This window comes from Pelodiscus sinensis, chromosome 3 (genome assembly GCF_049634645.1).
Source record: "Pelodiscus sinensis isolate JC-2024 chromosome 3, ASM4963464v1, whole genome shotgun sequence".
Taxonomy (NCBI): domain Eukaryota; kingdom Metazoa; phylum Chordata; order Testudines; family Trionychidae; genus Pelodiscus; species Pelodiscus sinensis.
In genome coordinates this window covers 133,950,048-134,082,086 of record NC_134713.1, presented here as the reverse complement: position 1 = coordinate 134,082,086, position 132,039 = coordinate 133,950,048, and the positions used below count along the sequence as shown (strand labels likewise).

At 42.7% G+C, this 132,039-nt stretch overlaps 1 protein-coding gene across 2 annotated transcripts; it reads left to right on the top strand.

The window, feature by feature from the left end:
- The first annotated feature begins 33,357 nt into the window (after positions 1-33,357).
- On the top strand, positions 33,358-119,442 carry AHCTF1 (AT-hook containing transcription factor 1). Of its 2 annotated transcripts, none has more exons than XM_075924913.1 (36): positions 33,358-33,607; positions 53,806-53,932; positions 54,389-54,642; positions 58,153-58,333; positions 60,602-60,809; positions 65,203-65,319; positions 68,864-68,948; positions 70,938-71,088; positions 75,335-75,467; positions 75,563-75,744; positions 76,192-76,253; positions 77,736-77,864; positions 81,776-81,866; positions 81,963-82,052; positions 83,015-83,155; positions 84,561-84,665; positions 85,564-85,657; positions 89,124-89,247; positions 89,339-89,395; positions 91,337-91,483; positions 92,475-92,662; positions 92,889-93,033; positions 93,114-93,245; positions 95,404-95,551; positions 95,644-95,794; positions 96,693-96,800; positions 99,107-99,302; positions 100,064-100,267; positions 104,729-105,164; positions 107,358-107,478; positions 108,357-108,460; positions 110,553-110,740; positions 113,422-115,294; positions 116,439-116,572; positions 117,295-117,401; positions 118,598-119,442. In XM_075924913.1, exons 2-36 carry the CDS (start codon positions 53,812-53,814, stop codon positions 118,788-118,790), a joined length of 6,900 nt encoding a protein of 2,299 aa, XP_075781028.1. In that variant the 5' UTR covers positions 33,358-33,607; positions 53,806-53,811; the 3' UTR covers positions 118,791-119,442. The 2 variants fall into 2 exon arrangements, with proteins under 2 accessions (XP_075781028.1, XP_075781029.1); XM_075924914.1 differs by lacking the exon at positions 33,358-33,607 and adding an exon at positions 33,776-34,761.
- The last annotated feature ends 12,597 nt before the right edge of the window (positions 119,443-132,039 follow it).

Sequence of the window (132,039 nt, the reverse complement as noted above, 5' to 3'; positions counted from 1 at the left end):
AGTCCGCATTTTGATGGGAGGCACCCGGCCAGTGCACCACTTCAAAACAATACAGTTGGAGAGCAAGATACCACCGCATGAGGCGAGCGTTCGTATCTTTCATCGAATTCAACCACACTAAGGGGGCGTGATCAGTTATCAGTTTTAATTTATTACCCCATAAGTAATATCTTAGCACATCTATCGCCCACTTCACCGCTAGAGCTTCTTTCTCTATGGTGGCGTAGCTTCGCTTTCAGGGTAGGAGCTTCCGGCTGAGGTACAGGATGGGGTGTTCCTCTCCCTGGTGCTCTTGTGCCAGTACCGTGCCTAGTCCCACTTTGGAGGCTTCTGTATACAGGAGAAAAGGCCTGTCGAAATTAGGCTGAGTCAATACTGGGGCTGCCGATAGTTTCCCTTTTAGCGCCCGGAAGGCTTGTTCGGCCTGCGGGCTTCATCTCACCTTCGTCAGCTCTGCATTCTTTATCAGCTTGGTTAAGGGTGCCGCCAGCATGGCGGACTGACGGGGCCTAAGGGCAGTTTCTGCCGCCCTTTCAGGTCAACAATTGACGTATCTCTGTTTACAGCCATCCAGGGTCACAGCAGCCAGCATATCCGGGCATTCTCTCAAGGCTTCAAAGACTATGCTGATTTTATTGTTCTCTGTGCCCTGAGCGCTCTGAGGCACCTAAAAGGGGCAAGCAAGATGGATGTTGTGGGGGGGGGGGGATCCTATCTGGCTACAGGAGGTCCCCAGGGAGCCCAAGGAGGCGACCAAAGAAAAGGGGGGCGAAGCCAGGAAGATGGCAGCATGAAATGCGTGCTACCAGTGTGGCCAGGAGGGCCACTTTAAAAGGGACTGTCCCATGATGGACTGCACTGTGAGCCAGGAGATGCCCTGACCAGGGGACAAAGAAAAGACCGCCTTCTCGACCCCCTTCAGACTCTACCAATTCCGCAGGATGCCCTTTGGCCTACATGGAGCCACCACGACCTTGGAGAGGGTCATGGACAAGGTGCTAGACCCGCACCGGGGTTACGCAGCCACCTACATCGATTACATCGTAATTTACAGCCTAACCTGGCAGGACCCCCTGGACCATCTGGAGGCTGTGATGCGGGCCCTACAGGATGCCGGCTTGACAGCCAACCCGAAGAAATGCCAGCTCACCCGAAAGAGGTTTTGTACCTGGGTTACACAGTGGGGAGGGGCCAGCTGAAGCCCTTGATGGACAAGGTAGGGGCCCTGTGGAATTACCCGATACCCAAGACCAAGCGTCAGGTATGCCAGTTTCTAGGGCTCGCCGGGTACTACCGGAGATTTGTCCCAAACTTTGCAACAATAGCAGAACCCCTAATGGAGCGGACAAAGAACGCGAAGCCCACCAAGGTCCAGTGGACCCCCCAAATGGATCGGGCCTTCGGGAACTAAAGCGGATGCTAACCCAGGCTCCGGTCCTGATACCGCCAGATTTTGAAAAACCCTTTCTTTTGTACACAGATGCCTCCGAGTGCGTTCTAGGGGCGGTCTTGGCACATGATCTACGAGGAGAGGAACACCCTGTGCTGTACCTCAGCTGGAAACTCCTGCCGCGGGAAAGAAACTATGCGACCGTTGAGAAGGAAGCTCTGGCTGTAAAGTAGACGATAGAGCTGTTAAGGTATTACTTATGGGGCAATAAATTTAAGTTGATTACGGACCGTGCACCGCTAGTCTGGCTAAATTCTATGAAAAACACCAACCTCCGCATTATGCAGTGGTATGTGACATTACAACCGTATCGTTTTGAGGTGGTGTATCGGGCTGGGGTTAAACACCAGAAAGTGGATTTCTTTTCAAGGGTATATGAGCAGTGCGAAAAGGTGATCGACACCACTTTAAGGGGGGAGGGTGACGGGCCGCTAGCGACCCGCACTCCGGACCACGGAAGGAGGCAGGAGGAGAACGGGGCTATGGGCAGAGAGCCCGGAAGGCCCGGTGGCGTCATGCCAGGTCGGCAGAGCCGGAACCTGCCCCTGCACCTGCGCGGCTGGCAAATGGCCGGCTCCTCCCCCAGCATGAGGCTGTGGGAGGCGGGTGCTGGGAGTGATGGCCAGGGCGAGGCGGGACAAGCCGCCACATCACGAAGGGGGCGGGGGCTCTGAGTCCCATCACAACTGGTGGGCTGATTCAAAAGAGTCCACCGGCAGCGAGGCCGGGGGCAACCTCCACCGCCGGCGGTCAAGGAGCACCGGCCCCAGAGCGAACCGGGACAGCCCCCATGACCCACCGACAGCTGGGCACCGCCCCTGGCCAGCTGTGGACAGCCTTCACAGGCGGCTGATTGTGAGCCCAGGCTCAGTCGCCGAGCTGGGGCATCCCCGGCCCCAACGATAGGACAGGCACCCCGAGGAGCGACTCGGGAGGAGTGGACCCCGGATGGCATAGCCGCGGACCGGTGCCGACGTAGACCCTCGAAACTCTGGTAGGCACAGGGAAGCCGGAGGGAGGGCCCCAGAGACCCAGGATGGGGAGGAAGCAGCCCGGGGCGGTACCCTTCTGGAGCCTGTGGACAGACGCGTTTCGGGAGTAAACCCCCGTCTGTCATGCAGGGACGATGGCGAGCCCCTGCACTTAGGGCCCTGGGCTGGGACCCGGTGGAGAGGGCGGGCCTGCGTCCCCCTCCCCCTACTCCTCTTCCTCACAAGCCCCGCAACCCAGCAGACTACACAAACGTGCAACTGTGCCGGCGGGCCAACCAGACACAAGCCGGTGGGATTAGCCGTCACGGGGGGGCCAAACCTGGGGCCTAAGGCTCACACCCCGAGCCGGGGTATAGACAGCGGGTCCCCGGAATCGCCCCTGCTCGGCGGAGAGGAGGTGATCGCACCCAACCTACTGGCCCCGGGGGTTGGGAATCCCGCCCAGGGGTCAGACCGACAGACGAAGGGGTTTGTTGAACCCCTCCGGCCGGCAGGGGATGATCGCACCTCGCGACTCGTCCACAATTAGATATAAAGTTTATTGGAATTAAAAGTTTATCATCACAAAAATGCCTTTAAAGGTGGATCTAAAATTGGACAACGTGGTAATTTACAGTTGAGCCTGATATGGTTATTGTGTACGAAGACACATAAGAAAAAACGAGAATATGAAAATATCCTATGCAGTGATAAATATCTAATTTAAAGGTTAAACTCACCCTCAGACTAAAAAAAATCACTTTACAGTGACAGAATAAATTACAACTTTCCAAACCTCTAAACTATGCAAAAACTGTAAACAGAGTTTCAGAACATAGAATCACTAATCACAGAAGCTACTCCCGTCTCTACATGGAAACTCGGCTGTAACTGAAAAATTGGCAAAGGCCTGAGGTCCCACGATGATTTAAATCAATTTTTTCAGGAATATAGAGCTTCTTTTGTTGTCTCTGTTATAACTGCAAGGTGTATAATAAATGGAAATGACTTGGTAGAAAAATGTCAAAATTTGAGGCCCGTCTGTCACCTGAGGCCCAGGCCAAATGGTGCTCCTCCCCTCCCCCTCCCCTCCATTAGAACCTGTTCTCAACCCATGCGGTGATGGGCCGCATGTGGCCCAATTAGCACACCTCTCAACCCAACTGTGTGCTTTAAAAAATCCAAAATTTGCTGCTTTGGTCTGGCCAGGGCCAGACTGGCTGAAGGGGAGGTGGTGTCAGGCAACCTCTAAACTATGCAAAGCACACCTGCCAACAGAAGGCTGGTGAGTTGTAGTGAGGGCAGGAGAGTGAGTTTCTGAGGCGGTTTATCGGGTGAGGGACTCTGGTCAGTAAGAGGATAGGGGATGCTGAAAAGCATAGACATGGGAATTGGGAGTTTGTGGGGGTTTTGCAGGTTTTACATGGGACTCTGCTCCTGGTCTCAGGACAGGGGTCGCAGCTACCCTGCCCAGAGTGGTGTGGCTCAGGTCCCGCTGCCTAGCTCAGCACACTAAGATTGGGAGTTCTTTTTGTTTTTACTTTCAGAGAGTTCCTCCAGAGGGATCAAGGAAAGCCATGTTTTGGAAAGAATTTTTGCCCAGCTAACCTTAGGGAGGAGTCAGCAAAATTCTGAAAAAGCAAGCAGGAGAGCTCAGGGTCCGAGTGTTGTCAATCTCTTTTAGACTGTAATAAGAAGCTTTTAAACTCTCATTCCAAAGGTTTTAATTAATACACTTCAACTGTTTTGTTTGCTAACCACCACTGGCCTAGACTTATTTGAATAAATGCTGAATGGGTTGGGGTATTTCTTATTTTTCTATGGTTATTTATTACTACGTATAGCTAAACTATAATTTTTCATGTGTATCTTCACACATAAAGGGGTATTAATACTTTAGGGTGTAAACATGTATTGTTACTAAAGGCTGATATTGTGACTTGAACAAACATTTGTTAGAATGGGCATGAAATACAGAATTGAGTGTCCTTACCAGCAGCTGTTTCATCCTTTCCAGAGAGAATGGAGAAGCTGTTAAAGAGCAATTGGTACAAGAACATTTTCCACCTCACAGAGCACAACTATAACAGCTGTTGCCTCTGGAAAGTACAATCAATGCCTTTTTAGGGCTCATCCTCAAAGTGTTTTTAAGGGGGAGGAGGGGACAGAAGCCAAGGAATAGTTGTTTGTATATTCTTCCTGAGTCATTTTAATTGGAAATTATATATTTTTGTAATACTAATTGGATCAAAAACATTTCATATGTATAAAAGAGAGTAAGAAAAGGAGCAGTTCAGACATGCAAGTATTTCATAACCCTGACAACAGACATGTTTGCTTTCTGAATGTTAGAAAAGGAGCCGAAACAACAATGTCAGTGTTGGTTCCTTCTCTGGGCATTGATCCAAATAGCCTATCATGTTCAGTCCTGCTCTTTTTCTGTCTTGCTTATGAGTCACTTTCTCAGCACTTTCTTAGCTCGTCCCTGTGGCCCACTGCTTCCCACAGCTCCCATTGGCTCGGAGCTGTGGCAGGCCATGTTTGTGGACAGCCAACAACAGCAATATGTCTTGTGACCCACCAACAGATTACCCTGATGGTACACATGCAGCCAGCCCGCAGGCCACAGGCTGCCCACCGCTGCGAAAGATTCTATTATGAACATGTAACTGTTGTGTGACAGGATCCCCAGGGTGCAGCCTGAGTTCGTAGGACTGCTGTACCCCTTTAACTGTCATCGTGGGCTGTCTCTCACAATGTTTTGCTAGTGACAAGCAGCAAACTCCTCTAGGTGCTGTGAACACCCAGCACAATAGCATGCGAAGCCCCACAGTCTAGATTGCACGCGTGCTCCCAGAGTCACTCCTGAATTACACAGAGAAGGGCACCAGCCAAATTCCAGCTCCCAGCCCTGTATCTCAGGAATATACCATCCTGCACAGTTCAAGAGCCGTGCAAATTTATTAATTAGTTCACCACTTCATCAATAGAATGTGCATATGCACCAGCCTTTGTAAAACCTTAGCAATTTACCAGACTCTTCAGGCATTCTCGCTGGTAAAGAGAAAAAGTAAAACAAGTTTATTGACTATAAGTGATAGGCAAAAAAGTGGTTAAAATAAGATATAAGCACGCAATCTGAACTCTCAACCCTATTAGACTGGGCAACATCTAGATCAAGCAGTTTATCTCACCCTACTGGATACTGCAGCCCTTAATATACAGGTTTGTCCCTTAAACCTGGACCAGTCTCCTCTGTTAAAGTCTTCAGTCTTCTGAGTGTCTATTGCAAGCAGCATAGGTGGGGGCAAAGCCCACGGTGGTCTGTTTTACATACCCTTAGTCTGTGTGTTTGGAGAACACAAGTCCAGGCATGTCTGGTGGGCATTGCTGAGTCCCCATGCAAGGTTGAGCAGTTCCCTTATGTGTGGCCTCATGCAGGTAAGTCATTGAGTTGTGGCTCCTTTGCTGGACAGTGGCTATTAATGGTTGTTTGTCAGCCATCTGGGTGTTTTACTTTCCTTGCTCTTGTCTGTGGGGGGCTAATATCTGTCTGATTCTCCAACTTACAGCATGTTTTAGTGATAACCGTACAACACAATCTCATCACTTCACATGCACTAAAGATATACATATTTAGATTGAACAGTGGGTTTCAGCAGTTATAATCTTTCCCCTGATACCTCACATGGCATGCTTTCTATGCAATATAATCATATATAGATGAGAAATATGGGTGTTACCTGGTGCTTCCCCAACGGATAGAATGTAACACACTATATGCTATCAGTGCTGGACCGAGCCATAGTTGTGCTCTAGGCAGCGGGCATGCAGCACATGTACAACCTGTCCCCGGGCGCGTGGCGCATGCGCGACTCCGTCCCTGAGCTCACGGCGTCCCTTACCACTTCAATCAGGCGCCCCCCATAGGTTGGCGCCCCAGGCAACTGCCCAGCTAGCCACCCTCCCCCTTAATCCGGCCCTGTATGTTATACATTGCACTTTATCAATCACTTACTTTAAAGCATGACTAAAATTTGTTTACAAGCTGCTGAATACTCTAGTTATTTACGTAATTCATATTTGTAATTATGCTGATTTTATAGATAACCACAAGTTGATTAGTTGACAACTTAATAAGGACAGATTGGTTCTATGGCATGATAGGGATTGCTTGGTAACATGGGCTGATCTGAACATGTTTTAATGCAGGCAAACACAAATAATACATCAAGGAACCAAGGCTATAAATCATACCTATAAGATATGGGATGGATTTTTGGAAAGCAAGGATTCAATAAAAGATGTAAGAGGTCATAGTGGATAATCTACTGAACATATGCTCACAGTGCCACGCAGTGGCTAAGAGAACAAATGCAATTCTTGGATGGGAATTCAAGTAGAAGTAGAGATTTTCAGCATTAGAGAGACCATCACTGGAATAGTAAGGCAGTTCTGGTGACAATTCTCTTAAAAGGTTGTTGGCAATTGGAAAAGGTCCAAAAAGACCCACAAGAATAATGTGGAGTTTGGAAAACCTATTTTACAAAATGAGAGACTAAAGAAGCACACTTTTTCAGTGTAGCAAAAAGAAGATTAAGAGGTCACTTGACCATAGGGTATAATGTCTATATGGGGAAAAGATTGGATAGTAGGAGACAAAGGCTTATTGAAACAACTTATGTAGAGTGCAGTGGACTCTCCATTATTCAATTTAGATCAAGAAATGATATCTTTCTAAAAGATCTACTTGAGCTCATCCAGAAATCATGGGCTTGAAGCAGGAATCATTTGATGAAGCAAAATGCAGGACTATGTAGCACTTTAAAGACTAACAAGATGGTTTATTAGATGACGAGCTTTCGTGGGTCAGACCCACTTCCTCAGATCAAATACAGGCAGTCCCCGACTTACGCGGATCCGATTTATGTCGGATCCGCACTTACGAACAGGGCTTTCTTGCCCGGGAGCTCGCAGGCAGCGATCCGCCACCTCGACCTCCGGGGCGAGAAAAGCTGCTCCCGGTGCCCCTGGTCTGCTGGAGACCATCTCCAGCAGACCAGGGTCACCGGGAGCGAAGCCACAGCCGCAGCGGGTTCCCGCGCTTCTGAGGCTTTGCCAGAGCAAAGCCTCAGAGGCGCGGGACCCCGCCGCGGCTGCGGCTTCGCTCCCGGTGTCCCTGGTCTGCTGGAGACCGTCCCCAGCAGACCAGGGACACCAGGAGCAAAGCCACAGCGGCGGCGGGTTCCCTCACTTCTGAGGCTTTGCTCTGGCAAAGCCTCAGAAGCGCTGGAACCTGCCGCTGCTGCGGCTTCGCTCCCGGTGCCCCTGGTCTGCTGGAGACGGTCCCCAGCAGACCAGGGGCACCGGGAGCAAAGCAACAGTGGCGGCGGGGTCCCGCGCCTCTGAGGCTTTGCTCCCCGTGTCCCTGGTCTGCTGGGGGGGGGGGAGCGCAGCTAGTGTGCCCCCCCCAGCAGACCAGGCTTTTGTTGTGGACCCTGGGGCAGAGCAGCTGGGGCGCTGCCGGTTGGTCCCGCAGCGCCGCTCTGGGCACTACTGGACCAACCCGGCAGCACCCCAGCTGCTCTGCCCCAGGTCCTGATTCAGCCGCTGCTGGTCAGTTTCAGCAGCGGCTGAATCAGGACGCCTGGGGCAGAGCAGCTGGGGTGCTGCTGGGTTGGTCCAGTAGCGCCGAGGAGCGGTGCTACAGGAGCAACCCAGCAGCACCCCAGCTGCTCTGCCCCAGGCGTCCCCAAGTCAGCCGCTGCTGAAACTGACCAGCGCTGACTACAGGAAGCCTGAGGCAGAGTTGCTCTGCCCCAGGCTTCCTGGAATCAGCCGCTGATCAGTTTCAGCAGCAGCTGACTTGGGGACGCTTGGGGTTCTTAAGTTGAATCTGTATGTAAGTCAGAACTGGCGGTCAGTTTCAGCAGCAGCTGAATCTGGACGCCAGTTCCAACTTACATAAAGATTCAACTTACGAACAAACCTACAGTCCCTATCTTGTATGTAACCCGGGGACTGCCTGTAGTAGAAGAAAATAGTTACAACCATATATACCAAAGGATACAATTAAAAAAAATGAACACATATGAAAAGGACAAATCACATTTCACAAAAAAAGGACAAATCACAAAAAAAATGAACACATATGAAATGTGATTTGTCCTTTTCATATGTGTTCATTTTTTTTAATTGTATCCTTTGGTATATATGGTTGTGAGTATTTTCTTCCACTATTTGATCTGAGAAAGTGGGTCTGGCCCACGAAAGTTCATCATCTAATAAACCATCTTGTTAGTCTTTAAAGTGCTACATAGTCCTGCATTTTGCTTCAGCTACCCCAGACTAACACGGCTACATTTCTATTATGAATCATTTGATGTAATTTTCCATGGCCTGTGTTATGAAGGAGGCCACCTAGATGATCATAATGGGTCCCTCTGGCATAGGAATCTAGGCATTAACTATTAATATGATTGGTTACACCTCTGTGCTACATTCAGTGTGGTTTAGTGGATAGGCCACAGGATTGAAGTGACCTGGGTTCTCATTGTACTTCTGCTGCTACTTTGCTATATGACTTTGGGGAAGTCACTTTTCTTTTCTAGCTCAGTCTGCAGTGGTAATATTCATCTCCATAATTTTTCATTGGTGGTAGAGAGGTTACAGTAGCTGGATTGGTGCATCAGACAACCTTCTTTCCTCCAACCAGAGCTCCCAAGTTTTGTTAGCTCCATAACCTCTCCTATCACGGCTTAGCACAGGGTATATTAATCATGAACTGAAGTTTGTGGTCCGTATATGATCTATTTGTGGATTAGTTCATTAAATACTTTGCATAAAATGTCCCATATGGAGATGCATAGAACTTGATAGTTTTGGAGAAGATGAGGTAGAATTACCTTATTCATAGAATTATAGGGTTGGAAGAGACCACAAGGGTCATCTAGATTGAACCCCTGCCAAAATACAGGATTTGATGTGTCTAAACCATCCAAGACAGATGGATCCAGTCTTCTTTTGAAAACCTCCAGAGAAGAAGCTTCACAATCTCCCAAGGCAGTTTGTTCCATTGTCCTGCCATTCTTAGTTAGGAATTTTTAATTTGAGATTTAATCTAAATATACTATGCTGTAGTTTGAACTCAGGGCCTCTTCTCCTGCCCTATGTGCCAAAAAATAACAATTTTTCTCCATCTTTTTTTGCGGTAGCTTTTCAAGTATCTGAAGACTGTTATTATATCCCCCCCCCCCCCTTAATCTCCTTACTTCCCAAACTAAACTTACCCATTTCCTTCAGCTTTGGCTTACATGGCTGCATTCCATTCCTTTGATAATCTTTTTCACTCACTTCTGGATCCTTTCCAGTTTCTCTACATCCTTTCCATGCATTGGTGGCCTAAACTGGACACAAAACTCAAGTGAGGCTTAATGAGCACCTCCACTGACTTGCATACTATGCCATTGTTAATGCAACCTAATATTGCATTTGCTTTATGTGCAATAGGATTTTATTGCTGACCAATGGCGTTCCCATCCCTGCATCCTATAACATACTCTGGCCTCCCACCTGCAGTGGAAGGCAGACATTTTTTGAAACTATATCTTGATTGTACATCCCTCCATATTCAGGATAAAATTTATACTGCATGATGTTTTTGATAATACTGGATATTGCTCCACACACAGAGGTTATATCACACAATCCTGTTTGAACTGTGAACTCAAACTTAACTTAGTAAATTCTTACAGAGTTTTTAGCATACCAAAAGAAAATTAGGTAAAAAAAAATTAGGTCATTGTATTGTCTAGATCTCCAGGGCCATGTTTCTAGAGCAACAGTAATGGATTATTTTCTTCCACAAATGTTTCTAACTAGTAACAGCCAAAAGGAAATTCTGGACCCTTTCCTCCAACTAAAGGAGCCAATTAAGTTTAATAAAGTTGAAGTTGCAGATAAGGTTTTATTGATAATAATAGCATCCGATATCATGCAGGCAATGATTTAAGATATCTTGTGACTTGAAAAAAGAATAAAGGTGAAATTCAGCACTTCCACTTTTCCACATACACAGTGCTAATATAAAGGGGCTTTGTGTGGGTCAGCTAACAGTGGTTGAGAATCCACCCTGAAACAGAAGTGTAGGTCATGAAGTAGTTATGCAGCAGCTACCATACTCTGGGCTGGAATAGGAGCCACAACCTCTGATCATGCTCTAGGTTATAATTTTCCACCTCTGGCTCCATATGACCTCGGACTGGGCCCTAGGGTGAACTACAAACACTGTAGAATGTGTAGATTCATATTTGCAACATGTTAATAAACTAGAGTGAGCACAGAAGCAAAACTATCTAGACTAATCCCTAAGGGCTTGTGTATGCATGAAAGTTCCACTAGCATAATAACTTGCATCAGAATAGTTACATAACTGGTGTAAGACATCTCTATTTCATGTTCAGGCTGTAGCTGCTGCATTGGAGTTGTGACCACACTGTGCTGCATTGGCTGTAGTGCATTGATTTCTTAGGCAAAACGCTGACAAGATAGTCTAAGTGGGGTTTGGTTTTAGCCGCCACTATAAGAAGTTTGTTTTCATGATTTTAAGGTTCTAAGTTAAGATGTGTCCTATGATAGATAAATCCTATGTCTGTGTAAGTTTCAGAAAAAGATCATCAGCATAAACCCATTTCTGTGGTGATGTTCAGGGAAGGCTGCTGGCGTAGAAATTAAACAGGAATGATAATAGGGCCCATCTCTGTGGTAGGATATAATTAAGAGTGCATGGTCTGCTGACCTGATCACTGAGGAAAATACAGAACCTATGACTGGTCAAAACTTCTCGCAAGACTTCAGTGTTGCATTACATGAGAGAATTTTTCTGGCTTTCAGAAAGAGGCCATTTCACCATACGGTGTTATAGGCAGCAGATAAGACTAAGAAAGCTGGCCAAGTCTGAATGTTTGCTAGAATCCCACTTCAGTGCATGTTGCCAAAGCTAATATATGGCCAGTGAAGCTGCAACCCAGCTAGAAACTCACTTGTCCATTCGGTAACATTGCTTCTAGGGTAGCATAATCCTTGCCAGTAATTGTCTCTCCATAAGTCCGTACAGATCTACAGAAGCATTATTCAGGCCGGTACAATGAGGATTACTGATTGACTTTCTAAACTTGGCAATGGTGATAACCATAGTCTCACACTACTAAGATTCTAGGGACAAGCTCAGAGGAATGGATATTGGAGAATGGCTTTGCCAGCTATTTCTGTCCATTGGCTCCAAGGTTTTTAACCAATTCTGAAAAGACACTAGGTCTTGCAGCTTTAAAAAGAATAAAGAGGACCTATGCTAATTTATAATTCCCTAACTTTGATATCTGGAAAGATCCTGGAGAAAATTATTAAACAATCTATACGTATGGTCCTACATGATAGGTCATAAGAAATAGCCAAGATATGTCAAGAAGAAATCATGTCAAACTAACCTAATTTTGTTCTTTGACATGATTACTGGCTTAGTGGATAGAAGCAGGGAGGTGATATATTGTGATTTTTAGTAAGACTTTTGACACGGTCCCACATGGCATTCTTACAAGAGAACTAGGAAAATGTGGTTTAGATGAAACTATTAATAAGGTGGGTGCACAACTAGTTGAAAAACATTATTCAGCGAGCAGTTATCATTGGCTCATTCTCAAATTGGAGAGTGTATAGCTAGTGAAGTCACACACGTGTCAGTCCTGGATTTGATTTTCATTGATGAGATGGAAAATAGAGTGGAGAATATATTCAGTGTGAACTTGCAGGGCAGAGCTCATAGCATTAAACACGAGTGCTGGAGCCCTGAAGCTTAGTCTCAGAGATGATCAGGCTGCAGTGCCAACCATGAAGGAAGAATGAGACCTCTTGGGCTTACTAAAGGGGGTTCTTCCAAGAGACTGTTTAAAAGCTGGGGCTTAGCATTGATTCTGTACATCTGTGACAGAGGTGAGACCATCCTGTTAGAAATAGTCTAGGTATACTTAACCTTGCATCCATGCAGATTTAGAGGACCTCTTCAGGCCTCTTCCAACCTTATAGTTCTATAATTATATAATGGTCTTTATAGCTTTAATATCTATGAATCTCTATTATGGAAAGTCCGGGTGATATCATTACACCTTTTTACTTTACGTCCCTTTTGGAATCAATGGGGAATTCTGGTTAAAAGTCAATAGTAGCATATGGCCCTCACATAGGTTCTTTTAGGTTATTATGTCTGCAAAATTAGAGGAGGATAATGTTGGTTGCTGCTCTTTCAAGACAGGTGCTGAAGTTGTTTCTTAGATGAAGAGCGAGACAGAAGGAGGCTGACAATTCCCCTGCTGTGCTGCTTATTTAATGGTACAGTCTTTTGCCTTGAGCTTATTTCCCTGACGATGGCAATAAAACTGTCAACCATTCTTATGAGTAAATTCACAGATCCACCCACGTCCCTCTGATCCTGAATATTTGAACAAATGGGAGATGGCCAGATTCTGTCACCTTTATTCATGTTAAGTAATAGTAATACTTGACTCCGGGAGTACCCGGTATCTCAGTGGGACTATTTGTAAATTAAGGTGGTACTCAGCATGGTAAACATGGCAGAATCTGGCCAGCATGTGGAATGTGAAAGTTTTGTTAAAAGCTTAAGTGACATGGATGAGGGCATAAACATTCAGATTTGAGATGACTAATCCATCCTTAGCAAATCTAGATAAGCAGTGTGAGCCAGGGGGTAGAGTACTGTCCTGGGAGTCAGCTATTTCACTTCCCGCTATTAAAGATGCAAGCCCTTTGGGACAGAGACTGTCTCTAACTACGTGTTTGTTTGGTGTCTAGTTTCAAGAGGGCCCTGCTTTCAACTGGGGAATCTAAACATTGCTGTCAGATAAAAAAAAATAAGATACAGCGTCTGCTATGTGCAACATGTATGAGTTCAATACAACTCCTTCAATATCTGGGGTGAGTCAAAAGCAGAAAGGAGACAACAGTAGCTTGGGTGTCCTAAGAGCAGGAAGGAATTAAGGAGTCTGATTGGATTTGGAAGTTTAGTGGTGATCACTTGCACCTGTTGGGATTCTGATGAGCTAATGGGGCAATTAGATAACCAGCTGGATAGTGAAGAAGAAAGCAAGCTGTGTGAAAGTGTGAGCTAAGGACTAGGAAGGAGGTTTCTTTTATCTGCTGGTATATTGCAGTGTGCATGAAATAAGGCAAGCTACAATAATAAGAATAATGAAGATCCTTGGTGAATATACTATGGTGGTGGAGTGTGTGTGTGCTGTATAATAACAAAGCAGGCTTATTAGCCAGGGTTTCCAGGAAGAACCTGCTTATCCTTAGGCCAGACCTCCAATTATAGCAGGATGGAAACACTGCTGTAGTTGAAGTTAAGACGAGCTTTGCTGCTTTAGAGATTATTTTTCTAAGTGCTCTAAAATCTCTGTGCATATGCAGATTATCTTGGAAATTGCTGTGCTTCTTAGGATTTAAGTCATGGCAATGTTGGGTTGTTTGGTTAAAATTTTCCACAGGATACTGCATTCCCCAAAATGCCTTGTTTGTAAAAATGTCCTAATTTTTGCGCAGCTCTGTAGAATGCGCTGAGGGAAATATCCATGTGAAATGGACATCAGTGGCGAGATAAGCTAATTGCTCTCTCCAAGAACAAGCACCAAAAGTCAAGAGCCAAGGAGGAGGTAAGAAGGAAATCTGGAGCCAGAATCTGAGCAATGAAATGAGGCAGAGTGCTCCAGCTTTGCCCCTCTACACCTTCTATCTCTGGGCTCTTTCTTCCTTCCCCGGATTTCTCTTGTTACATGGGACTCCCTTTCCTATTGGCTGCCAGTTGCTCATCACCTCTCTCTGGAATGGTCCACAGGATGCCACTGCAGCTGGTGAAGCCCAGAATGATCTCTCGAACTGGAGGCCTTCCTGGGTCTGAACTCCCACCCCCACAGGTTGTAGGAGGCTCCTGCTGCCCAAACAAATGTGGACACAGCCAGGAGTGGCTACAGCAGCTCGGCAAGTTGCCTTTTGTCTCTACCCCTCTCCAACCACCTTTCATGGTCAGGGAGAGGGACACAAGGGCTGCTGCAGAAGCAGGAGCTGCTGTTACAGTCCTCCTTTCCCTTCCTCTGTCCCTCCAATTGTTTCCTCTTGTCCTCCTCCCTGCCAGTTCAAAACCCGTTGCTCCAACTGTAATGTCACTTTGCTGCCCCCGTCAGCTCAGCTACCCCGGTGACTGAATTTCCAGCTCAAAATCCGCATCTTCAGTTCCGTCCCAAAGCCTTCAACTCAGCTGTGAGCGTTTATTTTCCTCAGCTTCTACTCAAAAACCCCTCTCCTAGCCAAACTCTATCCCAGCTTTTCCTGCATTTTCCTAGGTACCTGCATAGGACTCCATCTAAGGAGGCCCTGTAGATGACTCTTCTCCCCTGGGTTTCTAAGGGTGCCACACTGGGCTGCTCCCAGTTTCTGTCTTTGGAGGCCACTGCTTCCCTTCATTCAAGGTAGATATTGAGAAATCTAGAGAGGCCCTCTTTTTTGCATTCCCTTTCCATAGGGGAGGCTCTGTTTTGCAGCCATGAAGGAGAAGTGAATGTGTGGGGGACTCAGGAGGTGTTAGAAGGAGATGAGGAGAGGGAACGGAGGAAGAGATTGCAGGAGAGGATCACAGCAACCGGGGAATATGGGGTAATTCTTAAGTGGGGATGGGAGGCTGCAGAGAAGGGACAGAGCTGGGAAGGGTTAGGTGATATAGGAGCCTGATCTGGGGCTGGTGCTGATTTGTGAAAGGTGGAGGGAGTGGATCTCCAACTGGGTGTGGGGCTAAGATGAAATGAGAGGTGGGTAGTAAGTTTGGAAGGAGAGGACTGAGCTGACTAGAGCATGGAGGGGACCATAGAATCATTAGATGTGAGGTAGGAGGGGAAGGCAATGAGAGCTGAGGTGCAGGGGATTGGAGTTCTGGACAACACTGTTGATCTGAATTTTTTGGGTTCAGAGGACAATGTGTAAATGTTTCCGCTACAGTACTCCTTGGTTTTCATTAAAGCAAATGTCAGGTTTAAATCTGAGGTATTAAGCACTTCATCTACAAGGGACCACTTCACTTGTTTGACACAAACCACCCCATAGGCTGTTACCAACCCTTCGTCCTTGTATTCAGGGTTTTCTCTGGGACACTTCTTTCACCATACTGTCATGTTACCAGAATGCTAAAAATCCCCATGACAAGAATAGACAGATGAATGTGTTCCTGTACTGTAGGGGAGGGTAACCTCAGTTCCGGGGGCCAGATGTGGCCTCTGGCTTGCCTGGATCTGGCCCCCAAGGCTCATGAGCCCCCCAGCATTAGGGAGCCTGTGCTGGTGCTCCAGCACACATGCTGCCTCACCGCAGGGCTGGAGTACACAAAATCTACAAGGCGGGGCTCCCCTAGGCTCTGGTATGGGAGGGGAATGTGGGGAGCATCTTTCTCCTTCTCAGGTGGGGGCCATGTCAGTGAAGCAGTTTATTTTTTTTGTGTGGGTTTTTTTTTATATTCTCCCCAACTAATTTTTCTGTGGCTCAGTGGCCCCTGACCCAAAAAAGGTTCCCCACCCCTGCTGTACCGTGACAACCTACATAACTCAGGTACAAATGAAGGATCCTGTTAGGAGCACCAAAACAGGGAGGAGTCAAGGGACCACCACAGCCCTCATACTTTTTGAACGTGGAGAGGCCTGTTTTGGTGCCCTTGAATTGTCCCCTTGTCCCTCCACTTTCCTTAGGTGCTGCCCCCTTAGCCAATCAGGAAACAGAACCTGGTCTGAGGAGCCCAAGCAGTTGTGGGAAGCTCTGAACCCTCCACTTGCCTACGCAGACTCCCTATCCAGGGAGGGTGGAGGGTCTGAGGTTCCCCACAGCTGCCTAGAAGGTCTTACCATGGCCCAGCTCTGGTCTTCAGGTAAGAGCTACAAAGAACTTGGTATAGATTTGTTCTGGCAATATGTTTTTAAAATGTATATGGCAAGGAGTACCTATGCCACACCGGTTCCGGACAAAAGAATGGGGTTCGGCCCGTCTGAATGTCACTTTGATGCAAACTAATCAAGGTGTGACCGAAGACAAAGAAAAGCACACTTGCATTCAAGATGAACAAAGCCACGAGGAAAGCAAATGGGGAAAGATGACTACAAGTTGAACCTCTTTAGTCCAGCACCCTCAGGATCTGATGGGTGCCAAACCAGAGAATTTGTGGAACCTGGGGAGGTCAATATTGTAGTGAGTGGGTCTCTCTTTATTTTTATTTTAAGGCAAATAAATGGAACAATGCTGCTTAATAATGTATGCCTGTACCAATACACTCTAATAAGCCTACACCTATCCAAGGCCTATCAGCTCTCTTCATAACATAATGTTAGTGTTATTACACAATTTTACTGTATTAGCAGAAGAAAATAAGTAGATAAAGCATAAAAGCCATGCTATGCTTAGCGGCATGACCAACATTTCCAAGATTTGCTGGGCTCTTAAAAGACATTTAGGGGTAAATTAGGGTATGTCTACACTACCACCCTAGTTCGAACTAGGGTGGTTAATGTAGGCAACCGAAGTTGCAAATGAAGCCCGGGATTTGAATTTCCCGGGCTTCATTTGCATCTTGCCGGGCGCCGCCATTTTTATATGTCCGCTAGTTCGCACTCCGTGCCCGCGGCTACACGCGGCACGGACTAGGTAGTTCGGATTAGGCTTCCTATTCCGAACTACCGGTACAACTCGTTCCACGAGGAGTAATGGTAGTTCGGAATAGGAAGCCTAATCCGAACTACCTAGTCCGTGCCACAGGTAGCCGCGGGCACGGAGTCCGAACTAGCGGACATTTAAAAATGGCGGCGCACGGCAAGATGCAAATGAAGCCCAGGAAATTCAAATCCCGGGCTTCATTTGCAACTTCGGTTGCCTACATTAACCACCCTAGTTCGAACTAGGGTGGTAGTGTAGACATACCCTTAGAGCTAAATAACAGCACAAAACACTGAGAGCCAGGACTGACAGCTGTAAACAAAATTTTACGGGACTGTGGGAAACTTGGCCACTCTCATGGTAAGCAGCCATCCAGCTAACTAAAACCATGCTGGATCAGACCACAGATGTTGCTGTACCAGAGAGTGCTTTGGACTAGAGCATTTCAGCCTGTACTTAACAATCTTGACAGAGGGTGGAGACTGTAACCTCAGGAAGCCTTCCTACCTCTTGAAGGATTCATGCCAAAATCCTTCACCTGAGGAGACAAAAGAACTGAGCACTTTAAGACCTGTGAAGGGTCTCAGAGAGCCTTACAGACTAACTCACTTACCCCTCTGAAGCTTTAGAAAACCTGGAAAAAAGACTTAGTGATAAACATTTCTTTGAAGAAGAGATGCTAGTTTGTTTAACAGCTAGGTTTTAGTCTTAGAAGTGATTTTTTTTTTTTTTTACTTTTGTTTGCTCGTAACCCTTTGTCTTTATTCTTTACACTTGGTATCATCACCTAACCCTATGATTTTTTTTGTTTAATCTACTTTGTTTACTTTTAGTCTATAACCCGAAGTTCTCAAACTAGGATGGGGCTCCCTGAAAGGTACAGCATGTATTCTGGGGAGGAAATACATGAGAAATTTTAGGAGGAAAAAAATGTCGTACCAATATTTTGATTTTTGGTATATAACAATCAGCTAAGTCCAGCTTCTCTGGGTGACAAGATAGACAGTCTCCCAGGCATTTTACTCTATAACTAAATGATAAGTCTGTTAAGCCATGTCTACACTAGGAAACTATTCTGAAATTACTAAAGTCAATTTAATAACTCCCGATTTAACAAATTCAAGCTAGCATATCCTCACTATGGGGAAGCATCAAAATTAATCCAATTCAGGCTCTGTTAATGAGGACGTGCTACCTTGGACTTGGAGCCCCAGGAAGCACTGGGGAGTAATTAGTTGGAATTACTCTGGGGAGTAATTATTTTTAAATAGCAGCATTGGGGCATGCATCACTTACCACAGTAAGTCTCAGCTGCTGAGGCTGAGAAGGGTAACACAGTTACTTAATTCTAGGAACTCCAGCAGATTGCCACAGACAGCGCCTTAGCTCTCTTCTTCCTGACTTTTAGAGGCTCGGGTTTAGCAACCCTATGCATTCTGGAAGAGTCCAGCATAGCATTAGGCAACCTTACCTCTCTGCTAATGACGTGGGGAGGGGTTTGGTTTGGTTTGGTTTGGTTGGTAACTGTAACATGGCATGGGTATGCTAGAAATGTAAGTAAATAAGTTTGCTGATGGATGATTGTCAGTAGAGAAAACACTCAGAACACAGGAATGGCCAGACTAGATGAGACTGCGGCCATCTACTTCAGAAGACAGCATCTGGTACTTCAGAGGGAAGTGCAAGAAATTCTTCAGTAGACAAAGGTGGGATTATTTGGGCAGGTCTCATCCTGATTTCTAATGATCAGAGACTGGTTTACATCCTCAAGTGAGAGGTTTTATATGCCTTCCAATTCTCTAGTTATAACTATGGATATTCTTGTTCACATAAATGTCCAGTCCTCCTTTGAGTCTTGCTAAATTCCTGGGCTACGTCTACACTGGCCCCTTTTCCGGAAGGGGCATGTAAATTTCACTAGTCGTCGTAGGGAAATCCGCGGGGGATTTAAATAGCCCCCGCGGCATTTAAATAAAAATGTCCGCCGCTTTTTTCCGGCTTTTAAAAAAGCCGGAAAAGAGCGTCTACACTGGCCCCGATCCTCCGGAAAAAGCGCCCTTTTCCGGAGGGTCTTATTCAAAGTAGGAATAAGACCCTCCGGAAAAGGGCACTTTTTCCGGAGGATCGGGGCCAGTGTAGACGCTCTTTTCCGGCTTTTTTAAAAGCCGGAAAAAAGCGGCGGACATTTTTATTTAAATGCCGCGGGGGCTATTTAAATCCCCCGCGGATTTCCCTACGACGACTAGTGAAATTTACATGCCCCTTCCGGAAAAGGGGCCAGTGTAGACGTAGCTCTGGTGTCTAGGATATTCAATTTCTTAACAATGAGTTAAGTAATTCTAAGGGCTAGTATTATTTCATATCATTGCAATGCAGAATCTTTCCAAGCAGTGTGGAATCTGCCCAATAATTACAGAGGAGGCAACATGGCATACCACGCAGATTCTGTTCTGAAGGCAAGTAGGTAGCTTGTTTTAGTTTAATTTACTTTTCTCCCTTTTGCCACATTTGCCTTATTCCCAGATTCATTATGCTCTCTAGGGGTGCATCTACACTGCAGGGCTTAACTCGAAATACGCTATGCAAATTGAGCTAAATCAATTGCATTGCTTATTTCGAAATAGCTTATTTTGAAATTGGGAGCATCTACTCAGCACTCTTTTCAAAATAGAGCACTCTTCCTCTTACTTCCCTTATTCCTCATACAATGAGGGTTACAGGAGTCAGAGCAAGAAGTCCTCCAGTTTGACAGTATTTTGACACTATTTTGAAATAACTGCCTGCTGTGTAGATGCGGACTAAGTTATTTCGGAATAGAGCTATTTATTTTGAAATAGTGTTGCAGTATAGATGTACCCTTGGAATTGGAGTATGAGGGAAGGAAAATGTCTTTTTTTTTTTCTTGACTGTAACTTGTATAGCGGATGGAACAGCAATGTATTGAGACTCCCACAAAAGTGTTCCCCTCAGCCTGTGATAAAACTCATGCACCCAAAGGTATACAAGTTTGCAGGGGATTTATTTATTTGCTTTCTCACTGTACATAAACAGTTTCTTATAACCAAGGAAGAAGCAACAGCACAATTTTGTAAACAAAGCAATGTTAAATAGACTGTTTGGATATGTTTCTACTGGGTTTTGAAAAATACACTGTGTGTTGTTTAGCCTGTGTCGTTTGAAGGGAAATGGGTAAAAAGTTCTCAGGGATTTCAAAGATATCAATCCTGGAGCAATTCATGCGCAAATGCCTGGCACTAGATGCAATCTGGTGCATTCCAGCACTGAAAAAGATTCTCCTCATAATATCTTTGAGCTCTCGAGATAAAAGTAAGCTCTGGCAGAGCTAATTTAGAAATATCTAATAAAGCCAACCTTTGAGGCCCACAAAGCCTGAGGAGGCTGTGACACACTCCTTGTGCCCACCACTACCCCACACAAATAAATGTCACAGTAATTAAGCAGGGGGACTGAGAACATAAAGGTGGATCTCAGCTTTCCGAGTAAGACTGTGGACTTGACTCTTCAATGCAGTGCCTACGCCTCCTGTTGTCATCTAGATCTGTGCTGGGATATAAATTGCTCTCTTTCAGAAAACTACAGAGATTAAGGACAGGTTTACACTTGTCCTGGAAAGTCAGGTTAAGGTATGCAACTCCAGCTATGTAAAAAATGTATTTTACATAGCTGAAGTTGGCTTACCTTAAGCCGAGCTTGGTGCCATCTTTACAGTGGGAGACAAATGGGAACAAACGTTTCTGTTGGCTTCCCTTACTACCCATGACTGTGAGGAGTGCTGGTACCAACCAGAGCCACCCGCAGCATTTGATTTTAGCAGGTCTTAACTAGACCTGCTAAATGGAACACCAGAAGATCGATCTCCAGCGCTGCAAGTGGAGAAGTGACCTGAGGTACTTCTGGTCATACAGCAGCTCAGTAGAAAAGCCACGGCTGGAACAGTGGCCTATCAGTTCCCATTGTTTTATTTTAATTGAAATATATCCAGTGTTGCTTCAGAACAAAGCCGTAGTGTACCTCAGCATTAGTATGCATTATGCAAATTGTTCCACTTGGAATGAAAAGACAAACAGAAGGATAATCTGAGTCAGTCAATATGTGTCTAAAAGTTGTAATAAACATGACTGTGTGTCTCCCTGGCTCCTCCAACTGTCACTTTGTATGAGAGCCTTGATGTATAGAATCACATTAACGACACAAATGTATTACAGAAGTTTTCTTCAGCAGAATCCTTACCGACTTAGACTGTCAAAAGAAGACACTCTTAATTTGAAATATGAGTGTCCACATGGAAACTTGCACCAAAACAAAAGGCATCATCAAAGCAGAGTGTTGTTGTGTTTTTTGGCACCTGTTAGTGTGTAAACAAGCTCCTATATGGAAGGTTTTTTTTGTCTTTTTTAAAACAATCGGCAGGCTATGGTTGGTCTGTAGCACCTCTGCATCACCTAGGCTACCTAGCAACTGAGGTTTTACTGCACTGCCTGTAGCCATTGTGCTGCATAAATTGGGTTTTTAAAGAAATTGCTTCTGTAACAATGGCAACCACCAAAATCATTGGGAAATTGACTTTAAGTGGGTTGATGTGAGTCTCCTGGTACACTTGGCGTTTTAAAAGTTGGGTTTTACATATAGCTTAGTAAGATCCTGCTTTCTGATTGTATGGTAGGCATTGGGAATCTGCTGGAGACACAGAGACATCTGCAAGGAGGACAGAGGCCTCTGCCCCAGCTATAGCCCCTGTGCTTGTGTTTCCTGTGAATGGCTGTGAAGTAAGAACAAGCAAAGATGGCTGTCACAAAACATAGCAATCTATCTGGAACAAAAAATGAGCTGATGGAAAATGATCTGAAAGCTCAAACCATTCCTAGCTAAGGAAGATTTTGATTGAATCATCTTTCTTGAACAACTTGATGTTCAGGATGATCTGTTATTTGTGCAGTTACAAGATCCAAGTCAGGAAAGAATCTGTGACAAACAAGGCAGGAATCAAAATTCCTTCAAGGCTGTCAGGGTCGTGAGGAACCTTTCCTTTGAACCTGCCAAGGCAGTGGTGGGAAGGGGGGGGCGACATGGCGGCTGCTCTGTGGTTCTCTGGGGCTGTCTCTGATTTCAGAGATAAGGAAAGAATGTTGATTGCAAGACGAAAGGGGTGGCTGGGGAGGGGGAGGGAGATTTTTTTCTTTCCAGACCTTAGTTTCAGTGAGATCATGTTGTGAGACTAACAGGAGTTAAATGGGCATTTCCTTCAGAAATTATGATAGCAGCAGCCCTAAACCCTGTAAAGCTCAAGCAGAAGAGGACTCAGTTGTATGTTTGAGAAAGTTTGTATATCTGTCTGGCCATCTGTCCGAGTCAGTTTATTTAAGAACTCCTCCTCATCGGTAAGAGCTAGGATCACCACATTTGGTATACAGCTTCCTCTTATAATTTAAACAAGGTAAGGGTTTGGGTGTGCTAGAACGATGGGATGTGTGTGGAGTATGATTGTTTCTCTTCAAATGGAAAGGGAGAGTTGTGAGAGAAGGGACAGTTATACTTCACAAGGAGACAGCAAGCATGGGGAACACTTATTCCCCAGAAAGACCACAATGGGCAGCAAGCAAGCATGTCCCTGCCAACCTGACAGTCCTAAAGAGCAGCTACCAGCCAGGCAGCATGGCCCTTGCTGCACGAGGCCAGCCCCAGGGAGCAGCCACTGGCTGTCCTTACCTCTCAACCCCGACTCCTGGATATCCCACTCTTGCACCCCTAATCCCCCAGTAAAAGTGATGCTTACTGGGTAACCTATTAACCTTTGCATCCCTAGTATGCACTCATCAGACTGTAATAAAAATAGCCATTCTGAGCTTGACACGTTCAATAGGTGGTCAACACCTATTGCTGTCTCCCAGACAGAGAACATTTAAGATACAAGTACAGAGGTCATATTCATAACTTTACATATAAAAAGTATATAAGTATATGAGTAGCATACATAGAATCAACATAGCATAAACTTTCATTAGTCACCTCACTTGGCCCACTTGGCACAGAATTTGGGGCAAACACAACAGTGGGTTCAACAATGATCTGCCTGTTCATATTAAAATCCAATAATGTGACAGCTCACCCCAGGTAACAGTTGTTTATGCTGCGCTTGATGGTAAGGAAAAGGTATTTTATTAAGTACAAAAAAGTAGTACTTAAGTAAGGGATACTCAACACGTGGCACGCAGCCCGTTTGTTTGCAGACCGCGGTACAGTTTGGGTTTACACAGGACTCGGCATGCGGCCTGCGGGTGAGATCTTTTGAATACGGCCTCCACTGGGAACACGCTCCACAATGACGATTCAATATAATGGTCTTCAGTTGATATGCATTTTAGCAGTTACATTCCTGGACTGTCATTGCTCATTAAAAGTGCTGTCACATGGGCGGAAATCAGGTAAATGTTGCATTTTATTAATATTAGCAAAACTGACTTAAATGGGGCCTGCGTGTTGTGTAGTCCCTTGCCTTAATCTTTGTATTCATGCCCATCAGTGTGAAAGAAGCTATTTGCATGTATTTGCATATATCTTTGCATGTACATGCAACCACACTTAAGTTGCGGCCCTCGGTAAGTGCTATGGTTCTCGGGGCTTCCAAAGTTGCGTAGCCTTGACTTAAGCGGTTGCAAGTGGAAGTAAGTTACTGAATTTAAATGAATAGGAAATGCATAGCTAGTTCTAATTCACTAAGAAACTTGTTACATGCGCATCCTTATCCGAAACAGGTATAAGCGGCAAGTCAGAGCTGTATTTTTACTCTGACTTGGTTCTCTAGCCTTTTAGAGTTCTTTGTATTCTGTTAGGATGGACCAGGCAGCTTCAAAAGCCAGCTGAAGACAAAAGGCTGATAGCCTCCTACTGCTTAAATAGACTGTCCCCCAGGGCAGAAATCTTTTGCGTGACATTCTCCTTTCCCAGGGAAAAATACCATGTTAAAAATGGATCCCAGTACCAGCTGGCATGGTCATGTGTCTTTCTAGACCAACCTCCTTTGGGCCTACACAACAAACAAGGCTGTGCATAAGTCAGTGAGCCATTAGGCTTCCTGGGCACCAGTGATGGCTCTCATTAGCACATTTAAAACTATAAACAGTGTCACACTTCATATTTCTAACTTCACATACAAGAAGACATGCACTAAAATAGGATATATAGATCCAGCAGACAGTAATGTTAAAAACAATAGGTTACATGAGATATTTTGTTTAAAGCGTCTTTGAGTTATGCATATTCATGTCAATTTTCATAAAGCACAGGGGGATTGGGGCTGTCTCAGAGATAATCAGGGCATCCTAAGTGATTTGCACCAGAGATCCTTGGCTGCCAAAACTAATCCTTGGGCCTGTTAGCAGCTGGGCAGAAGTAGAGCAATCTCAGAACCATCTTACTAGGTTCTTTACTGGCTCATGGCCAGCCCAAGCAACTCAATATTAGTATAAATAATTTTACCCTCCCATCTCCAGTTCTGCACCAAATGGGGGTATCTAGGCCTTTCCCCTTTCCAACGCACTTTCCCATCCCCATTTTGGATTCAAAGCTTTCATCCAATTCAATGTTTTCCCTGTATGTCACTTCTTCCACTTTCTCCTTTCTCTCCCCACATTTAACCCATTTAATTCTGAGTTAGCTGACGAGACAATAACTATTCCTCTCTGTTCATACAAGGTCATCTTTTCTCATTTGTCATCCACTGTGTGTCTGAGTAGCCTTGCTTTCTCAAAAGCACACATGGCAAGTTTCTGTGTTTAAGTAGGCCTGGGCTGAGCTTCTGCACTTTTAAAAATGGCTCTTACGCTGCAGGTAAGCTGAAGCTATTTAAAACACAGTGATAAATAAAAAATAGATTAGATTCCAGAAGACATTGCTAGAAGATAAAATGGCTTGATGCTGAAATGTTCTGATAACCCACCATTCCCAATAGAGCAAATGGCAGCTGCAAGTGCTCAGCACTTCTAAAAATCAGGCTATGATATTTAACTAGATCACATTGAAACTTGAACAATCTATTCTGTGCTGGTTTAGAAAGCACATTTGCAGGTCTCATAAACGTCTGTTATAAGAACAGTAGGGGGCTGTGCCCCCCGCTCATTAGGCTTTCCAACCCCCCTTACTCTGGGGGGGTAGGCATTCCAGGCTCTCCCACTCCCCCCCACTGCTGGAGAGGGCTGGGCTGAGGCGGTGCCAGCCCCAATTCTCTCCCCCCCCCAAGGCCACTGGGGAAATCTGAGGCCTTGGCGTGGCAGCCCAGCTCTCCCCACACCCAGCCATCTGGGAGGGCTAGGCTGAGGCCATGCCAGCCTTGGCTCCCCTCCCCTCTGGCCGCTGGGGTTGGCCAGGCCAAGGCAGCAGTGTGACAGCCCTGGTTCTCCCACTGGCTGCTGGGGAGGGGAAGGCTGGGCTGGGGCCGCAGCATGGCATCCCTAGCTCTCCATGCGACCATTGGGGAGGGCTGGGTTAGGAGTGGGTGGGGCTTGGTTCCATGGGGGTGGACTAGGCTTTCACCATCCATGCCTGCCCCCCAGTCTGTGAATGCAGATGATGTAATGACATCATTCTGTGGTCCCACAGGAAAAACATTTCTATAGATAGAAAAGAAAGGCGATACTGAATCAGATCAAAGGAAGAAGTATCCTGTCTTCCAACAGTGGCCAATGCCAGGTGCCCCAGAGGGAATGAGCAGAACAGGTAATCATCAAGTGATCCCTCCCCTGTCACCCATTCCCAGCCTCTGACAGAGGGTAGAGGCACCATTCATACCCATTCTGGCTAATAGCCATGGATGATCTTCTTCTTTAGTTCTTTTTCGAATCTTGTTAAAGTCCTGGCCTTCACAGCGTTTTCTGGCAAGAAGTTCCACAGGTTGACTGTGCCTTGTGTTGAGAAATACTTTCTTTTGTTTATTTTAAACTTGCTACCTATTAATTTCATTTGATGATCCTAGTTCTTATGTTATGGGAACAAGGAAATAACTTTTCCTTATTCACTTTTCTCCACAGCAGTCATGATTTTATAGCCCTATATCATATCCCCCCTTAGTCTCCTCTTTTCTAAGATGAAAAGTCCCAGTCTTTTTAATTTCTCTTCATATGGCAGCTGTTCTAAGCCTCTAACCATTTTTGTTTCCATTTTCTGAACTTTTTCCAATGCTAAGATACCTTTTTTGAGGTGACCACATCTGTATGCAGTATTCAAAACGTGGGCGTACCATGGATTTATACAGAGACAATAAGATATTCTCTGTCTTTTTCTCTATCCCTTTTTAAGGATTACTAACAGTCTGATTGCTTTTTTTATTCAGCCTGCATTGACATTCTGTCTTCTTTATGCAGCTTCTATGATCATTTAACTGTCCCTTTCTCTAGGAAGTTCCATTGTGCTTTTTTATATTAAATTACTCCTACTTGAGAGGAGAATAATAGAAATCCTATTATACTGTTTCTGGTTCATTAATCTTGTAATTGCTTTGGTTTTCATGTCCAATCAATACGTATTTTAAAATGTATTATATAATTAATACAATTACAGTAGAGAATCCCTATTTATGAACTAATTGGAGATTGAGGCTTTCATAACATTTCTCAAAATTACAGTATGTATGGCACAAATTAGTTCTGTTGTTCACTGACAATGTATATAATGAATGGTAACATATATAACCTGCCTGCTTTTAATCTGAGAGAGACACATCTCTCTTTTGGGACCAATTTCTAATCTAGTCACACCTAAACACTCCTTGAAAGTTGGCTGGAGGACTGAAGTCATATCTGATGGCAAAAAGAATACTTCAGTGGCAGAAGAATGGTTCATAGAATTCGTTGTTTATAATATTGATGTTCATAAAATCAGGCTCCTATGATGGTATAGTTTTTTTAAAAAAACCTCCCAGATCAACTATATTAATGTGAAAATCCAATTGAGATTATGTGTTTGCCATTTAAGGATCAGAAATATTGTACTTAGCACAACACCAAGGCTACATCTACACTGGCATGATCTTGTGCAAGAACTCTTTTGCGAAAGAGTTCTTGTGCAAAAACTCTTCCTGAAGAAAGCATCTACACTGGCATATGCATTTGCGCAAGAGATGTGCTTTTGCACAAGAGCATCCATGCCAGTGTAGAAGCTCTCTTGCGCAAGAAAGCTCTGATGGCCATTTTAACCATTGGGCTTTCTTGCGCAATAAATTTATGTTGCCTGTCTACACTGGCCTCCTGCACAAGAACAGTTGCGCAAGAGGACTTATCCCTGAGCAGGAGCGTCAGAGTATTTGCGCAAGAAGCATTGATTTCATACATTAGAACGTCAGTGTACTTGCGCAAGAACTCATGGCCAGTGTAGACAGGCAGCAAGTTTTTGCGCAAAAGCAGCCACTTTTGCGCAAGATTGCGCCAATGTAGACACAGGCAAGATTTTAAACTCTGGAAATAAAATGTTAAAGTTACTTTAACATATCTGTATTTTTCTTAAATGTAAGAAATGCACAGCTCAGGTACCCAAACAATCTTAACTATGCCCTGAAGTGTTACCATACAATAACCATGTGAGTATGATTAAGGCATTTCAGTGTTTGTAGCCCCAGATTAGAAGAAACTGACTTTTAAAATCAGATTCAATTGTTTTAATATGTTCTTCTCATGATATCACTCCAGGGCAGAGTTAAGATTGTTGGGGTCTCCTAACAGTGCCTTTCTAATCCTTTTTTAATGTAACCTTAACTCCGAATTTCTGGGCTTATAATGCTTGATTTGAGATAATTACAACTCTCTACTGAATTTTACCTTTAAAATACTCATACATACATTCAACACAAAGTTAACAGATCTTTTTGTCTAGAAATTTACTTTTTAAAAATATTAAATTGCATGTGAACGCTGAACAAGAAACCCAGAGCTGTAACATTTCTACTGAGATACAGCTTCAAAATCATTAGAAATATTATCAGCCTCAATAATTTTGTTTTAACTTTTTAAGAGTCGAGTCAAACCAAAGTACACCAAAGAAGCACAGAGCAGCCAGAGTTCACTGGCCAGATAAACTTCGTTTACTGCTGTGCAAGAGCAGTTCAAAGCAGAAGAGCATTAGCAAATTTCATCATTAACTTGAAATTGACTTTATTGATTTAAAAGGCTAAGCTAAGGAGGTCAGGTTTATGTAAAGAATGGATAGGGTCAGGGAGAGTCAAGTCCATGAGCCTGCTCTATGCATTTTCCCAGTACCCCATCTCAGTTGCCCCAGTAGTACAATTGGAAGCTTTTTATGCATTGATGCCCAAATTGGCACGTAGCTGTACAGACTTTACTTAGCCCAGCTGTCACAGCTTTTAATCTACCCATGAGGAACCCTTGACACATGTCTGCCTCTCTCATACCACAGACTCATTACAATCACTTGGATTGTTGCATGCAAATTAGCTGTTGAGAAGCATATTAATTGACTGAATCAGTTTTCTGGCTCTGTTTAATAGTTGCATGTGTGCCTGGCCTCAGTCTGTCTGTGTAACTTTCCTAATAAAAAACTGAATACAGCAATCAACAACTTACCATATTCACAACCTAATTTCTTCAAATACAGCCACACACAAGATTTCAATTCACTTGGGCTACATGAATAGTTTGAAGTATCTGTGTTATTTTCTTAACATCAGTTGGAACAAAATCAATACAGACATATATGCTACATTTCTTTAAACTAATTTTAAGCGATAAATTAATTTGCTTTCTAATTCCAAGAACATTCCTTCTTTACACAAAAAGTACAAGGTGTATGGGGAGAATACACAAAAAATAAAGAGATTGTATGGATCCCTGTATTGAGTGCCAAATGAAACATGCTTAGCCATGGAATCCTTATCCATGCCTCAATAGGGCTCAATGTTTATAATTTAGAAATTCGCATTTATTAATGGTTGAAGCAGTGTGTGATTATTTAATTAGATAATGTATCATAAGCATGCAGTTGGGAGTAGGATTAAGGTTGCACTTTCAGCCTTATCTTTGGGATTTTCTGTGTGGTGGTGGTTTTTTTTTTGTTTTTGTTTTTTTTGTGACTGCTTACTAGTGCAACCTTACTGTTGTGCCACCTTAGTTATATTATTTCTTACCCACTTTTCAGGAGAAAAAAAAAAGTAGAAATGTCTTTGATCTGTAGCATTATGCTACAATTTCAGGTGGACTATTCTGGGAGAGGTAGAGAGGCGAGTTTGGTAACTCGTTTTTACTTAGTATGACTGTTATATAGAATTCATTAATAAACTCAAGATACTTCTGGGATAACTGTACACTTCACCCCTTCTGGTCTCTTCGAGTGCACCACCTCTTGGGAATAAATCAATGCATGTTTCCATTCTCTGTCAGGCTAGGTATTGGGTGGCCAGTCTCTGTATACCAACTGTGATCATCTTAGAAGTTCTGACTTTCTTCTTAAACTCTGCAGTCTATACCCTACATTGGCTGTAACAGTGGTAATCTGTAACTAAACAGCTTCCTTAAGGTGAAGTATTTAGCTATAACACACAGATTTAAGAGAAAAAAGTTATTAAAACCAATAAACCAGCTTTGCATGCCCCCAATGCTTACCATTCCATATCTGGTAGATCTCAGTATTGCAAAACAAGGCTGACCATAGGGTCTTGGAAGAAATCACTGTGGTCCTTCTAATGTGTACACAGGTGACTTTATCTGGAAAGACTTTGTATGCTCTTCCCCATTCCCTTTTAGTTAGATCAATACATTCAAACAGGAAAGTATTATAAATCCAATATAAGTTATACAGTCTCAATAACCAGATTACATATCAATTTAGATTTTTGTGTATCACTTCCTTTTTTGTCATGCTTCCTGATCTGAAATAAATATAAATTAAACTCAGTGTGGAAGAAGTCCAGGGAGAAAGCACAGGGCTGAAAATCAGAGAAGCTACATTCTGATTCCATTTGTGCTGCTGTTATATAGCACTTTGTGATCTATAAATAAACACTCTATAAATGCTAAGTATTTAATATTCTAGTGGGAACTCAAGCTGCACCACTTTTCACCCAGGTTTATTCTTTGATAAATCACAGAGGCAATGGTACAAATGCTTTAAAATTATTTGTAAAAAATCTCCTCACAAAGCACACTTACAGAGGGTGGGGAGTGGGGAAAGAAGGCAAAAAAAGCGAATATGTGTTAAATGCAAGGAAGCATCAAAGATTTCCATATTCTTCTTGCAAGAATTGATAATAGCGAATTCAAATGTATTCAATTTAAACTGACAAAAGATACGCTAGAGAGGATAATGGGCATAGTTACCTGGTGCTCATTTACATAATGTGCAGTTTATTATCCCTACTGAAACAATATAAATGGAAAAACACTGGAACACGAGAAACCAACAAGATGGCTGTCATTCAGACATACCTTAATTACAGAGTGCAAACACAGCTCTTTTACACAAAACTGTAAAAGTGTTCTTTCTTTGGGTGGCAAAAAACAAAGCTGACCTAACTCACTTCGGCGTACAGCCACTACAGTAATTACATCGCTAGTTTATCGTTTCTTGTGTCAGCAGTACTCATCCTCACCAGGAGTGCTTGTATTGACTGTACTGTCAGTGTGAGACATTGTGGGATGGCTCCTGAAAGCCAGTAACATTCAACATAAGCAACACGGTGTCTCTGCTGATAGCATCAAATTATCTACATTGACCTTGACTTTACACTGCACATGGTTGTAGAATTAAATCAGCATAGCAGTGCCCAAATCCCTGCAGAACTGCCATCTGCCTCTAATTCTGCAGGTTCCTAAAAATCACTAGTCACCCACAGTTTCAGTCTCTGAGCATGCACACAATGCCACTGGCAGGTGTCCAGACACCTGTCTCATACCTAAGCCCCAAGGTGATCCTCAGATGAAGTGAAAATCCCTGTGAGAGCCATGTGCTCCCTCTGCATAAAATCAAAGCACAGCTATGGTTCAATCAGCACACAAATTCTAGCAAGCGTAGTTAGCAAAACTACCCTATCCTGGGAGACCATTTGGGTTGCAACAATCTTGCGGCCCGCTGAGATGAAGGAGGGTCACTGATGTGGCCTACTCACTAGCTTAGGTTGCCCTTGCTGCTGGAGAACCCAGGTTTGAGAACTAGCTATAACTGAGTCTTATTTAAATATTTTTGGTTGTTAGCAAACTTGCAGTTAGGTCTGTAAAACTATTTTTGACATTAAAATGCAAAAATCTAACATTTTAACCTCCTGCACTTACCACACATATTGTTAGATTAACGTAAGTTTTTAAAACATTAAATCAGAATTTGCAAAAATGTATCTTACTTTTGCTAGCTAGAATATGACAAGAAAGGGAGCCTATAGCAAGTTCCATAGGCAATGCCCTGTTGAGATCATAAGATCCCCTTGAATGGAAAAATCTCACCTGTATTACAGAGCTGACAGGGATGCATTTGCTTCTTCTGACATGTCAGATCTAAAAATAACCTGGACTGGGTGTGCATACCCAAAAGGGGGAATTTTTAATAGTTAGCTTTTGGGGGACTGTTTTGTGTTTAAACATTTTTTTTTCATTTATAAATCTCTGTTTAACACATCTAGGGCTTAAACATCTATAAAAATAATGATGCTTTCCTGAAGAGGAAAAGACCAGAACATTTTATCCAAAACAGGATAGACTGGATTCACCATCTCTTGAAGTATGTAAATCAGAAGTGGAGTCTTTCTAAAGGATTTGCTGTAACTCAGTGAGATGTAATGCACTTAATGCAGGAATTACTGAGCAAAATTTCCTAGATTGTGTCACGCAGGAGGTCAGACAGGAACATCATAATGGTCCCCTTCTTCCCTTAAAATACATGTCTGTGACAATACCTTTCTACAAGAAGAAATAAAAAAGGCTTTGTTTTGAGTGACACCACCTGCACCACTTTGCCATTTGAAAAATATGTAAGAAGTATGTTAACCTTAGTCCATTCCATATTTTCAGCACAATGGATTACCAGCATGTTTTAAAATCAGGAAAATAATATATTTTCTTTAAAGGAGTCTGAATGACGGTAAGCACTGTCAGCTTTGGGGCTGATGGAGTGAGATCCTATTCTTTTGCATGTCAGCCATAGTATCTCCATAATGAAGTAGTGTCAATCTTGAGGGATAGGAAATTACTAAAAAGCTTGAAGTGAGAAACACATGCCCAGCCTGTGTTCCTAGCTGTTGAAGAAAGGGAGGGTACTGAGATTCTTTCTGAGTTGCTTTTTCAGGGCACTATGGGTACTGCATCCTGTTGTAATCCTATGGTTAGTAGGTTCCTAATACATTTGAAGTACCATGCCCAGTGAGATACTTAATGAAGGGAGCTGTAAGGCACTTTAACTTCAATTGCTAACCTCCTAAAGGCTGCAATGGGAGGAGGATCTTTGCTACACAATCCCTTCCTTTCCTTTTTTTTAAGGGGGCTCCTCCTCTGTGTCTGCCTCTGTTGTTGCCCAAGTCATCTCCTGGACCTAAGCTAAGCAGCAACGTCATGAAACCACCTTTTGCTATTACAATGATTTTGTGGCCACAATAAGGGCTGTGCATGTATTTGATTTAATTTTAAAATTTTAATTCTGCAGACAGTGGTAGTGTATGTGTGCTCTCATTGTAATTTAGATATGGTCAAGCTGAGTTCAGGAAGTTAACATCAAAGCACGGGAAAAAAAAGAAAAAAACTGAAATCCAACAACTGTTGTCTGCCAGAGGTTTCTGGAAGAGGCTTTTCTGAACAAATAAGCCCTCCCTGATGTGTTCCCTAGGCCAGACACTGAATGCTTGTGCCAGTGAGAGAGAGACTAGGTGTGAAAAGAAAGGAAAAGAAAAAGAAAGGCAAGAGGAAGAGGAGAAAAATACAACAGGAAGGAAGACAGGCTTCAAGTTTCTGCAGGGGTGGCCACAGAACAGCACTTCCTGACAGAAGGGATGAGCAACTCGGTAGTTCTGAAGAGACTACACTTCCCGGCATGCACAGCTTTGCGGGCGACTGGAACCCGCCGGGCAGTGGATGGAGCGGTGCATGCTGGTACTTGTAGTTCTGCGCCTGTTGCGTTCCGACTCCCCTCCCGCTCCTCCCCCTCAGGGCCGCTTGAGCCTGGGGAAAGGTTGCGAATTTGAAAATTCCCGCGGTAGTGGCGGCGGCGGCGGCTGCTCTCGCGAGATCGGATTCCCCCCCTCCCTTCACAGCGGCGAGCGTGGGGGGGGCTGGGTTGCTGCGCAGACACCGAGTGCGGCGGAGCTTGGCAGGCCCGGGAGAGGCAGGCGACCGCCTTAACCGCCGCGGCGAGATGCCGCCGCCCTGACCGGCACGGGGGAGAGGAGACGGGCCGGGCGGGAGGCAGGCGGCGGTGACACCCGCCCCAGCAGGTACTAGCGGGAGGGGCCGCAGCCACCCCTCGCCTAGGCCGGCTCCGCACCGGGGGGGCGCCGGACCCAGGCCGGAGGGCGGGCAAGGAGCGGTCGGGGGCAGCCGCTGGGAGCCCGGCGGGGGTGGGGGAGCCGGCTCCTTATGTAAGTGACCTCGGGCCGCGCAGCCGCCGCCGCACATGGCGGTGCCTGGTGCCTGAGCGAGCGAGCGGCCGCAGCCCGCGCCCCGTGCAGCCCGGGGGCGGGAGGGTCACTCGGTGCCGCCCCGCCTGCGCTTAGGCCCGGGCAGAGCACATGGTGCCGAGGGATCGCAGCCCCGGGGCAGCAGCAGCAGCGCGAGCTGGGCTCCTCCCTGGTGCTCACACTGCTTCCCCTTCCCCCCGTGTGCCGCATCAGACTGTATCCAAGGGGCTCTTTGGACAGAAGAAAATAACCCGAAGTTTTAGGGAGTGGGCGAGGAGGGGAAGGTTCGCACGTGAAATCGGAGACCCTCCAAGAATGTAGGGTTGTTCTGGTGATGTTCCCGTGCATGTTTGGCTTTTGGTCTACATCGTGTGTCTCCACAGAGTTGGTGCAACTTTCTAATGCCTGCAGTTGGGTGCATGGTTTTTAAGAGTATGTATCCATTGGTAGGGTACAAAGTTGCTGATTGTAATGGTGGTAAACAGACCAAAATTTCACTTCTGCTTTTCATAAGCTATAGGTAAATCATAAAATCAGAACTTCCATCAGTAAGAAAAAATACTTTTAAACCTTTGCTGTCTGATAATTTTTCTAACACAAAAGCCAGAAGGTGCTGTGAAAATTGGGCTCTGCAGCAAGGGCTGGAATCAGAATTCAAGTAAGGCTGGTTGTCTGATAGGGAGGGGAAGGGATGGTTTAATGTAGTGTTTCTCAACCTGTGGTAGGAGTACCCTGAGGTACTCCAGAAATTGAAATTTGGAGAAAACTGAATTTTTCTTTTAAGTTTTACAGAGCTTATAATTTTCGTGCTTTTTACACCCAAAAATTTCTTCACCCGCCTGGCTATAATTAAGTTATTTAAACACATGTTTTGCAATGGTAGAAAAAAATGCTGAGGTGGGAGATTGAAGCTAATGCAGAAGCTTGGTTGGCTGATTGTAAGGATGGAGAAGACTTGCTCTTGATTCTCAGTAAGTAATGGGTAACAGCAATAGTGAATTAGGTCTGATGATTCATATATTTGTCTATAGGCAAGCTTTCTTTTGCCAGTGGCTTTATTACAGTGATGTTTAGTTTCTATACTAAATATCAAGGTTACCATTCAAAACTTCCTGGGACCCGCCTAGGCGGGTTTGTTCTGAGTACAGGCAGGGATGAGCTTTCCAACTGCTACCACCAGTAAATCATAAGCTTATTTATTTCTTTTTATAAGAGGATATGACAGAATTGCCAGCTCATTGATCATGTGCTTAAAGTTTCCTCTCTTCCTAATGTCCCTCTAGGATTCATCAAATATTTCCTGGTTTAAAAAGAAAAAGCCATAGAACTGGATACCACTGAAAAATAGTTTTGTAATGGTTTTCTTTATGTAATATAAATTGTGAAGGATGGTGTTTTCCAAAGTGAACTTGCTATTTTCTCTCATTTCCCTTTCTTCAGACTCTTCTTATTTCTCCCCATATACTAGAGTTTTACACATACTTTTTACTGTTAGTAAGCCATATCTTAACCGCCCATTACTCCCGCCCTAAGATTGATGAGTAATAACTGTTGCCTCCCTAAGTACGAACTGTTATGTCCCCTGCTCCCTGGATCAGCATCAGTTGGGAGCTGCAGTGCCTCGAATTGTTTTAACAGATTTTTTTCTGTGGCTGATTGAAATATTGACAGGTTCCAGAAAAAATTGTTTATCCTTGTCCAGTGTGATAGTTGCTGTAATGTTGAGATTTTGAGTAAATGAAGAAAGTAGAAATAGAATATCTTGGATGATGTCTTTTCTCCCCGCTGTGTTAGTCCTCATAGCAAAAGAGCATGTTGAGGATTCCCCTTATGTGTATGTCTCTGAGCCCTTTCTTTGACTTGTTCTGCAGTAGGCATGTTGCATTGACTTTCTCCAAAATAGCCCATGATATTCCTAGACCTGAAGTATGTCCTATAAGGGAAAATTGGTTGATGTGTAAGCTGCAAAAATTATTGTTTTGGAGCAGCAGGAAGCTGGAAACTCAAGTTCTGGCTTACTCAGGTAGTAGGGCAGTCCTGTGGCAGACTCTCCTGTTGGCTGCCTGTTTTTTTGTAGCCAGGAACATTCTACTGTCATGCTTACAGGGCTAGCTGTACCTCTGCCTATCTGATGTGTCTGAATGCTGTCCCAAACACCCATCCCGAAGTATCTGATTTTATGTCTTTACCTCTCCTGGGTTGGAGTTCTGTAGTTTTCACACTTGGTCCGAGGCTATAGTACAGTATTTACCATGTGTACCCAGCAGGTCTGACTGGCTCCCTTACTCCACCAGCCCTCTGAACACTTCCTGTTCTTCACTTTGGATTTTGGAAACCAGGATGAGTGTAATCACCAGATAGCCTTCTTAAACTAAAGTATTTTTGAATCTTAATTATAGGAACAAAGCATAAGAGAAAAAAGGATTTTTAAAATGTTCCACATGCACGTGTTACCTAAAAGCTGCCAATAATAGGCCAGGTAGTTCTAGCTTCATGTACTTCAGAGTGTGTCTATTTCAATAGCTCCCAAACAACTGCCACCCACTAGAGAAAATCAGTTTTATCCATCCAGGGTTTTGATATGTGTTGGCCCTGCTTGTCCACACTAGTTTGGTGAATTCAGAGAGTGGTGGAGTCAGCGAGCCAGTGACTTTCCCTTTGTACAGTGACAACCCTCAGGTCTTTGCTGAAGATGTCTTTACCTGAGCTGTCCCTTTGATTTCCTGCTTGTTTCCTGAGAACCCTGTTGATTTACTCAGTGAACTCCTACTCTAATGTCCCAATAACTCAATACAGTAAACTTCCAATAATATGACATCTTTAGGACCCAGGGGGTGCCGGATTATCAGATATGCCGGACTATTGGAAGAGAGGGCTATGAGGGGTGTGGGGGGGATGCCACCACAGACCCCTCATAACCCCCCTTCCGATAGTCCGGCTCTGCCCCAGGAATCCCCGGTTCAGCTGCTGCTGGTCAGTTTCAGCAGCAGCTGAATCAGGATCCCTGTGGCAGAGCAGCTGGGGTGCTGCCGGGTTGGTCCAGTAGCACCGCCTCTTGGCGCTGCGAGACCAACCTGGCAGGACCCCAGCTGCTCTTGGGGACACCTGGGGCAGAGCAGCTGGGGTGCTGCCGGGTTGGTCCCACAGTACTGAGGAGTGGCACTACTGGACCAGCCCGGCAGCACTCCAGCTGCTCTGCTGCAGGTGTCCCCAAGTCAGCAGCTGCTGAAACTGATCAGGGGCTGACTCCAGGAAGCCTGGGACAGAGCAACTCTGACTTGGGCTTCCTGGAGTCAGCCGCTGATCAGTATCTGCAGCGGCTGACTTGGGGACACCTGGAGTAGAGCAGCTGGAGTGCTGCCGGGCTGGTCCAGTAGCGCCGCACCTTGGCGCTGTGGGACCAACCCGGCAGCCCCCCAGCTGCTCTGCCCCAAGCGTCCTGATTCAGCCGCTGCTGAAACTGACCAGTGGCTGACTCCAGGAAGCCCGTGGCAGAGCAGCTCTGCCTCGGGCTTTCTGGAATCAGCCGCTGGTCAGTTTCAGCAGTGGCTGAATCAGGCATAGCTGGGGTGCTGCGGGGTTGGGTCCCACAGCCCCGAGGGGCAGCGCTACGTGGTAACCAGCAGCACTTTAGCTGCTCTGCCCCCCGGCTTCCCCAGTTCAGCCACTGGTCAGCTTTAGCAACGGCTGAATCTGGGAAGCTGGGGGCAGAGCAGCTCTAATGGTCCAGCTGCCCAGACCACTTCCGGGTTCCTGATGGTGTCGGACCATCAGGGATGCCGGACCAATGGAGTTTTACTGTATTAGGGATGTGAAATCCTGTTTAATTAGTTAACCAGTGAATTGATTAAACAAGGATGGATGGGGGGGGGGCCTGGAGCGGCACCTTTGCAGCAGTGGGTGGGAGGCTACACCAGCCCCTACCTATTAACCATTAACAATATACAGTATTCATAATTAATTACAGAGCAGATCCATGTTCATCACCATTAGGTCATATCTATGTTGGGAAAACTTACAAAATTCCCCAGCTTTCCTGGAGGAAGCTTTAGTACAGACAAGGCTCTGGCAGCTTCTGACAACTATATGTTCCACCATTTTAGTAGAACATATAATTTTAGCCTGCTGAAAAGAAGGCTTAATATAAACTGTTAAAAGTGGGGCCAACCATTGGAGCTTTGTCTTCACAATTTTCATCAGTTCAGCTGAACTGGTGTTGGAACTAGTGGGAATTACTTTTAAATGCCTCTGCTGTAGACAAAGCCATAGTGTGTCAAGGATAAACTCTATCCTAGAGAAGAACCCAGGTTTTTTGCTCTACACCACGGGTGGGGAACCTTTGTAAGGTCAGGGCCATTGACCCACAGAAAAATCAGTTGGGGGCTGCACACAAGTGAGAAGCAAAACAAAACAACAACAGCAAAAACCCCAATCCTCTCTAATGCTCTCTGAGACCCCTAACTGAGAAGGAGAAAGACATTCCCCACACACACCAGAGCCTTGAGAGGCCCAGGTTAGTAGATTTTGTGTTCTCCAACCCCTCAGCGGGGTGGTCTGGGGTATTGGCATGCTGGTGTGGGCTTCCCAATGCTGGAGACTCTGGGGCCAGATCCAGGCAAGTAGGGGCCAGGCCTTAGATTCCCCACACCACCTCTACACGTTGCACCTCCCAAAAACATAGCCTTTTTAGTTTCAGTTTTCAATCTGGCCCTGCAGAGTTGAGAGATTTCCTTGTGAGACTGCTGTTAGCATTTCCAAATAGATAATGGCAAAGATAGGTGCCATATTTGGAATGCTATTGGAAGCATTCACTTGAACAGAGTTCCATCAGATGCTGATCACTTGACTCGTAGCCCTTAACTGTGTCGCTTGCTAGAAAACTCCAGGTAACTATATTTTTACCATTGTTTAGTTTTGGCCTCTTAAATTAGTAACTTACATTTGTCAGAGAAACTAGCCTGTTGATCAGGATGTTTTTGTAGTTGTCAGATAGGTGCAAAAATGAGTCCTTGTTTTTTAGGTGCTTTACCTGTTTTTTTTAAATGCAATGGATCTCACTAATTAGGATAATCTTTCATTTCATGTCATTACTTTTCTGTATTCTATGCACTTTGTTATACTTCGCTTTTTTAATATACACTTTCAACATAACTCATGTCAGTGGCTTTAAACTGCAAGGAACAATACCAACTTGATGCTTCTGCAAATGTCAACTTAAAACAGTGTATTTGGAATTAAAACAATCCTTTTAAAAAGCAACCCAAATTTAAGAGGTTGTTTTGCTCTTCTACTGATGTTTTAGAAGGGTCATTTGCAGAGTTGGTCAAATAATGGAGCCACGGGCGAGTAGATTGCAACCCGGAAGAGCCGGTTTCGGGCAATCTGCACATGCGCAGAACGATCTGCTCATGCGTGGCTGTCAGGCGGGGCTTTCCGTGGTTCGGCGAGCTCTGGTCATTTGGGTGATCTTCAGAGCAACACAAAACTAGCTGTGGTCTGGCCTTCTCCATTCCCTTTGTACATTCAGCTGGTTACTGCATTTTTATTTTCAGCTTTGCTGTTGCTTGTCATTGGTGATATCTTCCAGCAGGATTGACAGAAGAGCACAATAGTAAACTCTTTCAGAGCCGCTCACAATAGGAAGTGCAACAAACCAACAAAACAGTAAAACTGACTGCATATATAGCTGCCAGAAGCCAAAAGTAAACTGAGTAGAACGTATCTAAAATTTGAAATGAAAAATTTTAAGAAAAATGCTAGTTCTAGTAAGAGAGCATCATTTTCCAATTTATATGAGTATTTGTTAACCAGTGACCCACTAACATTTGCATCTGAGTGCATTCACTTAAATAGGCGCTTCAGATTTATGGTGTGAACCATGTCCCAGAGTCTCTTGTCCCCTTCTCCTCTTTGCAGTCTACAACAATTACCTTAATGGAAAAAATAGACATGGATTTAATAAGTACTTGTATTTCTCATATCATGGGCATTTGACCTCTTTTTTTTTTTTTTTTTTTAAAGTTAGTCACTGTCTAATACTTATGTGTATCTTCCCTCTCATCTGGCCTGTTCCTTCTCCTGTGCTTCACTACTGTATGGTCCCCTTCTTTGTTCTTGCACAGCATCTCCCTGTTGCTTCCTCCTGTTCTGAGAACTCATTTTCCCTGTTGCTTGGTTCAACTACTCCCTTGATGTAGTCCCTGGCTGGCTTATTCCTCCTCTGCACATTCTTCTCCCACCAGCTGCTTAAGTATCTTTGGGCAACTCCTATTTCTCTTTTCTTTCTAGTGTTTGTAGGCTGGTTCCTTGCTTCCATGTGCTTTTATAGGCCTGCAGGATCTTCTTTTGCAATGAAAAACCTGGACTGTGAATCTGCACTCACCATAGCTTGTAAACCATTGATTTAATTGTATCTTCACCTCATAGAAGTGACAAAAATCTTTTATTTGATGTATTAAAACTATAATTGATTACCAAGCTAATATTTCCATTTGGTGCCTTGTTCAAACCATGACTTGTTTTTACAAATTGCTGTCTTGACTCTTCTTTTCGTGTCTTATAGACAGGGCTTGCCGAGCGGTGGCGAGCCCAGCTCGCCAGCTGCGCGGTTCTGCGCATGTGCAGATTGCTCTGTGGTGGCTCTTCTGGGGTGTATTACGCTATTTGTCGAGCCCTGCTTATAGATGTTTTTATTGTATTCCTGGCTTACTAGACATTAATGTAGTCTTCAAAGCATATTAGGTTTATTGTTAGAATTAAATTAAACAAAGCCACCAACAGTAGCATGTTCATATTTTTAAAAGCTTTATGCCTTATGGGCATAGTTCTCTCTAAGCTGTGTGGCTGCATAGCTTCTCCTTAAGCCTTGCGCAACCCAACCCCAGTATGGAGCTGCTGCAACTGGAGGAGCTCTGTACAGTAAAACTCCAACAGTTCGGCATCCAATTGTACGGAGCTCCTGATAGTCCGTCATCAAAATGGCAAGAGCCTAGTCAGCTTCAGCAAAAAAGAGTCATGCGGCAGCAGCTGAACTGAGCGAAACCGGATGGGACTGTGTCAGTCTGCCACTGGACAGTGCTTGTGCTGCAATAAAAAGGGTTAAAAACACTTTATGTGTGTGTGTGTGTGTGTGTATGTATATCTATCTATCTATCTATCTATCTATCTATCTATCTATCTATCTATCTATCTATCTATCTATCTATCTATCTATCTAAAAAAAATCTTATAGTATGTCCTGATAGTTTGGCCTATCTGATATCCGGCACCACCTAGGTCCCGAAGGTTCCAGATTATCGGAAGTGTACTGTACTAGGGTTGGCAGGGAAGTAGCTAGCTCCAGCTCCTAGCCAGGTGCCATGGGTCTCTGCATGCTGCCCTTGTCCTGAGTACTGACTTTGCATTCCCATTGGCCAATGGGAGTTGGGGATGTGGTTCTTATGGGCAAGAGTGGCACACCAGGGAGCTTCAAGCCCCAGACCTCCTGGTGGCTTTTGGGCCTGTGTGATGCATTAGGACAGGCAGGCATCAGTCAGCTTGTCTTAGCACTGCTGCCCAGGTAAGGCAGAGTCACCCCACAGTCCCTGCAAGCTCTACCTACATATTGATGCACATAATGAAAATTATCCCATTCATGGATATAATCAATTATAGGGACCACTGCTTATATCAGATAAGGGTTTTTATATCATAAAAATATTCAGTACATTATTTCAAAATTATAAAGACGTGTAAACCTCACTGTTAGAATCCCTAATGGGATAAGATAATACTTTCTCTGTTGTGATTCTGTGTCTTTTTTGCTGGCACAGGAAACAATAGATCCGAGAATTTAGAAATGCTGATGGCATCAATGTTCTCCCTATTAGCAGCAGCTTTTTCAAAATGTTGCTTTGTTCTTGGTACCAGGCTCTGCATCTGTTACACTTTTTGCCATTGGTATTATGCCCCTTTTTTTTATGCTGGCAATAGACACACAGACTTCTTTAAACAACTTTCAAATAGGGTCTTTTTGTGATATTGCGTAAAGCATGTGTCATAGACATCCCTTCCTCCTCTCCCCCCCCCCCCCCCCCCCCGCCCTCTGAGAAAGCTAGGTTACTGCTTGGGCCAAACTTATTTTTAAACAGTACTTCTGGTTCCTTCTAATGGTATGGCTGTTTACACACAGTTTCTGTCTTTAAATGGCATCTCAACAGTCTAAAATCTTTTTCCCAGCATGCACTGATAATGTAAGAACTTTATATGCACTAAAATGTTAGTTTGCTACTAGTGTTATAAGTAAAGCTTAGATTTTGTTGCGGATTTTTTAGTAAAAGTTACAGACAGGTCGCTCTTAAAAAAAGGGTGAAAGGGAAGTAGATAGATAGATAGGATGGGAAAATGTTGGAAGCAAGTTTTTATATTATAATAATTAAAATTTAAATGTGTATTTTAAGGAAGGGTGGTCTTTTAAAGAGCGTATTTAAAAGAACTCTGTCTAAAGATCCAAACATTTAAGGCTAAAGCTGAATATACTCAGATTGGGCATCAAAATACCTATACAAGGATTTTTAGAGATGTGATATTTATACTCTTCAGCAACAAACTAATGAAATATTTAAAGTAAATTTTAAACTAAGGTCCTGTAGACATAGTAATGCACAGCTGTTTTTGTCAGTAAATTCAGGGATGGCACTAGGGTTGTATAATTTCTTTTAATGGGTTATCTGGTTAAGCATAATGTTTAACTGGTTAACTGATTAAAGGAGGGGTGGGTGGCTGGCGTGGAGAACTGCTTCAGCCCCCACTGGTTAACAGGAACCAGTAAGCATCACCTGTTAACCAGTTAACCTTTGACATCCCTAGTGAGCACAAGCCTGTTAAATGGTTTCATTACTGCTTTATGGCTCTTTTACAGGTTCAATGTTACGCTAATAGATCTGGCAAGCCTGAAGAGATCATTGTGATAATTGAGCCTGACAACCTATATTTTAATATGTGCCATAGAACTTCTGTGAATTAATTCCTGTTTGAATTGGAACATTTGTTTTAGAATGCCCATTCATGGTTTAACATTTTCCAATAGAGAATCCATTGCAGCACTTCTTGAGCTGTTCAGATGATTAATTTCCCTCACTGTTTATTTTTTTTAAATTCACATTACTTCCCGTCTGAATTTATGTAGCTTCAGTTTCCAGGCATTGGATCTCGTTTTACCTTGTCTGCTAAATTGAAGAACTGTCTTACTAAATTTCTGTTCCTCGTGTAGGTACTTAAAGACTGTGATCAAGTAATCTCTTAACCTTCTCTTAGTAAAGGTAAATAGATTGAACTTTTGGAGTCTTTCATTATAAAGAATGTTTTCAGTCCTTTAAACAGTTCCATGATTCTTCTCTGAACTCTCTTCAACTTATCAACATCATTCTTGTATTGTGGATTAGGGATGTTAAGAAATGAGTAATCAGCTAATCTCATAGTCGATAGACTTTTTATTGATTACACAATTAGAAGGGTTGGATGCTTCTGGGGGTTACCCCCACTGTGGCTTAGGGATGTTAAAATTAGATTAATCAACTAATTGAATAGTGAATGGAATTTTCATCAACTGTTTGATTAGTCAAAGTGCTTCCGCTTTGAAATGAAGCAAGAGCTCGCTGGGCTGTGGATACATTTCAAAGGCGGAAGTGCTCTGCAGCATTCTGCATTTGAAATGTACAAGAGACCCTGCTGGGGCTCTTATTCATTTAAAATAGTTAAATAGAGCCCAGGGCCAGTGGGAGAGGGAGGAAAGCTCTGAGTCACCTGCTGGCCCCAGGCTTCATGCAGCCCTTCTGCTTTGAAATGTACAAGAGTCCCACTGGGGCTCTTGTACATTTCAAAGGTGAAAGACTGCTGCTGTGCCTCTGCTCCCTTCCACAGAGCTCCAGCTCCTAGCCAGGTGCCATGGGGCTCTGCATGCTGCTCCTGTCCTGAGTACTGACTCTGCATTCCCATTGGCCAGTGGGAGTTGGGGATGTAGGGTCGGGGGTAGAACAGGAGAGCTGCGGTGGTCCCGGACCCAGCATGAGCTGGGACTGCTCAATTCCAGCTTGTACCAGCCTCAGGAGCTACCCCTGCTGTGGCTCTGCATTTTAAATGTAGTAAGAGTCTGGTGGCTCTTAATACATTTAAAGTGCAGAGCTACAGCGGACCTAGGGCATGTCTAAACTACATCCCTCTTTCAAAAGAGGGATGTAAATTAGACAGATCGAAATTGCAGATGAAGCCGGGATTTGAATTTCCTGTGCTTCATTTGCATAATGGCAGCTTCGTGGTCTTTCGAAAAAGCTTTTCAAAAGACCACGTGGCTGCCATTATGCAAATGAAGCACAGGAAATTCAAATCCCAGATTCATTTGCAATTTTGATCTGTCTAATTTACATTCCTCTTTCGGAAGAGGGATGTAGTTTAGACATGCCCCGAGAGCTGGTGGAAGCTGGGATTGCTTAGTGTCAGTTTATGCTGGACCCCTGCTGTGACTCTGCATTTTAAATGTAATAAGAGCTGGGCTGCCTGTGTGCCTGGCTTCTAATACATTTAAACTGCAGAGCTGCAGTGGGGGTAGCTCCTGGACCCAGCACAGGCTGGGACAGAGCACCTTGCTTTATTAACTAATCATGTAATCAATATAAATTGTATCAACTACATGATTAGCCAATTACCTGCTTCTTAACATCCTTTATAATATAATCTCCCTACTTCTAACTCGCTATTGCTCTGTTTATACTTCCAAGGATAACATGAGCCTTTCTTGCCACAGTATCACACAGGGAGCTCATGACTCACAAATCCTTTTGAGTCAGTGCTTATGAGAATCAAGCCTCCAGCCTGTATGTCCTGTTATTTGTTTCTGGAAGTATGACTCTACTTCAGTGTTCTCATTAATCATTTTCATCCATGTGGATTTTTTCCATCTATGTGCAGAATAAATTTTTATGCACATCGAGTTATGTGCGAGTGTATGTCACGAGTAAGAATAACCTATCGGTGGGTGCTCAGCTTATCAGTTAGGTGGCATTTGAGTCTCTCCTGAGCAACTGCACATGTGGAACGCTGCTCTACATTTGGCCATATTAAAACACATATTTATTTGCATCTAGCTTGTCAGGTGATCTGGATTGCTCTATATCACTGATCTGTCCTCTTTTTTTTTTTTTTTTTACCACTCCCCCAATTTTTGTGTCTTGTAAACTTGATAAGTAATCAATGCCCTGAAAAAAACACAAAATCATAAAATGTGCTGATACCTGGGGAAGTACACTAGGTCACACTTGATAATGATTCCCTGTTCACAGTTAGATTTTCAGACCTGTCAGTTAGCTAGTTTTTATTCCATTTAATGTGTGCTGTGTGGATTTTGTATTATTCTAGTTAATCAAAATGTCATGCAGTACCAGAAGTGTTTAATATATTGCCTTCATATTATTACTGTATTCAGCCAAACTCATAATCTTGCAAAAAATCACATTAGTTTGCCAGGATCTATTTTACCAAAGCTTATCTCGATTGCCATTAATTATTACCCTGCTTCAATTTTTTTTTTGAGTATCACATTAGCATTATTTTTTCTATCAGTGTCAGGCTGACAGTCCTGTAATTATCCTTTTTAAATATTGGCACAATATTAACTTTTGTCCAGTCCTGTGGAGCTTGGTGCTCCAAGACTTGCTGAAAATCAACATTAATGGTCCAGAGAGCACCTCATTAGTATTTTTTAAAACTTTTGCATGCAAGTAAGCTGGAGATTTTTAGCAGTTGTTTCTAAATATCCTGCTTTAGTTACTGTTGGGATGGAAAATATATCATCATCATCAGATGGTATAAATGCATCTGACTTTTTTCCAAATACAAAACAAATATTTATTGAATGTAAGACTGGCCATACTGTGTCAGACCAAATGTCCATCCAGCTCAGTACCCTGTCTGCCGACAGTGGCCAATGCCAGGTGTCCCAGAGGGAGTGAAATGAACAGGTGATGAGCAAGCGATCTCTCTCCTGCCATTCATCTCCACCCTCTGAGAAACAGAGGCTGAGGACACCATTCCTTACCCATACTGGCTAATAGTCATTTATGGACTTAACCTCTATGAATGTATCTATTTCTTTTTAAAACCCTGTTATAGTCCTAGCCTCCTCAGGCAAGGAATTCCACAGATTGACTATCTGCTGTGTGAAGAACTTCTATTTGCTTAAAACCTGCTGCCCATTAGTTTCATTTGGTGGCCCCTAGTTCTTATATTATGGGAACAAGTAAATAACTTTTCCTTATTCACTTTCTCCACACCACTCATGATTTTATATACCTTTATCATATCCCCCCTTAATCTCCTCTTTTCCAAGCTGATAAGTCCCAGTCTCTTTAATCTCTCCTCATATGGGATCCGTTCCAAACCCCTAATCATTTTAGTTGCCCTTCTCTGAATCTTTTCTAATGCCAGTATATCTTTTTTGAGATGAGGAGACCACATCTGTAGGCAGTATTCAAGATGTGGGCATACCATGAATTTATATAAGGGCAATAAGATAGTCTCCATCTTATTCTCTTATCACTTTTTTAATGTTTCCTAACATCCTGTTTGCTTTTTTGACTGCCGCTTCACACTGCGTGGACATCTTCAGAGAACTATCCATGATGACTCCAAGATCTCTTTCCTGATTAGTTGTAGCTAAATTAGCCCCCATCATATTATATGTATAGTTGGGGTTATTTTTTCCAATGTGCATTTCTCCAGATCATTTATGAATAAGTTGAATAGCATTTGGTCCTAGGACTGACCCTTGGGGAACACCACTAATTACCCCTCTCTATTCTGAAAATTTACCATTTATTCCTACCCTTTGTTTCCTGTCTTTTAACCAGTTCTCAGTCCATGAAAGGATCTTCCCTCTTATCCTATGACAACTTAATTTACGTAAGAGCCTTTGGTGAGGGACCTTGTCAAAGGCTTTCTGGAAATCTAAATACACTATATCCACTGGTTCACCTCCATCCACATGTTTGTTGACCCCTTCAAAGAACTTTAATAGATTAGTAAGACATGATTTCCCTTTATAGAAACCATGTTGACTTTTGCCCAACAAATTATGTTCTACATGCCTCACAATTTTATTCTTTACTATTGTTTCTACTAATTTGCCAGGTACTGATGCTAGACTTACCGGTCTGTAATTGCTGGGATCGCCTCTAGAGCCCTTTTTAAATATTGGCATTACATTAGCTATCTTCCAATCATTGGGTACGGAAGCTGATTTAAAGGATAGGTTACAAACCATAGTTAATAGTTCCGCAATTTCACATTTGAGTTCTTTCAGAACTCTTGGGTGAATGCCATCTGGTCCTGGTGACTTGTTACTATTAAAGAGTATCAATTACAGTAAACTTCCGATAATCTGGCACCTTTAGGACCCAGGGGATGCCAGATTATCAGATATACTGGACTATTGGAAGGGGGGGCTATGAGGGTCTGGTATGCTCTGCACTGGGCTTCCCTGAGTCAGCCGCTGGTCAGTTTCAGCAGCGGCTGACTTGGGGACGCCTGGGGCAGAGCAGCTGGGGTGCTGCCGGGTTGGTCCCTGCTGCCGGGTTGGTCTCTCAGCGTCGAGGGGCGGCGCTACGGGGCCAATCCGGCAACACCCCCAGCTGCTCTGCCCCAGGCATCCCCAAGTCAGCTGCTGCTGAAACTGACCAGTGGCTGACCCGAGGAAGCCCGGAGCAGAGCAGCTCCAATTGTCCAGCTGCCTGGAGCACTTCTGGGTTACAGGTGGTGCTGGACTATCAGGAATGCCGGACCAGTGGACGCAGGATGACTGGAGTTTTGCTGTAATTCCAAAATCTCTAATAACAGTTCAGTCTGTGACAAGTCCTCAAGTTTGTCACCTACAAAGGACAGGTCTGGTTTGGGAATCTCCCTAACATCCTCAGCTATGAAGACTGAAGCAAATAATTTTAGTTTCTCTGCAATGACTTTATTGTCTTTAAGTGCTCCTGTTGTATCTTGATCGTCTAGGGGTCGCACTGGTTGTTTAGCAGGCTTCATGCTTTTGATGTACTTAAACATTTTGTTATTACCTTTTGAGTTTTTGGCTAACTGTTCTTCAGACTCCTTTTTGGCTTTTCTTATTACATTTTTACACTTAATTTGGCTCCTTTCTATTTACCTCACTAGGATTTGATTTTCACTTTTTAAAAGATGTCTTTATCTTTCGCTGCTTCTTCTACATGGTGGTTAAGCCATGGTGGCTCTTTTTTAGTTCTTCTGTGTTTTTTAATTTGGGGTATACATTTAAGTTGGGCCTCTATTATGGTGTCTTTGAAATGTGTCCATGCAGCTTGCAGGGATTTTACTTTAGTCACTGTACCTTTTAATTTCTGCTTAACTAACCTTCTCATTTTTGCGTAGTTCCCTTTTTTGAAATTAAATGCCACAGTGTGGGGCTGCTGAGGTGTTCTTCCCACCACAGGAATGTTAAATGTTATGATATGATGGTCACTATTTCCAAGCAGTCCTGTTATAGTTACCTCTTGGACCAGATCCTGCGCACAACTCAGGACTAAATCAAGAATTGCCTCTCCCCTTGTGGGTTCTTGTATCAGCTGCTCCAAGAAGCAGTTGTTTAAGGTATCAAGAAATTTTGTGTCTGCATCTCGTCCTGAGGTGACTGTACCTATTATTGAGTTCTTTATTTTGATAGCCTCTCTAATCTCCCTTAGCATTTCATAGTCACTATTACTTTCCTGGTCAGGTGGTCGATAATAGAGCCCTACTGTTATATTCTTATTACATCAGGGAATTACTATCCATAGCGATTCTATGGAACATGTTGATTCATTTAACATTTTTACTTTGTTTGATTCTAAATTTTCTTTCACATATAGTGCCACTCCCCCACCAGCACGACCTGTTCTGTCCTTCCGATATATTTTATACCCTTGAATGATTGTGTCCCCTTGATTGTCCTCACTCCACCAGGTTTCTGTGATGCCTATTATCAGTATCCTCCTTTAACGTAAGGCACTCTAGTTCACCCAACTTATTTTTTAGACTTCTAGCATTTGTCTACCCTTTTCTGATGCGTCAGATTCTTTGTGAATGTTTTTCGTCTGATCTGGCCCATACTTTATCCTCTTCTGTCCTCTCCTCCTGACTAAAACCTAGAGAATCTGTATTGATAGAGGAGAATCTAAGAGACGTCTCTGTCCGATCCACGTACTACTCTGCTTCAATAAGCTTTTCCCCATCTCCTACTTTAAAAACTGCGCTGCAACCTTTTTAATGTTAAGTCCCAGCAGTCTGGATCCGCTTTGGTTTAGGTGGAGCCCATCCTTCCTGTATAGGCTCCCCCTATCCCAAAAGTTTCCCCAGTTCCTTATAAAGCTAAACCCCTCCTCCCATCGTCTCATCTATGCATTGAGACCCTGAAGCTCTGCCTGCCTACCTGGCCCTGTGCATGGAATTGGAAGGATTTCTGAGAATGCCACCATAGAGGTCCTGGATTTCAGTCTCTGTCCTAGCAGCCTAAATTTGCTACTCTTCCCTATGTCATTGGTACCTACATGTACCACGACCACCGTCTCCTCCCCAGCACTACACATAGTCTTATCTAGATGCCTCGAGAGATCCACAACCTTTGCACCAGGCAGGCAAATCACCATGCGGTTCTCCTGGTCATCACAAACCCAGCTATCTACATTTCTAATATCGAATCTCACATTACTAACAACTGCCTTTTCCTAGTGACTGGAGTTCCCTCCACCTGAGAAGTAACCTCAGTGCAAGAGGATACCCCAACATCTGGAAGGAGGATCCCAACTATAGAAAGGTTTCCCTCTGCTCCCGTTCACTGCTCTCCTTCCCTGAGCCTTTCATCCCCCAGCGCATGGGCTGTCTGACTGGAGATGGGACAATTCTACAGTGTCCCGGAAAGCCTCATCTACATACCTCTCTGCCTCCCTCAGCTCCTCCAGTTCAGCCATTCTGGCCTCCAAAGCCCGTACGCGGTCTCTGAGGGCCAGGAGCTCCTTGCACCGAATGTGCACACATGCCACCTGCCCATAGGGCAGGTAATCATACATGCTACACTGAGAGCAATAAACAGGATAGCCTCTACTCTGTTGCTGGGCTTCTTCCTGCATTCTCTCCTACAGCTACCTAGGTTATTGATAGGGTTTCTAGTTAAATCAGGAAGTTTTGATTAAAACCTTTTAAACTAAACTATAAAGAATTGCAAGTGTACCTTGGCCCCTTCCTACTCCCCTTCCAAACACCCTCTTTGCTGCCCCTGGTCGCTGACTCACTGCTTTATAAAGCCTTCCTGATAGCCTCACCTCCTGACTAAGGCTTAGCCCATTAACGGAGGCTTCTAGATTTCAAACCTTTTAGAAGCTCACAGCTTCCAACTGCTGGCCACAGCACACACTCCTTCAGACAGACAGACACAAGCTCAGCACACAGCAAGTAACCCCCAAACACACACTACAGACAGCCACTTACCTCAAAGGTCCCGTATTTGCTCCTCCTTTACCTGGAGAAGTCCCTCTTAAAACTCCCTGTTTGCTGCTCCTGTTCGCAAAGCTTATGTTCTTCTTATGTTCAATATAAGACGTTTGCATTTTTTGCGTTATTGTTGACAGTTCTATTGTTTCTCTCTTGTAATGGACCAATATCATTATTGGGATTCTTTTTGTCCTTGGTAGAAATAAAAAATTCCTTTTCATTGACCTTAACTCTGCTGGCTGTAGATTTGTTCTTTGGGTTGCCTTATCAATTTTCTTCATTTTCTAGCCTCTGTTTTATATTCATTACTATCAACTTCCTTTTGTATAATAATTTTTTATATCTGCTTTTACTTTCTCTCTAAGCTAGTTTGGCTTTTTAACCAGGAAGGCCTTGTCAGCCGACGCTCAGGGCAGTGTGTGTGTGTGTGTATGTTTCCGAGAAAAGGTTTAACGTCCGTGTCTTTACTGCTAGGACCGGGGTCCCATCGCAGAGGGTGGCCAGCAAGGCCAACAGACGCCCCGTTATATAGGAAGAGCTTATTACACCTTAGATTTTAGCTGCTAGAACACAGGGGTTCCTTCGCAGAGGGCAGCCTAGGAAAGGCTGAAAAGGTGCCCCAACGGATCTTGTCACCTGGGAGTGACACAGATCCAAACGCCCAAGCTCTCCCTATGTCTGTCCCTTTATGACCGGCTGAAGTTCTTTTAAATTGTGCTTGGTTCTATTACAGCAACTGAAGGAGTCAGGTTAAAACTTAAACAGTTACAGGTTTATTTGAGGAAGCTTATAAATCATATGGTTGCAATGGCTATTGTTCTATTTCTTAACTGCTAGCAAAATATAGATCTTAAAAATGGTTACAAAGAAGATAAAGATAGAAAAATAGAAATAATGGTACCAAGTAACAGCTTACTCTTTCTATGTGTACACTTAAGACAGAGGACCACATCCAGGTACAATTTTTACCCCCTTCTGTGCCTCTCGACTCCAGCATGTCAGGCCAGGGCCGGACCCTCAATTCCTAGGAAAGACGAAAATACGAGGTGGGCGTCCCCATAGAACCTCGGGAGGTCAAACACCTAACCCGACCAGCAGGTAGAGGGTAGAATGACACTCAAAGTGAGTGTGTGCTGGACCTATCTTATATACCCATGGGGTCACGTATTTCTCTTTCTTGTCTGTCATGCCAAATGGGGCTGGTCTGTCTTTTGTGAGACCAGTTCTTACAAGGGAGTTGTGAACTTAATTTACACTTGTAAGAGAGATAACTAAACTGGAATTACTGGGGATTCTTTTCTCAGTGGGAAATTCCTCTTCCAGGGACTGTGTGAGTTCGAATCAACATGGGTGCCAGCCGGGGCCGTTCTCGCAGCCTCAAGGCCAGCTTACTGATTTAATCACTCTCTCTCCACATATCTGTTTTTTCAGCTTCTCAGGATCAGATGAGCTAGCATAGACTATGCTGATTTTATTGCTCCTTCTCTGTCCTGTATGCTTCAGGAACCTCAGGCAAATAAGATGGATGTGATGGGGGAGGGGTGTCTGTCTGGCTACAGGCCTTCTTTCTTGCTTGTGGAATTGTGGGATTAGTACACTATTCTAAAATAGTTCCCCATTGACATTCACATTTTTGTTTACATTCTTTTTCCTAACTGATTTGATTCAGATTGGTTTCCAGCTTTGTGAAATTGGCTCTTTTAAAGTGTGCACATGCATATTTGTGTATATTTATTTATTTACTATTGGTTTGAGTTTTATTCTGTCTGCACATAACAAATGTGATCAAGACATAATAACTTGCAAGCTACTGATAATTTGTAATTCTGTATCAATTCCTCTTGATCTGCCAAATGAGACCTAATATAGAACTCCCCTTTGTTGGATGCAGTAAAGTATTTCTTCGGTTAAGAAACTGTCGTCTCAAAATTTCTAAAAAAAGATAGGATGTTTTAGTACTGACAGGGTGAGACCTTTAGTATATATCACTCAGTCTGATATCCCTATGATAACACAGTTTTTCTTCCTGCTGAGTCAAATATACCTACTTTGTATCAAAACATTAAAGGTGTTTCCTCCAAAAATTGTTTCTTGCTGGAACTAGAGACACTTATTTCTGTACATGTGATTGCATGTTCTTCTTGAAACTGATAAATTTCCTGGGCAGTAAGATAAAGCCATCCTCTGAAATTTTATAAGATGAGTCTTCTTGGGAATCTAAAGTATTGTTTGAGTCCCAAAGTACCACATTAAAAATATTCTTGTCTGGAGTATCAGAATACAAAGAAAGGAGTCAAAAGGAAGAGCTCCTGGAAAGTTGTGGGTTCTAAAATACCAAGCCCTTTATTAACAACATCCTAAAATAGGAGTATTTTGTGGTTTTTTGTTATCCTAACAGTTTGTAGATGACTATTTCTTTTCTATTGGATACAGTCTGAAATTTATTGTATTATTTCTTCAAATCAGTTTAGTGATAAGGAGGTATCTCCAAGAATAGATGTATAATAGAACCACAGATTTGTAATGAAAAAACAACCTCTGCACAGTATCTTGCTTGTTGACCCAGTTGATAATCAGTTGGGTGATTTGTTTTGTGAAAAACTTGAAATCTACATGGTGGAATTTCAGGAAGACTTGGTGGGCTAACTGTCAAAAGTCCATGAACACAGGAGAATGTTGAAGGTCATTATTTCTTGTGCTCTAACACGAGGAATAGTAATTGCCAAAATAAACTACAAAGTTAAGATGGGGAACCAAATGTTTAATGGTGAATTGAAATATCTTTGAAGAAAGATTGTTTTAATTAACAATTACTATTTTACTTACAAGTAAGTAGATTGACTTCAGTACTTCCTCATTACTTTACCTGACAGGGCTTGGCATTAGTTCTGTTGCCCTTCAGGTTATTGATGACCTCACAGGCATCTGAAGGCAAGAAATTCTGCACACTGCTCTGTGAGGTCACCAATTGTACTGATTGTTTTGCCTGAATATACAAGAGTGAGTTGCTGAGAAACTGAAATATACACTGAGCAGCTCATTTTGCCAGAGACAAATGGTTTTATAGCACTAAAGTTTTTGTTTGTGTTTAAACCTCAAGATCAAAAGCACTCAGCAGTGAGTGAGGAGACAGAGGAGGAATTCACTGTGTTTTTTAATAAAAATTTGAACAATTCTTTCTGATATTTTTTTATTATCAGATGAATATTCCAACTTCTGGAGAAAAGAAAGTGTTTCAAAATCAATCTGTGTGTCTTGTTTTTATCCAAAAGTGGTGGTTTAAATTAGTTGCCAAAATTTACAAAAATGGGCCATTTAAATTGTTACTGTATACTTGTTCATAGGTGTTTGAGGAAGTTATAGAGAGAAATATTTTGATGCCTTTGGATATGAAGGAAGGAACTGAATAATTTGCAGTGTTGTATTAATTGACAAACTCACAAAATGTCAGATTTGTTATGTGCTAAGTACATTTATTTAATGTATTTCTTTATTTACAGTGAAGTATGCGAGACCTAACAGCTCAGTTAACAAGCAGTCTTCTGCGGTTTCCAGAAGTAACTGTTCAGGCTCTTGGAGAAGATGAGATAATACTAGAATCTGTACTTCGTGGGAAGTTTGCTGGAGGTAATCGTCTTCCTCTGATACGTGGCATTGTGTTGGAATTATTAATTACTTGTAACTATGGGTTATCTTAAATACAGACAATAGTGATACTTTCACTTGTGAAATGGGTTGGCTCCATTAGATGCATCAGTTGAGGTTACCAAAAGTTTTATGAAGCCATGAGGCAGAGTTTTGCCAAAATGCAGCTGTTTGTAATTCACTAACCTGCTAGGTCCTAGCTCTATGTAGATCCCAATGTTCTCTTAGATTTCATAATGTAATAAGAGTGTATGTTAATTGTTTTTGTGTGTGTGCGCAGTCATGAATAGTAAACATAGTGATAATTTAAAACTCTGTACGTGCCTCGCTAAACAATAATGGGTGAACTCATCCTGACATCATATTGTAATAGCTTATAATTTCAAATGAGTCCTATGTTTATCATTCCTACATAAACTTTCCCCCACTTCTGTTTAGGGAGAAATGGGCTGGCGTGGTTATCATGTGGTCCTCAGCTTGAGGTGGTAAACTCTGTCACGGGAGAGCGGCTGTCTGCATATCGTTTCAATGGAGTAAATGAGCAACTTCCTACTGTCCTTGTGGTGAAGGAATTTTCCTGGCAGAAAAGAACTGGACTACTACTGGGATTGGAAGAAGCAGAAGGGAGTGTTCTCTGTCTGTATGACCTTGGAATATCGAGAGTCGTTAAAGCAGTTGTTCTTCCAGGAAGGGTATGTACTTTTAATCTAAAAGCAAATCTTCTGTTCTGTGGTATACCATAGAATTCTGTTTGAAAGTAGGTTTTATACTGATGTTTTCAAAAAACAGCTAGAGTATGCAGTGTACATAGTCTTAATATCAGAACTGGAGTTGGAAGGTCCCCGCTGTCTCTTAACTAATGCTGAAAACTTTTTAAAAGAAATTCACATGTGCTACAGAACAAGATACTATAGGTTTCCTAGCTGGTGCATTATTCAGTATGACTTCAAGCTGGTAGGTTTTGCCAGCACTTTGAAGGACAGGACTTAAAAATGACTTTGATTAAATTGGATATTTGGTCTGAAATCAACCAGATGATATTCAGTAAAGACAAGTGTGAAGTACTATATCCAGGAAAGAAAAATCAAATGCAAATTGGGGAATAACTGTCTAGGCAGTAGTACTGCAGAAAAGGATCTGGGGGTTATAGTGGATCATGCATTGAGTATGAGCTAGCAGAGTGATTCCTTTATTAAAAAAAAAAAGGCAGTATAATTCTGGGGCATGTAAAAAGGAGTATTGTATCAAATTGTTTGTGTGACACTGTTGATGCCTCAACTGGAGTGTTGGCACCCAAAACTGGACATGCTGCTTAGGAATGATTTACACTATCACATCCCTAGTAAGGAATGGGGAGGATAAACTTTACCAGGCAAAGAACCCATTAGTTATATAAACCTGTTCTGTTGGAAGTGTAGAGATCTTTTGAGGTGTTCAAGTAACAGTTCCTTCTCCATTGCATTGGCATGTTTCATGCATGGGTACCCATCTCACTGGTTTTGTCTATATTCATAAAGCTTTCACTAGCAGATAGTATACCTGCCATCAATTTTTTTATCATCAGTGCAAACTGTTATTAAAACAATGTAAGTACAACTATGAAAACTTTCTTAATATACACTGGGGTGGGCAAAAATTTTTGATGGGGGACCACTCCGAAGATTTTGGAAAGCAGTCAAAGGCCACACTCTTCCATGATATTAATGGAGGAGGTGCCGGATCTGGGGTGGAGGCTGGGTGTAGAAGGGAGCCTGGGGTAAGGGATTGGGGTGTGGGGTCTGGGAGGGAGTTAGGGTGAAGGAGGCGGTTGGCACCTGTGGCACTGGATTGGGGAGTAGGGAGGGGTTTGGGTTGTGACATAGGGCAGTAGGAGGTTGTGACCTTGGGCAGTGGACTGGGGTGCACAGGTTTCGGTTGTGACCTAGGGCAGGAGTGGGTTATGTCCTGGGAACAGGGGCTAGCATACAGGAGGGAGTACAGGGGTTTGGACATGAGGGGGTTGTGACCTTGGGCAGGAGATAGGAGTGCAGATTCTGGGAGGGGCTGTGGGTTCAGGAGAAGAGCAGAGGGTTTGGGTTGTGGGGTGGAGGGGGGAAGTGTTACTCCTGGGGCCTGGATAATACTCAAATATGGCCTGATAATGAAACCCCAGTCAAAAGAGAACAGATCCGCCCCCTCCCTCAGGGTCTATCACCTGTGAATTAGGCCGATAAAGGAAAACAGACTCTAATTAAAGGTGAAAACAAAAACTGTATTAGGGATTTTATACAGTAGTAAGGAAAAAGCAGTGGAGAAACCTGACGCAAACTAATATCCTTTAACAAAACAGTGCAAGTGAACAGTAAAACCCATAATGTCCCAACTGGACTGCGTGAAAATAATTGGTAAGTTCTACCCCAAATACAAATGGTTACTTTACTCTTCTGGACTGGAGTGGCTGAGCCAGAGGCGTGGTGTTCAAGACCTGCAGCCTTTGGGCTGATTGAGAGCCCTCAGGGAGGAACGCTGGGGAGTCCCTTGCTGGTGGTACAGGAATCCTGAAGAGGATGGCAGGCAGGTGACACTTGTGTGGTTGGAGACAGTGGGTGGGGTACCCTCTTTTATTCCTCTGACTGGCTTGCAGCTGGATCAGATCCCTTGGTGGTCTCAGGAGAGAGAGAGAACACTGCCACTCAGATGGACAACACACCCCATGGCCTGCATCTGGAGAAGCAAATAAAATTTCATGTAGACAAATAATTAATTATTTAATGTGTGTTCAGTCTTTCACTAATTTGCTATACATTTTTATTATTATTATTATATTTAAGCTATTATATTAAGCTTTGTAGCCTGATGTGAGTAAGTTTTGTAATTAATACATTTAACATGATTTAATGCTGGCCGTATTTTATAATAAAACTTAGATTACATTTCAACTTTCATTTTCTGTAATTCATTTTCTCTGTTCTTTCCCATTAACGAACTCTTGAAATTATGGGCTAGGATTCTTAGCTAATAAAAATTGTCATACCTTTTTTGAATTTAGTATAACTGGCATAATTTAACTAACTTGAGATCTCTGGGCCAAGTTGTCAAACTGTTAACACCTAACTTTAATTTAGCATAAAAGTGCATTCTGATTTCATATGAAAAGTAATAATCTTTCCCAGGAAGTGAATTTAAAACCAAATTAGCAAAATAAACAAAAAAGGTGTGCCTAGAGGTATTCAGCTTTTGTAGGAGAGCCTTCTGTGCGTGATTTAGTGAAAAACTGAAAATATTAGAACATCATTCACACTTTAAAAAGTGTTGTAGTGGAATCTAAAACGTGGGCCACATTGATGATACACAGGTTTAGCACATTTAAATGGTTGCTTTGAACATATTTTCACAAACTTTTCCAATCTGCACAGAAGCAGAAGAATAACATTTGGATGCAGTGAGCAGAGGAATATTCCTTTTGTCTGCTTGCTTCTGGAATATGAGTTAGCAATGACATAGGAAAACACGAAACCTCAGGGTGAACTATAGTGGAAAAAAATAGTTTCAGAAGCTCCTACATGGAACAGTGAAGTTGAAACTAGAAAAGTACTAACAATATTATATGTTAAAGCAAAAAAGGATTTTTATTTGCCGCCAGATGTTAAAGAAATAAGCTACATAAAGGGAGGGAAAAACCCCAGAAGTTGCATTTGCAGAAAGGGGGTTCTGCAGTAGGATGTTTGCTATGCTTCTATTCTTTTTATGTCTGCCACCAGGACTGAATCAGTAAGGTTTATAATAGGTTAGGTATCATGCAATTGAGTAGTCATGTAACTGCATGAAATCTTAGCAGATGACTATTCGATAGCCCCGCCTCTGGGGACTATCAGCCAGTATGGATGGCTGCCTGCTGCCCTTCGCTGGTGCCTCTGATACAGAGGCAATGGCATGGGTGGTGGGGTCCAAGCTCTGCGGGATGTTCTGCAGGATGCAGAATAGCCTCGGTCTCTTGGGAGCTCAGTCCCCCTGCAGACCAGGGCTGCTGCCACAAAACAGCCTTTGCCTGTGGCAGGCCCGTGCTCACTGCAGACAGAGGCTGCTTCACTTTACTTTTGAATCTTATGTATAAGTGTGTAATAATTATATTTCTAATATGCCGACTTTTGCCTTGTACTGCATTGCAAAACTTTGTTTAGTTTGCCACATTGCTTAAAAATTAACATACAGTTTTCTTCTAGGTAACTGCTATTGAACCCATAATTAATCATGGGGGAGCCAGTGTCAGCACTCAGCATTTGCACCAGAGTCTGCGATGGCTTTTTGGTGTGGCAGCTGTGGTTACAGATGTTGGTCATATCCTGCTGATTGACCTTTGTTTGGATGATTTGTCATGTAGCCAGAATGAAATCGAGGCATCAGGTAAATTATCATTTTTAGATTTAAACAAATGTCCTGATTGAGTAATGTGCGCTCCATTTTTCCTATTTGATAAAACAAACATCCTTTGTCTTAAAGATCTGTTTGGCTAATATTAGAAGACTACTTGATACTATGAATTCTTAGCTGATGTGCTAATCCATTCTTTGAAAGATAATTTTATTTCTCGGTTCCTAAGGCCTAAACATTTTTAAAAAATGCTGAATTTAGGTTCTTAAATTCTTATGTATAGCCTGTTCTACATTACAAAGTTGGTGTAAGGTTGTCTTTGATTTCAATGGAAGAAGGACCCTTAAATGTATAAATATGATCCTGTACTTAATTTTAAGTAATAGTATTTAAAAACACTTGATTTAAATGAATCTGACTCTGCATGGAAACTTGGGGGAAAGGAGACAAACATTATAAACCATTCTAATTTAAAAATCAAACTTGCATTTGAATGTGTAGAATCTCTCAGTTGCATCCAATGTTCCATTATTACACAGATTTCTTAGTGGCTTCATAGTTTGGGTTAGGGATGTAAAAAAGGTTTATAAACAATAACCCTTTTGGGGGATCTATAGCTGGATGGCACAAGGGAGGGGAAGGATTGTGAGAAGTGCCCCCACAGAGCCCACCACGTGGGGAGGCAGTCAGCTTCCCAGGAGCGGGGCTGGTAACTAGAGCTGATACATTTGCAGGGCAGAAACATTTAACCGTAAGATGATGCTTATTGGTTAAACTCTTACATCCCAAGTTTATATAAATAAATAAATTCTTGTGTTTCAAGGCATAAGTAAACCACTGTCTGACAGCGCCTAGAAAGAAACTTCCACTGTGAACCAGTCTATTTCATAACTGTCTATAATGTGGATTTTTGCACCTTTCTTTAAAGTATCTGAAACAGAGTACTGATCTAGATGGATCACTGGTCTAATCCAGTTAGATAATTCCTGTGATCTTAAAATGAACTTGGAAGTATAAATGTTAATTGAAAATACTGCATAAACTGCATATTTGACACAGAGTAGGGTATTATCTAAGGGTACGTCTAGACTACATGCCTCTGGCGACAGAGGCATGTAGATTAGGCTACCAGACATAGTAAAATGAAGCGGCGATTTAAATGATCGTGGCTTGATTTACATTTACATGGCTGCCGCGCTGAGCCGACAAACAGCTGATCAGCTGTTTGTCGGCTCAGCGCGATAGTCTGGACGCGCGGGTGTCGACATCAAAGGTATTTGTCGACCACCCAGGTAAGCCTCCTGGGATGAGGCTTACCTGGGTGGTCGACAAATACCTTTGATGTCGACACTCGCGCGTCCAGACTATCGCGCTGAGCCGACAAACAGCTGATCAGCTGTTTGTCGGCTCAGCGCGGCAGCCATGTAAATTTAAATGAAGCGGCGATTATTTAAATCGCCGCTTCATTTTACTATGTCTGGTAGCCTAATCTACATGCCTCTGTCGCCAGAGGCATGTAGTCTAGACATACCCTAATACAATAAACGCTGTCATTCAGCCCTGTACCAGCAGCAAAATTCTATAAACGGGAATTTCTAATCCTGGAAAAAGTGTATCTTACGTGGTTGGTGCCAGGATGAGAGGCTCCCTGCCTGGCTTTGTGTGTGGCTCCTTGAAAATGGTGACATGACCCTACCATTCTTAGGTGGTGAAATGGCTACAAGGGGTTTGTAGTGCTGGGATGTGGGCTCTGAGAGGGTATTGAGTGTGGGAGGCGGATTGGTGTGGGGGGTTGAAGCATAGGAGAGGCTTCATGATGCTGGATCTGAGGGTTGCTTACCTCCGGCAGTTCCTTGAAAGCACCAACCTGTCCCTGTTGCTCTTGGTGGAGGCACAGCTAGGTAGCTCTGCATGTTGTCTTTGCCTGTAGGTGCTAGCCTCAGTTCCCAGTGGGCAATGGGGAGGCCTAACTATGCTTACTCCAGAAGCTGAAGGCATAGGTTGCTGTTTGCAGTGAGCTGCCCAATATGAGCCCCCCTGAAGTGGAACCCTGATACGTCTCCTGGGCCCCAACCCTCTGCTCCAAACCCCCTCTCATACTCTAACTTCCTCCTGGGGCCTTCACCCCCTCCCAAGCCCAAACTCCCTTCCTCTTAACACAAATTTTTCACTTACTGGCACTTCTATTCCTCCAACATGCTGGATAAAAAAGCTCTTACTGTATATAGCATAATGCTAAGCTCTTAACATCTATCCTGAAAAAACTGAATAATGTTGTAACATCTTACGTTGTGTGTGTAGACCTAGAAGTGGTCACTGGGATTCCTGCTGAAATTCCACAAGTAAGAGAAGCTGTGACCAGAGAGGGACGACATCTCTGTTTCCAGTTATCAAGCCCATCAGGAACAGCTGTAACAACTCTATGCTACATAAGCAGGAGCAATCAGCTGGTTGTGGGATTTTCAGATGGCTATCTTTCACTGTGGAATATGAAAACCTTAAAGAAGGAGTAAGTGTGCTTTTATGTGTGTGTCAATATCTGGGGTTGGGGAACTCACTTAATTTCACTGAGATGGATTAAATGGGAATGTGCACACGATCCATTCAGTGTTTCAATGCTAAGTGTTGAAATTCTTGAATACAGTGTCAAAACCTTTAGAATCCAGTTCTAGATCAATCTTTGAAAGGTTTTAGTTGGTATTTCCTCTTTCCATTAACTGGTTCCTTTAATTGCTTCATCTGCAAATTAAGGAAATTAAGGAATTTTAGGACTAGAACATGAGAACTGCTTTGTGTAAAATTAAAGTGAAGTAGTTTAATTTTTCACTGTATAAAAGAAATTTAGAAGACACATTGATTTTTATCAAGAACCTCTCTCTTGTGGGTTTCCTTACAAAATTAAAATGTTAATTTCATAACTCTGCTAGCAATATCTCTAACTCCTTAAAATCTTGGATGAGACAGATGAGACCAATGGGACAGACTGAAACAGCCAACAGCTCATGTGTGCCTGAAAAATAGCCTTTCCCACATTCTAGTCTTGACTGAGATTTGAGATGGTTTGATCACTACTCCAGACTCTCATCTGATACAATTAAAGGGATGTAACAATGAAATCTGGATGCTTACAGAGTGGGCCATGGGTTCTAGTTGTATGGATGCGGTTCTGTGTTACATTCTCTTTCTATAGGAATGTGGGTTACATCCTCCCTGTTAGTGTAAGTTCCCTGAAAGCTACACGGCCCTGTAGTTAGCACCTTGCAGGTGCTCAAGGCATCTGCCCAAGGCAGGGAGGAAGGGCTGCTCCAAACTAGCCTGGGCCTGGCCTCCAGTCTTCCAGGGGAGAGACGGCTTAAACCTGGCATCTTTCCCCCGGCCTGAGTGGTCCTTCCCCCTTTCCAACCTAGCCCAGATGGAACGCTCCTGGGTCAGGAGAGGAGCACCTATCCTGCAGCCTCAGCCTCAGAGCTGTCATGGCTAGGAAAGGTGCCTTTCCCTCCCAGCAGGGAGTCATCTTTCCTTGCAGTATCCTTAGAGCACCCTCCTTCACCCCAAATGCTTCAACCCAGCCCCAATCTATAGCTTGCAATCCCAGCTGGAACCTGCACCCCAGACAGAGTCCTTGCACTCCAGCCTTCTGTCCCAGGCTTGAACCCCTTCCCACACTCAAAACCCCTTGACCCTACTCCCACCACATGAATTCTATGTTCACCAACATCACTTCTGTATTGGTGCACTTAACAAAATTCATTCCACTCCATGATGGGAAAAATTAGAGGGAACACTGTTATTGGCTTATAAAATATGTAATTAGTATATAGCATTTATGCTTTTCGGTGTTAATGGATGGGTAATTGGTTTTTCTTTACTGAATAATACTCCCTTGATATAAAGTGGATCCCACATGTTTGCCAAGACCTTGGAGAATAGAACAAGGAGTATGGCAGTCAAACTTGTGGGCAATAGAAACATGGGGAAGGAGACAGCAAATATTCTAGAGTCTATAATTAAAATACAGTATTAGATTTTTGTTTCCTGCAGTTCCCTTTGGCTGGGAAAGACAAAGCGCAGCCCATGGGAACTGCGAGTAGCCATACTTGTGCATGCGCAGGTAAATAAAAATGTCCAGCAGCCTGCTAAGGGCTAACCCTCACAAACTGTGTCCCCTCTCTTGGCTGCTTATTGCCCATACCCGAGTTAGAACAAGTTATTCTGTTGTTGTAGATGTTCAGAGCTGGACATTTCTACTGGATATGTCAATGGAGAGAAAATGCAATGGTGCTACTGCAATGCATTGGATAGATTACAACAGTGGTTCTCTACTGGGGGGTATGAAGAGGTCTTCTGGGGTATGCCAGCTCATCTAGATATTTGCCTAGTGCTTTACAACAGGCTACATAAAAAGCACTGGTGAAGTCAGTGCACATTAAAATGTCATCTAGATAATGACTTGTTTATACTGCTCTATAGGCAGTATAAATATCATTGTTTCTCAACCTGAGATTGTGGGATGGGCATAGTAGGGTTGCAAGTGCAGAGTTGGCATTATGAGGTGGCAGTCGGGGAAACTGCTTTGGGCTCCACTCTAGAGATGTTAAATATTGGTTAATTGAATAGACAATCTCATGGATTCTTATTGGTTACTCAACTATTCTGTAGTCCCTGGGGGTGGGACTGGCAACTATTGCACTCTGGCCCCACTCCTGAGGAGCTCCCTGCCATTCGGTGCTGCTGCTTCTGATACAGAGGCAACAGTGCGAGGTGCCAGGCAGGTGATGGTCTGTGAAGAGAGCCAGTTTAAAAACCAGCTTCCCTTGCAGACCAGTTACCTGTCACCCTGTGCCGTGCTATTGCCTCTAATACAGAGGCAGCAGCACAGGCTGGCAGCAGTCCCTGTCCAACCGAGGGAGGGGACTGTGTTAAGGGAATGTGGATTGGATAAATGGACGGTAAGATGGATAGAAAGATGTCTAGAAGGCCGGGCCCAGCGGGTAGTGATCAATGGCTCGATGTCAGGATGGCGGTCGGTTTCTAGCGGAGTGCCCCAAGGTTCGGTTCTAGGACCGGTTTTGTTCAATATCTTTATTAATGATCTGGATGAGGGGATGGATTGCACCCTCAGCAACTTTGCGGATGACACTAAGCTGGGGGGAGAGGTAGATACGCTTGAGGGCGGAGATAGGGTCCAGAAGGACTTAGACAAATTGGAGGATTGGGCCACAAGAAATCTGCTTAGGTTCAACAAGGACAAGTGTAGAGTCCTGCACTTGGGACGGAAGAATCCCAAGCATAGTTACAAGCTGGGGACCAACCCGTTAAGTAATAGTTCTGCAGAAAAGGACCTGGGGGTTACAGTGGATGAGAAGCTGGATATGAGTCAACAGTGTGCCCTTGTAGCCAAGAAGGCTAATGGCATATTAGGTTGCATTAAGAGGAGCATTGCCAGCAGATCCAGAGATGTCATCATTCCCCTTTATTCAGCTTTGGTGAGGCCACATCTGGAGTATTGTGTCCAGTTCTGGGCCCCCCACTGCAAAAAGGATGTGGACGCATTGGAGAGGGTCCAGCGGAGGGCAACCAAAATGATTAGGGGGCTGGAGCATATGACTTGTGAGGAGAGGCTGAGGGACTTGGGTCTGTTTAGTCTGCAGAAGCGAAGAGTGAGGGGGGATTTGATAGCAGCCTTCAACTTCCTGAAGGGAGGTTCCAAAGAGGATGGAGAGAGGCTGTTCTCAGTAGTGACAGATGGCAGAACAAGGAGCGATGGTCTCAAGTTATGGTGGGAGAGGTCCAGGTTGGATATTAGGAAAAACTATTTCACTAGGAGGGTGGTGAAGCACTGGAATGGGTTACCTAGGGAAGTAGTGGAGTCTCCATCCCTAGAGGTGTTTAAGTCTCGGCTTGACAAAGCCCTGGCTGGGTTGATTTAGTTGGAATTGGTCCTGCCTAGAGCAGGGGGCTGGACTTGATGACCTTCTGAGGTCTCTTTCAGTTCTACGATTCTGTGATTCTATGACCTGGCGCAAGCCAGAACTGAGCTGGGCTGCCTGTCTATCTGGCTCCTAATACACTTTAAATGCAGTGTCACAGCAGGGGTAGGTTCCGGACACGTGAGCCAGGTCTGAGCCCGGGAGCTGGCCAGTCTACTAAAAAATTCATTGGCTGGAAGGGGGGCAGGAAATGTTTGTAGTCTATAGCATTAACTGATAAGCTTTTGCTTATCAATTAATCAGTTAATCGACTACACTATTACATCCCTACTCTGAACCACAGAGGGCCTCACAAAGCTAAGTTACTTGCTTCAGCCCTAGGTGATGGGGCTCAGGTTGAATCCCTGCCACCTGAGACTTAAGTCAGACTCTTGAAAGGGGGTACAATAGTCTGGAATTGTTGAAAACCACTGGATTAGAAGACTCATTGGTGTTGGTCTTTCCAATTCAAGTGAATCTGAGGAAAGATTGAATTTATTTTATATAGATTAAATACATTATATAGCTTTTTTTGAAAACTTCTGGTGTAGGCAAGAGGTAAAAGTCCTAAAAATAGCTCAACTACTTGTTCGCTCTTTTGGCCATTGTTGTGTTTTGAGCAAACTTTTTTCCCCAACTATTCATTTAGGCTGCTCATTTAACTTCAACCACCCAGGTCAAAACACAGGTGTGAGTAGTCCAAATATTTATAATAGTGTACTTATTTACATTACATTTTATTTGTGGTTATATTGCCCAATTGCTTAGCTTCTGAAATTATTAAAAATGTTCTCTAAAATTAAAATAAGTGTGTGTGTGTTTTTTAAGTTAAGTATTTTTGGCATAAGAAAATGTTTTGGCTTTTGAAGTGCGGATTGGAACACTGGGAATGATACATTTCAGAGGTCTAATTTTTTTCCTATTTTGTTTTAGATACCACTTTCAACTAGAAGGTGGGAGGATACCTGTCTATGCTGTTACTTTTCAAGAACCTGAAAATGATCCCCGCAATTGCTGTTACTTATGGGCAGTTCAGTCCACACAAGAAAGGTGAGTGAAGACTGATTTAGAAAACGGAGTGATCTGTTGTCTGTCTGACTTGGAGAGAGTATAAATATGCAACTCTGAACATGCTGTAAATCTTTCCCTGGGCTACTAATTGTAGAATTGATCCCTTAATATTACATTTTTGTTTCTAGCTGAAAGGACACTATGTAGTGTTGTAGCTATGACTCATTTAATAATGAGTCTTGTAATCTTAATCTTTTTTAATCTACTCTACCAATTTGTCAAAAAATGTTTCACTTTGAAAATATAAGTGCACTTAGTTCAACTCTGACAATGGAACCACAACTGCTATCTCTACAGTAGCTGAGAGATAGCAAGACTTTTAAGGATAACTTCAGTATGTCATCTTTTTGGTACAAAATCGGATTGTGTATCTTAATTGTACTCGTAAATATAATTTAAATCATTATAGCACTGGTGATGACTTTACTTATTGTAATTTACAGAATTTGTTAATGGGCCTTGAATAGCTTTCATAGAATCCTGCAAGTACATAGTGACAGAATCTACTGAGTACTGTTGTGGCAAACATCCAGAAGTGTCTTTACTTAGAGCAGATTTCTAGTGTTTGGTTTTGTCTGTCTTTAAGTGTCCCAAGTGATAAGCTGCTGTTCATTATCAAAGGTATTTCATGACCCCTTCTTTCTATCTTTCTTTTATAATGCATAATATACTAGGGGGTAGTGCTCCCTGCTTGCCAACCCCCCTCTCCAGGGGTAGGCAGCCCTAGCTCTCTCCCAGCCGCTGGGGGTGGTTTTGGCCAGATCGAGGCTGGCCTGGCTCTCTCCCCTCCAGCCACTCAGGGGGTTGGGCTGGCCTGAGGCCACGGCTAGTCCAGCCCTCTTCCTCTGGCTGCAAGGGGCAATACCACGTGGCTCCTGTGCACCCCTTGCCTCTTCTTCCCCCACATGAAACATCACCCTCTTTCCCCCGGCTCGTGCGCACCTCTCCTCCCCCATCCTGGATGGCAGAGGAGCGGCATGGTTCAGTTTAAATTCTGGCAGCCCCTGCTCACATAGCAGGTGCCAGAGGGATGCTCAGGGACCAGCATGTGGGAGAGGAGTTAACTGCCGGCCTGTGCAGCGCAGAGCTGACAGCAGGGGGCAAGGCCCAGATGCGGGGTTTAACCTGCAACCTGTGCAGTGCGGAGTCGATAGGGTGTCATGGTGGGGAGGGGACAAAGTAGGGCAGCCACGTGGCCTCTTCCCAGAGCACTGGGGAGGGGGGAAGCTGCATGCTCCAGAAGTCATGCACCTCGTGGCTCCAGCTATCCCAGGCCTCACTAGGCCAGCAGGTCGGAGAATGAGGAAGGCTGCATGGTTTGCAGCTCCCACAAAGCATGAGGAAGGGTGGGCCGTATAGGTGAGGGCAGAGGGAGGGACTGCAGGATGCACAGTGATGCATGATGTCGCTGTCATCCCGCAGTAAAAAACTTTTTAAAATGTAATAAGATAATATATAAACTTCCTTAACTAATTTGTTTAGGTTTTCAGAATGTAGACAAAACAGAAGTAACTACTGTATTTTAGCGAATATAACCCGCGGGTTATATGCGTTTTTTACAAACCCAGTGCGCACGCGCACACACCCTTCCCCGCGCAGGGTATACTCATGTGCGTGGTATACAAAAAATTTTTACTCACCTGGGGGTGAGTGTGGCTGCACAGGAACCAGGTGGTGAGTGCTCCCTCCCCAGGAGGCTTGGCCTTCCTGCAGCTGCGCGGAAAGCTAGGGGGTGAGTGCTCCCCCACCTGGAGGCTGGCTAGGTGTGTCACCCTTCTCCCTTTCCCCCTGGCACAGTTTGAAATACAAGTCTTGTATACCCAGCAGGCTATACTTGTGCGCGGGGTATACAGTTTTTTGGGGGGGCTTTTTTACTCAAATAGCAAAAACTGCAGGGTATATTCGGGTGCAGGGTATATTTGCTAAAATACAGTAACCCTTAATCATTCTTTCTCAAACTCAAAACTTCGTTAGTTTCATAACATTACAAAATACAATCAGAGCATACTCTTGTGATTTTCAGTTTAAATTTAAAGCTCCTTATGTAAAATTTCTCACATTAATATGTCATTGTAAAGAACTGATGCTGGTAGTGTTTTATAGGTAAATGTTAGTGTGATGGGTTCAGCCACAGAGTTCCCCTTGAGGCTGTCACCTGATGTGCCGATAATATCACTGAGCCCTCCTGCCTGCCCTCTGGGTGTCCCACCGCCCTGTGCTGCTGATTCACAATCTTTGGTTTCCTCCCAGGGATGATACAGTAGAGCATCACAGACACTTAAGAGCCACTTAGTCCTGGGAAGGCTCAGTCAAAAAGATTTGACACAGCACCCAGGGGCATAGCTTCGATGAGAGCAAACCCTCAAATGAATCCATCTCACTATGCATACATAAAGTTTCTACAGAGTGAGCTCATAAGTTGTCCACCTCCTTTATCAGTGGAAGAGAGAGATGCACAGGTGTTGTCCTCCACACCTCCTGGGTAACAGTTCTTTACACCGGGTTTATTAATAAACAAAAGTGATTTTATTAAGTATAAAAAGTAGGATTTAAATGGTTACAAGTGATAGTAGACAGATCAAAGTTACTAAGCAAAGTAAAACAAATGCCAGCTAAGCTTAATAGTCAAAGAAACTTACTACATGCAATGTCTTACCCTAACTGTAGTTCTAATAGTATTTTCCCACAAGCTAGGCAGCCTCTTAGATTGGGCCTGATCCATCCCCCTGTTTGGTCTCAGATGTTTCTAGTAGTCATGTTAGGTGCTAACCAGGGATCTCCTGGTGTCTGGCAGCAGCCTCTGTTGTATTCATTTTAAACTTTTCTCACGTTGAGTGGAAAAGTATATCATCCAAAATGGTTTCTAGCATCAGGTGGCCTGGTCACATGTCTTTGTAGAATGACCAACTATAGTCCAAACTCACAGGAGAAGCAAGATCGTTGTTCCAAATACTGGACCATTAACCTCCTTGATGACCTCTAAATAGCCTTCACTTAGCTTGTATTAGTAAACCAGTTTATACTTAATATTGCTAACTTCAAATACAGAAGTGATACATATCCACAAATAGATATACACGTTTAAGGCATTTCAAGCTTTCCTGTGGTAGGTCACACGCAATATTTTGCACACAGTATATTCAAGTTAGGCAAATTTGTATTCAAAAGTATATTTCCATAAAGAACATGAGGGTGCTACATATAGTTGGAACTCTGGAAAATTGTCTACTGAAAATTGAACGGAGGTCCCCAGAGTTAAGCTAAAAACCAGAGTTCCAGAATTCAGTCATGAATTAAATACCAAGTGCCAAAATTTAAAATAGTCAACTTTATCATCTCTTCTGCTACAATTGTCCAAATATGACAAATTGTAATTGGCTGAAAAGTGGGTGGTTTTCCTGTTTATAACAAAAATCCTTTTCCAACATGGTTCTACTTTGCTTGGGCAATAACTATTTATCAGAAATTTCAGGTAGATTTCAAAGGTGCTGCAGTTATACTCAAACTTGTAATTTCTTTCTAGTGAAGGAGATGTTGTGAGTTTGCATCTGCTACAGTTAGCCTTTGGTGACAGAAAACGCTTAGCATCTGGACAAATCATGTATGAGGTAAAGTATTTGTTTATTAAATACAACTCTAATTTGTATTGATCAAAAATTGGAAACAGTAATACTCGCTTTTGTGATTGTGGCTAAAGGTATCATCCCAATGTATTTCTGAATGCACTAATTTCGGGCTGTGGGTTTCATTCATTTCCTTTGTGGGTTGGGTTCTCCCACGTTTAGATGGGATTACTAGGCTGCAGTATCACATGTAACAACTATAAAAACAACTTTAAAAAAAACTAGTAGTAGTCCTGTGGCACCTTGGAGACTAATAAGAATATATGTATAGTATCATGAGCTATACATATATTTGTCTTCGTTCCTAAGGTGCCACAGGACTACTTGTTGTCTCAATATATAAAAACTTTTTTCCTGCAGGATGACAGAGTGACATAATCCCGTCAGCCCCGGGGGGTCAGGGGAGAGGGGAGCCTAAGTGGAAGGCACCCCGTGGGGAAATTCTCCAGGAAACACATCCTCTGGCTGGGGCAGGAGGAGGGGAGCCAGCAGCGCATGCAGCCATTTCCCCAAAAGCTGGATCCAGCAGGGAGACTTGGGACTCTTTCCCCTCCCTCCCCCCTTGCAGGGAGCTGGCACTGGTGCTTCAACCTGGTGATGGGGGTGGGGCTAGGGGAACAGCAGCATGCCAGTGCACCTCCTGGAGGCTTTCCCCGCTGCTCCAATGGGGAAAGACTCCAGTGCCTGGGAGTCTGCGTGTGGCATGAAAACCAGTAAGTGTTATCCCCTGTTCCAGACCCTGCACCTCCAGCGCCTCCCGCAGCCTCTACCCTGCCAAGATCCTGCATCCTCCCCGCTGGCCAGACAACCTGTCCTCAGCCTGCTCCTGCTCCCTCCCCTGCTCCTGCCCCCTCCCCATGACCAGACAGCTACCTGCACCCTGCTCCTACACCTTCATCCCCTAGCCAGACACCCTGCCCCTTCCCCCCGGACAGACAACCCTACTCCCAGCCTGCTTCTGCAAGAGGGGGAGGGAAGAGACAGCACAGCTCTCATGGCCCCCCTGAGCACCGGGTAGGGAGGAGGCCATGTGGCTGCTGTGGTGCCCAGAGCACTGGGGGGGGGGGCGGGGTTGGGGGGGGGAGAGGAGCAGGGAGTGGGAGAGAGGCTGCAAGGCTCCCTCTTCCCTGGGGCACAGGGAGGGCAGGTGCTGTAGCAGTCTCAGTGGGGGCGGGGCCATGCTGCTTCCAGTTCTCATTCTGCTGATGACATGATGACATCATTCTGTTGTCCGGCAGGAAAACCTTTTTTTATATATAGATTAATCATTATGTCAATTATCAATAATATTAAGTTGTATATTTTCAGTCATCAAAAATGGGCATTCTTATATGGCTCTTTGTTGACCACTTGTTCTGAATTTTGAGGTAGTTTGGCTCTATGGTTTGAAAAGGTTGCCGATGCTTGCCCCAGAGAGAGGGGGATTGGCGAGCATAGTGAGCTGTGGCTCACACCCCTGGTTTTTTTTTTTAAAAAGGAAAACTTGATTCGTTACTATTTGTCCTAGGGTTACTGATGAGTCCTTGTAAAACTGGATAATAGGAAACTTCTCCTGAATATTGCAAATGATGGATGATAGTATTTTGCATCAGCTTGGTTTTTATAACCAAAATATGGTCCTCAAATCTAGGGTTATTGATTACTTTATTGGACTTAATTTTGGTAACATGTCAGAATATAGTCTAAAACCACGTCTCTACTTGCCGCACCCTAGATCTATCTTCTGGCATTCAATTTAGCGTGCTTAGTAAAGATCTGCTAAATTAAATACTGAGGGCACATTGGGTTAACACCGGTCGTCCTCACAGTCGTGAGGTGCATACCTTAAGCCGACCTTACAGTCTAGTATAGACCTGGACTAAAAAATACAAAATTTGGACTTCCTTTGTTTGACTCATAAGAAATGCAGTCTCTTCCATATTTAAGTGTAATACCATACACATTCATCTTAAGTAACTTTTATTTGTCTTTCAGGGTTTGGAGTACTGTGAAGAAAGATACAGTCTAGACCTCACAGGTGGAGTCTTTCCATTAAGAGGGCAGACTAGCAATACCAAACTACTCAGTTGTCAGACTATAGAAAAATTTCGCAGCCATGTTGATAGAGAGGATGGCATGAATGAAGGTTTGTTATGTTTAAAAAATTGTCAAGCTGAACTGTAGCATAATGTTTGTGAAGAAAACAGTGGAGTTGTAGTCTTAAAACATCTGTTCTAGCATGTGAGAATCATTCTAAAATAGTGCTGAACCCAGTGTCCTGATGGTTAACTTAAATAGTTATATAGAACAATTTATAGACCATATTTAAAGTAAAAAGGGAGATATTTGGGAGTCATTTTATGTGGAAAATGACAATGGTACCGGGAAGTCTGTTATACAATGTAAATGGTTAAATTGAAAAAAGTTATCTCTCTGAGACATAGGCTTTTTTTGTATTCAGCCTTCTTTTTAACTTATAGGTAAGTTAAAAGTATAATAATGCTTTGGACACAGATTAACCATAGTTGCATTCTGGCTAGTCCTTTTTAATTCTGTTCTACTCTTCTGTGAAGGACTTAAAAAGGAGAGTGAACTATTTGTGTATGTGCAGTAATTGCAGAAAGAGATATTAGAACTATTTTTATTACAAGTAAATACAACAATCATTAGCAACAAAGGCTGCCCAAAACATGGAGTTCATATTGCTCCCCAGTTTATCTTGTTGGCTGTTGTGCTTATCCAAACTATGTAGACAACTGGACTGTTTTCAAGTTTGTTGGTATTTAAATAGTCAAATTAGATTTATCTGTTTAACTACATACTGAAATGTGAAAGTGGCCAGTTGCTTGCAGTGCTGAGCCAAATGGGGCATCTATAAAAGAGAACTTCAGTATAGGGATGCTACATTTTGATGAATCTGCCAATCAAGTAATGGATGGAATTTCCATTGACGACTACATTAGTTGATATGGGGGAGGTGGGGTGCTTGCTATCCCAGCTGTGCCTCAGCCTTTTAAATGTAGTAGGAGCTGCAGGTGGCTCTTAATACATTTAAAAGGCAGAAGAGCAGCAGAGAACTTGGGCCAAACGATTCAGACTGAGGTCCTTCAGTCTTTGAAGTACAGGCAGTCCCCGGGTTACGTACAAGATAGGGACTGTAGGTTTGTTCTTAAGTTGAATTTGTATGTAAGTCGGAACTGGTACATATTGTAGGGGAAACTCTAGCCAAACATTTGGGGGGGGTCTCTTGCTACATTTCAAAGGCAGAAGCCTACAGGGGGGTTGGGATGAGCAAGGACTCAAGCAGTCCTCCGCTCATCCTATGCTGCCTGCTGCACTTCTGCTTTTGAAATGTAGCAAGAGCCCCCCAGCTCTTGCTACATTTCAAAGGCTGAAGCGCCCCATTCAGAACATGGGGTGAGCTGGGACTGCTTGAGTCCCTTCTTGCCCTGTGCTCCCTGCTGGCTTCCGCCTTTGAAATGTAGCAAGAGCTCTAGATAGCTCAAAAGTTAGAATTGCAGCAGTTAGAACCTGGTGCCAGCAGGTACGACTTGAGTCCCTGCTTGCATTGTTTCCCCTGATGTGCCTCTGCTTTTAAGTTGGCTCCCCCCAGCACTGGCTCCTGCTCTCCCTCTCTTCCCCCCCTCCGCTCCTTGCTGCCTCTCTCTGATAAGTTTATGCTTATTGGGTAGTTGACTAATCACTTACATCCCTATTTCAGTGTATGAGGAGACGGTCTTTTTTTTCCCCCATTTAACCTCTGTAACTTGGTTCGGTACAACAAAAATAGCTCTGTTTGGGTGAAGAAAGCGCTTGAGTTAGGTGTTTTATTTTTCTACAAGGTAAAATGAACTTTAAACTCCTATTGAGTTAGGAAAAGCCTTTGACTTTGAATGCTTACTCCTCCCTCCCCCCCCCCCCCCGGCAAATACATTTAAGTGTATACAACTTTTTGAGGGATAAATATAATATTATTTTAAAAATGATTATTTTTCTTTATGGGAAGAAAACCAGACCAGGAATTGTAGAAAATACAATGTGCTCCCTTTTGCCCAACTTCTCCCTCCCCCCCCCCCCCATTGTTAACTTGACGCTCGTCTGTGCTTCACTCTATTCCTTGTACTTATTTCACTTTGCAGCAGTAATTGGAAGCTCGCTTATGATATTGGCACAAACTGCATTCTGAAAAAGTTTCCATATAATATCAATCCAAGAAGTCCTTTCAGGGATTTTTCATGTCAGTTTGAAGTGGGTGTGTGCATGCTGCATGCATGATCATTTGAAAGCTTTTCTCCTGCGGTACCTGTGGGGTCAGCTGTGTAGCTATCTGGAGTGGCTCCTTCATGGCCATGTGTATAGGTCCCTGCCAACTCTCCGCCCCTTCAGTTCCTTCTTACTGCCCATGACAGTCGTTGGAGCAGCTCCTCTCTTGTTAGCAAGCTTTTCTCTAGTGGACTCGCCTTTTTCTCCCTGTTTCACCTTATTTTAGGTGTGGGTTACCTCCACACCGCTACTTAGTTCCCATCCCAGTGACTGGGGCATGCCTTTGTCTCAGGGCTTTTAAGCTTGGGGCTTCTCCCCCCACAGCGGGGCTACTGCAGCCCTGTGATGAGTCCCTGAGCCTTTGTGGTTATCCCCCCTCAGGCTGGAGTGCAAGTGCCAGCTCTCTGCTGTGAGGAGAAGCAGCAGGGAGCTAGCGCTAAAGCCCCTGCATGGCCTGCTCTGCCTTTTCCATTTAGGGAATGGCAGCTCAGGAAAGCTCTATCCCTGCGCTTACTTGCAGGCTCCACCCCTGTTGCTCCTATACTGACAGCAGTGTGGGGGCAGCATGTAGCCACCTATGTCTCCCAACCAAATGGGAGCTGTGCCAGATATGTGCTTCAATGCCTTGCTCCGTTTTGCAACCCCAGATCCCACGCCTGACCGCCACCCTGCACCTACCTTCTGTCCACTGGGCCCCTCTCTGAAGCCTTGGGGGTGCCCAGCTACTAATCTGACTTGGGGGGGGGGGGGAACCCCTGAGCCTCAGTGCTCCTCTTCACTCCCTCCCTCCCCCATGGGGTTGGAGCACATTGGGCATCCTGGTGCCCTGAGTTGTGTGAGTGAGGTGAATGGCTCTTCTTTTTCTGCTTCCTAATTGGGGGGCCACGTCAGTGAGAGGGTTTTTATTCTTGTGTGTGGCCCCTGACTGATGTTTTTGAGTCAGTGGCCCCGACCTAAAAAATGGTTCTCTACCCTTGATGCAAATTATGTACCTAGAAGAAACTAATAATGGTAAAAATATTCATACATTTTAGATTTGTATATTTACTTTTGTTCACCATAGTCCCCATACCAACAGGAGAATCTTAGGCTGTGTCTAGACTGGCAAGTTTTTCCGCAAAAGCAGCTGCTTTTGTGGAAAAACTTGCCAGCTGTCTACACTGGCCGCTTGAATTTCCGCAAGAACACTGACGATCTCATGTAAGAAATCAGTGTTTCTTGCGGAAATACTATGCTGCTCCCATTCGGGCAAAAGTCCTTTTGCGCAAAAGGGCCAGTGTAAACAGTTCAGATTTGTTTTGCACAAAAAAGCCCTGATCGTGAAAATGGCGATCGGAGCTTTTTGCGCAAAAGCATGTCTAGATTGGCACGGGCGCTTTTCTGCAAAAAGTGCTTTTGCGCAAAAGCGTCCATGCCAATCTAGATGCTCTTTTCCGCAAATGCTTTTAACAGAAAACTTTTCCGTTAAAAGCATTTGCGGAACATCATGCCAGTCTAGACGTAGCCACAATGTCCTGTGCTTTGCTCACATTTAGAGGAAACCCACTTTCTTCCCTATCCAACCCCACCCACCCATACCTTTATTGGAAGCTACTACAGTATTAGGCAACATATGTTGTGTTTTTAAATTAAGGTATTTGTTCCAATTATATTATTGATATAATTATAGTGATACTCGTGTGACATTTTTTATTTTGAATTTGCTTGAAAAGTGACTATTAGAAGCATGTAAATGACACAATTAACCTAGAGATCAATAAATGAATAATGCAAACCACTCATCTGACATTCATATTAATTTCATATTGATGGTGATACTTAAAGATAACTTCTAATTTGTAGCTCTATATTTTGATACATTATCTGTGGAAGTATAGGAAATTCAAATGAGTCTGGCCACAACAATAGATATTTTATTACATCTGATATCTAAACAAAATGGAACTGGATTATAGCTACTGAAGGATTTAACATTTTATATCTCAAGACAGTAAGGCATTCTGCAAAAATACTGAGTTTTTTCTTCAACAATCGTGTTAAACAAGTAGTATGACAAGTTGAGCTAAAATTTGTTACTATAGCAGTATCTGCTGCTGATCTATTTTAAAGAAATACCATCTTTCTTACAGTAATATCTCCTGATACCAGTGTGTCAGTCTTCAGCTGGCAAGTGAATACATATGGCCAGGGCAAACCATCTACTTATTTGGGAGTATTTGATATAAATCGCTGGTATCATGCTCAAATGCCAGATTCTTTAAGGTGAGATTTTTATTTAAGGTGTGTATTATGTAGCTTTCAAAGTGGTTATGAACGATTGATGGACTTTTTACTTGTATGTATTTACTTTCTTTAAGGCCAGGGGAATTTCTTCATAATTGCTCCTATTTTGCATTATGGTCGCTGGATGCTGTAGTGAGTATGACTTCTCCACATTACATCTTGGATATTCTGGTACATGAACGAAGCTTAAGTCGTGGAGTTCCTCCTTCATATCCGCCACCTGAGCAGTATTTTAATCCAAGCAGCTACAACTTTGGTATGTATTTCAGTTTAGCTGACTTTTGGAAATCAAGCTTAAGAAATTTGAGGTTAAAATGTCCTTTTTGTTTCCTATGTGTCACTTTTAACAGTTAGAAACACTTTTATTTTACTTTGAAAATATTTTGGAAAGTATAGTAGACACAGCTTGCCAAATTTTGATTTCTAATACATTTGTAATATAGCCTGTGAATAAATTGTTACAGAAATTAAATCATTTTAATTTGTGTAGGGTACTACACCTGTTCTATATAGTTGCAGCCTATGTAAAATTTCCACACAGATGTGTGAATGTTGCAAGTTAAAATTTATAATTGAACTGTTGAGCCACGTAAATATTTATTTAGCTTTCTAATCCACTCCCAATATTAACCTTCTTTTTAAAAAAGTGGTTTACTTTGTATTATGAGTGTAGATTTTTAGTCAAGTGTTCTTTGTTTTTTAGATGCTACTTGTTTGTTGAACTCTGGAGTCATTCACATGATTTGCACTGGGTTTCAAAAAGAGGTATTTTTTTTCTTTTTTCTTTTTCTAATATCTAGAAAGGTTCATCCTCTGTAATTTATAGTGAACTGACTTATATTTACACATAGAGGGATGAGAGAGCATTTTGTGTTCCTCCAAAAAAAAATTCTAACCTGGAAATTTGTATACTACCAGTTGTGTATTAAGGGCACATAAAAATCTTTGGTAAAATTCCCATTAACTTCAATTGGAACAGTGTCAGATCCTAAATACGTGTAGGTGAAACTAGTACAGATATCTTAGCAAGTAAGGATAAAGCCATTGTGTGACTTGGTTTGAATTCTATTGATTATGGAGAAGTCATCTTTTAAACCTAGCTTTTCACCATTACACGGTTTACAGTAGGGAAAAGATTGGAAAATTTAGTGGCTATTTAGGATAATGGGGGTTTTGGGTATTCCGGAGTGCTTTAAGCACTGCATGGATTAAAGCTATTCAGAGTTTGGGTCTAGGAACTTACATATTTAGGAGGACAATTCTTTTCTGAATTGGAAAAGAGAAAACCAGTTACATTTCACATCACTTAATTTTTGGTACATAAGTAGCTATATAAACTGAAGTCATATATGTATTAGGAGTTTCCATATGCAGTAGAAATGGTGTGTAGTTCTGAGCACAGCACTTGTGTGCTAAAGATTTTCTCTCGTCTACGTGGATTTATATTGCTTTAAAATAGTCGTTAGCCAGATACTGTTTAACCTTTGCTCCTCTATTAGTTGGCATTTCTACAGCAGAAGTAAACACTGGGGTGCTGGTTCAGCTAGACCTACAAAGAGCTAAGGCTGACGTACTTCTGACTTTGTTGCTGTCCCTGTGTGAGAAGCACCTAGTAGTGTAAGAAAAAAGGCCACAAGAGTGTGCATTCTTGGCCCTTGTGGGCATTCCTTTACACGTCTCAAAAATTATGTATTTTAAGACAAATCGGATAAATTACAACCAGTAGCTCAGCAAAGGAAAACAAAGTCCCCAAAATAACACATCTTTTGGTTGTTTTCTCAAATCTCTGTCTTCTAGATGAGAACATCTCATTAAGTTTGGTTTAAGTGTGTATAATTTTAACATTAATTTCTGCTGGTATGCTAGTCGGCATTTAAGAAGCAGCCTGGTGTCTGTGTTAATAGAGAAGCCCTGCAAATATTTAGACAAGATAATCTAATGACTGATATCTTCTTTGAGCAATCTGAGATTTATATTAGAAAGTGTGATTGATCATGTAGATGCTTTGTTGCTTTGGTAGCCGTCTCAAAGACTACACAATCACAGTTTCCTTCTTCAGAATGTTAAAATTACATGTCAACTTGGTAAAGAATATTTGCAATGTAAGATTTCTTTGCTGCTTCTGTTTTGAGGAGGAAAGCATTTTAGGGCTGTTTATTACATTTCTGATTTTGAAAATAACTATTTATACTTGTCAATAAGCATCAGAGATGCTGTCTTTAACTAGAAATTTTGTCAATGTTTCAGACATTACATTTTTTAAAGAAATCTGGTTCTTCTTTAAATGAAGCCATTCCTGATAACTTCAATAGATGTCTTATCGCTGGCTTGCTGTCTCCAAGACTTACTGATGTACAGCCTTCCAGTTTAAGTCAGGTGAGTATATATTGGCATTTTGGTCAAATGAAATTACTGTAAAGCTACAATAAATGTAATATCTTCATATTATTTGCTTGTGGAATAAAAATGATTACATTTACTATTAGTATTGAATAAAAATTAAGTTACACAGATGTATTTCAGCTGGGGAATGTCTTAATTAGGGGTTATAGATTTTTGTATCCATTGCTGAACTATGAATAAGACTTCCTCTTGACTTGCTACTCTTGTAGTAAACTTGTGCACTGTGATGTGGAACTTGCTTAGGATTTTCCTTTGGTGTAGTGTTCTTTGCTGTAGCTCTTTTTATAAGTAAAGAGCTTTTTGAGAGAGAATTGAAATAGCATTTTAAATTTTAGAAATCTGGGCATCATAACTTCTGTGCAAATTGCTCTGAATATATTCTCCTGGAAAGAAATTAATATTTTACAGTGTTTAAGATCAGAATGTCAAGTAGTTATAACAGTAAAGCACAGCATAATGATCAGGAGGATTGGTTTACCTAAAATAACAATAAAATGAACTTGCTTAAAACAAACTCATTTTAACGTTGTATGACAATGGTTATTGTTATCTTTCTACATTTTCTGACAGGAAAAGCATTATGCTATATGCTTAACTTTTAGTGTTGCATAGGGAGTTGAGATGGAGGGGGAACTAGTAAAAATTAGCTTACCCAGAAAAACACAAACATCTTTTTGTAAAGTGTATCCACTCTGAAAACTGTTTTCCCACCACTAGAGGTAGGAGCATTTGGAATGCCAATGATGGCATTAAAAATGGAACTGTGTACAGGTATGTCTAGACAGCAGAGTTATTTCGAAATAACAGCCGTTATTTCAAAATAACTTTACCAGCATCTACACAGCCAAACTGCTATTTCGAAATTAAATCAAAATAGCGGAGGGCTTATTTCAAAATTGGTAAACCTCATTCCACGAGCAATAGCACCAATTTTGAAATTGCTATTTTGAAATAAGCGCTGTGTAGACACTTATTTTGAAATAGGGGGCCTCCAGCCCTTCCCAGGGTGCCCTGGTGGCCACTCTGGGCACAACCAAGAAAACTCCTCTCCCAACCCCCGTCCCCGGAGCCCTTAAAGGGGTAGACTCTGGCTACAGTGCCTGTGTCAGCTCCAAGCCTGCCAGCCCTGAGCCAACAGTCGCTGCACCTGACCCAGTGGCCCCAGCATGAGCCAGGCAGTCAGTGCCGGCCAGCCCTCCACCACTCCCCAGGACCAGTCTACCGGCTCCCAGGAGCCTGCCAGGCGCCGGAAAAGGCGGGGACCTGCCTGTTCCAGTGTGGAGATCAGGGACCTAATTCAGGTTTGGGGGGATGCCTCTGAAGTCCATGATCTCCAAACTAAACGGAGGAATGCAACCGTCTACAGGTGGATGGCTGCCAGCCTGGCCACCAAAGGCCACATGCGAACCCAGGAGCAGGTTCCCATGAAAATAAAGGAGCTGCAGCAGGCCTATGCCAGGGCCACAGGGAGACAGCTCCTAACCAGAGGCAGACCCAGACCCCTGCCCCTATTTTGATGCTGTGGACCTCGTCCTGGGGGGCAGGATGATCCATGCCCCCCAGGTGGTCATCAACCTTGGGGCAGAGCTTGCTGCCTCCTGCTGCTCCAGCCCTTGCTGCCTCCCCAGCTACCACTCCTTCTCCCCCTTCTGCTTCTTACTCCCCACAGCCCCAGGGACGCCCAAGCCCCCGCACTCATGGTGCTGGGAGACAGTTGGGCCAGCAAGACCCCCCTGCCCTGAGTTTTTCCTCCTCCTTCCTCCCCTTGCTTCCCCCTGCCAGTTCCCTCCTCTCAGGTTTCCCCCTCCCCTCTTCCACCCTCCCTCCTAACCCCCTCCCCCACCTTCTTTCACCAGTCTCACCTCAGTTTCATCCTCCCCCACCCCAGTTTTGTTGAATAAAGAGGCTTTGTTGTAATGAACATGTGTGTCTTTTATTGTATAGCAGGAAGAGGAGTTAGGGAGGGGTAAGTGGAAGGATGTGAGGGAGGAATGAGGCACAAGCCCCCAGTGGGGCACACCAGGGAGATTGTTGCTGCCTGCAGAACGTGCTGCCAGGCTCGCTGCAACACGTCCAGGAGAAGCACCAGAGTGCACTGGGGCAGCTTCGGCTCCATGCTCCAGAGTGTTGCAGTGTCCTGAGTGAGGGCAACCAGAGCACACAGAGAAAAAAAATGCTTTGCTGTCCCTCAGCGGGGTAGGCAAGCAAGCAGGGAAACCTTAGAATCGGCTGTTGGGGGAGGAGGGGGTCTCGGATACCTTGTGTGGCTGCTGCCTGAAGCTAACTCCTGACCTGATGCCCTGCCAGAACCGGTTCCGGCCAGCCTTAAATGCGATTCAGCGTCCTATCAGTGTGGACGCGCTATTTTGAAAAAGCAAAACGCTATTTCAAAATGCATTTTGTGTCTAGATGCGTTATTTCGAAATAAGCTATTTGGAAATAACACTGTAGTGTAGACATACCCTAACAAAACAAAAAAATGGTTTTTACCTTTCTCTGCTCTTTCTTGTTGAATTAAAAACTACCTGATGCAATTCCAGCAGACCAAAGACACCTTCTAATTCTCATTAGAAATATATGATTTTTCACTTACCTTCCTTGTTAAAGGACTTACCCAAGATTATTGCAAAGATGTGATTTTTCAGCTGTACTTCACATCTCTAGTCAAAATGTGTTTTGGAGGTGGGAATAATAGTGAAGACCGTGTATTGTAAGAAAACAGTAAAGTGCAAAAAACTCTCACCAAAGAACTGTTTTCATTGTTTTTCCTCCTTTCTCTTAAAAAAAAAAAAAAAAACACAAAAAAACCCTGCTGCTACTTTTCAACCTCTGAACAGTTTATATCAGTGTTTCTCAACCTTTTTTTATATAGTACCCCTTTTTCAAAAAAAAAAGTAATCCTAGTACCTACAGTTTTCAGACACGCAATTTTTTTCTACTATTGCAAAACATTTGTTTACCCAACTTAATCGTAGCTGGGTGGGGAAAGAAAATTTTGGGTGTAAAAAGTACAAAAATAATAAAGCACTGTAAAACTTAAACCAAATTCAGTTTTTTCCAAATTTTAATTGTTGACATGCCTCCCAGACTTCTCTCGAGTACCCCTAAGGGTACTCATACCACTGGTTGAGAAACACTGGTTTAGATCAACAAATAGCAAGAGCATAGATGCCCTTTTCCTAGCGCACTTGTAGCATTTAGGTATTTCTTCCTGTTCCTTTGATGCATCCTACTCCTAATCGTAGAATAAATTGCATTTTAGAATTCGTTATTTGAAGGGATAAAAAGAATAAGACACAAACTATTAAACACACTTAAATTTGATTAAAAAAATCAAAACCCCGAAGCTGGTTATAACTAACTGCAACTCTCTGCTTTAGGGACATTTTATCTGCAGCTAAGGCTTAAGATAGCCAGTCTTCCTTCCACACTAACTTAAACTTCATTGTGCTCCAGGTTGGAACTTCAAGTGCAACCACTGAATCTGTTACTTCATCCTTGCATTCTAGGTTGCTGGGTCTAGAACACTGTGAAGTGTATAATGTAAACTGCAAGTACATTGCTGAGTTTTGGTTAACCAGAATTCAATAAATCCAGGTTGGAATGCAAATTTTTTGCAATAATAGCCAGTAATTATTTTCCTATGGCTGGAAAAATCAAAGGGAAAGTTGTTGTATTTTGTTTAAACATGGTAACGAAATTGATCGGGGGCAAAAAGCTTCTAATCCATATTTGACTAATTTTGTATGGATTCAAATATAGTAATTAATTGTTTTTGGCATCCAGATACATTGCATAAAATTGGAAACAAATCTTATTTGCCATTTTTGGCTTGAAAGCATTTGAATCTTTATTTCTTATTTTATTCTCTGTTATGTTCTTAGGAAGAGCAGTTAGAAGCTATATTATCTGCGGCTGTCCAAACAAGTTCTTTAGGACTTCTTACTGGCTGCATCAAACATTGGACAGCTGAAGGTAATGCTCTATTTTTATTAACTTCTATTTTTTGTCCTAGAAGAGAATTTGCTCTCATTATTTATTTATGTTTGTTTATTTATTTATTTTTAATAGAACAACCAAACTCTGCTGCTAACCTGCGCTTTGTACTTGAGTGGACATGGAATAAAGTGATTTACACAAAGGATGAATTTGACCGAATGTGTAAGTACTAGAGCAATAATTCTCAAACGTTTGCAACCTTAGGACCCCATTTTGATTTTAATTTTTTAGGGGGACTTCCCTACCCCTCCTCTGAGTCCAAACCCCTTTTCTTCCCCCTGATGCCATTCCCTCTGTCACTCTCTCCTCCACCCTCACTCACTTTCACTGGGGTGGCATTAGGGGAGTGAGGAACAGGAGGAGGAGAGGGCTTTGGCTGGATGTAGAGGCTCCAAGGTGGAGCCAGTGATGATGAGTTTAGGGTGCTGGAGTGGGCTTTGGGCTTGGCAGAGGTGTGGCGTGCAGGTTTCAGAAGGGATTTTGGGTGTGGGAAGGGACTCTGTGCTGGGCCAGAGGGTTAGGGTGCCATGGCAATGAGACTTCAACTGGAGGGGTGGGCTCTGGTGTGGGGCCAGGGATGATAGGTTTGAGGACCAGGAGGAGGTTGGGGGTTCTGGCAGCAGTTCTGCAGCTCTCTGGGTGCATGAGTGGCCAGTGAGAAGCCAGCATACATGCAGCACCATGCCCATAGGCTCTGCACCCCAGCTCCCATTGGTTGTGGTTCCCAGCTAATGGGATTTGCGAAGCCAGCACTCAAGCAGAGGCAATGCATGGAGTCTCCTTGTCTGCCCATATGGTTGGAGATGCGGGCATCTAGTGGCTACTTCTGGGAGCTGTGTGGAATCAGGGCAGGCAAGCCCCTTTTAGTGCTGGTCCATTGTCTTCAGGAGACACTGCGTGGAGTTGATCAGAGGGGCCTGCAGACTTTTTGGAGTTCTCTGGCAGACCCCAGTTTGAGAGATGCTGTATTATAGTCCTTTTTTAAGAATAAAGTTGTCTCCTAATTTGACTGTGTGCTGTAATGCGGATGTATTAGTACTTCAAATAATAATGTGTTCAGAAATGCTTTTAAGTCTTTTGAAGTTGTGTACAGTCTAAAACATGTAATGTTTGTCCTTTATAAGGTGTCCCACTGTTTGATGGCTCATGTAACTTCATTGATCCACAGACTATACAGTCTCTTCAGCACTGCCAATTGCTTCTTAGCAACCTTAGCACAGTCTTGAATTGCTTTCTAACAGAAGCACAGGAGCTCACTGAAAGAGGTTTGTAATAGTATTATCACCTTGTAACTTGTGTACGTTTTATATGGGTATGTATTTTCTAATGTAGTGAATATTTTTCACTTGTTCAGTTTTACCTTTTTTCTTAATTTATTGCAGTTTGCAAAGGAGGCTCAAGTTGCTTGTTTGGAATTTTCAATCATGTTCTGTGACTGAGAGAAGGATTGAGTCTCTGAATGGGGAACATTGCAGTTTTAACCCCCGGGGAGGAGGCTATGGAAGATGGCTAACTGAATGTGCATGTGGGTGAAGATAGGGTAGTCGAGCTCAAGAAGTTGTGTAGGGGCAATAGCTGTTAGCGATTGCCCCCTATATAGGGTGAGGTGTGTGTTAGTAATACCCAATAATTTTCTTGCCACTTCATAAAGCCTGAAGTCTTGAATAGAGTGAGAACTGTTTAAAAATAAAAGGGGACAAACCCAGTGCTCAAAGGAGATCTAGAATAGCAAATTCGTCCATAAGAAATGCAGAAGAAAAACTGTAAAGCAGGGGTGGGAAACCTTTTTTGGGTCCGGGGTCACTGACCCATAGAAAAATCAGTCAGAGGCCACACACAAGTGAAAAGCGCAAAAAAAAAAAAAGCCCCTGACTGAGGAGAGACATTCCCTATATACTCCTCGCACATCAGAGCCCAAAGGGCTCAGAGGGAAGGCTGGAGCACCAGTGCGCACTCCCCAATGCTGTCGTGGAGGCCATGATCCTTGGGGGCCAGATCCAGGCAAGCCAGGGGTGACATCCGGCCCTGGGGCCTGAGGTTTTCTGCCCCTGCTGTAAAGGAATAAGTTTCAAAGAAAGAGTAGTGTTAGCCTATGTCAGCAAAACAGCAGATCCAATGGCACACTCAAGACTTATTAGGACAAAGATTTTGAGCTGACTTCGTCAGCTGCATGAAGTGAAAGGATCAGATGGCAGGGATATCTGTATCACAGATACATACACACAGAAATGAATGGAAGTCTTATAACAGTTAATGAGGTTAATTCAATCAGGATGGATGTGGCCCACTTCCAACAGACAAGGAAGTGAGACTACCTAAAGGAGAAAATTACTTACTGTAATGAGTGTCATTTCCAGTCTCATGGTTATCTCATTAATCCGCTATCCGATTCTTTCACTTCATGCAGCTGAGGAAATGAGCAGCTCACGAAAGCTAATGTCTTAATAAATTTGCTCGGCTTTAAGGTGTCATCAGGCTCCTTGTTGGTTTTGTAAAGGAACAGTTTTCACTTTCAAGTTTCCAAGGGTTGATTAGAAATGAGAAAAGTAAAAAATTCTTGAATGCTTTCAATACAATGATAAACTCTCTCTCTTTTTAAGTGTCATCCTAGTTAATATTTTGGTAACTTAAGGAGTTGAATGGCAATGTAACTTTATACATTCTTTCCAGGTTTTACAGATTTGACAAATAAACAGGTTGTGACCAGCCTTATTTCTCAATATGCACATGTAGTCATTTGGTTCTGCCGATCCAATCTCCTTCCAGAGGGTTTAGGTAAGTTTTGAGCAACTACATGCTTCATATGTGATCAGCACTTACCACTTTGTGCAGTATTTGCTTCCTACAGAAAAATTTTAAAACCAAATTTTTGTAAATGACTTATCAACACAGGCTTGTCAACCAATAGTGTTGGTACGGCTATAATGTATACTTAAGTCGTCAACCTACACTAACCTTTTATGTAATTCTTGTTTAATCCAATTCCAACTCTGGCTTACTCTTAAGTATTCCACACATTTTGATAAATATTTCTTTGTAGTAGTAAACTCCTCCTTCCATAAGAAATCTCTTACTAGGTTAAGAACTTGGTGTTTTCAGCTTCCTAGCTAACTGCCTTCATGTAGTCAGTATTTTGATGGCTTGGGGTTGGGTGTTTTCATTAAAAATGAAAGTTTCATATATGTGTGGATTTTTTTTTTCTGTTGAAACAAGGTTTGAGGTGCTTCTTTTGTCAAATGGATCATGTACTTCATTAAGGTTAACATAGATGTAGAAAATAATCTGCCGATAAATGCTTTCTTTAAAAATTTAAAAAAGTAGCCCCCCCCCCCCCCCCCCCGGAAATTTTATATATATATAAAAATTCTGCTGTCGAAAATAACACAAACTTTTATTTCATATGCTCTGAATTACCCAGTAATCTTTGTTCATGGGATAATTTTCAAATATGGGTCATTTACAAAATTAAGGAGTGAAGTAAACCTTGTCTGTCTTAAAAAATAAATAAATAAATAAAAATTAAAAGATCAGAATTTTATAATCACTTTCTTCCATTGTTGACACATGGCTTGTTCTTAGTGTTAAACAAAACTTCAGTATCATTTTTATTTCAATAAAATTGCTTCAGATTTTTTTAGGTTTCTTAATTACTTTTTCTCTCTCTTGCATGTAGATGATGATATGCAGTTGTCTAGGCCTTTCTACAATTACCCACTAATACAAAGCTACTGTACTGGTCATCGACAGAAACTAGAGCGCTTGTCAAGGTGAGGTTTATTCAGGAACACTAAAACATTCTTTCAACATAGCTTTATGAAATTAGAATTTCTTCAAAGGAAAGAGATTAGAAAGAAACACCTTAATTTTCCGTAATTTTTTCCTAGTTTTTCTGTGTTGGCATACTTACAAAATACTTTGTGGTGAAAGATGCATACCAAAAAATAGTTCTTTGAGTAGTGTCCCTGTGGGTATTCCACAGTAGGTATGTCTGCGTCTTTATACTGCTGATTGGAGAACTTTAGTAGCAGTGTTTTAGCCTTCACATACGCTCTCTCTTCATGCTGTGTCACCGGGCTAGCCAGTGTGCACAGGCTAACCATCCTCAGTTCCTACTCGACTGCCCCTGGAGAGAGTCAGAGCCATGAGCAGTCCATTTAAAGATATTGTACTTTTGTTTGCAGTTAGTTTTTTCTAATTATACTTTTAATAGTTTATTTCCTGCACTTGATAAAATTAGCCTCTTTCCTCAAACAAACAAAAGTTTATTTTCTGTCTGACTTTTTCCCCTGGGGAGACCTTAGCCCTTAAGTGGGGTATGCTTCCCAAACTTCTTGAAGTGCCTCACTTCTAATAAGGTGGTCCTGGTCACGTATAAGTACACTCAGTGCATCCGCTGCTTCAGTGAGGGTCACATACAGCAAAAGTGCATCCTCTGCCAGCAGCAGCTGCACTAGAAGATTATCTTCATAGAGGCAGCTCTCTAACCGCCGTCTCATTGCAGACATGAATTGTCTCCACAACCTTCAACTTCTAAGGGAAGTGAGTTGAAGAATTAGGCTGTTGACTCCTCTTGTAAGTTCTCTGAGAAGATGGCAGGAAGTCCCCTAAGTGAGCCTAGGGAGAGCTGCAAGTGATCTCCATCTCACTTGGTATCCTCAGCACTGCTGGCACCAAGACCACAGTCCTGCTGCCATGCACTAGGAATGCAAACTACAGTAAAACTACAGTTGTCCAACATCCAGTGGTCCGGCACTCCTGATAGCCCGGCACTACCTGTAAGCCGGAAGTGCTCCAGGCAGCCGGACAATTGGAGCTGTTCTGCCCCGGGTTTCCTCGAGTCAGCCGCTGGTCAGTTTTAGCAGCAGCTGACTTGGAGACACCTGGGGCAGAGCAGCTGGGGTGCTGCCGGGTTGGTCCCGCAGCGCCTCCTCCCCACCCCACCCAAACCCCTCATAGCACCCCCTTCCGATAGTCTGGCATATCTGATAATCCAGCACCCCCTGGGTCCTAAGAAATAAACTAAGGGTGCCGGATTATCGGAAGTTTACTGTATATGGTTAATTGGCCCATTGCATTGTACCACGAGCGGTGGGCAGCTGGATCAGCTGTGAACCTGCAGTGCGGCCCGGTGGGCCCAGCCAGGCTAGAGCAGAGTCCCCTGCCTGTGAGGCTGGCTGGCTGGGGGCTGCTCCCCACCTGCGCCAGGGTGGGCGCAGCATGGGTTGGAGCCCCACCCCTTATATCTATGGCCTCCTGTTTGTTAATATTCCTATAAATGAAAATGGCCTTCTTGATAGCAGTTACCTCATCAAGAAGAACAGGAAAGATGGCAGCTCTCGTGACACATTTGCCTATACAATATTCTTTTCAGAGACCAGAGTTTTCAGATAAAGCCACATCCATAATTCATCTCTAAAGTGACCTCCCCGTTTCACATGAATCAATTGAATAATCTTCCAATCTTCTACTCCATACCTTACCAAGACAATAGGAGGGCTATACTACATACCTTAGATCAGGGGTGGGCAAAAGGGCCTCCATGGGCCAGGTGCAGCCCACCAACTGGGTGAATCTGGCCTGTGGAGGCCCAGCCACTCCCTTTTCCCCAGACCCTAATTGTCCTGGGTGCAGGGGAGTGTGCGATGCCTCCTCCTGTCCTGCCAGGAGCATGTGGTGCATTCAAGTGCTGTTTGTTGGGCGGGGGCGGAGCGGAGGAGGCTTCGTGTGCACACTCCCCACCCTCAGGCCCTGATTGGCCTATGGGCAGGGGAGCAGGGGAAGTCTCCTCCCACACCAGGGGCACAGGCACCTAGAGAGAACATGTGGGGGGTAAAGGCACTTCCTCACCCCCAGACCAATCGTTGTCTGGGTGTGTGGAACCTGGAAGTAGGTTGGCCTCACCCCTTCAGCTTGATGCCCCCAGCCCTTCCGCTTGACGCCCCGCCCATTCCTGTGAGACCTGGGGCCACTTGAAAAATTTCCAAAGTGGCTCACGGCAAATAATTGTCGTCGTCCATGTTGTTCCCCCTCTCCTTCTGCCTTAGATGCTAGAGAGCCTATGCCTTCTACCTTGCTTTCAGGATATTCCCTAGACTACTTCTTTCTGTGGCAGTTACCAGGGCTCGGCAAGATCAGCTCAAAGACCTTACATAGGTTTTGAATTGCATCAATCAGTGCTACCAAATTCATAACATGATTTCCTTGTCCCCCCTGTTTCGGTCTGTTCACATTCCATAAAGTAGCTCTCTTCTTATCCATTACCCCATTCAAGGATGTCCCTAGTTCAGAGATCTGCAGAGCAGCGACATGGGCATCCATCTATGCTTTTGCACATCGCTATGCTATCATTGGAGATTCCACCTCCAATGCCATTTTTGGCAGAAGTATCATCTGTAACTGCCCTGACTTGAAAGGCTGAAACTTCAAAAAACGGATAGTGCTTGGGCATCGTGTCCACAGGAGCACCCATATGGACACTACTTGAATAAGTGCTTACTCATTTGTGCAGTAACAATGATTCTTTGAGATTTGTCCCTACATGAGGTACACGACCTGCCCTTCTCTACTTTAGAGTTCCCATTTATGACTCTTCAGTAGAGAAGGAATTGAGGATAGTTAATCCCCCATGCCTTGGATTGCCTCACGGTGCAGCACAAGTTAAGACAGCGTACATGTGAGCCCAATGAACGCTGCTAGCAAAGTTCTCCCATCAGTAGCAAAGGAACACAGAAATATCTACAGTGGTGCACCAATGGAGGACACATCTGGAAGAACCATAGTTACTGTATGAAGTGAGTAACTTGTTCCAGGGACCGTATTACCAAACTCTTTTACTGATAGTAAGAATACAGCAGCTAACCTAATTTGATGCTTGAATTTTCAGGCATCATTACATTTCCTGACCTATTAAATTGCCATTAGGCCTTCTGTAGCAAAAAATATCGGAAAACCAAGTTATCGTTAATCTTGCATTAATAAATTTTATAAATTTAAAATTTCTATTAAAATATAACTGACTTGTTTTTAAACATGACCAACTGAGATGCTTCCTTTTAATTCACTTGTGTAAGTATTCTGAATTCAGTTTGAGTGCTTTTTGTCATATTTTTTTCCAGTACTTTACCAGATTAAATTGGTTGGATTTTTTTAAATTTCTAATAGAGCTTTCATGATAGATTGGAATTGTCACATTGTGTATATACTCATCAAAATCTGTGGTGTTTTCAATTGTAGAGGGAAATGGAATGCTGATTGCCTGATGATTGATGGACTGCTTTCCCAGTTAGGAGATCAAGCCGAGAAATTGTGGCGAAGAGATGAAGGAGGAACTGGGAAATATCCCCCTGCTAGCTTGCATGTAAGTAGGGCTTTTTAAAAAAAAGGGGGGGGGGGGGCAAAAAATAATAATTTTACAAAACATTTGGTTTACTTTTCTTTTTACATCACAGGCGCTGCTTGATCTCTATTTATTAGAAAATATTGAAGAAACTTACAAACATGCAATTGTATCCTTTTGACAGTATTGAGAAAGAGAAGAAATAACCAAGCAATATAATCTCATTTAAAAGAAAAGGTTTTAAAATGTGCATGGTAGAGATGTTAAATATTGGTTAATTGAATAGTCGATTAACCTCATGAACTCTTATTGGTTGCTCAGCTATTTTATAGTCCCCAGGGTGGGGCCAGCAGCCAGTGCACTCTGGACTCTTATACAGAGGCAGCAGCACAGGGTGGCAGCAGCACCTGTCCAGGGGTGGGGGGGTCTGAGCACCCAGATCTGGCACAAACCAGAACTGAGCCGGGCTGCTGGCCAGTCTGCTAAAAAGTTTAATGGGGGGGAGGAGTGGAATGTGTGTAGTTAATTGGTTAGTCGACTAGACTTTTATGTCCCTAGTGTGCAGGAGACAAACGTTTGAGAAATCAATGTATTTTGGACTGAATGAACATAAATTTACAATTAAGTTGTAATGGAATGATTGTTTCCTCTTTTAAACTTTAGGGGGTTTGGTTTAATGGCTTAATGAAAAAAATGTGATTCTGTGGCAAATAAGTTTAATTTTAGGATGTGATGCCTGCATCAAGATATGAGAATTCTTTTTCCTTTGAAGCATCAATGGCTACCTAATACTATTTACAGCAGTACACATTCTTGCTGAAATCAACAATTCTTCAGCACAGGAAATGTTTGCCTCTGTTCTACTGACAATGCAGGCACGTGGAATATTACTCAGAGAAAAGAGAATATGGTGGAGGAAATGGTTAATTTTCAAGCTTCTAAAATATATAGTACATTTGCTTTTGCTATACTTTGTGTTGCTTAATCTTGATAGTATGATACAAATTTTAGACAATGTGTCTCCACACCAAGGTTGTGTGAACACGTTAAGTAAAAATTATGCACAGGTCAGAGGGAGAAGAGCAAAACTAGCAAACACATGATGCACATGTTCTTTTGAAACCCACTGAATATTTTTTTATTTATCGCATGGTGAGAGAGCTTTCTCATTCATATCTTTTTATTTTCTACACAGCCATATTTACTGTTACAGTAGAATCTCAATTACAAACACCTCAGAAATGGAGGTTGTTTGTAACTCTGAAATGTTCCTAACTCTTATCAAAATGCTGTGGTTGTTGTTTCAAAAGTTTACAGCTGAACATTGACTTTTACAGCTTCGAAGCTCTAATATGCAGAAGAAAAATGCTTCTTTCCATTTTTTTAGTAGTTACATTTAACACAGTACTGTACTGCATTTGTCTTTTTTATTTTTGGTGTTATCTGTGGAATTCTGTCTCCAAATGAGGGGTGTGGTTGTCTGCACTGAGGTTCTAATGTATTTTAAAGTTTGGGAACTTGGTCACAGCATAGTTAAAACTTGTTACTATGGCCTTCTACTAAAACACTGGGATTGGAGACATTAGCTTAATCATCAAGCTGTAGTTAAATCCTATCTACAACATATGTGAGCTTTTGTATGACTGGCTCCTTTACTTTGACTAATTTTCAAATAAGGGTGAGGCTATCCAGCATTCTGGAGCAGTTTATCTTAATAGTAGTACAGTACTTCTTAGAAGTTAAGCAAGAACAATTTTGTTTACAAGTTTTATCACAAAGCCATGATCCTATAATTTATTACAACTAAGAATGCAAATCCCTGCTCCATCACAATAAAACTACCATTGCAGACTTGTACATTAGTGTTGTTTTACTAAAATGGAAGAATATTACAGCTTCTTTCAATACTTATAAACAAGTAGGTTTTTGTGTTAATTCAAAATGCAACTTTGGGTTTAAAACCTGGCTTGTTGGGTTCAGGTGGGCTGAAAATGCAAGACAAATATTTTGTGCTATGTAATATTTATTTTTATTATTACCTTCTCTAAATTTATGTAAGAAATTTTCTTTCTTGCAAAGTTATTAGCCTTAACCAAGTACTTGCTATCAGACAATTTATTTGCTACTAGATATTATGCATTCTTTTCCAAACAAAACAGAGACTTCATTTGACTCTTTTCCTACTGTTTTTGCTGTACCATGGGGTCTGGTTAGACTTGTTCAAGGTTTTTGGCTTTTGGATCACAATGACTATGAGGTATGTTTACTTAAGACATATATAAGAGTGCAATGTTATTGTCTGAAGATAAACTTGGGGCATGTAGCTGTTAGTCGAGGAAGATAAAGGGCTAGAACATTTACTGTTTAAATATTAATGCATAAATGTAATGGAAACAGAAAACTATGATAATTATACTCTGAAGTCTGATTATAATTTTGTTTAAAGTGGAATAGAACCTTCTTATAGTCAACCTTATTTATACCTATTTTACTTTTCCTAGCTACCTGATTGATCAGATTGCTTGAGCAAATTTCCAAAGATGGGTTTTTGCAGGTTTATGTTTAAAACATAGCTGTGGACTCTGCACTAAGATTTGAGACAAAGCTCTGTGAAAGTGACTTTGACCCAATGCAGATTTAAATTGTGTATATTTTTAATATTTAGATTAATTCCTTATCTGTGATCTTATAGCTAAGATCATATGCCTTTCAAGTTTGGTAGAATAATGTACATAGCAACAGCTAAGAGCAAACTTCCAAACCTATCCTAAATGAGTAGTATTTAAAAAGACCTTCTCACTGTTGCCTCCAGAGACTGACCAAATTGTCAACAAAACAAAGTGAAACCTAAAGAAACAATCAACTGAAAGCCAAACAGAAGTACTGAAATGACTAGTGAATAAAATGCCTGAGTGCGATCAGTAATATTTTAATTATTTAATTTGGTTACATTCCTGTGTGCATAACCTTGTCACTAGCAATTTTAATGACACACAGGGTTTTTCTCAACTGGAGAACTTATGAATTGCTCATTTGAAATGTAATCATATGGTTAACTGACTCTTGTCTTCTGTCCAGTTACTTAGATTGACGGGCAAAGATATGTTACAAGTATAAAAATACTACTATCTCTAATGTTTAAAATGTACCTGAAATTGTTTATTTTCACTTAGAATGTTTTAGAATTTTTATTAGAAGGGGTGAGTGTGTTAGCAGTTTTAACAACTTAATTTCTTTAACGTTTGCAGAATTCATTGGCCCTTTTATTTCATCCTGCTACAATCAAAACCATGTCATGGCAACATATGAAAATTATTCAAGCCCTGATGTGCCAAGGAGAGCACAGACGAGCCCTCAGATACATACAGATGATGAAGCCATCAATGTCAAGTAGCAGTGAAGTTGCACTTCACCTCACTGTTTTATTGTTCAATAGGTAAAGAAATAGAAAATATATCCTGATTCATCTGTTAGATTCTGGTAACTTGGGGGGGGGGGGGGGGGGAAGCGAGAGAACAGAGAGTGGCTTTCTCGGATTCTCTATTTAATCTTTGTGGTTTTTTTTTTTGTTTGTTTGTTTTTTTAAGTCATGCCTCTCTTGCTTCATTTAAGTTATTGGTCCCAATGTTAATTGTCTTCTGCATTTCAAAAATTAATTTCAGATGTATGGTGGAGGCTTGGAGTCTACTGCGGCAGCACTCCACCAGGTTAAATGTGGAGGAGTTATTAAAGCACATGTATGAAGTCTCTCAAGAGATGGGACTAATGGAAGACTTGTTGAAACTACCGTTTACAGATACTGAGCAAGTAAGCATGGGCAAGAATAAAGTCTTAATCGTTTGTTTGGAAAAAGAAGACAGAGCTCTAAAGAATTTTGTTTCTCTTAGGAATGTTTAGAGAAGTTTTTGCAGACCAGTGCGGGTATCCAAAATCATGAGTTCCTTTTAGTCCACCATCTACAACGTGCCAATTATATTCCTGCATTACAGTTGAATCAGTCACTGAAAGTTAATCTCATGGTAAGCATCAAATTCTGTTAAGAAGACATAAGTGTATTATGTATAATTTTGCTGAACATTAATGGGCAGCATTCTGTAAAAGTACTAAGTGCACACGCTTTTGATGTATTGTAATTTTTTAAATATTGTTTTATACCATTCTTTTAAATGTTTCTTTGAATAAATTTCCCAATATGAAATGACAGCAAAATTTAACACTTAACCTACTTTTCAGACACAGATAAATTCAGGGAGTAGTTTTAGATAAAATCAGATGTTACAAAACAATCACATTCTTTATTTGAAGTAATCTGTTCAATTGAATTCTAAGGGATAAAATTCAAGGTATTTTATATACATGCACAAATGAAGAATTTCAGTATTTCTCAGTGCTACTAAGGCCTTTATGTAGTTGTGTCACCGGCCTTCTGCACACTCTATCTTGAGTTCGTTGCTGTGGAGAAAGTTCCCTGTAAGACTTGATATATATATTTTAACCCAGCAGTTCCCAACTTCTGGTCAGATTGTGGACCTCTGACTACCAGGCCATGGTGGCTTTGGAGGTTGGGGTACAACACTCCCTTCACAGCTGTTGGGAGAGGTATGTTCCGACCTGCCTCTTAGCCAGCCGGCACGGGTGGGGTCTCTTCCCTGCTGCGGAACAGCTGTTCGTTGTGCAGCAGGAAGGCTGTGTGGATCCCAGCATAACAGCCTAAGAGCAGCAATGCTCAGCTGGTAGCTGGGAGGCAGTGCAGGGCTAGTTATGGGGGGCAGGGCAGGTACGGGTGGCTCTGGGAGCGGGACTAAAGCTGCAGGACTCTGGGAGTGAGGGGGCTCTAAGAGCCAGTGGCTGGCACTGTGGCATCCAGGGTGGGGAACCGACACTGGGGGGCTTTGGAGATGGGGCTAATATTGAGGGCTGGGATCAGGCTCTGGTGGGTGTTAGGTGCAGTGGGGCTCTGGGGTCAGTGGCTGGTCCTGGGAAGTAGTGGAGGGTGGGGGGACTCTAGGTGTTAGGGCTGGCATTGGCGGGCTCTAGGGGACAGGGCTTTTGGCGGACCGGTAACACTGCATTTGCATATTCATTTCCATAATGAACATGCAAATATGCAGATAAAATGTTACTAGTCTTCCAAAAGTTTGTGAATGGGTTTACCTGGTCCCGGTATAAAAAAGATTGGGAAACCACTGTTTTAACCTGTAGCTGTACCCAATATGTGGGATTCATTGAGAAGATGGATGGCTAGTGTTCCTTTTCTGATTGGCCAGTCCAAAACAAATGGTTTTCTATAGAAAGCAACACGTACTTACATTGTAACTCTGATTTATATTAGATTTAAAAAGTATAAAGCCTATATGAGCGTAAACTGTAGTTCCAAACAGATTAGTCATATATTACCTAAGAAATGCCAGTTTTTGTATGTAAATTGAAATACATGAAATAACATGCTGGAGCAGGGGTGGGCAATAATTTTTGCTGGTCTGGGGGTGGGGGAGCTCCTTTGCCCCCCTTCCTACTAGGCAACTGTGCCCTGGAAAGGCTTGACACACTCCCCCATCCCCAGGACAATCAGATCCTGGGAGCGTGGGAAGCCTCCTCCTGCTGCGAGGAGCATGTGGTACTTTGAAGTGCTGTGGGCTACTCGCAGGTCCAAGGCAGGATGAAGGAAATTTTGTGCAGCTCCCCAGCCCCCAGGTCCTGATTGGCCTGGGGGCCAGGGAGCATGTGAAGCATGGAGGAGCATGCCTCCTCCGCTCTGCAAGCAGTGCACAACGCTTCAAAGCACCATGTGCTCCTGGCAGGGAGGGGGCAGAGCGGAGAAGGCTTCGGGCGGGTGAGCAACAAGGCCTCTGCGGGCCAGATCCAGCCAATGGAGGCCCTTTTGCCCACCCTGTGCTATAGACGAGTGGGTCTATACAATGCCTTTTTGTCTTGCTGAAAGTTATACCACTTTCCACTCAATGTGGCACATAGTTGCATACTTTAAAGAAAAAAATAAAATGAAAATATAGTCTGGATTGATGGGAGGAATTTGGGTTTCTGTTTCTGATATGTATAAAAATCATACATACATGCACTCAGAATTCCTTAAGATGCTGCAAGTATATTTCAATTAAATGTATTCAGTATACGTTTGTTCATAATTTTCTGTTATGCTTTTAATTTGTTGTTGATTAGAATGATCGTGATCCTCGTTTGAGAGAAAGATCAGTTGCCAGAAATTCTATATTAGATCAATATGGAAAAATCCTTCCTAGAGTGCAAAGGAAGCTGGCTGTAGAGAGGGCCAAGCCTTACCATTTATCTTCAGCAGTTCTTCGAGAAGGTAAATTTTGCTTAAGAATTCATAAATGATTATTTTTTCTTAATTAGTACTCAAACATTTGTTTTGATTGTTTTTCTTCACATCATTCTTAGTTTCAAGACCCAAGCCATTGTCAACTGTGGCAAAACAAGCTACTGCTGGGAATGTGGTTACAAGAGCAACTTTCATTAATAATGTGCTGTCTAAAATTGGAGAGGTCTGGGTAGGAAACGAACAGAAAAGTGGTTTCTCACAATATGATAGGTAAGAAATCCTATGTTACCTTTTGAAATTACTGTTCAGATTACTAGTATTGAATGAAAAGGGACAATGTAATATAAGAAATGTTGACTTTACCAGACAAATTAAGGTAATAGAAATTAACTGGATTTCAGTTGTCATTTTAGGATCTTGATACATGCACTGACAAATTCTTGTATCGATAACTGCTTTAAAGTACATTAAGCATCATGTCTTGTAGACAAAAGTGAAAATGACAGTTTTGGGGGCTTTAAGGTTGAGGGGGGGTGTAGCCTATGCTAATTTTGCATATCTGGCTTCCGGCTTTCTTTTTTGAAGTTCTTGTATAGCAACATAGTTTTTACTTGTTGTTTTATGAAAAGCAAGTTAAGTTTGCAGAGTCAAACACTCAAAAGTTAGGAAATGCCAATTTTAAGGTTCCCTGTGAACTGTAATTAAGCCCCTTTTGTGCATTATTTAATTATATGAGCATATGCTATTTTTTTCAAAAGGATGTCTGCCTCTTTTCAACTCAAGTGGTTAGTTTGGGTATACAGCCGGTCCTCGAGTTACGAACGCATCGATTTACGACCATTCATATTTACGACCAACCTCCCACTAAGCCCATTACAGCCGGTCCCTGAGTTACGAATGCGCGATCCGCGCTTATGAACAGCACAACTGCATTTAAAAGCATGTATTCCAACTTATGAACAAATCGAGTTATGACCAGGTGTTTGGAATGTAACCTATTCGTAAGTCGGGGACTACCAGTATTATAAGTAATTAGAAAGCTGGGTATTATAATCAGAAGTATTGGGCAACTTTAACTAGAGGTACCGGCTCCATCTATAATAATTTTAATCCAAATACCACCCCTACAGTCTACAAGTGGTAGTCAATTACATTCTTTCATTTGCAGTCCTAGAACTGAAGAGCCGTCACCTATGACACTGCCTTTCTCTGATAGAGAATTACCTGATCCATTTGTTGGCACTCCAGTTACCAAGTCTTCACGTAAAAGTTCCAGGTACAGTAGATCTTCAGACTAAGTGTTTAGGAGTTTATGGTATATAGGCATGTTAAAATGGCTAATTGGTTAAACAATGGTGCTTAACCAGTTAATCTTTTTAACCTCGGTCCCGCTGCCCAGCCCACCCGCTCTGCTGTGGCTGCTCCAACCTGGCATAGCTGGCCACCAATGCAGTTAACTGGTGAGGGGCAGTTAACCAGTAAGCATACCAGGAATCCATATGCTTACCCATTAACATCCCTAACTGAATTGTTGAGCAGTTTTCATTCTCAGTATAAGTGCCTTCAGTTTTACCTAGATGCTCTCTTTTAAGGAAGTGGTTAATAGAAGGCCTGCTGTGCAATAATGTCCCATGTAAACAATGCCTTAGTTCAAGTTGCTTTCATAACTATTGTATTCCCTGTTTCTAACCTTTCTATTTAAAACAAAAACAAACAAAAAAAAACCTTCTCATTTTTATGGTATAGTTCTGTAACTTCTGGTAGAAAAAACTTTTAAATGTTTAAAATTTGCTCTGTCGGTATAAATCTGGAGTGATTCTCAAAGTGAGTAGCTTTGTACAGTATTAGTGGGAAGAATTTGCCCTCTTTTTAACAAAATACTGTGGATACATTAGTGATGGAGTAGTCTTTGCAGAGAAACATTAAGTTGTTAAAATATGATTCACACTCTTTGTCGGTGTTGCCGCAATGGTCTTGGTTTAAAAAAGAAATACAAAATTCAAAGGAACAATAAAATTACACTTAAAATAAAAATGTAGAAAAGATCCATTTATTTTAGAATTCTCAAGTAGCTAGAATAAATATTTTTATGTAGCGCTAGTTGATAAGCTCAGGAAATTGGTGTGAATTCTATAGGCTGGAGTACATCCAACCTATTATTTTAATCATTTGACTGCTGAGAACACCCCTTCTTCTGTTAATTTCATACCTTTTTTCGTCCTGCTCAGAAAAGAATAAGTTCTTCACGTATTTGCCCTCTTTTTTTTTTTTTTTTGGGTTCCTGTCTCATTAATTTGCTTAGTCAGATTTGTCAGTGAGATGCTCACAAACTTAAAGCATTGATGTTTTCTTCAGGTTACTGATTTGGGAAGATGAGGACAGAGGTTGGAAAAAGGGCAGCTGGTAGAAGGGAGAGGAATGGGTCAAGATAAAGGTTGGACCAGAATGGTGGTTGTCATGGCTATGAAGAGGATGCAGATAACAGAACTGGGCTTGAGAGAATAAGAGGATGAAAGGAGATAGAAAAAAGAAGGCTTGGAGGGAGGTGGGTAAAAGAGAGGTTCAGTGCAGAGAAAATATTCTCATGGTTAATGCTAGGCTGGAATTCAGAAGAGCTGGGTTATATTCACTCAGTCTCTTTCAGTTCCTATTTGTAAAATGGGGATGTTTCTCTTCAGTTTAGACTAGTGTTTCCCAATTGGTGCTCTGCGAAACCCCGGAGTTCCATAAAGTGAAAGTAAGAGTTCCGCGAGAACTCAGCACTCTCCTCCCCCCTCTTAAAGAGTCAGAGCCTTTTTTGGTTTCAGAAATTGCGGCGGGACTCGGTGTTTTTTTTTTTAATTATTATTATTATTATTATTTATTCCTTTTTTGCTTGACAAATTGCAGCTGGATTTGGCGAGGCTTTTTTTTTTTAACCCTGGGGTTTCTTGAAATTCTTTCAAGCTGAAAAGGGTTCTGTGGCTAAATAAAATTGGGAAAGACTGATTTAGACAGTAATATCTTCAGTGCAGAGACTGACTGTTTTTGCATAATGGAGAGTCAATCTTAGTGGATCTCTCCTGATGCTAATGTAATGCAAACAATTGATTGTAACATAAAATAAACTTTGAGAATGTTTCAGATTAGTGGTTACCAGATGTTGGGGAATGTGCCCAGCTAAAAGTTCGGCAGTACAACTGCTGTAGCTAGATGATTGGAACTTTACTTGTCACCTTCAAAAAATTATCTAATCAGCCTATATAATGCATGTTCTGGGACTGTTAATTCATGTGAGTGGGTATTTAGTACGTGAATTTTTCTCGTACAGACACTTTGCTCAAAAGAGCATTTAGTGCGTTCCTTTTCATTTTACATACTTTCCAGCCAAATTTGAGTTTTTTTCTAATTGATAAACAGAAAGACAGTTGAGGCAATATTGATGTGTAGTTGCATGCTTGGCTCTATTAAGGCAGATGTAACAATTCTGAATGTAGAGCTAAAAATACTCAAATCAGATCACATCTTGCAAGCTATCCAATCAGTTTATATGAAAGCAACTTCATTTTCTGTTTTTATATTTTACATTAAAAATTTTGGCAGATTGCTGGATTTGGTGGTTCGTCCTGTTCCTCTGTATTCTCCCTCATTTGAGAGTACTTCACGGATACCATGTAGAGCTTCTACTTCATGTATTATATCCAGCCCATTACAGTCAAACTCTCTGAGCTCCATACTGCACACAAATATTTCAAGAGCATCAGAGTTGAATTTGTTAGAGACTCCTCTTGTGGTCAAGGTACGTAGAATTGTTAAGGTATTTTAAAGTTTCTTTTATAGAAAAATCACACCCCATAGTGCATAATGACAAGCATGTAGTACCAAATTATTAGAGTTTGTAATTATGCATTGTAATGTTATGTGCTTAATTCCATTAAAAGCAATATGGGAAAACTGATATGAGAGCAGTATTACAAACTGATACAATTAAGTTATCTATTAAGTCTATACTACGCTTTGTAAAACAGATTTATTGAATTACAAGTGAGAGTACTGAAATGGAGAACATTGACATGTCTAAATGCTTATTATGCCAGATATGAAATAACTAGCCCACAGGGGAAGTTTATTTTCTCCCCTAGTAGTAGTTTGACTTAAACTTTAAGCATGATGGCTGATACCTTACATTCTTACATATCCTGTCTACTGTAAGTGTGAATGCTTTTATACATATACATATCTGTCTAAACTTCACTAATCTCATGGCCTCAATGGTATCTTATGGCAAGTATGAGGTGACTTTTAACTTACATACTTGGTGCCATTCTTTTTGTAATTCTTTGATGCCCATAATTGTTTGTCTTTGTTCTGAATTGTATTCTTGGTCTTTGAAATCTCTTCATACAAAATACTTTTCATATGTTCAATAATGTTCATGACCCATCTTTCATTGCTCAGTTTGAGTAGCTACTGTAGTACTGATACTCAACAGAGTTAACATATTGAATGTAATCTTCAATTCAAAGATCAAATTAAGATGCTGTTTATTCCTTTACATAGAAAGCTAAAGCTTTGGCAACATCTACTGCCACTTCTGATTTCCCTGGGTTTACTCTGCAATCCATTTTGAGATCCAGTCTTCGCACCACACCGTTAGCAACTCCTTCTGCATCTCCAGGAAGGTCAATTACTCCCCCTCCACGGCCAAAAGAACCCAAAATTTCATTCAGAGAGGAGACTTCATCTACCACATGGACAGCTGGGGTAAGTTGGGCAACAGCTGACAAAAGAGAAATGATGATGGAGAGTTGTAAACCAAGTTTGTCTATAAAGTGTTTTTAAAGCTTGCAGTAAGTCATTGTAGACATCTGAAGAAGTGGATTGTGCCCATGAAAGTTCATGATACTATATATATTTAGTCTCTAAGGTGCTACAGGACCATTTGTTTTTTAAGTTACAAACTAACACAGCTACTCCTCTGAGGGGGGGTGGGTGGGTGTGTGTGTGTGTGTGTGTGGAATGACAAGTCAAAGGATAAGAAAAAAAATCAGAACTGTTATAAGGGTAAAAAAAATTATTCAGAACGAGCTCCAAGTAGTCATAATGAAATAGCTCAATGACCTTAACAGTTGGGGAAGAAATGGAAGGTGCTTTTTCAGGAAATTGTAATCTCTGTACAGGTTGAATCTCTCTAAACTGGGGCTCTCTGGTCCAGGGCATGGATGTTTAAGGACCAGAAAGTCCCAGTGGAGAGCTGGTGGCTGGGAGCCCTGAGAGCAGACAGCAGTGCTGCCCAGGCAGGGCCAGGAGTCTGGTGACCAGGCCAGGTCTAGGGGGGCTGGTGGCAGGGGCACCAGAAATGACCTCCCCATGTCTGGCAAAATTCCTTATCTGGGACCAGTCAGTTCTCAAGGGTGCTGTACCAGAGAAGTCCGACCTGTACAACTGAAAATATATTTGGCCTAGTCTGCACTACCAGCAGCCATCAATAGTTATGCAACTTCAGCTATGTGAATAGCATAGCTGAAATCAGTGTACTTAGAGCTACTTATCACAGCGTCTTCACTGTGTTGAGTTGACAGCTGAGGTTCTCCTATCGACTCTTTTTCTGGTGGGGTACCGGAGTTGTTGGAAGAGTGCTTGACAGTTGGTCTATTGCAGTTTTATTAGACACGATAAGTCAAACCTTGCTGCATTGATCGCTATCCCACTGTGCAACCCTTAGGTTGTCAGCATGTAGGCTAGGCAGACTCCCTCCTGGCTGATCTCTCTGCTAGTCCTTATTTTTGGCAATACCACACCACTTGCATAGTGCAGAACTCTGTTCTTAAGCAAGGTGTCTTTCTGCTGAGAATTTCCTCTTCTCATCCTCCTATGCTACTCTCCCCTGTAGATAAACCATTGTTGTGGAGATGCGGGAGGGGAGAGAGGGCCTAGCAGTTATGACCAGCAAAATCCTGCTCTCCCCTCCCCTCTATTGTAGTCTTGATTTTTTTCAAAAAGTTGTCAAATATGTTTCCTGGGTAGGAAGCTATCTGGAATGCAATGGAATGGACTTAACTCGTGCTAGTTTAGATTTGTATAGGATTAATAGTTATAGTTTATTATAGATATCTCAGACAATATTCACCAAAAGTTATTTGAAAAAAAATGCCAATTTTGGCTTATTTGTAACTAAAGTTTTGTATCCCATGTAGGAAGTCCATTTTCAGGAGACGATTAAAAGGAGGCTAGGAATAATAATTATAACAAGGGTGGGGAACCTTTCTCAGGTTGGGGGCTGCTGACTCACAGAAAAACCATTTCAGGGGCTGCACACAAGTGAAAAGAAAAACAAACAAATCCTAACCCCTTCGTTGACATGGCCCCTGACTGAGAAGGAGAAAGACACTCCCCACATTCCCTTTGCACACCAGAGCAGAGAGGGGTCCGGTCTAATGGATTTTGTGTGCTCCTGCTCTGTGGGGAACTGGCAGGGGGGCCGGTGTGCCAGTGTGGGCTCCTCGGTGCTGGGGGGAGCCACATGCATTGGGGGCTAGATCCAGGCGCTGCGGGGACCAACCCGGCATCAGCCGCTGGTCAGTTTCAGCAGCGGATGACTTGGGGATGCCTGGGGCAGAGCAGCTGGGGTGCTGCCAGGTTGGTCCAGTAGCGCTGAGGAGCAGCCCCCAGCTGCTCTACCCCAGGCGTCGGCGAGAAAAGCCTGGTCTGCTGGGGGAGGGGGTGCACTAGCTGCGCTCCCCCCCCCCCCCCCCCAGCAGACCAGGGAGATGCGGGTGGCGAGACGCATCGCAGTCCCGCCGCCCACGTCCTCCGCGGCTTTGCTCCGCGTCTCCCTGGTCTGTTGGAGGGGGCCACCCAGCAGACCAAGGAGATGCAGAGCAGCTTTTCTCGCCGCGGAGGATGTGGGCGGCGGGACCGTGGCACATCTGGGCGGTCGCACCGCCCGCATCCTCCGGGGCGAGGAAAGCCCCGTTCGTATGTAGGGATCCGACAAAAGTCAGATCCATGTAACTCGGGGACTGCCTGTATAGGGCTATGATTTTTTTAATTTGAACAAAATACATGGTTGACCAAGCACAAATTGGTCTTTTAAAGGTAACAAATGCACGTCATGAATAAGATTTAGTAATACTTGTATGGAGAGTTCATGTATGTTGTTAGTTTATTTTTAAACCTTAATAAAGTGGTGTATAGTCAATTTAATCGACTCTTTTCAGCCTGTAAAACTAATAAACACGGAAGCCTTTTTATAATGTATATTGAGGGGAAAATCTCGCTCCCCTGGGGTACAGAGCCCCCAGAAGGGTCCGAGGCCGGAGGTCAAATCAGTGAGGCAGGAGAGAAACCTAGAAGAGAAAACTTTATGATGCATGCATGCAGGCTGTCACTTCCAAGAGTGAAGCAGCAGCCCTGACAGACAGATTCAGGTATCCTATATACAGAATGCTTAGACAGTTCAGTTGTGGATTGTTCTTCTTTAACATATCAAAGTCTCAGCAGAAGTACTCTGAGACTTCTGTTCACCCCAGGAGTGCTAGAAGTAAGTTTTTACAGTACACAAAGTCACATGAGAACTTGAGTGGAGGAGTCTACAAGGCAAACTGTGACAAAGATAAGGGTTTACATGACAAATTGTGACAGACTAGGAATATCCATGAATTTGAGATAGTCATTAGTAAGGGTCTTTGATTAGAGTTAATTTGATTTCTCTGTTACAGGGAGAGAGGTCTGGAAAACTTTTTAACCCTTACAGCAGTTTTCTTTTAGAAAGTTATGATTTCTGCACAGTCCCCCCCTTAGACACAATTGGAGTTATTTGATTTTCCCCACAATATAAAATGGATATATGTTAGTGACATTATCAAATAGACTATGATCAATCTTTGCATTTTGTTTTAAATATGAGTACAGGCAGTCCCCGGGTTACGTACAAGATAGGGACTGTAGGTTTGTTCTTAAGTTGAATCTGTATGTTAGTTGGAACTGGTGTCCAGATTCAGCCGCTGCTGAAACTGATCAGTTTCAACAGCGGCTGAATCTGGATGCCAGTTCTGACTTACATACATATGTAGTCAGCCACTGGTCAGTTTCAGCAGCGGCTGACTTGGGGACGCCTGGGGCAGAGCAGCTGGGGTGCTGCTGGGTTGGTCCAGTAGTGCCGCCGCTACTGGACCACCCCAGCAGCACCCCAGCTGCTCTGCCCCAGGTGTCCTGATTCAGCCACTGCTGAAACTGATCAGCAGTGGCTGAATCAGGACTCCTGGGGCAGAGAAGCTGGGGTGCTGCCGGGTTGGTCCAGTAGCGCCAAGGAGCGGTGCTGCGGGACCAACCGGCAGCGCCCCACCTGCTCTACCACAGGCCTGGGGCTTTGCTCCACATCTCCCTGGTCTGCTTGGGGGGGGGGGCACTAGCTGCGCTCCCCCCCTCCCCCCCAGCAGACCAGGGACACGGGGAGTAAAGCCGCAGCAGCGGGGTGCCGCGCCTCTGAGGCTTTGCTCCAGGTGTCCCTGGTCTGCTGGAGACGGTCCCCAGCAGACCAGAGGCACCGGGAGCAAAGCGGCAGCGGCGGCGGAGTCCCGCGCCTCTGAGGCTTTGCCACAGCAAAGCCTGAGAGGCGCGGGACCCCTCCGCCTCCCCGGCTTTGCTCCGGGTGTCCCTGGTCTGCTGAAGACGGTCCCCAGCAGAACAGGGGCACCCGGAGCAGCTTTTCTCGCCCTGGAGGTCGAGGTGGCGGGACTGCTGCACTCTGGGTGGTCCCGCTGCCTGCGAGCTCCAGGGCGAGAGAGCTCCGTTCGTAAGTGCGGAGTCGGATCCGCGTAACTCGGGGACTGCCTGTAGTAATATTTTCCATGTGGTAAATACAACATTCTTAGGAAATGCTTTTTTAATGTAAGTGTTCTTCTTTTTGAAAACTTGAAAATAATAGTGGATTGTAATATAAGAACCAGAAAGTGAGACTATAAACAAGAAATAAATTGGCCATAGTTCACTTTAACACTCCCAAGTTGACTGAAATCAGTATGTAAATACTCTAATGAAAAGTCCATTCAATTTTTAAACTTTCAGTTTTAAAAACTAAGGTGTTAGCAACATGGTTAAGTAATAGTTTTAATTGTCAGTATCTTGTTTATGTCCAAATATCATAAATAAGTTTCACATGTTTATTCCCTGGAAAAATGTGGGTTTTACTAATGACTGTTTTGTTTTTTATTATAATTAAAGATGCTGGGAAATGATCAAGCAAAACACCTTGTAGCTTCATCTGAACATAAGGCTGGAGGTCAGATGGAGGACACTTGGTCTAAGGACAGAGATAAAATTTCTCTGTTTACTTTGAGCTGTCCTGAGGAAGATCATGCAAAAGTGAATGAGTCCTCAGAAGGGATAGCAGGAGATGTCCTGGAGAAAATGCAAGTCAGCGAAGAAACTAGTAATTATTCTGTCAGGTCAGATCAAACTACCTTGGAATATCATGATGCAAGATCACCAGGCGATTTTGAAGATGATGTTATCTTCATAGCTTCTAAACCAGCTAATTCTTCCACTGAAGATGTTGCTGTTACACAGGAAGAGATGAAGGAAGAAGGCAGTGAGGTGGTCAAAAGCAAGCATTTGCAGTTTGAACAGCCTACTACTTCAGAGCTAGAGAAACAAACAGGTATGCATTGTCACGTGATCACTTAAATGTCCATTTGGGTGCCTTTCAAAAGATTAAATGACAGTTATGGTGGACAATAGCTAATATTGATCTAGTGCTCGCAAGTATACTAGACCTTCATAGCTGAAAAGCTCTTTCCGCTATTAGTGATGTAGAATACCAGATAGCCAATTAAGCAGGATCCCACCCTACTACCTGTGATGCTTGTTGGTTAACCGGTTACCTGTTGACATCCTTATCCACTATAAACTTCTGTTTTGAGGTATCTTTAACTTTCTCATATATTGCACTTTCTTGTGCTTAGTCTCAGCCTCGAGACAACTTTTTATTTTTGAAAACTGGTATTTCTAATCTGGGTTTGCATATAATTTTTTTGTGTTTTTGAGTAGGAGAGAATTATTTTATCGGCTACTTTTTATGCATTCTTTAGGCTTAGTCTTCATTTGGCCTTAGATCTCTCTTGAAAATGTTGAGAAGTTAGCAGCATACTGGGACTATGTGATAATCTTTTTTATCTATTGAATTGTATCGAAGATGTGCTGTTTCTGATAGAGAAATGCAAGTGTTCATCTGTGTGGAGTGGAATTGTAAAATTGCTGTGTTCACATCAGTGGTTTATGTAGTGAAGTATTAATACATGCAACATGTTTGAATTTAAGGGTTTGGCAGGGTCTTGAGGGGCTGGTTTGTTGTCATTAAGGTGCCTCACTACTTGAATCTATGTGAGCAGGAGAGGTTCCCATCTACAATCTCCACTTATTTATTCAACCAGAGGGGAATAATTTAGGTATAAATATCTGTAATAAAATAGCTCTGACCTTAACAATCAAATAATAATCATGTATAGTTTGACAAGAAATACAACATGCTTTTCCAAACATAATCATTAGGTAATCTCCAAGAAACTTGTCATATTAATGTAATAATTTTGTCTCAGGTAGCAGCAGGTGGTAGTCTGTGTGGCTCCTACTTAAACCATTTTGTTTAGTCTAGTAGAGTGATACTAGCTCAGGTCACTTGGAGTAGTAGTAACTGAAGAGGAAGAAAGCAGGCAAAAAAGAGGCTAAAGAAATTAACAAAATGAAGTATGTCAAAACAGAAATGATAGTGGTGTTCAGTGGTTTAGCCTGACAATTCATTAGTTTAGGATCAAGCTTTATCCCTTGCTCAAGTGCCAAAAGCATTTAATTGTGCTTCTCCCCTCCTACCTTTTTGGGATGCAGGGGAGGAAAAGGATGTCTCTTTTGTTAATAGCATTACCAGCTTCAGGGAAGACCAAAGTCAAGCCCATCTCAACCCGGGTGATCAGCATTATGGAGATGGAAACACAAAAGGGCATATTGGAAAGATCTCGGGTGAGAGAATGAAGAAGAAACAAAAATTAAAAATAGGGAGATAAATATCCAAAATCCAAGGAAAGGTGAAGAGGTGGATTTAAGTTTCTGATTTTAAGACCAAAAGATACTGTTTGAAATTTTCAGTTGCTAATCCATTTTTTCTTGGAGTTTTAATAGTCAACCACTTTTTCTTCCTCTTAACATTTTTTAATATTAAATTACACAATAATAGGCAATAAGTATGTTAAATTTAGTTTAGTCAACTAATAGAATAGTCAATAAAGGCGCCTCCACCTTTGAAATGTAAGAGCCCTGTCGGGAGGGCTCTTATACATTTAAAATGCAAAGCACCACCAGGAGTACATGGCCAGTGGAGGACTGTTTGAGTCCCCACCTCGCCCCAGGTTCCCCACAGCGCTTCTGCATTTGAAATGTAGCAAGAGCTCTGCTCTTGCTACATTTCAAAGGTGGAAGCGCCACCAGTTCCCTGCTGCGCTCCTGCCCCTTCTCGCCACGGCAGTGGGGGGCGGGGGGAAGAGGGGAAGGGACTAGTCACTCAAACTATTTTCCTATTAGAGATGTATTTGCAAATATGGTCCTGCCTCCACAGAAGGTGCTTGCAGCCCTACATTTCTGTGATTGCGGGAGAAAGCTGCGTTTCTTTTATAGTGGAAGCAATAACTCAGATTTTTTTTGTGCATTTAAATCTCAACCATAACATTCCATTAGTAGGTCACATTTGCATTTTAAATAAAAGAATTAAACATATAATGACATTTTGTAATTTAAAATTAGATAAACCTTTTTAAAGAACTCATGTTGTGCCTGTTGTTCAGCTGTAAACTGTTGTTCCCAGGATTTCTGGAAAGGACAGAAATAGAATATCCTACACGTCTTGAGGAGGGTATGATGGTGCTGAATCATTTAAATGCCTTTAAAGTTGCTGGAATCTCTGCTTGTTTGTCAGCCAGTGAAAGGTAAATATGTAAAAATAATATGGCAATACAAATATGTGCGCCAGTTGGCTTTGTTATATTGTAAAAGCTCTATTATCTTCTGTTCGGATTGGTTCCCTGCTATTTTACTTTTATAACCTACATAGTATCAAGGTTCCTTGTATCTTCCTTAGTTGTTAATCATCAAACACTAACTCTCAGAAAGATATAGTCTTCATAAAGTCTTGTAGTTACAAACTAGTTAATTCACACTTCCCTAATTTGAGTGTGTTAAACTGACACTCTGTACTTGAATGTGGCACTTCTGTCTGAAAATTGTGTATCTTGTGTAATTAAAAGCAATAGTTAAGGTTCCTATGATTGAAAAGTTTTCTGAGGGATTCTTTGAGTTGATTCTTTTGTGTATTTTGGCAACATTTTGTACAAAATTGGGTTCCTTGTGTTCTCTTAAAACGTAAATGAGAGCAATATCTGTTGCCAAAGTAGCTTTTTCTTTGTAATAAAAAGTCCTGCAAAGAACAAGAAGGAAAATTAAATAATCTATGCTAACTTCGATACAGAGCATACTTTTTGTACAATTTGTTCTAAACTTTTGTTATAATAGTTACATTAAAATAAAACAGTGGAAAACATTTTTATTACTATAATTTTGGAAACTCTTAGAGTGGGGGGACATTTAATACTTGTCATGCCATTGCTTAATGTATGTGTATAGATAGAATGAAACCCCAGCAATATTTTGGGATAGGGAGTTCCGGTTTTTGTTCTGAATTTACGCTGTTATAATCATGGACATGAGTATTGAAAAATTAGAACAAAACATTTGTATAAAACACATGGTTTTACAACTCTAAAACATTTTAGGTGGAACTTATTTTGTTTCTTTTCTGTTTACAAAGTGTAACTACCACCGAAGAGTCCAAGATGCCATCTTTACCAGAGGAAAAAGAGCTGCCTCTCACAAGATCACAGACTTTGGAGGCACCAGAAGCAGATTCTGAATGTATGTATGTATGTTAGGTGTATTTAGCATTAAGGTAGCTTTGGTGAGGCACAAAAGTATTTGAGTTGTCACTCAACTTACCCTATCGCTCTTCACTTAACAAGAGTGAAATGAAGCTTGGTAATGCAAATTTTTATCGGCTTATAACTAGGATATATTTATAAAGAACCTCTGTTTAGAGGAGACAGAGTTAACACATTTTTACTGAATTAGATGTAGGAAAAATTGATACTGCAATTCATTGTTGATATGTATCTGCAAATTCTACATCTTTGCTGCAGAATTGAGATTAGATGTGCAGTGAACACAGGCTTTAAACACCCTATCTGACAGACACTGGGTAATCAAGCTGTGGGAAAGTATTAGCAGGAAGGAAAGATATCTGTCCCGCAACTCTTCCTGACTCGGGTTTTAAGAGCTTTTAACTCCTTCCTCTTGACTCCTTGGTGTGAGGCCATTCATATTGTTTCTCAGGCTTGACTGCTAGGTTTTGGGACCCGGAGCACCTACACTGTCCTGGTCAGTATATAGAAGCAGAACAAGATGAATTCAGTAGCATTGCATTGGCTATCCATGTAATAGTAGGTCAGAGGAATCGTTTCCTTTGTGACTCCATGCCAGCAGAAAATACTGCTGATACCCTGTTTTGTAGCTGCAGAAATGTGGCAGGCATAATGCATTGGTTGTAACAGTGAATTAGTTTGCATGTTTAACTCTGGTCATCAGGAAGGAGGCCTCTGAAGTGATACTAGAGGTACATTGGCTATTCCTAATCTTATGATATCCTTTGCTCACTTTTTTTTTGGTGCTGTCTGGGGGGAAGGGGAGAAGAGCCTACAGATCTTGTACATGATTTATCATCTCCTGGTTGTGTGTGGTTTCTTGAAGTTTTTATTAACAATTCTGAGATCGAGTTCACGCTGTTTTAAGAGGATATTTTATTACCAGATTTAACAGAAAAACAATAATAAAATAATAAAAATAGTTTTACCGTATGTACTATTAATCTATCACTAAATTTCAGATGAAAATACTATTTATGACGCTTGAAAATCTTAACTCAGATTCTTTCTTATAGCTCTGGAGCAGTCTTATCCAGATCACATGTTCAGAAATGTGACCCCTGGACTACTGTTACAAAAGGAAGCCTGTAGACTACTGTCTATACGCCTAGCTAGTTTTGTCAATAATATTCAGATTGAGGATCACAAGCCTCAAGTTGCTCTTGAATGTATCTACTTCAGCTTTGTGCTGCACGTGATATTAAAACACTGTGATTTAATTATTAACCAAGCTAAGTTATTAATCAAACAGGATGTTTATACTATGTTATTAACCGTATGTGGACGATAATATATGAAACAATGAACCCATACTGCTGTGACCTTTTCAGTTCATATTGATGGTTGAGCCACTGAGATCTGAATATCACTGATTTAAGTATTAAATCTCAATTGGCATTTGGGATTATACTATATTTTGATCTATCATAAAATGTTAATTTTCTGTCATGGCTGCTCATGAGCAAGACAACCTTTATTTTTTTTATATAGGAAAACTTTTTTTTCCTAAAAGGTCTTAGAAGACACTTGTGAAATCAGTTGGTCTTAAATGTATGAGACAGGGAGGAATGTCTTGTGGGTTGAACTGAATTTGCTTGGAACGGTTTTGTCTGACCCATGTGTAAACATTAATATTAATACTATATGGAAATACCCACTAGTCCATTGCGTTAGCGATTTCATCTGTCATCTTATAAAAAAGCTATTGTTTCCCTATGCCCCATCAACACCCTATTACATGCTAGATTGCTTGAGGTGGTTGGGAGCTGCTGTAATTTGGAACAGCCTTCAGTCTGCTCTAATTTATATGAGGGAAACCAATTGAACGTGACCACGGATGAGTTTAGGAGAGGCATGGCTCAAACATAATGAAAGATGTAGACCAATATTTTAACACCTACAGAATATCAATTCAAAAATCTTCAATATTTATGTAGCAGTTTAACTCCTTTTTTAACGTGTGCTGATTTTAATGCTAAACAACCTGAAGTCAGAAATTTACCGAGGGAGGGGGGGAATCTCTCTTTCAGCTGTGATCAATATCCTTCAGGGTGAAAATATTCACAGTATTCATTCAGAAAACCAGCTTGAAGAAGAAAGGAATAAGGATCTACATGAAGATCAGAAGACAGAGGAAGCTACAATACAAGAAAATGTTTTGTTCCTGCAAGAAAAAACATCTACTTCTGAAAATCCCCCTGAAACTAGAGAATTTAATGTAAGAGAATTATTTGTCCATTTTGCTAAGTCAGTACAAAATAGAAAAACTCTTGGAAAAACCTGAGAAACTAGGCATTTGGCATCTGAGTGTTTGCATATCACCTGCAAGTCTCTTCAGTTGATTAACATAACTATTAACTTCACTGCTGAGCTAGAAATCATGTATTCCTTTGTGCTTCCACAACATTTAAGACAGTGGAGCCCTAATCAAGATGGGTGTTGCTACAGCATTGCAAATAATGAAGAACACACAGTCAACAACCTTCTTTTCCTAAAATCAGATTGAGCCAGTTACATATTATTATGATTTGTTTAAATGTAAACATTTATAAACTTAAAAAACAAAAACCATTCTGGTAGCACTTTATAAACTAGCAAAACATGTAGCCAGTACCATGAGCATAGCCCACTTCTTCAGATGACCGGAGTTTTGAGTTTAGGATGTAGGTCTGCACATCCTAAACTCAAAACTCCGGTCATCTGAAGGAGTGGGCTGTGCCCACAAAAGCTCATGATTCTGTCTACATGTTTTGCTAGTCTATAAAGTGCTACCAGACCATTTGTTGTTTTTTAAGTTTATCCCATACAAACCAACTCGGCTACTCCCTGAAGCTTATAAATATTTATGTAAGGCTTTGTGAGAAGTGGTACAAAATCAAATATTTTAAGGCTAAAATCAAGTAGAGAGTACATTGTACTTTCATTTTAATAAAACATATACTCTCTGGGTAAAATTTTAAAAAGTGTGTAATCAGTGTAATAGTTTATCAGTAACATAATTGGACTGCCAGATTGTTTTCAACTAAATAGAAGTTTTATTTAGGATTTGAAGCCCAATTTATAGAATGTCTAATATTAGTTCTGATTTTAAAGGCTGGTTCACCATAGTATTTTTAAACTAAAACAGAGTTGTTAAACCTCCAGTGGTCTTACTGAATTTCATTACAATGTCATTGTTCAGTTTTACAATCCCACTCTCCCCATTGCTCTTCCTTCTGCCATCTGTGAGTTACTGGGACACAAGTGTGCAGTGCAGACTCAGAATCATTGCGCAGGATTATGCCCGTGGTGAGAAAAGAGATTGCACTGTTGTCAGATTGTCAGGATCAAAGGGCTGATTAAGAGGGTACTCCGTACACGCGCGTGCATACGGCATACCACTAAGCATAGTGAGGCACTCTTTATTTCTTGGCTCAGATTCTGATGATGCAGATATTTTACCTTGGCCAGCTTTTGAGACTGGAGACCAAGGCATAGAAGGTCAGAGTGCTCCTAGTTCTACAATTAGTGGGTTAAGAATCCTTGGTGGGGAAAGAGAAGGAGCCTCTGCCATGAGGGAGGCAAGCAACATAGTTGCTGAAGATGGTGACATAGTTGCTGGTGGAGAGCCTCCTGGATCGTAGGAAGGCTTTTCTATCCTTGCCTTTCTCCTACCGGCATACCTGTAGGCTTCTCTTATTGGTGTCTCTTTCCCTATGTTAAAGCCTTGAGTTTAGAGGGGAGATGTTTTTCTTCCTAAGATTGTAAGAGTTAGGGATGTAAGCGACTAGTTGCTTTCTCTCCCCCCCCCCCCCCCCCACCCTTTCTGCCTTTATCAGAGAGAAGCAGCGAGGTGGGAGGGCGGGGGGGGGGGGGGGGGAAGCACAAGCCAGTGCTGGGAGGAATCGGCTTAAAAGCTGGTCCCCTCCAACCAGCACCGTCTCTGTGGGGGACAGGGGAGCCTGGGGCAGCAGGGAAACAGCGTGAGTGGGGATTGAAACAGTCCCACTTGCGCCGGTCCCATTGCTGCTCCTCTACCTCTAGAATGTACTAGATCCGCCTGCAACTCTTGTGCATTTGAAAGGAAGAGTCACAGAGGGGATCCCGTGCCAGTGGAGACTGCTTTGCTCCCTGCTGACACGGGTTCCTGTGGCCTCTCTCCCTTTGAAATATACAAAAGCTGAGGGTGGCTATTGTACACTTCAAATGAAGAGGCGCAGTGGGATAGAGCACCCCCCTTATCAACTAATGGAGTAGTTGATGGAAAGTCCATTGACTAATCAATTAGCTGATTAATCAAAATTTAACATCCTTAGTAAGAAACCATACATACTATATGGACACAGAAAGAAAGAGAGTAATCTTGTCCAGCATAGGGAATTGCAAAGACTGGGTGACATAACTAAGCTGTCCTGCACAATCCAAAGTCATTTCCCCATGTAGCATTATTTATATCACTTGTATGTCAGCCAGTCTATCCAAAACCTGGACTGCTAAAGAGCCAATAGACATGACTGAAATTTTCAGAGCCTAAAATATTTTGTTTGCTTACAGCAAGGATTTTAGTTACTTTAAGGGTCCTAAGATGACTAAGAGCCCTGACATCCTAAATCTTTTCCATTTTCTCCTGCTCTGCTGTCCCCTTTCCTCTGGTTACTGTGGGTCCCATGCTATAGGTTACAACTTGATGATTGCTACCAGGAAGAGCATGTCCTCCCATCACTTACTACTTGGTTAAATCTAGGGAAGGAACCAAGCCATACAAAGCCGATGCAGATCCAGCCTCTCGACGTAAAACTCTGAATCTGGACATATTCGTCATATTTTAACTTCTTTAACACAGTTATATCAAGTCGTGTTGAAAGTGTGTATATGCAGAAATTAATATATTACTAACAGAATTCCGTACTTTTATTTTAGTTAATTGAAGATGGCACGCTTAATGCACAAGCTTCAGAAGAAACAACCGAAACACCTCCATTCAATGAGGAATATCCATCAGGCACTCTTAAACTTCAATACAACTTTGATGCTATAAAACAGCAGATCACTTGTGACTTGCCTGATACTAAAGACCGGGTTGAGTGTGATGCAGCTGAAGGGGATGGAGAGCTTTTCATGTCTGAAAGCAATTTTACTTTAATATTAGAAGGAGAAGAAGGTGAAGAATGTGAAACAGAGATAGGAGACCCTACAACATTAGATGTGTCTAAACCAGTTAGCACCAAAACAGATGACAAGCATACGAATCATGTAGGCAAGATTGATAACCAAGAGAACATTATGAATTCAGTGCCCACTGTAACTAGTGACCAGGAGTCTCAGAATATTGCTGAGGCATTCCCATATGTGCCTGAACCTATTAAAGTAGCTATTGCTGGAAATTTATTAGATGTAATCAAAGACACAAGAAGTAAAGAATATGCTTCTGAAATAGTGGAACACTCTGTTCATGAAAGTATACCTTTAAGCAAAAAGGTAACTAGTTCCCAGAAGCCGACAAACACTCCACTAACGACTATGCAGGAAGGAAATGTAGATAATATCAGTGTTTGTGAAGTAGGATATGTAGCGACGCCTAGACGTCGAAGGGGACGAAAGAGAAAAAATCTAAATATCCTCTCAACAGAGGATCAACAGCTGTCAAAGACAAGCACACCAGATCTGTTGGGCCTTTGTACCCTGAGGAGAAGTGCCAGGAGAACAAAAGAAACTTCTGAGATTCATGAAGGTTCTCTTCTTGATTCTGATGGAAATTCTCTAGATCAACAAATATCTCAGATCCCTAATACTTCAAGGAGAGGCCCCAGGAAAACTAGAGGGAATCATTTAGAAACAACAGACAATGTTCATTCTATTGAACCCACTTTACAGATGGCTAGTACTCCAAGGAGGGGGTTAAGGAGAACTAGGGAATCTGCATCTGTGCTTTCTGAACAGGCTAACGAGGAAATTCCTCTTGCTGAAGAAGCAATTAAGCTACCTGCTACTTCTAAAAGGACTGCTAGAGGTGCCAAAAGTTCAGTAGGAGATCAAGAAAATAGCCAGCTTTTCATTGATCAAAAGATAAAAATGGCAGTCAGTCCCAGTAAAAGTGGAAGGAAATTTAAAAGTGTTAGTTTAAAACTTACTGAAAATGTCATTAGTGATCAGGAGAAAGAGGCTTATGAGCAGCAGCTGCTGCCTGTGCCACCTAGAAGAGGCAGGAGGAAAAAGACTAGTACCTCATCAGAAGTCTCCGAAAATGGTGAGCTTGAGATATCAAAGCTGTCTCTTGATCAAATGGAACTTAAATCTTCTGTACTTCCTAGAAAATATGTCAGAAGAAAGACACTAAATCTGACTGCAGGTACAGATTCAGAGGAGAGAGAGAAAATACCTGACACCCCTAAAAGAAGATCAACAAGAGTTACACCTGCTAAAGTAGAAAAAACATGTACTGAAAAATCTGCTCTAGAGAAAACACCTGTTCAGCCAATTGAGATGTTGGCTACAACCAGGACTTCAACCAAAACGGGGCGTCGAAACCGAAAGAGACAATTACAATCAGTATCTGAGGAAAGCACGGAGGAAGAAGGCTTGCCTCGAGCAACTGATTGCAATCCTCCTTTGCTAGTTGCAGACCTAACTGAATCAAGACTTGGTGAAATGGACAGAACTCTGTCAGTTCATGGTACTCGTGTTACAAGGACCAGATCTGGCAAAATTGGCATGTACCAGAAGCTCTCCCTAGAGGAAAATGAGTCTTTCTTTTTCTCACCTCCTCTCACAAAGCTTACAAAGAAATCAAAAGGTATACCTGAATTATTTTCTTACGCAAAATATGAATGCTTATTATTTCATTCTCACCTGTCAGCTACATGAAAACTGTTTTATGCAAGGAACTTAACCATACAAAAGTAAGATCATAGTGAAGGGTATAGTTCCTTAAAAAACAAACAAAAAAAACACCAAATACTTCATGTCTGAGTTGTAAGGTTTATTATAAAAACCTTTAACAGTGAGGGAGTTGAAATATCACAAGTCTAGTAGAATGGAAGTCAGATCTTTGTTCTTAATTTCTATCTAGTTTGTTTCAATTTATTAATTTAATTAGTTACCTTTTGTTTTTCATTTTGGGAAGAAATAATGTGTTACTCTCCCAAATTCTATGTACAGTTTGAGTTCCCCTACTTATGGAACCAGAATGAGAAGCATCTCTCAGTAGATTAAGCAGCTCTGCAGTATGTGATTGTCCATCATGCATCATGCTTTGATTAGTGGGCAAATAGTTATGTGTTCCGGGACTAGAGTTAAAATGTCACTGAAATGTCACAAGGAGGAAGGAGACAAATTGTTCTCCTTGGCCTCTGAGAATAGAACAAGAAACAACGGGCTTAAACTGCAGCAAAGGGAGGTTTAGGTTGGACATTAGGAAAAACTTCCTGTCAGGGTGGTTAAACACTGGAATGAGTTGCCTAGGGAGGTTGTAGAATCTCCATTTCTGGAGATATTTAAGAGCGGGTTAGATAGACACCTATCAGGGATGGTCTAGATGGTACTGGGTCCTGTCATGTAGGCAGGGGACTGGACTCGATGACCTCTCGAGGTCCCTTCCAGTTCTAATGTTCTATGATTCTATGAAATGACTGACAGTGCACACCTAATCGAAGCCGATACTTCAGGTTAATTGGATACCCAAACTGCCATAATTGGATTAGTGTTTATCTGGCTTACATTTTGCATTATGAGTTGGAAGCCCAAGATACAGCCATTATGAAAAAGTACCAGAACCTTGAGCTTTCACGAAGCAGTCCAATTTGACCCTTTGTTTTAGGTTTAAGACAAAGAGATGTTTCCTGGGGAGTAAGCTTGGTTTTGTTGTTCTGTACTTAAATATTAGTTGTATTTTTATTTTTCTCCATGTTTGTATTTAACTGTACATGTTGTCGTCATAGCTGACAAGACGGAACATCCCGTACAGCTCAAGGATTTAGACCCAGAATTGTCTTCTCAGTTTGTGTTTTCACCCCCTCTTTTGAGGTCCAGGAGGAAACATGTATCCAGTATTTCACGGATTGTGGATGAATTAGTAAGTAATGTTTGTAATTACTTCCTGTGTTAAGCATTCTCTGTAATTTTTACAAACTATAGTTTTACAGAACAGGGTTCTGCAACAGCCATCATTAATGAATAATGTTTTTACAAGAAAACTTTAAGTTAAAACTATTTAGCTTTCTTCTTGAGAGTTAAAAAAATCAATTTGAATTTTCAGATGTTTGTACTATATTTCTGAATAGGAAAATAACAGTTAATAGCTTTAGAAATGTGGGCTTATGTATTTTTATAGGCATTCTTGTTCCGTAATAGGACTTAGCAAATAATTTTTTTCAGATTGGCCACCAAACCAACAAAACTGGCTCATTGTGAACCAAAACCAAAATGTTTTTGTTTTTTTCCTGGTGAAGTGAAGAAAAAAAAAATTATTTGAGTCAAATAAAACATCTTGAATATTTATTTGAATCACCATTTATTTTTGAAAGAGCCTGACATTTCTGAGGGGGGCGTGAATTTGGCCAAAACGGTTAGCTGAATTCAGCATGGATTCATGGATAGTTTTGGTGTACTAAAAGATGCATTTTTGTCTAGTTTACTATTTGCCTAAAATAATTTGTAATGCTCTCTTGAATAATCATTATCCTGATTTTAAAACTGCTTTGTACTAAGTATGTTTATAAATTAGTCAGTAATCCTTAGGAGTGGGAAGTGTCTACAGTACAAGTCATGTATATGTTTTTGGTTGCCTTTACACAGGAGTTACCAAGTAAGGAAGAGGATGACAAATCAGTAGAGTTTGTGGGAAAGCAGAAAGTCAGAAGGAAAAGAACAACTACAAAATCCAAAACAAAGCAAGCAAGCAAGTATGGAATGCTTAACACTGTCAAGCAATTTTTGTAAAGATGATAAAGTGCACACATTTTTCATTCTACGTTTAGGAGATAAATTTGCAAAAGTCTGTCATTCTCTTCATACAACAGAAAGGAGTGAATAGAAGATGTTTTCCAGCAGAAAAATTGACTTTTTTTTAGGACATTTGAATTCCTCACTTGACCATTTTGATGACTTTGTAAGAGTTCTCATGAAGAAACTGATTTAAAAGCACCAGAAATCCTTTGAGAGTAGTCATTCACAATGAATTTGGGTGGGAATCAATATTGCTAATTTCCGATTCGAAATATTGATACAAATTTCTGATGATGTAGAGCTGCTGATTTCTCCTACATCCCATATAGCAAAGTGAAAATAAATTATTGAATTTATCATTGAGACCCTTTGTGATTTCTTTTTAAATGGTTGAGGAAAATTACTATGCCTCTTGGTTTAAATTATTTTCAAGTCTCAAATATAGTCAATCTGCATTTCCATTGGAGAGTTTTCTGGATTTTTTTTTTTCATAAGTAGGAGTCAAAATTGCTCCTCTCTCCCCTGAATGTTTCAAGACTTGTATTTAGGACTAGTTTGGCATTCTGTATTCAATAAATGAGGACATTATGCATGGGGGTCTTTTTTTGTTTAATTTCAGTAAAATAGAAGACTATATAGATAAAGTAAAAGAGCCCCTTGTAAATTTGAAACTGAAGAAGGAAAAGTTTAATTATGGTTTAGCATTTTTAAAGGAATACCATGGCTCTTCAAGTGATTGTTCATGTCCATTCAACGTAGGTATGTGTGCTCGCCACATGCACCTGTGCTGAAAGATTTTTCCTTAGCAGTACCCGTAGGAGAAATCTGGCTTAGGTACCCCCTGGAGTAGAATCACAGCTCCTCGCCCACTGGGGACCTCTGCTGTAGGGGATCTCTAGTCCAGCAATATCCAGGCTCCTTCTGGACCACGGATTTTGTCGGACCAGTGTGTCCCGGACTAGAGATGTTCAACCTGTGTAAATTATTCCCGTGTAAGATCCTGCTTGATTATAGAATTTCTTTAGTGTGGAGAAGACTAGAATTTTGTTTTAATTTAGCTTTTTCGCTTTGTTTCTGTCTACCAAAACATCCATATTCTTTGCGTTTTTAGAGCATGATGTAATCTAATTGAGACTTGCTACTTTTCTTGCAGAGCAATGGGGAAAGAATGTTCTTGGTCACCTCCACCAGTGGAAATTAAATTCCTTTCTCCTTTTGGAAGTCCCGTTGATGGGACAAAAAGCAAAAAGAAAGAAACTGCAGAAACAGCAGAAAAGACTCTTCGAAAGAACAAAAAGAGACTGTCTAATTTTCCAAAGCCAGTAGTGCGCCGGAAGATGCTATAACTTTTTCTTTTAATTTGTAATGTACACCACTGTTTGTAAAGACATCAAAATTGTGTGGATTATTAAAACAAATCATCTAATTTGGAAGATAATTTATATAAATTATTGTAAAATTTCATAAACAAATAGTCTTCAATAAGTAACTCCATATGGAGTGTGATTTCTTCAGTCAATGCAGTTTTTCTATTTTATATTAAGACTTCATACATTTATATATGTAAATACAGCTTATTTTAGGAATGTTAAATAAAAATGTATACTTCTCAATATGCTTATTGTCTGCTAGCTTTTTGAGAGGGAATAATGGTTTGAGCGGACCAAATTGCGTGAGGATACCGTAATGTCTTGCCATAATTACTAACCCTCCAAAATTAGGCCAAAACTCTTTTTAAAATTTCATTTATTCTTATTATAATGTTACAGATTTTAAAACCTGACATTTGTTTTAAATTTTATAGAAAATGTTTAAATCTTTGAACCAGTAATTGGGATTGTAGAACACAAGCTGCTAATTCTTTACATTCATGGTTAAAATGTACTGTATTGAAGTCAGAATGTAAACAATTGTACTGAAGCTGTGCAATATTTTTTTGTATTTGTCTTGAACTTTGGGAAAGCTGCTCTTAAGTTTATAAAACTAGATCACACCTCAGATGTTTCACTATTTTTTTTTCCAATTTTCTATCAGCAGAAACCTAGCTACATAGATGCTTTGGAAATTGTCAATGATGTACTGTAGGATATACATTTAAAGAAATACTGCCTCTATAAATTTGGACCAAATTTGAAAAAATGCACTTTTAGAGTAATAGAAATGCTATCACAATTTAAAATGAACATTTTTCTGTAAATCTACATGCTTTTACAGTGTTCAAAATCCAGCACATTGTAGCACTGAAAACCAGTGAAGGAAACACACTTCAGTGATTTTTATTGTCTAAGCTGAGAACAATGCAAAAAGTATGCAAAGATTGTAATTAACAAACCAGATTTTGTAGTTATTTCACAGATTATCTCAAGTGATGGTGAAAGTGCCCCTTTAAAGACTAAAATAGCATGAACAATAAGGTAAACATTCCATTTGAAAACGAACATGGGAAGTGCTAGTCTGGCATTTTAATATAGCAGTCATAATTCTTTGAACCATTTAGGCAGTGTTTCTGAGATGTTGATTGATATTCAGGTTCAGTTTTGAAGGCTTCAGAAGAGTGAACCCTGAAATTAACCTTTTCAGTCAGTGAATGCTACTGCAGTTACATTAAGAAATAATTTATCGGGTAACTGATACCTTGTTCACAATGAGAAATATTAATAATTAATAGACTGACCTTATAAAAAAGAAACAGCTTCTATGGCTGTGTTTTTGATTTCTCAAAACAGGATACTCTAGAGAAGGAATTGTTTTTACTTTCAGTGTTTTAGGGCTTTGGAATATCCAGGGAAAAGTGAAAGTAATAAAAGCATGCCAAGCATTGACAGCGTGAAAGTGGCTGTACGAGTGAGACCTTTCAGTCAGGTTAGTAGTTATTTTAAAATTTATTCTACTTAAATTTAAAATGTAATAGTCTCAGAAGGAAAGGAAGAGGAAGATCTTAACATTTTGAGACTGTATTCTTTGTACATAACTGAAGTGTACAGAAATACAGTTAAATGCTTAAAAATGAATACTAGGTAAAGGAGCAAACTACTTAAAAAGCAAGTGAGACCTTTTTTTACAATCAGAATACGTTCCACGTACCAAACCAATATATTTTGTAAAAACCAAGCACTGAAATTCCTGTTAAAATAAAGTAGAGTTAGTCAAATTGTAGTAAGCATGGTATTATCTTAGCAGGGTTTTAACATTATTCCAGTTATTTGTATCTTTCACCTAGTGTGAAAAAAATCACTCTAAGCAGAGAAAATGAGGATACATCGAAGTACTTTGTAAAATGTTAAATGGTTTGGTATTAAAGAATTTGTAATTATTTTCTTTTCAAACTGGCTTTACTGAAGTATATAGTTTGGAAATACTTAGTGTTTTTTCCATTTGGGGGTGATTGGAGTGACAGTGAGCATATTTCGATCTGACGTGCATTCTGTAACTTCATAGAAGCTTAAAGATAAAATAAATTTGCCTAGATAAATATCGTACATTAAAATGCATTTATTTTTGACTATTGAAACTTTAGAACTCATTCTTTGAACTTTGATGGTGTTAATCAGGACTGTATTGTGACAAAAGAAGACAGATTTTAAGGAGGTGTTTGAATGAAAGGAAGGGATTACCAGACACAGAATACATTGACAGGTAGTAAAACAGCATTTCAGATGGGAATGTTGGGAGGGGAGATGTATAAGGAAAATAGAGCAGAGATCTAGGAATTGGTGGGTTGCATGGTGTCCTGAAGGTTTGAGGTGGGTTTTTTTTAATTGAAGTTGCTTTATAAGGGATGATTCTGTCATTGTAGGAAATCTACCTCCCTGAGTGGTGGTAACTAGGTCAACAAAAACATTTTCCCATCAACCTAGCTTTGTCTATATCAGGGCTTAAGTTGGCATAGTTATGTTGCTCTGAGGGATTCATGTAGCTATATTCTGATTAAGATTTTAAGATTAGACCAGATCTGATACAATACAAACTGGTCACAAGCATATTTCGGAGGATGATGATTGTGTCTGCAGTTCTAAGAAAGGAAGAGGAGGGGGAGGTCTCAGGAAGCAAAGAGGGGTTGTTGTTTGAGAGATGTCCTTGTGGGTGTGCCACATTAGGTCGAAGATTTCAGAGCAGTGTCCCTGGGCCCACTCCTCAGTTCCTTCTCTATCGCCTCCAGCTACAGGTGGACAGTAGCAGTGCTCCCTACCTGCTTCGCATCTACATACTTATCTCTATTCAAAACCAAGTTTATCTCTCCCCAGTTAATTATTGTTGTTAGTTAGCTTTAAAAAATAATAGTGTAAGTTTTTCTCCCAGTTAACCCCTTTCTGCAATTACTGACTTGTTTCAGCGTCATGCCTGGCTCATCAGGTTTTAAATGCTGCTCCTCATGTAAAGAGCCTATCACCATATCAGATGGGCATTCACAATGTGTCTGCTGCCTCGGAGACCAGTGTATCTCTCAAAAATGTCCTTGTGCAAAGTTGAAATCGCAGGTGCAGAAAGACAGAGACCATCTCAAGCTTGAGAATTCTCTGACCAGCTTCTGAGCTGGGCCAACAGCCCCCAAGGAATGTAAACAGCGTGGAACCAGAAAGCCTGCCAAAAAGCGAGCCTCCTCTTTACCTCAGAAGGCTACAGCACCAAAACAGCCGTCTCCCTCACGGCTGGTGCTGAGAACAGCGGCAGCACCGTGTCTCAGCACATATGATGCTGCAGGCGTCCCAGGGGCTGCAAGCGCAGCTAAGGAACAGACATGCACTAAACCACGCTCTGAGGCGTCAGGCTTCAAGTTGCCTGCCTCATCAGTTACAGTAGCACCCAGCAGGAAACTGACATATTGCACTCGGTAACACCATCTAAAATAGCACTGCTGATCAATCCAACAATAATGGATCTGGCAAAGACAGTGTGGCAAACTCCAGCATCAATCTCTTCTACCACTAAGAGAATAGATAAATGTATTATGTTCCACCCAAGGGATCTGAATTTCTCTTTACTCACCCAGTACCTAACTCCCTCGTGGTGAAGGCTGCACAACAGAAATCCAAGCAGCAACAATTTCACTTCACCCCATCGGACCGTGATAGCAAACGACTATACTCATTTGGAATCAAAATATGCACGTCTTCCACTTTACAATTTCACATTTCTAGTTACGTGGCTTTTTAAGCAAATATGACCACAGAAATTAAACAAAACCTAATGACTTTATTGCAGATATTCCCAAGGCTAAAAGACAACAGTACAAAGCACTGGTATTGGAGGGTCGCATGATTGTCAGAACAGCAGTGCAAGCTGCATTAGATGCTGCTGACACAGCTGAATGATCCACAGCAACAGCAGTAGTCATGAGAAGGGAGTCATGTTTAACTCCACTCCATTACCCAAAGAGATTGAATCTACAGTGGAAGATCTTCCTTTCGATGGCCAGAAGTTGTTTGCAGTGAACACCAACAAAATTCTCCATTCCATGAAAGATTCTGGAGTAACACTTCGGTCCTTGGGACTCCACAACCAGGCACCTAGAAGAAGACAATATAGGTATTAACCCTACCTGAAACCTCAATACCCTCCATATGCTCAACATTATAGCAGACAAGACCAACACCAATAGAGGCAGAGGCAGAATCCAATGTCGACACCCTTCCTCTACCAACAGTCACAGCAGTCCAATAAGCAAATTTCAATATCAGGTCGAGGGTCATGAGAGCCTTTCAACTATTTCAATGCCATCGTCGCAAGCAAACCTGTTCCATCATCTACTGCTACCCTTCTTTAACAACTGCCAACGTATAACCTCAGACAGATGGGTCCTCCAGATGATTGAGAAAAGCAATCTTATTCCCTTCCTGTCTCTACCCCATTGCAACCATCCCTTTCTGGTACCTCTTCAGGTACCATACTCATGAGATTCTACTTCAACAAGAGGTAGAGCACTTCTTACACATACGTGCAATTGAACAAATCCCTACACAATTTGGGGGCAAAGGTTCTACTCCCATTACTTCCTGATGGGAAAAAAGATTGGGAGGTTGGAGACCCATTTTAGACCTCAGGGCCCTCAACAAATTTGTTCAGAAACAAAAATTCAAAACGGTAACGCTTGCCACTATTATTACCAGCATTGGAACAGGACGACTGGTTCTCGTCCCTCAGCTTGTAAGATGCATACTTGCACATTTCCATCCACCCTGCTCGCAGACGTTTTTTCTTCATTTTGTTGTAGATTCTCAACATTACTAATACAAGGTGCTTCTGTTAAGACTCTCTACATTCCCGAGTCTTTTCAAAGGTTCTGGCGGTTGTCACAGCATATTTGAGAAAACCATATCATATTTCCTTGATGACTGCATCCTCAAGGCGCACTCACAATGATTTCTGCCGTTCCCTGTCAATCACAAGACACCTATTCTGACACCTCAGCCTGCAAGTGAATGAAGCCAAATCGACACTGTCTCCTACACAAAAGATACAATTTATAGGAGCATGCCTCGACTCAAAGGCCACTGCATCCCTCCCTATGGACTGTTTCCAAAAAATTGTGGCCTCAGTAAACACCTTGCAATCCAGCTCCTTGCACAACAGCACATGAATGCCTTCAGCTGTTGGGGCACACGGCAGTGTGTAATTTCATTGTCAACAATGCTTGCCTTCACTGGAGATGCTTACAGGGCTGGCTGGGACAGGTTTACAGACCCCATATCCACCCACTATCCAAATCCTTAGCCCTCCCAATGATAATCCTACACTGGTTGTGAAGTCCACAGAACCTTTGTTCCAGAGTCCCCTTCCACTCACCAGAACCATCCGTCTCCATGACAACAGATGTCTCGTACAGGATGGGGCGCCCACCTACGACATCGCACATCCCAGGGTCTGTGGTCTAGTAGCAACAAGAACCTACATACAGGCAGTCCCCGGGTTACGCGGATCCGACTTACGAACGGGGCTTTTCTTGCCCCGGAGGATGCGGGCGGCAGGACCGCCCAGACGCACCGCGGTCCTGCTGCCCGTGTCCTCCGGGGCAAGAAAAGCTGCTCCGCGTCTCCCTGGTCTCCTTGGGGGGGGGCAGCAGACCAGGGAGACGCGGAGGACCGCGGCGCGTCTCCCTGGTCTGCTGGGGGGGGGGGCGCAGCTAGTGCACGCCCCCCACCCCCGCGCAGACCAGGCTTTTCTTGGGACGCCTGTGATAGAGCAGCTGGGGCGCTGCCGGTTGGTCCCGCAGCGCCGCTCTCGGCACTACTGGACCAACCCGGCAGCACCCCAGCTGCTCTGCCCCAGGCGTCCCCAAGTCAGCCGCTGCTGAAACTGACCAGCAGCTGACTACAGGAAGCCCGAGGCAGAGTTGCTCTGCCCTGGGCTTCCTGGAATCAGCCGCTGATCAGTTTCAGCAGCAGCTGACTTGGGGACGCCTGGGGTTCTTAAGTTGAATCTGTATGTAAGTCGGAACTGGCGTCCAGATTCAGCCGCTGTTGAAACTGATCAGCAGCTGATTCCAGGAAGCCTGGGGCAGAGCAACTCTGCCTCGCGCTTCCTGTAGTCAGCTGCTGGTCAGTTTCAGCAGCGGCTGAATCTGGACGCCAGTTCCGACTTACATACAGATTCAACTTAAGAACAAACCTACAGTCCCTATCTTGTACATAACCCGGGGACTGCCTGTATAAACATTCTGGAGCTCTATGCAGTCAGGAACGCATGCGCCAGATTCCTCAAGTACCTCACCAACAGTCATGTCAGACTGTTCATATACAACGCCGCAGCAGTATTTTATATAAATTGTCAGGGCAGAGCCCGATCTTGAACACGTTGCACAGAGGCCATAGCACTTTGGAACTGGTGCCTGAAATACAACACAAATATTACCGCGGTGCACCTTCCAAGAATCCTGAACACAACAGCAGATGCAAATTCCTCTGCATCACTCAATCCAGTTCACAGCTAAACGTAAAAATGTTCCTTACAGGCTGTAACCTAAAAGGTAACTTTAGCTAAGGCCAGGTCTACACTGGCGGAGAAAATCAATCCAAGATAAGCAACTCCAGTTAGGTGAATTGTATAGTCGTAGTTGACATGCCTTGCACTATTTTTTCTGGTGTGGTCCCACAGCAGGAAGTCAACAGCAGGAAAAATACTTCTGTCGATGCAACAGTGAGGAGTACCGGCACTAGTGGGGTCACCCTCACAATTCAGTTTAGCAGATCTTTAGTAGACCCACTAAGTCAAACCCCAGAGGATCAATCACCAGAGTGTCGATCATCTGGCAAGTGGAGACATGGCTTGAGAAGAAACATTGCCTTTTGGAAGGGTTACCCCAGAGGGGCAAAGACCAGTTCGCATGGGAAAAAGACCAAAAAGCATCACTATTTTCCATATATTCTATCTCCTCCTACAAAGAAGGGGATCTCTGTGCTTTGGATAACCCTAAACCACAGAAGAAGACAGCATTCTTTTCCAGATACATATTTGAAACTAGAGGGAAGGAGGTGAATTCTTCTGAGTTCCAAGCATGACAGAAGATGAGTAAATTAAAGCTAAGGGCTGACACTTCCTTGTTATGGATGGGAAATCTATTTGAGATGTTATTAAGAAGGAATTGAAAATGCCAGATAAATGGAAAAGTCCCAAATTCAGCAAGGTCCCTAAAACTCATAGAAGGTTTAAGCTAAAGCAAACTAAGGGCACTTTTACTTCTAAATGTACATTCACACTGTGGTTTAATGTACTTCAATTTAATGCACGTTAACTTCACATCTAATTAATTTTAACTTTCCTGAGTGTCCCTTTTTGGACAAGTAGATACAGCAAATCCTCTTATCAAGATTCTCAGACTCCTATCTGGTTAGAGATTTCTATCGAGTTTATCGAGTTTAGACAGTAAGTCTAACAGTTTTAATTTTCATTTGATTATGAATTACTGGGTCAGTGTTGTTGATAATGTGTTTCCAATTGGAAAGATCCTACAGGCAAAAGCATCATTGACCTTTGTTGACCATCGACCAAGTACCCCTGCTGACCCAGCCCTCCCTCAGTTCCTTCTTACCACCCGTGACGATAGATGGAGCGTTTCGTGTTTCTGACTTTGCACCCAGTATGTTCATAGTTATCTTTGTAGTTGTTTGACGTGTAAATAGTTAGCAATTAGTTAGGTCTTCGTTCTTTTAGCTCTTGTTAACTCTCCCCTCTGGGGGATGCCAAGTCTTCAGTGATTCACACCTTGCACGAATTGTGCAAAACCCGAGCCCTTTAGGGACCCCCATGGCTCTTGTTTAAAGTATCTGGGGGAGGACCACCTAGCAGACTCCTTCAAGATCTACAGAGGTTTTAAACCCCGCTTGAAAAGGGAACACGATTCCCATCTCAAGCTGCTCCTTATGGAGTCCGTGCTATTGCTGGCGTCGGAGTGGGCACCAGCGATCAGGAGCATACTGGCGTTGGTGCGCGAGTCATCTGTGGCACTGGCTGCCTCGGCACCGCAAAAGTTGGCACTGTCAAAGCACCATTACTAGTCCTGGGCACCAAAAAAGAGAACACGGGAAGATCTCCCAGGAAATGGGCACAAGAGATGTCACCATGAAAACTTGCCCCCTCAACATCTGGAGGCTTCTGGCCCTTCTAGGCACCGGCAGAGCTCGACACAGACTAGAAGTCCGATGCAGGAGAGGGCCCTGCATGTAGTCAGGCTGTCAGCACCTAAGACTTTTGACACCACGAGGGAGCTAATCGAGTTTATCTCCTTGCCTGTCTCTTTCCCAGCATCAGAGTCAGCACCGAGACATGGCAGACGTTCAGTGCAGATGGGTCTTCTGCCCTCAGCTTTGGTGACTTCATTGGCACCGGGGAGCTCTCTGGCACTGGGGGCCTTGTCGGCACCAGGTACATAAGGGTCAGTGGTGGCCTCCGTGGCACCAGTAGTACCATTGGTGCAGGAAGGCCTGCCATCTTTGGCCCTGGGACAATCAGTACCGGGAGGTCGTATGGACTGGCACGTAGTAATGGCACCGCATCAGGACACACCTGAGGGTTTCCCACCTGCTGCAATGAGGCCTCCTGCTCTGGTGCATCGAGACAAACCTGAATTGATGGCTTGGCACCAGCCTCACCACTTTTTACCAACCTTCCTCAACAGCACCACTTTGGTCTGCATCGGACTATTAATCGGAGTCCGACGTAGAATCAGTACGATCTGGGCATCCTCACATAGGTCCTCTCATGGCACCAGTCCCGGCACCAGGGATACCAGCCTCACCAAATCCCCCACGATCCAACTGCAATGGCCGTTCTGGATGCCCTGGGCCTACTGCCAAATGCAAAGTCTGGTGCCGTCGACTTAGAGCTCCGTCCAGTCTCAATCCAGAGGCACACCATCAGAGACCCCCTTGTCTAGAGCCCTGGCCTCGGAGTATGTAGGTAGCCCGCAGAAGGACCGACCATGTACCCAAGTAGAGGGAGAGCGTCAGGGAGTGCGTGACCAGCCACACACCTTGGCAACCTCCCAGGTGGCAGACACAATCCAAGACGAGCTAGTGGTAAGAGTCCTTGTCGTCATCTCCAGACAAGGCCCTAGCTGACCCAGTTCCATCTATGCATGCTAGAGCCCACCAGGAGCTGCTGCCCTATCTAGCAGACAACTTGGGGTGCAGGCAGAAGTCATCAGTGAAGACACAGACCCCATGAGCGACATTTTGTCAGCAGATGCACCACCAAGACTGGCACTACAACTCAATAAGACAGTTTCTAAAATTACCACCAGTCAATGGCAGAGGCTGGCATCCATCCCGCCTACTCAGAAAGGAGTAGAGAGGTGTTATTTTGTCCCCCAGACCAGACATAAACATTTATATTCTCATCACTCCCCAGGTTCGCTCATAGTCCAGGTGGCAGATCAAAAGGAGAGGTTGGGTCAGCCAGGACCTACCTCCAAAAGCAGGGAGTGGGAAAAATGACCTGCTTTGTAGGAAGGCATATGCTACCGGAAGCCTTTAGCTGCACATTGCCAACCTACACGCGGTGTTAAGCAGGTATGCATATTATACCTGGATGGTGGTGGATAAATTTAAAGAATGCCTGCCACAAGACTCCTGCCAGGAGTTTGCAATGTTGACGGAGGAGGGTAGGATTATATCCCGCACAGCGTTGCAGGCTGCACTGGACACAGCAGACTTGATGGCACGCACAGTGGCCACAGGGGTTGTGATGCACCAGGCTGCGTAGTCTAAAGGATTCCAGAGCTATGCTTAGGTCCCTGGGAATCCACACACTGGCAACGAAGAGGCGGTCCTTGAACCCCAGACCACAGGGCAGGCCCCTGTATCAGGGCGATAAGCCTGATAAAACTAGGCGCAGGCCTCAAAACGCCAGCAACAATAGTACCAATGGACTCAACAGGCGTCATAGGTCTCATTCAGGCTCAGAAAAGGGAGAAGGGCCACCCCCTCTTCAGCAGCCCAAGTCCTCGTTTTGAAGGTACGCCCGAGGACAATATCAGTTCCCGTACTAAAAGACTCTAGGGCTTTGGGGACAGGCTCTCTCCTACTTTTACCAGGCTTGGGCCCAGATTACTATCAATAGATGGGGCTTTGCCCTAGTGGCAGTGGGATATTCCACCTCCTTCAGATCTTTGCCACCCTTACATTTCCCAGCTCCGTCCCTTTTCAGGGACCCCTCTCTCAAGCATCTTTTGAAGCAAGAGATAGTGTCACTCCTCTAACCAGGGGCGGTGGAAAGGATTCCTCAAGAATTCAGTGGAAGGAGGGGATTCTACTCCCGGTACTTCCTCATCCCTAAAGCAAAGGGAGGCCTCAGACCTATCTTGGACCTAAGGGATCTCAATGCCATCACACCAAAAGCAAAATTCAAGATGGTCATGTTGGTATCTATTATTCCTCCCTGGAAATCGGGGATTGGTATGCTGCCCTCAACTTGAAAGATGTGTATTTTCATATTTCCGTAAGGCCTGCCCACAGGAGGTTTCTCAGGTTTACTGTGGGGCAGGATCACTTCAACTTCTCAGTCCTCCCTTTTGGACTGTCTACGGTACCAAGGGTATTAATGAAGTGCATGGCCTCAGTAGCCACCTTCCTGTGGAGGCACAGAGTCCAGGTGTTCCCATATCTTGACAATGGGCTTATTGGGGCCGCTCCGAGGAGCAGGTGTGACTTCACATAGACCCTATCAGAGATCTATTCAGCTGGCTGGGTCTCCTAATAAAGTAGGAGAAATCCACCCTAGTATCCACTCAAGTTATAGAATTTGTGGGATCTTGCTTGGCTTAGGGCCACGGCTTCCCTTCCCAGGACCAGGTTTCTAGCTATGAACCTCATCATACAGGGCCTCATAGTCCCTTCAGTTAAGACAGCAAGAAATTGCATGAAGCTTTTTGGTCCTATGGCAGTTTGCACCTATATGCCAGGTTGAGGCTTAGACCATTATAGATGTGGTTAGCCCAGGTTATCAACCACGCATGGACACCTTGGGACTCGCTCCTCACACTTCCTCAAGATATCATCCTGGTCCCTCAAGCGGTAGATGCAACAGGATGTGGTGTGTGCAAGAGTGCCTTTCGTGAGCACAGACCCCATTGATGCAGCTTGTCACCAACACAGGATGGGGAGCGCATCTGGGCAAGCAGTGGACTCAAGGTATGCGCTCCCCGAGGGAGAGGGATCTTCACATAAATGACAGGGAGTTCAGGGCTTTCACACTGGCCTGCAGTATATTTTTACCTGATCTGAGGCACAAGGTGGTCTCAGTCCTGACTAACAACATGGCAGCAATGTTTTATATCAATCGACAGAGTGGAGCTCGCTCCTCTCCGTTATGTCTAGAAGCCCTGCTCCTTTGGGAGTTCTGTATAGCCCATGACATTCACGTGGAGGCTGCGTACCTACCAGGGAACAAGAATGTCTTGAAAGATACTCAGTCGTACTTTCACAGCACACGAGTGGTCCCTAAAGGTCAAGATACTAGAGGGATATCTTCCAGAAGTTGGGTCGTCCCATTTGTCTCTCTCAGGAACAGGAAATGTAAGCTTTACTGTTCATACCTGGGGTAGGGCCCAGGATCCAGAGGGGATGCGTTAGTGACCGATTGGCCCCCAGTCCTCTACTCATTTCCCGTTTCCCCTGATACACAATGTTCTTATCAGGGTGAAAAGGTTCAAAGCCAAGGTCATCCTCATAGCACAGACAATACTGGTACCCTAGCCTCCTCGACATGACGTGGGCGAGACCCATAGCCCTTCTCATGGTGCCAGATATGCAGGAACTGGGGGAGGGACAGCTACGTCACCCGAACCTTCCATCGCTCCGCCTGGCGGCGTGGTATATCCATGGCTGACAGAAGTGGAGCAGGAGTGCTCTGAAGAAGTTAGGAGAGTCCTGTTGGGAGGTAGGAAACCCTTTACTAGGTGGGCTTACTCAGCCAAGTGGAGGTGGTTTTCTAAATGGACATTGCAGAAGGGAGTGCAACCCTTGCAGTCACCCATCTGCTGATTTTAGACGGTCTCCTGCACTTGCAGCAGTCGGGTTTCTCTACGTCCTCCCTTAGAGTACACCTGGCAGCTATTGCAGCCTTTCACCTGGGGGAAGCGGGGAAGTCTGTCTTCTCGGACCCCATGGTCAAGAAATTTCTTAAGGGAGTGGACAGGCAGTTCCCTCACATCAGACAACCAGTGCCACTGGGATCTTAACCTTGTGCTCCCCAGGCTTATGGGCCCTCCTTTTGAGCTGTTGGCCACGTGCTCCCTTAAGCATCTATCACTTAAGGTAGCCTTTATAGTGGCGATCACATCAGCTAGGAGGATTTCAGACATGAGAGCACTAACGGTTGATCCTCCATATATGGTCTTGTCGGCAGACTGTGCGTCTGTGTCCATACCCAGCCTTCCTCCCTAAGGTGATTCCTATGTCTCAGGACATTTACTTGCTGGTGTTCTTCTCAAAACCTGATGCTGCCCCGAGGGAGCGGGCCCTTCACTCAATAGATGTGAAGGGGGCTCTGGCTTTTTACATTGACAGGACAAGAGAATTTTACAGGTCCCCACAGCTCTTTATTTCGATAGTGGAGAGGATGAAAGGTTTGCCAGTGTCGGCCCAGCGCCTGTCATCCTGGATTTCATCGTGTATCAAGGAATGTTATGACTTGGTGGGCAGGTACTACCACGCATCACAGCTCGTTCCACTCAGGCACATGCTTCCTCCACAGCCTTCTGGCACAGGTCCCTATATGGGACATCTGTAGAGCAGCAACATGATCGTCAGTACACACGTTCACAGCACATTATGCAATCACCCAGCAAGCTAAGGAGGATGCACCCTAGGCACTACGGTATTGCAGTCAGCCTTGATCTAACCTGTATTGTTTTCTGACCCCGCCGCCATTAGTTTTGACTAGGAAGTCACCTAATTCGAATGCACATGAGCAAGCACTCGAAGAGAAAGTGGTTACTTACCTATAACTGCTGTTCTTCGAGATGTGTTGCTCACTTCCATTCGACACTCACTATGCCTCCCCTTCGGAGTTTTTCTGGCAAGAAGCAACTGAGGGAGTGGAGGGCCAGCAGGGGTACTTATTCACCATTATGTCGGCGCCACACTAGGAGGCTCCCTGATC

What these genes read in the sequence shown, in the direction of transcription:
- AHCTF1 (XM_075924913.1), top strand. Translation starts at nt 53,812, where the DNA reads ATGCGAGACCTAACAGCTCAGTTAACAAGCAGTCTTCTGCGGTTTCCA. An exon ending in AGAGCTAGAGAAACAAACAG is followed by an intron (nt 105,165 to 107,357) that starts GTATGCATTGTC and finishes TGTTGTTCCCAG; the next exon opens with GATTTCTGGAAAGGACAGAA. An exon ending in TGTTTGTCAGCCAGTGAAAG is followed by an intron (nt 107,479 to 108,356) that starts GTAAATATGTAA and finishes CTGTTTACAAAG; the next exon opens with TGTAACTACCACCGAAGAGT.